At 40.1% G+C, this 144,179-nt stretch overlaps 7 protein-coding genes across 13 annotated transcripts in view; 3 read left to right on the top strand and 4 right to left on the bottom strand.

The window, feature by feature from the left end:
• Positions 1-506, top strand: part of vps13d (vacuolar protein sorting 13 homolog D) — a 75,051-nt gene extending 74,545 nt beyond the window's left edge. For both annotated transcript variants that reach the window (XM_028453118.1, XM_028453113.1), the window contains one exon: positions 1-506. This exon is cut by the window's left edge and continues 293 nt beyond it. The gene's annotated coding sequence lies outside the window, so the exon portion shown is untranslated.
• Positions 507-2,760: 2,254 nt separating this feature from the next.
• On the bottom strand, positions 2,761-20,012 carry LOC114467097 (immunoglobulin superfamily member 21-like). Its single transcript, XM_028453143.1, has 10 exons — positions 19,896-20,012; positions 15,313-15,425; positions 8,901-9,022; positions 7,948-8,066; positions 5,086-5,201; positions 4,423-4,930; positions 3,980-4,080; positions 3,442-3,634; positions 3,329-3,367; positions 2,761-2,897 (listed from the first exon to the last, which is right to left on the bottom strand). Exons 1-10 carry the CDS (start codon positions 19,948-19,950, stop codon positions 2,818-2,820), a joined length of 1,446 nt encoding a protein of 481 aa, XP_028308944.1. The 5' UTR covers positions 19,951-20,012; the 3' UTR covers positions 2,761-2,817.
• Positions 20,013-21,156: 1,144 nt separating this feature from the next.
• LOC114466685 (natriuretic peptides A-like) lies at positions 21,157-26,382 on the bottom strand. The gene is made up of 3 exons (XM_028452322.1): positions 26,272-26,382; positions 25,088-25,376; positions 21,157-21,332 (listed from the first exon to the last, which is right to left on the bottom strand). The coding sequence occupies exons 1-3, from the start codon at positions 26,380-26,382 to the stop codon at positions 21,157-21,159; spliced, it is 576 nt and encodes a 191-aa protein (XP_028308123.1).
• Positions 26,383-58,984: 32,602 nt separating this feature from the next.
• clcn6 (chloride channel 6) lies at positions 58,985-104,725 on the bottom strand. 3 transcript variants are annotated; one of them, XM_028453121.1, is made up of 24 exons: positions 104,608-104,725; positions 100,213-100,272; positions 100,058-100,123; positions 97,828-97,893; positions 97,681-97,747; positions 96,884-96,990; positions 96,559-96,685; positions 86,639-86,706; positions 85,704-85,762; positions 85,489-85,621; positions 79,409-79,522; positions 78,822-78,988; positions 78,589-78,700; positions 78,151-78,280; positions 75,568-75,721; positions 75,187-75,343; positions 74,004-74,110; positions 69,380-69,566; positions 68,310-68,470; positions 63,291-63,447; positions 62,411-62,518; positions 62,199-62,324; positions 62,004-62,113; positions 58,985-60,607 (listed from the first exon to the last, which is right to left on the bottom strand). In XM_028453121.1, exons 1-23 carry the CDS (start codon positions 104,704-104,706, stop codon positions 62,033-62,035), a joined length of 2,613 nt encoding a protein of 870 aa, XP_028308922.1. In that variant the 5' UTR covers positions 104,707-104,725; the 3' UTR covers positions 58,985-60,607; positions 62,004-62,032. The 3 variants fall into 3 exon arrangements, with proteins under 3 accessions (XP_028308922.1, XP_028308923.1, XP_028308921.1); XM_028453122.1 differs by having other exon boundaries at positions 62,008-62,113; XM_028453120.1 differs by having other exon boundaries at positions 58,985-62,113.
• A 779-nt stretch (positions 104,726-105,504) lies between these two features.
• mthfr (methylenetetrahydrofolate reductase (NAD(P)H)) lies at positions 105,505-124,226 on the top strand. Its single transcript, XM_028453125.1, has 12 exons — positions 105,505-105,620; positions 109,810-110,065; positions 110,311-110,549; positions 112,249-112,359; positions 112,447-112,640; positions 114,824-115,074; positions 115,263-115,397; positions 116,178-116,358; positions 119,442-119,624; positions 119,711-119,812; positions 120,393-120,512; positions 121,680-124,226. The coding sequence occupies exons 2-12, from the start codon at positions 109,824-109,826 to the stop codon at positions 121,899-121,901; spliced, it is 1,980 nt and encodes a 659-aa protein (XP_028308926.1). The 5' UTR covers positions 105,505-105,620; positions 109,810-109,823; the 3' UTR covers positions 121,902-124,226.
• Positions 124,227-129,431: 5,205 nt separating this feature from the next.
• On the bottom strand, positions 129,432-134,877 carry LOC114467230 (U8 snoRNA-decapping enzyme). Of its 4 annotated transcripts, XM_028453394.1 has the most exons (6): positions 134,738-134,877; positions 134,512-134,646; positions 134,394-134,434; positions 132,202-132,442; positions 131,905-132,124; positions 129,432-131,071 (listed from the first exon to the last, which is right to left on the bottom strand). In XM_028453394.1, the coding sequence occupies exons 2-5, from the start codon at positions 134,641-134,643 to the stop codon at positions 131,906-131,908; spliced, it is 633 nt and encodes a 210-aa protein (XP_028309195.1). In that variant the 5' UTR covers positions 134,644-134,646; positions 134,738-134,877; the 3' UTR covers positions 129,432-131,071; position 131,905. The 4 variants fall into 4 exon arrangements, with proteins under 4 accessions (XP_028309195.1, XP_028309194.1, XP_028309197.1 ...); XM_028453393.1 differs by lacking the exon at positions 129,432-131,071 and having other exon boundaries at positions 131,814-132,124; XM_028453396.1 differs by lacking the exons at positions 129,432-131,071; positions 134,512-134,646 and having other exon boundaries at positions 131,814-132,124; positions 134,394-134,453; positions 134,703-134,874.
• A 2,159-nt stretch (positions 134,878-137,036) lies between these two features.
• gss (glutathione synthetase) overlaps positions 137,037-144,179 on the top strand; it is a 15,365-nt gene continuing 8,222 nt past the window's right edge. The window contains exons 1-4 of the mRNA XM_028453632.1: positions 137,037-137,261; positions 140,142-140,285; positions 142,831-142,976; positions 144,156-144,179. The exon at positions 144,156-144,179 is cut by the window's right edge and continues 52 nt beyond it. Coding sequence (XP_028309433.1) covers positions 140,181-140,285; positions 142,831-142,976; positions 144,156-144,179 — 275 coding nt within the window. The 5' untranslated portion in view covers positions 137,037-137,261; positions 140,142-140,180. The remainder of the gene's footprint in view (positions 137,262-140,141; positions 140,286-142,830; positions 142,977-144,155) is intronic.

Raw genomic sequence — 144,179 nt, 5'->3', positions numbered from 1 at the left:
GTTTGAGCAAAATAAACTCTGAATATTTGTGAATAGACTAATGTAAATATTGCTCCAGACCAATAATAGACCTGAGGTGTATACTGCAATATTTTGAGGTTTGTAAATGATAAACTGTAACAAACTGCCTAAAACTCTATTTTGTTTACTAGAGAATATTAGGAATTTTAAGAATAAACTGATGAGGGGTGACCTGCATTTCTCCAGTCCTCAACACACTTGAGATGCCTGTCACTGTTTTGTCTGCCTTTTTTTACTTCAGATCACACTGTCAGATTTCTATCCAATAAATACCATCGGCCCTGTGGTTCATAAGCACACAGCTGATGACTGTTTCTCCCTCAGTCACCAATTCTAACAGAAAGCAGGAGGTGCTCTATGACTGGTTGTTTGTAACTTATCTTAGAGTCAGGATTGCTTGTCAGTGAGGTGGTGAACTTTGTGATCTTATTTTCATACTGCTCACATGGACATGGCTTCAATTAAAGCATCAATCTGCAACTCTGGTTTGTTTTTACTGTGTCTGTTTTGTACATACATTAAAGGGGCAGTATTATAGTGATATCAGAATCAGAATTCCTTTATTAATCCCAGGGGGATAATTGCTTTATACATACAAACACATTAGTTTAACCTTATTTAGAGGGCCAAAGTTGAAAAAGTTCTGTTTCCTCCCTTTTTTGTTATTCCGGGCAAGTTGGAGTTTTTTGGAAACAACTCCTCCTGACAATCCTGGCTCCTCCTCTCCTATAAGAATGTGAGCGCCTCCCTCTCAAACTACCTTATAGGTAAAACAAACACTGCGGTTTAATATAGAATATGCGTTATACTTTATTGTCATATATGTAAAGCTACATACACAAAATGTGTTCTCTGCATTTAACCCCTCCCTGAGGAGCAGTGGGCAGCCACGGGGGGTGTAGCGCCCGGGGGGCAGTTAGGGTTAATATAACGGACTGATCAACATTCCCACAGTGATGACCCGGAAGATTCCAACCAGTGAGCCTCCGATTACAAGCCTGCTCCCTTAACCACTAGTCCCTTTATCCACAGATAGATATAGATAATCTAGCAAATAGATCATCAGAAGCGCAATGTGAATGGTCACAATCAGTTCCATTTTTAGTAGCCGTTATATCTCCTCAAATTGCATTTACATGATCTACATGTAAAAACATTGAACAATCAAATCACAAGAAGGTGACGTAGCAGGTCTGGTGGGTGTTTGAAACCGCTGCTGTGATAAACACACACTGTGGAGAAGTGTTTGTCAGACTCACGATCACAATAGTCTCTTAAATAGCCATGTGTTTAACTGTAATGTGCAGTTTTTTGGCTAAAAACAACAAGAGTGTGTGGATAGCAAAAGAAAATCACTGTGATCACTGATCACCGTCTCCGTGAGTGAGGTATTAAAGTTGCGTCTACAGACACGCCCACTCATGCATATGCATGAAGGCCCCTAAACAGCCTGTTTTTAGAAACATCATTAAAGGGACTTTTCAGAGGGCTAAAACTGCAGAAAACCGGCAAGTTTGGGAAAATAAACTTTAAATGCTATGTTGTTGGGGTTCTTTGAACAAATGGAGATGTGTGAAAAATAGCGTAATACTGGACCTTTAAGAAAGTGGTTCTTAACCTGGGTTCGATCAAACCCCAGGGGTCCCCTGAGTCAAGGGTTCGACTGGGGTCAAAAAGACAAACAGATAGAAATCCATCCATCCATTTTCATACCCGCTTATTCCCGTTTAACAGGGTCGCGGGGGTCTGCCGGTGCCAATCTCCGGCGCTCATAGAGCGCTGGGCGGGGGACGGATAGAAATGTTACACAAAATAAATTTCTATGATAAAGTAGTTTATTAAAAGATAAATTACGATAACACTTAAATGTTATTCTTAAATATCGATTGCAAAAAATTAAAAGCTTATTGAACAAAGCAAAACAATCAGCCCAGGCTTATGTGTGTTTGTTTGAATGAAATATACATCTATGTTTTGAAGAAATCATATGTTATTTATCCAATGGCGAAGGGTTCCGTGAATGCATTGAACGGAAATTTCCAATGGATTCTCTGTGTTGCCCTTTTCCCGTGAACACTGACCTTGCACTGCTTTAATTGTACAGCAACATGCCTATAGTAAGTCATGATTTCTCTCTGGAACAGTGATAGGCCTATACAATCATAGGAGACTTTTTGGTGGTTTTGACCAGGAAGTAAAAAGACAACATGTCTGTACTAAAGTGTGCCACAAGAAACATGACAAACAGCTTCACTTATTGCTACATTTGCATATTTTCTATAGTTCAAATATATAATAGCAAGTAGGTCAAGAGATCTGCCCTCTGACGTCTTTCATTGGCTAGGCCTACTCAAAAGTAACGCTTCAATATAAATCCCACTTTTAGTGCTTGATTCATTGGCTGCCTCATCCCTGCCGATTTGCACAAAAACGTTCAGATTTAAAACAGAGGGCACACACACGTCCTACGCCTGTCCTGTTTACGTTATTAAATCACAATCAACTCTAAAGTTCTCGTAAGTGAGTAAACGCCTTGCTCCGCACATATGGTGCATAGTTAGCCAAGTACACGCTCATTATACAGGTGTTCATTTTTGATCGGTGCATCTTATTAATTGCTCTTGCATCATCAGTCATTTCCTTTTGACATCACTTTTCTAGGCTTATTCCTGCACCTCTGATTAATGGGGCCGATTACAGTTTGGCGTTGTGGTGCAACCGCTTTATAGTGTAGGCTGTCTTTTGCTGGGGTTGTGAAGCAACAGGTCCATATAGTAGTCCATGCAAAGCCTTGGGTCACATCATCTCACAGGAGAATCTCAGCAGCATCAAGGAGGTTATGGTTAGGAGACACTGATGCACAGCAGCATTGATTACTGCACACAAAAAAGAAAGCATTACAATGTTACATCCTCACCCCGATACATAGTTTGTTACTACGTGAGCATCTTTGAAGCTAAAATCGCCAACACTGTAATTAAAATATAGATAGGAAAATCTCCTTGTTCTACTAGGGGTCTGCAACCTGTGGCTCTGAAGCCTCATGTGGCTTTTTGACTCTTTTGCAATGGCAGGTGAGATTAGGCAAAATGGAGAGTAGAGGTTGCAGACCCCTGTACTAAATCAGAAGCATGATTTTGTGTTCCATGTTTACTTAATGCACTCACAAAACGCTTGTGGTAAATTTATGTTGTGTCAAATGAGAGGATGGTTTTAAGCGAATGATATATTAAAAGTAGTATGTGTTGTCTGGAGTTTTTAGAAGGCTGCAGGAATTAAGGACCTTTTGAAATGAAAGAAAACTTACCGATGTCATTTTCTTTTCCTTTTTGTAGCCTTGGATTTTCTATAAAGACATGACATTTTTTTTAGCAAGGTATTCCCTTTGTGCACATTCAAAGAATCACATACAAAACCAACCAAACACAATGAGGCGTGTGTGTGTGTCAGTGGAGCCCAGAGGATTTTGAGCAGTGCAGCGAAACATGGAGCCATTGAGTTCTGCAGGAACTCTTTCCAGAACAAGCTCTCTTCCATCATGCTGCTCTCTGCCATCCAGCAGATGCCCACCAACCTTCGTCCAGGTAAACATAGGCTCAGGGAACACCTCGCTCTGTGGACCAGGAGGTAAATTAACATAATGTAACACATGGAAAAGCTCATATCTGTTCAGCGCAGCAGATGATCACATAGGAGATGAGTGGGACCTTATTTACTGCTAATATGTAAGTTCATAATATATAATATTGATTAATATATTCAGTTATTTATGTTTGGAATGTGTAAGAATATAAATAAAATTTGGATATGGCATGGACGTGTTTACTGCTCCAAGAGTGTCTTGGAAGATGCTTTAATTTCTTTGTTAACACACCACTCACAGTGGCGCACACTCACAAAGCATCTCATCACAAATTGTCACCTATTTAAAATTTCCTCATGGTCTTTTAAAACTTACCGCAGACGGCCCCAGCTGGAACCCCTGCACAGTGATTCTCACCGTGTCCCCCACTTTGGCTTTATCAGGGCGCATAGAGAGTTTGGGGCCTTTCGGAGCCGCTGTGGGGAAAGAAGTGAGGAATCAACTCACCACTTGTGTTTTTTAAAAAGGCATAATAAATACATCAATAATTGTATTCATTGATCAACTCTATATAAGAAGGCTCCCTGGGTTTCATTGCTATTTGCACATCTGAGCTTGTGCTTGTAGGAGTGAACAAGTGTGTGAATGTGTTTGTCTATGTGTCAGAAACAGACTTGTTTCCTGTTCTATGGCAGCATACAGGTAGCTTTATTTATTTTATTTAAGTGAACCTTCATGGGAAACTACTCAATAAAGCCAATTTGTGGAACTTTTGGTAAGCGTTTTCCAGTAAATGTGCTCTTTGCTCCTGGACTCACCCAGCGTGACCTCTGACTGCATGGGCATGGACAGAGCAGGGTGCTTGACTTCACAGCTGAACAGAGCTTCGTTGTCCAGCTGAGGGTTGAGGCTCCAAGTCAATATGGCTCTCACATTGACCGTTCCATCACCTACCGGCTCTTGCCGGTGCTGGAAGTAGAAGAGCGGGTCACTGCTCTGAACCCAGCGTGGAAACTCCCGGCTTACCATGGTCTCAGGGACCTCTTCTGTGGTTGGCTCAGGATTCAGCTCCCGGCTAAGTTGGGAGCCATCAGGATCGTCTTGACCCAGCCGAGCCACCTTGCCTTCCTCATCCTGCAGAGTGAGGGATTTCTTCAATTTGGTGTCATCGAGGTCACGACTGGGGAGAACCAGTGAACTCCAGAGACTGGAATGTTGCTGAGCCGGGCTTTTTTCTACACCTGCTCTTCTGCTTTGGTGTCCTGCAAAGGTGGAGGAGGCTGGTGGCACCACATCAATGAGCTCACCGTCCCGTTTGAAATACACCTAGAATTGATGGACAAAGAACATGGAAGTGATAAAAGGATGGACAATACTGAATGAACATCTACATTTAAAGATGAGGTCTGAAAGTGTTTTGCACATTAGCAGAAGGGTGATAAGGGTGTCTTCTGAAACATAGTGCTGAGTCTTAAACTCACTGTTGGGGCTGGCTTTGCTCCGGTTACAGTGCAAACCAAAGTGAAGTTCTCTGCCTCGTAGCGGCTGAATGGAGCCGGGGAATTAGCTGCTACCACAGAGATGGACTTTGGAGGAACTACGTTGGTGAGGGGTGGGGGTGGGGGAGGGGGGGGCACAAAAACATGTTTTCTTTGAGCATTTATTGCAACAGAATTTGAAAGCTTTTTTGGGGGTGGTGGGGTTGTGGGTGCATAATCAACATGATCAACCTGAATTCAAGAAGATATAAAGAGAATCATCTAACAACATGGTTGGGCTTGTAAATACTGTCAAACAGACAGATCTTTGAAACGCTCCACCATAAACGCAGAACACACGCTGTGCATAGGACACTTCATCTTCCATGGGGGCCGTATTTTGCGCGAGGGGACGCCTTTGCACATTGAATGTGCTGTGTGCATACCTGTATGCACTACCGTTAGGTGCAAATAGAGCACAATCAGTTCTCATAGGAGAGAAAAAAGACTTGTTGCAATGATTGACAGCAATCCACACCTGACCAATCAGAGGAGTGCGCTCGCAGAGCTGCAGAACTTGATGTTGTCTAAAAGGTATCATGATTCAGGAGCATGTGGAAATCCGAGTGAGAAGGCTATTTATTATGTCTTCTCTAGTTCTCTAGGTAACAAATACATACAATTCTATTTACTATGTTTTTTCACAGTGAATACTAGCAAAATAGGCTTAAGCTACTGAACTACTGAGCATTTTTTGCCCTTACGTGTAAATTAAGTGGACCCAACATGTTTACTAGTAAAAGTAAGATATACTAGTTGACTAGTAAACACATTAGCAGAAGCACTAGTAAACCAGTGGGGCTAAGAGTGTATAGCCCACTAGCTTGATGTAAGTAAAAATAAGCACATTCCTTTGTTGCAACTATCTATATCTAACCAACTATCTATATCTAACCAACTATCTATATCTAACCAACTATCTATATCTAACCACGTGTTAGCACGTCCGCCTCACAGCAAGAAGGTCCTGTGTTCAAGCCCTGGGGTGGACTTGGGTCCTTTCTGTGTGGAGTTTGCATGTTCTCCCCGTGCTGCGTGGGTTTCCTCCGGGTCCGCCGGCTTCCTCCCACAATCCAAAAACATGACTGTAAGGTTGATTGGAGCCTCTAAATTGCCCATAGGAGTGAATGAGAGAGTGAATGGTTGTCTGTTTCTGTGTTGCCCTGTGATGGACTGGCGCCCTGTCCAGGGTGTACCCCCGCCCAGCGCCCTATGAGAGCCGGAGATTGGCACCGGCAGACCCCCGCGACCCTGATAAACGGGAATAAGCGGGTATGAAAATGGATGGATGGATGTTTAGACCAGACAGACAGGACCCGGAAGTTATTGGCAGGCAATGGCCGCGGCTGTGTTGAAAGCGAAAAGCGGAAAATGCTATTTTCTCCGCGGATACAGCATTATAAACGCTGATATTTTCACCACGTGCTACATAACCAAATGCGCACCTTGGATGGACATGCTGCACGGACACAGAGCCGTTTAGAGAGAGAGTTGGGTCAACCAAAGAGTTACCGGAAGTTTCACAAAGTTCCCACGGGTTCGTTTTTTTTTTTTTCTCTACACCAGCATTTCAACAACCTGTGATGGAGTATGTGCATGTGCGCGGCTGATGCGTGTGCGTGTGTATGAGAGAGAATCCACGGAGGAGAGGGAGAGAGTCCCACATGGTGACAGTCAGGTAGCGAGTCACACACACACACACACACATCTCAAAACACGCCCTCACCACACATAAGGTATTTATAATAAAAATATACTAAATGAGTAAAATAAAACAAAAAACGAAACAAAATTTATACAAAAAAAGTACACAAAACGACAACAGAAATGCACAAAAATATACAAAAAGGCTCCAAAAATATACAACATGACTACAAAAACATGTATTGCAGAAAAATACACCAGACGACAACAAAAATATTAAAATGACTCGGAATACACAAAACTAAATATTTATTATACACAAAATGACAACAGAAATGCACAAAACTACACCAAAAAAGATAAAAAAAATACACAAAATGACTCCAGAATCATACTACAATGGCAACAAAAAACAATAATTATATAAAAAAATGCACAAAAAGACAACAGAAAGATACAAAAGTACACATAATGACTCTAAAAAACATACATTACAACTCATTTTTTTTCTCTACAACCCTGCTGAAGTTGTAGAGCTGGTACACAGTTCGACGGCCAGGACAAATAAAGCCAAAATAAACATACATACTGCAGCTTTAACTATTTACAGGAGCACACATTATTGTTATTATTATTAATAATGATAATAATAATAATAATAATTTTGGTTTGAAGTTATTTCTAATAGTCATTTATATATTTATTATCGGATGATATTTTCTTATCAAACAGCCAAATTTCTGTATCTACTGTATACTTACATTTGTTAATACTAATAAAGGTTGTCGTATTAAATGCAGGTTGTTATACAATAAATTTGTACCAATGATACATTAGGGATGGGGTGAATTGGGGGGCTGAAGATCTAAAACTCACTTAGGGAGCCAAATTGGCCAAATTGGCTTTGCCATCATTTTTCATTATTTGTCACATAGCTACAGGTACATAAAATGTGTTCTCTGCTTTTAACCCTTCCCTGAGGAGCAGTGGGCAGCCACAGTGTGGTGCCAGGGAAGCAGTCAGGACTAAGGGACATCTCACAGTGATGGTTGCAAGCTCACTTCCTTAACCATTAGGCCACCACTGCCCTAATGGTGGCCTAATGGTCCACCATAGGAGGTCTATATCTTTTATATCTTTGAAACATAGTATAGTACTGACCTATTATGGTAAGGATGATGCTACTGGAGTCTAGGATCACTTTGCTGCTCAAGCTCATGTCATAGACTCCAACATGGCACTCGTATACACCGTCATCCTCCATCTTCACCTCTGGAAGCCTGCAGATGTGCAAAAATGCTTCCTGGCTGAGTCAACATGAAACTAAATTATCTCTAAAATTATTTTTTATCAAAATCAGAAATTTGTGTCCAAATAATGAGTTTGATAAAACAACAGTGTCTCCAGTACCGCTCCTCTCTAAAGGCAGAAAATGCACTAGGGCCTCATCTTCCATGGGGGGGCCACATTTTGCGCGAAGAGACGCATTTGCACATATGTGTAATGGATATGGAAGGAGAGAAAAAAGAGCCGTAATGTAACTGTGCATGCATCACTGCAATGATCGACAGCAGTCGACATCCGACCAATGAGAGGAGTGCGCTTGCAGAGCCTCAGAACATAAAGTTGTTGACATCTATCTTTGATGTCAAGGATGTCAAAAGCACACTAGTGCCTTTAGTACATGATAATGCAAATATGATGTAGCTCTGTCAACTAAAAAGAACACTTTAAGCAGTGCCAGCCCATGGCATAGGCAGTATAGGCAAATGCTTAGGATGCGTCAATCCAGGGGGTGCTACTGTACATATTTGTTAATATAAGAAACAAGACCATGTTAATTTAACTGCACTATATCACAAAGCCTGTAAAATAGTGATATAAAACAATAACACACGCCCTGTACATCACCTTAAATAAATACATACATAAATAACTTAATCATAAATACATAAATAAAATATATTAAATATTATCACTGTTGTTGTTACTGCTGATAAAGACAAAGATAGTCTGGTTCTTGTGTTGGAATATTTAAATTGGTAGTGGAATTGAATGTGATGCAAAGGGACACCACCTTAAATCTTAAAACTGTTTAGGAAAAATCCTCTCACCGCACTGTTGACTGGTAAAGCTGCTCTTCCTGTCTGCGGTTGTCTTCCAGGTTGGAGTAACTATTGTTGTACAGAGCATCATAGGTGAAAATCTTTTGCTTGCCAGTGCTTCCTTCAATCACCTACAGGACAAATTAGAAAAATGAATTACAATCTACAATATCACTATATTTAACAATTGTGGTTAATTAATTTTATATTTCACATAATGGAAACAATGACATTAATAAATGAGAGAGAAAAAAATACACACACAAACACTTAATTTTGGTGACTCTGATTCTGCAGCGTTTGGTGTATTTTATTATTATTGTTTTATGCTGTATATTTTGTGACTGTTTGTACATTGTATTTTATAATGTTTGCTGTACAGCACTTTGGGCAGTTGTAGCTGTTTTGAAATGTGCTATATAAATAAACCTGACATTGACATTGACTTCATTAATTACACAAATTTACAAACACAGCAGCTTGAGTTCGAAGTGGGCACACATTATAACATCCAAGAAGTTCGAACAAAGGTTTCCATATTTCTTCCTTTCCTCTAGTGATATATGATATAGATGAGTCTCTCAAGTAGGGATGGGTTCCAACTTCGGCACTTTTATAGGTACCGACCGAATTCCATCAGCACGACCAGGCACTGGATCAAGTAAAATCCAACGGTGCCATGTTTCACTACCTAAATTCATTCTTGTGACTGTGAACAGGTGAAGAAAGATTCTCCCATTTTTTTAAGCCGCACTGAACGCAGCATTGCACGCATGAGAGTTTAATAACGTCAGTAGCTGCAGGTTCAGCAATGGCTGACATGAAGCCCTTGAATGTATGGCTCCACTTTTCAAAATGCAGTGCAGATTACACTCGCCTCAACATTTGTGACGCGAAGTGCAACGCCACCTGCGGTAAAACTTCTAAACTGAGGAAGCAAAAGGTTAAACACACGTTAATGACTCGTGGTCTGCTACAAGTAACACGGGAGAAGAAATAGCCTTAACATTCATGCAGCAATCACAACACTGACAATGGAAGTTAGTCATCATCATCTTCGTCTGCTCTAGGAAAATAAGCCAAATGTTTAAGATGACGTTAACTTGGCATTTTAGCTTGCATTAGTTAACAGTATAAGCTTGGTTATATCGTACTTTGTGACGTTAATGTAAATGCTAGTTTTTATTTACAGGTAGGGCAGTCAACCATAATTAGTGGCCCACGGGCCAGATTTTGGCCCTCAGACTACTTCACAAACTGTCATCATTACATAGCAATAAGTGTGATCAATTGACTGTGTTTGTCGTGTCGCTGCAGTTCAGACCCGTCAACCCTGTCACCCTTAAAAACAGCTGATCCTTTCAGGGAGCATTATTACTCACTGGCTATCAGGAAGGTGGTGCGCCCCGCAGAGTGCATCATCAGAACCCCTCTCCTCAACCTACAGGTCATATACACCAAACGCTGCACAATCAGAGTCACCAAAATCCAAAGGGAGCCCTCTCACCTCAGTCATTATCTGTTTTCATTACTTCCCTCAGAGAGACGCTACTGAAGGCTAAAACCGAGAGGATGAGGAGGAGCTTCTTTCCTCAAGCCATCCGCATCTTCAACAAACACTGACCTTACTTATTTTTCTTACACACATGGCACAGCACAATTGACTTTATATTTATGTATATTCTAAATATATATATTTAGAATATACATATATTGTTTCTGTATTTGATTACTAGGTTTTTACACTGGTGTTCCTGTGTAAGTATCCGGACGAGTGACACACATGCATTTCACTGCACATTGTACTGTGTATGATTGTGTATGTGACATACAATAGCTGCTATTTTAATCTTATTAGCCTTGGATCACCTGTAGGTTCAGCTAGAAAGCTAATGTAACAGTTTGTTTTATTCAGATCCATTCCTTTAACGCTCTTATTGCTTAAGGAGGATACGAACAATATAATATAAGAACACTTACCCAGCACTTCAGGAGCATAACTGGTATGTTTTTGATTTGATAGTTATAATGTCCCCTTTGTTGTTTATTTTAATATGTTGAATATATCCCTTTATTGCATATTGTATTTGCCTGGATCAGGAGGATATTGAGCAGCTCCAAAAAGAGTCACTAACACACACACCAGTAGACTTCTCCCAGCCATTACAGACAGGACAAACTTAGGAACATGACGGACATCCCAAAAGTAAATAAGGGGGGCGGGGCTTTTGCAAAAGGTCATTTAGGGCCTCTTCCTCTGAATCCTGGCAGAGGTGTGGTAGGATCTCCCCCTTTGTGTGCAGGTAAGAAGACTTCTTGGAGAAACAATGTAATTAATTAAGCTGAACTCTAACAGCTATTCATATTTAGTTGTGCAGAAGTGACTTGGCCTGAGCTAAATGAAATACTGAGTGGAGGTAAGTTCTAGCATTGATTGCTTGTTGGTTTGAGGGGCAATGCCTATTGCCTTGGGTTTTAAAGTTGAGATCTAAGTCATTTATATATAGATCTAAAGAAGTGAAGAGTTGATGACCTTGGCTGGGCTAAATAAACCTCCATATTGAGGTAGACTAAAAAGGGTAGATGTAGGCTTCTTAATGTAGTTTTTTAGAATATTTACTATTACCCTATTATGATTGCAGATGAAGTGCCAGATTGCTGCTTGGCCTGAGTTCTTCTAGTCTGCCAGTTGCCAGACCTTGTCTAGTAGACATGCAGGAGGACTAGCTGTGTGGAGTGTACATGCAGTGTTTTGAGGGTAGTGGCCATAGACATTATATACGTAGACGCTGCATCGACTGTGGAGGGACACGTCAACAGTGCCGCCATCTTGGACCGGTGGCGATGGAGGCAGCGGTGCATGGACATTACGACAGAAAGAGGTATTTCTCAATCTCTCGTAGAATTATTTGTTGAATTGAAGTAGCACTGCAGTCTTTATTCATAAAATCACTACAAATTACAACCTGTTCATGCTGAGCTTCTCACCAATGTTTTATTAAGCTCAGCCCATGATTAACAAAGCTGGCAGAAAGGCAACCAGGGCTCCAAATGCATATACCACGAGGTAGAACTCTCATTTCAGTGATGTGCAGTACCATTCAGAGAGCACTTTGGATTGGAATGAATTCATCCATTTTCCTGTTTTTCAGGGTCACATGGGTCTGCCAGTGCCTATCTCTGGCTCACACTGGGCGCTAGAGGGGGGTACACCCTGGACAGGGTGCCAGTCCATCGCAGGGCAACACATACACAGAAAACCACTCACATTCATTCCTACTGGTAATTTAGAAACTCCAACCAAAAACATGCAAACTCTACACAGGACGGACCCACGTGTCTACTCCAGGGCTTGAACCCAGGACCTTCTTGCTGTGAGACAGACGTGCTAACCACTAATCCACTGTGCACCTCGTGAGTATTTTAAAGTCGCCTTTGCACTCATGCCTAAAGGGTCACAGACCACATGTGAAGATACACTCACCAGTCAATTTATTAGGTACACCTTGCTAGTAAACAGTTGGACCCCCTTTTGCCTTCAGAACTTCCTTAATATTTCGTGACATATTTTTAACAAGGTGTTGGAAACATTCCTCAGATCATATTGACATGATAGCGTCACACAGTTGCTGAAGATTTCTTGACTTCACATCTAGGATGCAATCCATCACACCAAAGGTGCTCTATTGGCTTGAGATTTTGTGACTGTGGAGGCCATTGGAGTACTGTGAATTCATTCTCATATTCCAGAAACCAGTTTAAGATTATATGAGCTTTGTGACATGGTTCATTATCCTACTAGAAGTAGCGATCAGAAGATGTGGTCATAAAGGGATGAACATGGTCAGCAACAATACTCAGGAAGGCTGCAGCATTTAAATACTTGGTACTAAGGTGCCCTAAGTGTTCGAAGAAAATATCCCCCACTCCATCACGCCACCACCATTAGCCTGAACCGTTGATATGAGGCAGGATGGCTGCAAGCTTTCATATTGTTATTTACGTAAAATTCTGACTCTCATCTAAATGTCGCAGCTGAAATCGAGCTTAGTCAGACTAGGCAACATTTTTCCAATCTTCTATTGTCCAATTTTGGTGAGCCTTTGCAAATTCTAGTCTCAGTTTCCCATTCTTAGCTTACAGGGGTGGTACCCAATGTGGTCTTCTGCTGCTGTAGCCCATCTTCTTCAAGGTTTGATGTGTTGTCCAATCAGAGATGGCATTCTGCGTTTCTTAGTTGTAACGAGTGGTTATTTGAGTTGCTGTTGCTTTTCTATCATCTCAAACTAGCCTGCCCATTCTTCTCTGACCTCTCACGTCAACAAGGGTTAGAGTTAGTGTACCCAACTGGTGCTCACTGGACATTGTCACTTTTTTTGGACCATTCTCGGTTGTGAATGAAAATCCCAGTAGATCAGTCGTTTCTGGCGCCAACAACCAAGTCACTTAAATCCCCTTTCTTACCCATTCTAATGCTTGGTTTGAACCAAAGCAAGTTGTCTGTCTACATGCCTAAATTCAATGATTTGCGACCACGTGATTGACTAATTAGATATTAACGATTGTACCGGTCAGTAGGGGGCTCCCTTTTCTCCTCCATGTCTGGTGATCAGTCTCGACTGCTGCTGGCTGGTGACAGGTGTGTTTTCAATCGCTCCCTCGGTTTGTTTTTAGCATTTTAACCTGCTGTTTAACACATCCTTCTGGTTTTACAGCTGTTTAGGATTCTGGTGGCAGCTATTTCCCCCCATTGTTTTGAGCAATTTTAAGGTAGGACAGGTATTTTAATATTTAGTTTATTTTTGTGTATTTGGGTTTTAACATCTGTTTCCCTTATAATTCTAGATTTTAGCCTGCTACTGTTTTGTTTAGAGTTTGTTTTTAGGGTTTCTTTTTGGTTAAATCTGAGTTTATTTGATATCTTTTTTTTGTAAATTGTGAAAACCCTATTTTAGTAAAGTTATACAGTCCCTGGGTCTTTTAGGTCTTAGAGTTGTTTCCCTTGGGTGTGCCTGGGAGGAGGGGAGTTGGCCCTTACAGTATTTCTGTTTTGCACTTAAGGCTTTTGTTATTTAATGTGTGTGTGTGGGGAGCGCTTTTTGGTTTGTTTGGGGTGGGGCTACTTCCTCTCCAATCATCCTTGCTTAGTTGTTTTAATCTTGCTTTATTTTTTCAGATTCTGTTTGGTCCTGGCTCAGGGGCTGTAATGTTTTAATTGAATGTGTACTTTAATATTGATCATTGAGTAAAACCTAAATTTTAGTTATAGAAATAAATATTCTTTTTTTTTATCTTTTATGCTTACTCCTGGTCTTAATAAACTTCAATTCCATCGTTTGAAAACACTGTCTCTGCCTATTTTTTTATAAACTTATCTGTGTGTCCTTGGATATTATTATTGCCTGAGTTATTTTAGCATTAGTTATTTTAAGTTCAGTACCTCCTTGGTCACACAAGCAATCAAACAGGTGTAGCTATTGAAATGGATGGTGAGCATATAAACTTGTGAAATACAGAATTGTAAATGTCGACATTGATAACAATTTACCATAGGGATGCACCGAAATCAAAATTCTAGGCCGAAACCAAAAACTGAAAATGAGAATGCCAAGGCCGTGTCAATATACCGACATTCTGTTTGTACGCAGCGCCCCTCATTGGCCAGTTTAGATCACGTGACTAAGACTAAACCTAATCGTAAACCTAACCCAAACCCTAACCCTAAAAAGTGTTGCGATATAGGGTTATAACCTAACCCTAACTGTAACCCTAATCCTAAAACGCTATGTACGTGTACTTTGGTAAACATACCAATAGCACCGGGGTTGTCCGTACAAATAGACACTTTGTATTAAACATGTTATCTCATTAAAACACAAAGTGCATTTAAGTTCTTGGTGAAGAGCAGCTTCAATGTTTTTTTTTTTAATCCAAGCACACAGAGCGTGTGCATCTCCAAGTATTGATCTTTACGCGCACCAAGTACAGTCGGGATGAATATCAGAGGATCTCTGTGAAATGTGTGCTGACACACTGAAACCAGATAATTGCTGCTGATGTGCAACCACAAGTCAGGCTGCCGTGTGGTCCTTGTTCACGGAGGGCTACATGTAACTACAGTGTCAAGGTGACACAGAATCATAAAATGCTTATGTCCCATGTCTCAAATGCTGCTCAGAAAACGCCTTAGAGCTCAGATGTATTGAAATACAGCCGCCCTTTGAGTCCGCAGACAATTTGATCCGTTTCCAAACAAGCGTGCGCTGACCGCTGTGTTTGCTGTTTACAACATCCTGTTTCGGTCGACTTGTTTTGGTAAAGAAAAGTGTTTGGTGGCCGGAATTTCAGTGCATCACTAATTTACCGGCAATGTGAATTTTCCGTTCATTTGCACAAACATTTATTCTTGAAGTGCACTCACCTGAAACCACACAATCTCTCTGAGGTTTCCATCTGTTTTGAAGTTGCATTTGAGTGTGACTGTGTCTCCAATGACAACAGGAGGAAGAGGCTCAATGGAAACAGTGAGATAACCTGCCAAAAGAAAGCATGAATTACTGGAATCTTTATATAGTACTGTATAGTCTTTCCTCATATATTTGTGTACAACAAAATACTTGTTGGTAATCTGTCAATTTTTTTTTCTTTTTTCTTTTCTAAGGTCAACACTACAAGAAGTGCAATCTTTTTTTAGACAGCAATGCATTTTTTTTTTTGTATTTTTTTGTTATTGCAATGTGGACAGAGGGAAGGAGTGAGTGGTAATACCTGAAACAGGTATTTGGGATCAACGTGTCTAAAGTTAAGCCCAGTACAAGTTTTATCCCACAGTCCAAGACATGCTAGTGCATCGCAGACCGATGTATGTGCAAGATACTGCCACTGTAAACCCAAGCGCTGCCCCGGACTCGAGGACGCAGCCAGAATAGCAGAAAGAGCGGGGGCCAGGGAGCCCAGGCAACCCCCCCCGGCCGAGCAGCCCCCCAGATGCCCCCAAGACACCAAGCCGAGAGGCAGCCACCGCCCCCACATACACACCCGAGAAAGCACCTAGAAGCCGAGGAGCCGGCGAACTTCGCCACCGCCCCCAACCCCAAGGCCCCCCACCGACATCCACCCCACCCTGCCCCAACCCCGCTACAAACGCCAGCACCCCTCAGCGCGCCCACCCCCCACACTGGCGAGGCGGGCCGCCACCAGGCCCGCACACACCGAGGATAGCCCCCAAGGCGACCAGGAGACGAGACAAGGACCAAGCCACACCCATAGGGAAGAGGCACCCCCCCTCCCCGCTGGGCCGACACCGCCCGGAGAGACCCCGCGAAGAGAGCCCCCAACACCCCCTCCGAGACCCACCGCCCCACCAGGCCCGACCGCACCATCCTGATGTATTTGCATTCTACACGGTGGCCCAGCCATCAACAGAGGGATCAGGCCCCCACCCGACAGGCCCAAATGTGTGATCCTACCCACCTTTCTGTTATGGTGCCTCTCCATTCCCCAATGGAGAGGCACTTCCCTATCCCCTGTGTGAATGTGTGTGTTTAGTGAATGTATGAGGTGCAATATATGTGTATGTGGTGTAAATAGATCCTCTGGGTGGAAGTGGTAGTCGCATCCTCTGGGTGGTGGTGTGTTGAGATGCGATTAAAATTGGAGGGATTGGTAGGGCAATTTGAGGTGGGAATGCCGCCCCCGCGCCACTACTCAGTAGCACAGGCGGCGCCACCCTCCACCCTCAGCCCCACCATCCAGCCCCCCATGGTTTGGGTATGGGTGTGTGGTGCACCAAGTGAGTGAGCCAGACCAGCTGGGAGTGAAGTGAGGTGTTCCTTTTAGGAGGCCTGTCTGGTGCGACCTCGGCCCGTCCAAATGGCGGGCCGAATGAAAGCTAAAGAAACTTACATACTGCAGCTTTAACTAGTTACAGAAACACACAATAATTCAAGTAGGGGCATTCTATTTGTGACTCAGTCTTTTATTTATTTCAGTTTGAAGTTATATCTAATATCTATTTATATATTTATGATTGGATTGCAGTTTCTTATCAAACGGCCAAACTTCTGTATCTATACTTACTTTTGTTAATACTAATAAAGGTTGTCATATTAAATGCCGGATGTTATACAATCAATTTGTACCAGTGATACATTCGGGATGGGGTGAGTTGAGGGGGTGAACATCAAAAAATCACTTAGGGAGCCAATTTGTGTCTGTCCTCTCCATTTTGGATATGTTTCTCCTAGGTTTACTTGTGATTTATCACTTCTGTTCTCACTCTCCCTCTGACACCAATACGTGAGGCTGACCCTATGCAGTCACGGAGGTCTGCGAGGACCCAAAGCGGACCTCTGAAACTGTTGCTTCACCACATTGGTCCTTTTTTTCCCACTTGCTTTGCTGTGTAACCGTTGTCCCTTACTTCTCCTGCTGGATTATCTGCCATTGTACTTTACGACAGAGGACAATGAATGTGCATCAACTTTAGTCGGGCAGCCAATAGTAACACCCCAAAACAGCTCATGGAGCACTCTCTTTGGAAAAAGATGTCTGATGAGTGTTCGTGGGGGTCTTGGGGTGGCGGCGAGGTGCGTTGGGTCCTCAGCTTCTGGAGCTTGCTCTGGTGTGTGTGGGATGGTGCTGTTTCCTGGCTTGGGGTCACTGGGAACAGGCTAGCCTGGGCCTCCTTGGCCCCCATTGGTGCTGCCGACCTGGTTGGTCTTGCAGGTACAGGGTGTCGCCGGGGTTCACAATAGCGGCTCTTGTACCTGTCGTGGATACACTGGCATGCCTTAGGCTTTGGGATACGTTTGTATTGGGCCAAACTTTAGATACATTGATCCAAACTATTAGTTCTAGGTGTAAGCACTCACCCTCTCTCTCTGTTTATGGCCACCATCAATATACTTAAGCTGGGTGTTGCGTCACCCTCTTTAATCTCCCCACATTTGCCACCAGACTGGTTTAGTAGATTACACCCCACAACACAATATATAGTAGCATCACATTATACTTTCAGAACAATCAAAATAGCTTGGTGTTAATTCACCCCTTCAAATGTCCCACCCTGACTCTCTTCCCTGTACCTTTCCCCTTCGCCATGGTGTAACACTGCCCTCTCTTTCTCTTTCCCTCTAATAAAGTTTAGCTTACCCTTGGAGGGCTGGTGATGGCCCTCATTGCAATAATAAACACATGCATAGCTGGCGCAAAAAGATTGCACTACATGTATTGTTGACCTTCAATAGCATATGGAGACAGTAAAAGGTCGTCTTGCAAAAAAGAGGCATTTGGTGCTTTATTGGCCTTTGACACTGTAGCCTACTCAGCTTCACCGCTACAGCACTGACCTATGTTGCATGACGTCAGCCTGCATGAGGATTGTTTTTCCTCATGTTTTTAACTTAATCTCCTCTGCTGCTTTTCAATTCACACACGCATGCACGTACACCCCACGCACACACACACAAACACACACACACACACACGGAGAGAGAGAAATACATACCCAGGAAAAACAATACAAATAAACTATCAATAATAGCTCTGCAAACAAAACAAAAAGCAGTTATTTAAAAAGGGAAAGCATATTCTGCATGGAGATTTGGATTAGTAAAATAGATCAAGAAAAGTCATATATTTCCTGAGCTTTGCTTGGTGAGTGCAGTTGTTTTCTTTCTACATAAATAAGACGCTTTAGCAGCGTAACCTAAAGGACTATGAATTGTACTAAAAGCAACGTCCAGCCTGCAAACACATAAAAAAGCGCCCACAAGCACACTTAAAAGACTACAATAACACGACATGCATTAGGTTCACCTTATGTAAATGCTTGCTCAGCTCCATATTCACATTTGTCAATTAAATAATAAAATGCTCAACAGGAACTCAAATTCTTACAGTACTGATGTTGGAATTTTTGATTTTGGACTTTGTTGAAGTGACACTTGAGTGAGAGTTAAAACTCATAACTGAAACGATTGCACATTTTTTTATGTAGACCAAGCAAAACCTTTGATGACCTGATCTGTAATGTTGATATAACTTACAAAGCACACACTGTATGTAAGCAGGGCACTCTAACTTAATGCATGGTTATAGGGAGAATGTACAGTGTATGCGAGAAAGGCTGGTAGATTCATTCACAATGCAAAGCCTGGGTTGAGTCTGTGATCATACACAGGCAATCTGTGAAATGTGGAGAGATTAACATCCTTGCACTTTGTGGATTACTGCCGCTGGTATTGACAGTAATCATTTTAGAGTAGGGATTATTTTGAGCAATATGGGTCAGAATGAAAAAATGAGCTTTTATCTGAGTGGTGAACTATCTAGAAATAGTATTAGGTTACTTACAGGGTTTCCCCAAACCACATGAGTCTGCATCGTCTGATTTATTTATTTATGAAATGAGCCTGAGGTATAATAAGGCACCCATAAATGCATATAGAAAGTATCTTATGTCACGGCTGTGAGTCCAGAGAAGCTAACATAATAGTAAATATTGAATAATGTCAGTAGAACTTTGTAATATTTCTGTATATTTCTTCAATGATACAATACTAAACAATGGTTATCTATCCATTTTGTTTAGCCTATTTTCCAATCAGCAGTTATTATAGCAATACTTGTGTTTTGTTGACAAAATTGATGCTGCAAGATAATCATTATTTAAAGATTGAAAAAACTTAGGCCACTAATCATAAACTGTACTTCATGCATACCTGACACAGATTTGCACAATTGTTGAAGAAACCTAAATGGTAAATGCCTTTATTTCTATAGCGCTTTATAACTACTGACAAAGTCTGAGCTCATTCACCCTTTCACCCTCACATTCACACACTGATGGGACAGTGCTGCCATGCAAGGTGCTAATCAACCATTGGGAGTAACTTATTGTTCAGTATCTTCGACATATGGACAGGTATAGCAGGTATAGCACTGTGATCGAACCCCTAGAGGACGACCTGAGCCACGGTCAGAGAAGGAGCTGCCACTTACCAGCTGTTAGAGTCAGAGTAGAAAGGAGGAGACAGAGGAGGAGAGGTCCAATCATTCTGCTGGCTGCTGCTGCTCACACTGAAAGATGTTCCATCTTCTGTGAGAGGAGAGGATGACTGTAGGCTTTCATCTCCCATCCTTTACTCTGAGGTGGCTTTAGCCTGCTGCTTGGGCTTATGGTCAGAGGATTACTATAGATCCACTCTCTCTCTCTCTCTCTCTCTTTTGCTGTGCATTAACCCCACCCTACTTGTCCCACTTTGAGTATTTTTCCACTTTATTAGATACACTTGCTAGGATGCTGCTTTGATTACAACAACTTTCTCTGAAGTGTTGGTCCATATTGACATGATTGCATCCCATTCATGATATTAAAGTCTCATTTAACCACAAAAGCTGTGAACGTTCCATCCGCTGCAGTACTGAAGGGTATTTACGTGTTCTCCAACATCTGACAAACTGCTCCTTTCTCTGCCATCATCAAATCTAAAGCCTGACTCTTCTGCCATGCCACGATGCTTGTTTTGTGTATTTACTTAACTATAGCTCCAATCCCTTACCAAGTGTAATTTATCATTCTTTGTTGGTTAAATTATATGTAATTAATCCCAACCTACATTTTTATTAACTGTGATCCCAGGCAAACTTGATTCAAATCCTGCTTTTATATCATGTCATGCTTTAAATACCATTGGAATTCCTTTTTGTTGGCCTACAAAGTCTAAGTAGGTTTGGTACTTGTTTGTTGGTTATTAGTGTGGTGATTTAAAATATATTTTTATTCTCTGGCTATCAAGGTTTATTCTTTTTTTTACTGTTTTGTACATCAACATTCCATTTCATTTTCACCAGTGTACATATAGTCCTGTCCATCGCTTTGGCAGAACATAGAACATTTTCATACCCTACCTGTGTTTTAAAGAGAAGAAGTATGATATTAGTGTGTCCCATTACATTTAACAGTGGTATTACCAACATGAATTCCCTTACTGCCACTAAATTTTCTATTTGTAAAACATTCATACTCTTCTTCATAGTCTATTTAATAATCTGTCAATGGGCACAAAGTTGCAGCCTTTAGGATGAACTCATCACATATTTGATCAAATTGGTATCCCTGATACTTATTTAAATAGGTATGACTTCTCTGTGACCCATATAACAGTCTACATCTGATACCACATATAAGGAGTTTAAAAAACAGTCATTTTTTCTGTAAAGAAGTGAATGTAGAGGGTAATCTTAGGTTCTTCTTCTGTTCTTAGGGTGTTTTCACACATGCCTCTTTGCTCTGCACCATGCTTCGCTTCCTCGGATAATCCGGTCTTTTTGCGATATGTGAAAGGTCACTGGAACCCTGGTGCGGAGCAAACAAGCGAACTCTGGTCCTCTGAAAAATGTAGGTCTCGGTTCGGCTCAAGCGAAGCATGGTGTGGTCTTTAATCATGAGAGAAAGCAACCAGGACCAAGCATAGGACCTTACATTGAAGCGCAATTGTAACGGAGCAACTCCATCAGTGACTGCTGCTGAAATTGGTCAGGATCTTTTTCAAGTGAGACCTCGGGGGGCTGAATTACACTTTCGCCTTGAAAGACCAAACACTGACTCAACACATGGATATGCTGCTTTTAAAATTATTCATGAATTATTCATGAAGGCCTACACAATAGCCTCACAATGAGGCCTACATGTAACATTGTCCTATCCATGCAAGTGGCCTACATTTATAAATTAGAAATGCAACAAAAGAGACAAAACACATTTCCTATAAATAACACAAGTGTAAACTTTAAATTGATCATATTTATTGAAGGCTTGCACATGAAACGTGCCAATGTATAATTAGGTCAATTAAAAGAAGCAGCAGTAATAGACCAACTGACGGATTCCACCAAAAATAAAGGGGACATAAAATGCTATTTTTCATCCATCTCCATTTGTTCTAAGAACATAGTATTTGAGGTTCATTTTCCCAAACCCGCCTGTTTTCTGGAGTTTTAGCCTCTGAAAAGTGACTTTCTGACCAATTCTAAAACTGGGCTGTTTGAATGGGTGTGTCTATAGACGCAGACTCCACCTATGACTCCACACAACAGCTGGTCACTAGTGACTTTCTTTTGCTATTCACACACTCTTGTTGTTGTTTTCAGCCAAAAAAACTGCACATTACAGTAAAACACATGGATATTCAAGCGGATATTGTGATTGTGAGTCAGAAAAACACTGTTTCATGAAGTGTATGCACCGTGCAGCAACAGCAGCTTCAACAGCAAAAGCAGCTGTTTCCGCTGCTTCAAACACTTATTGGAGCTGCTACGTTGCTTTGTTGTCAACATCTCATGTTCAGATTACAGGAAAAGTCCCTTCAAGGCAGGCACGGCACCAGGATTTTTTATTTCCCGGTACTAAGGGGGTGCGGAATTGGTATGTGGGGGTGCTGAAAATAAAAATATAAGGAGTTTCTCTTTTTTTTCTCCAATAAAATAAGTTGTGCAACACAGAATGTTAGATATAAATAATAATTTATAATACATTCATAAAAATAATAATCAGACAATAAATCTAAAATGCAAAACGTCAGGGAAGAACTAACTCACCCTAGTTGTGTTATAGGAGAACGATGTGTTTGTTGTACTTGTTTCTGCGTGTTTGGACAGGCAGGCAAGATTGCTGGGTCGAGGGTTTGCCGTTCGGTTTCTCAGGTATGTTTTAATGCGCCACATGGTGGAAAAATTGCGCTCACATGAAGCGGAGGTGACAGGTAGCGTGACAGTAATGGGTCAAAGTTTGTAGAGGCCCCTGGGAGACGGGCTCTTGGTCTTCATTTTCTACGGGAACTCTTTTTTTCTTAATTATCCATTGCATTGAACTGCTAGTGAACGCTAAAATGATGCGCGAAAAAGACTCTTCTGCCCCTCCCATCCCCTATCACACACACACACACACCCACACACACACACACACTGTAATGTATGTTAATCAATAGGCCCCAATGAATGGGGTAAAAGGGATTTGATTGGAACAGAATGGCTACTCTGGAACTTTTTAATGTTTTTGAACTCAATAAATTAATAATAAAAATATTAAACAAAATGCTCAAGGAGTTTAACTGGGGCTACACAAATTCCTGACGGGGCTATAGCGCCCTCTAGCCTCGGTGTAGCGCCGTCCCTGATTCAAGGAGATAGTCTACTGTTTTGTACAACCGCTGTGTCGGATTGTGTCACAAACACAGCGTTGCCAGATTCGTGGTTCGTGTTTGGGCTGTTCTAAGATGTGATTGGGTTGGAAATTGTCCATCAGATCTGGCAACACTCAGTCCCGATTTCACGTGTGACATCACAAATGTAGAAAATTTGAAACGAAGAAATTTACACAGACCACAAACAAACAACTGGATGGTTTTATTTCACATTTTGTGTGGAAAAAAAAAATCATTAGATTAAAAAATAAATAAATAAAATGCTCTCCCATATCAACCAAGTGATGGAGAATCGCGCCGAGTCCGGCCTGCGGGCCGTAACCATGGCATCCCACATTTAAGAGGTATGTAGATAGTTTTTGTTTCTGTTATTTTATGTTGGCATTGTTATTATTTTCTTTTGTGTTTTGGAGTTTTCTTTAAGACTCCCTGCTTTTTACTGTATTTGTATAAGCAAGGATTTACCTCATAAGAGCAGAGTTGGCTGGGATGTTGGTACTGGCTGTAAGTGCTGCTGTAAATAAGAGTTTTTCCTGCACATTTTTTTGTCTGCACTGTAAATACTTTGCACTGTAACAATGGAGTGTGGAGCTGGAAATAAAAGCAGTGAATTATATTTTTTTCTTCGAGTGAGCCATCATTTTTAATCCTCTGGAATTGAACCTTGACAGTCACCATACTTGGCTGGCCATGCTGAAAAAGGGTCTGGTGTGTTGTGTGTTGGTGTAAGTGTAATTGCATCATACTCATCTGAGTTTTTCTTGGTTGATTCTCTTCAGTGGTGGATCTTGTCTGTGGTCTACATCGGCTTTCTCCTGTTGCACTGGCTCGTTTGCTGTCACCATCCTACAATTTTACCCTCCAGAGACTTCCTAACAACATCAGTAACATCAGTTTCTCTACCATTGTCACTTTAGACAATGGCTGTAATTACTAGTAATTGCGGGGGAGATTTATTTACATTTTAATTTTATTTTAATTTTTTATTTTAATGCGTACATTAATGAGTACAGACAACATAAGCCATGTTTTTTTTTTTTTTTTTTTTTACAAAAGTATTTAAGATAATTAAATGAAAAACTATCTGAACGGAGTGAGTAGGATTCAGCCTGTTTGTCACGCAGATGCGGCACAAACTACTGAGATTTTGAATAAAACAATCAAAGCGTCTTTATTTAATGTATTTTGGATAACAGAAATGTTATCCTGGTAACTCTAATGATAATGCATAAAACCAGCAGTGGTTACATTATGAAGAACAGTATATCTGTTTTTTTTATTGGAACCCACATGCAATAACAGTGTGAAATTGTTGTTCATTGTGTAACAGACTCTGCAACATTTATTACACAGCTTAGAAACAGCACACTGATCATGCAAAACACATGAGACACACACACACAGTGCACAGTAAACAGTCCCAATGAAATATTTTCTATCTTGTGGGTTCTATCTTCTTTTCCGACTTCAGAATCCAACACACATCAGGAATCCGCTGGCTTAACCTTGTAAAAAAATGTTAGAAACACAAAATGTACAACATTTTAGTCGGTGTAACTGAAGATTTAGACTTCAATTTTTAATTTTGTCATGAAGCACAAGTTTAAATACTGTGACATTTATTGTACGTATTTCCTAGTGCTGACATTGACTCATTTCAACTTTACTTATGCTATGTTCACAAAAATATGTTTAGAGAAGAACTGAAAGATTTTATTTTAATTTAAACTGATATTCTTAAGTAAATTTGATTGAGTCTAAATGAATGAACTATTCAGGCCAAAGGCATGTAATATACTTTTTAAGAAATAATAATAAAGGGATTTTTAGGATGAGCTCAATATAAAACACATCTTAATAACTAGACATACAACCAGAAGCCCATTATTCAAAATGATGTCTGTAAAACACTTTTAGAAATTCAAATATTTTCAAGCAAGGTTTTAAGCAATTCACAGCATTTTCTTATTTTCCTTATTGCAGTCTTACCTCGTCCACTGTTACATCCCAACCCACTGGCGTTTCCTATTCTATCCATCCGGGCACCAAAGCAGCCAGAGGAACGTTTTCTGGCAGTCAACAGTAGGTCTTGGAGCAGGCTCTTCTGATTTAAGGCTCTACCTGGTGCCAGACGCTCTTCGTTTCCCGTGCGGTCAGGGCTCCATTGCTGACTAGACTGGCTGTTCTCAGGCTGTTGGTCTGTTCCTTCATAATCACTTTCCTGGTCCTCCGCTTCAGCTGCTTCAGCCAGAGTTTCCTCAAAGCGTTCCAGCAAAGACTGTAAACAAAATGATTGTAAGTGTTACGTTTCAACAACATAATGAAAAGCACAAATATATTATTAGCCAAATATGGCCAAGCATAAACTGTGCTTGATCAAGTTGAACTACATTGACTCTTCTTCATTATGTTCAATTAAGTGTCTTACGAGATTAATCATCAAACCATGGGACAAACACCTGAAACCTCATTTTCTTATGAGGTGGTTGTACAAAAGGAGGGTGTATAACTTATAACTTTAAAATACATTTTAAACTAACTCCATCTCCCATCCAAACACTGTCACAGTTATGCATAAAGGGTGGTGCTGTGTTTTTCAAGCATTTCCAAGCCATGAGAGAACATCAGATGACAAAACATTTATTTATTTTTTTTAGTTAAGATACACTTAGTTGAACAGCACAGTTTTTTGTGCAGTAGCCTTCCAATATACAAAACGTTTTCAAATTGCAATTCTAATATGTATACATATTTTCATACATTTTTTGTAGACAATTCTCTCTTGGGTTTTTTTTCTTTCTTGATACATTAACACATTAATTACTTTGGTTTGACATGTTTAGTGCAAATGTGACATTATTTAAGAAAAATAACCTTGTGAAATTAGTTTTAAGCTCTACCATCAAAGCCCAATATACTTTTGACTAATACCTTGAGCTCTAGGCTTTTTATTGCAACTACACATCAACACTAGGGTAAAACTAAACCGTCTCAGATCAGTTATTTGATAATGCAATCATGTACTGAAAAATTCCTTAAAAATACATACTTTAAAAACTGTTTGATTAATAAAATGTATTCTTACTTTAGTGTAATTCCCAATACACCAGCATTGCTGATTATCGGATTAAAGAAACAGATGTGGTGACCTGATTAAAGATGTCTTGTCTTACCTTAAGCTGAGATAGGTCACTAGAAGAGGATGGCCGTCCTAGGACGTGGGAGCAAACCAATGACTGCTGAACCAGCAGGACCAACAGGCCCCACAGCACCACAGGGCTCATGGTAGTGTCCTGCTAATACTACTGGCACTAGAGGTTTAACAAGGTTTTATATTCGTTCCAGCATTCTTTAAAACACACATGAATACACCCACTTCCACTCATCATGTAACAGTCATTGACTCATAGTTTTGTAAATCAGCTGAAGTGCATTCTAGCACCTTTTCATGATAAGGCAACTAGTCAGATGTCTTTGTAAGTGGTGCATGGTGGGAAGTGATGTCTCTCTGTGCGTGTGTGTATGTTTGTGTGTGTGTACAGTATAAGTGTTTGTGTATTATCGTGATTAGCCACCACCAGTAGCATTACCTCAGGAGCCATATTGGACTGAGCTCAGACATGGTGTGTATTGACAAGAATGTTGCATTCCCCAGACAAATACTTAAAGCTGTCAACACTACTTGGGAGGAAACATACCATAGTAGGTAAACTTCCTCTGTTGGGTTACAGGAAATCCACATGACCTGCGATTAATGCAGTACCAAATCTACAAAAAACTGATGCAGAATTTTCACAATTCTGCATTAGTTTTATTGCCTAGTGGTTAAGGAAGCGGGCTTGTAATTGGAGGATGACCAGTTCAAATCTCACCGGGGCCATCACTGTGGGATGTTGAACAAGTCCCTTAACCCTAACTGCTCCCTGGCACTACACCGTGGCTGCCTACTGCTCCTCCGGGATGGGTTAAATGAAGAGAAACACATTTTGTATATGTAGCTTTGCATATATGACAATAACGTTTATTCTATATTCTTCTTTAGTAGCTATACTGTCATATATTTTAAATAACTGTAAAACATTGTTAATTGGTATGTCTGAACCACCCTGTTTTGTAGAAAAAAACAAAAAAAAAAGTTTTGAAAAAAGTTATATTAAGCAATAGTTTGAATTTAGCTGTTTTAAAACCAACCTGCAATGGTTATACATGCTACAGTCTTATATTTGTAATGTATTTATTTATTTGTTCTGGTGGCCCTCTCCAGGGGTGGGACCAAGCTCATGTTTTGCAAGTCACATGAGAGGGAGTGCTGTTGTGCTTAATATCAGCACTCGTGTGATTTGGTCATAAGCACACAGCACGACCTTGAGTGTGATCCTGCTTCCATACAAAAGTTCTACAAGTGAATTTTATTAGTTAACATAATAAGCAACAAGAAATTATCATTTGTTTGTTTATTAAATAATTTATTTGGCTCTGCCAACACAAAGTTCTGCAACTGGAGGAGAGACAAGGCTGTTGCCAGGCAACAAATAAACATTTCCTACACACAAGTTTGCTACTCTGTGGCCCTGTCCACACGTAGCACACAGCATCTCAAAAGACGCAGATATTTTTCTACGCTTTGGCCTATAATCCACACAAAACTGCAGACTTACGTCCTATGGGGTGCCAAGTGTAAACATTTAGTATTAAAGTTGTAGCTAACACATTTTCATTATTTATCTCACTTTTCGTATATTTAGCACATTTTCCTGCATTTAACACAACATTTAACCACATATATAGAGGTAAAAAAAAAAAAAAAGCATTAAATCTAAATATTTAAATCTAAATCTAAATGGTATATGTTATTTCTAAATGTTAAATCTATATCTAAATATTTAATCTAAATTTTAAATCTCAATGTTATATGTTATATCTAAATGTTAAATCTAAGTCTAAATATTTAATCTAAATCTAAATGTTTAAATCTAAATATAAATATATGTTCACATTTAGATTTAGATTTAACATTTAGATATAGGATTAAGCATTTAGATATAATATATAACATTTAGATTTATATATTATATCTAAATGCTTAATCTTATATCTAAATGTTAAATCTAAATCTAAATGTTGAACTTAAATGTTTCACACATATGCTAATTGACCCCGCCCCTTGTAACCCCAACCAATACACAAGCAGAGACACACACAGCCACTCCCACCCACCTCTTCACCGATGCCTGCCTGGGTGATATATATGGCTGGTTCTCTCCGCAGTCATGGCAGGTGTAACAGCTGCACTTCAAATAATTCATCAAATAGCTCCAATAAATGTATTATATTTCTCATTATAAAGAATGTTATCACTAAATAGATCATATTAATCTATTATAGAAAGATTGTTATATGTCATTGTAAATGAAATTAGGAAAAAGCCCTTAACAATATGTATAATCTTTGTACAATGATTAATATGATATATTAGTATTATTATCTTTTAAATAGCTCTTAAAATATAACAATATAATCTTTAGACTTTTTTTCACATTGTCTGTACATTCTGTTGAAGGTCAAGACTACAAGAAGTGTTATCTTTATACAATGATAAATACAATATATTAGCATTATGAAATAGATACATTTCTTTTAAATAGCTCTTAACAATATCTTTGTTGTTTGATGCTTTCTATGTATGTTTTTTGATGCCTTTTTGTCACATGATCTCTGTTGCACAGCACATAAGCACCTGTTTTTACTTGCTTTAATCATGTCCTGATGAAGACTGTGAGTTGAAACGCATCAACATCTCTGTTTTAAAAAAGGATTTTGCCGCTGCTATTTTGTATTATTTATTTATTTATTTATTTTTTACATACTGGAGAGGCAGGTCACTGATTACCTTATTTAACTCTTGTGCGCTCCTTTAAGTTTACACACACTTGTACAAACGGTCGGTCTCATTAAAGGGCAATAAAAATGTACTCCATGAATATTTTTTTTTACTTCCACTGCATCATCCATAGATGTAAAATCATTTATAATTTTCAAGCAGTTTCTATGTTTGTATGGGCTTTTTGTCATGAGAACCCCTGCTTTTGTAAACATCTCTAAAAATAAGGTGCAAAGTGAAATTGTGTTGATGAGGATATTACAGCCTTGACCGTGAAAATAGTTGATAATAGAATTGATTTTAATGGAATATTATTTTTGGCACAAGGACAGTTTTAAAGAAAAAATAGCACTTGTACTCTTCGTGTACACGAACGGTCCGTCTCATAAAAGGGCAATAAAAATGTACCCCATTAATATTTACTACTGCATCAAATCTCTTCAACTACTTCAGACTTATCCATAGATATAAAAAATCATTATAATTTTCAAAAGCTTTATATGTTTATATGGACTTTTTTAGAGAACCCCTACTTGAAATCTATTTCATGTTGTTATTACAGCCTTGACCATGAAAATACTTGATAGCCGAATTAATTTTAATGTATTATTATTTTTTTGGCACAAGGAGAAAATTAACTTACAGTCTTTGTCCAGGTGGACGCAAACAGTCCATCTCATAGAAGAGGATATTTTTCCTTCTCTTTGGCACATAGGACACCAGCTCTTATTGTGTGTGAAGGCAAAAACAGAGGAAAGCACCTCCCAGTGTTTGGTGTTGAGCAGCTGCAGGGAAAGCTCAGGTTTGTTGGACCTCATTGTCCCCACCAGGGCCTCCTCTTCTGCAGCCTGAGGAAAAGATGTAAAAAGGTGACATAGTGGCCCTCAAGCTCATCTGTCAGCTCCAGTACCATGTACATGTCCTGGTTGGGCTGAATTGGTGCTGAGGTGGACCTCCCCAAATACACTTGGAGCCTCCATACAGTAGGAGGTCTGAACGTTACACAGAGCCCAAATGTTCAGGCTATAGTTCCCTGGTTTGGAGGGCATGTATTACCTGAATGAACAGCAGCTGTTGATCAATACAGATGTTTCTTCCTAGGTTGAACCTGTGAACATTGTGCTGTGACTTCAACAAACCAACCAAAATCACCAGCCCCTGGTGGGCACATAGCTCCTGTTCACTTAGGTCTCTCCAGTCATCCACTGACCTCCTCCCCTACAGATTGGTCAGATGCAGGATAAGCTGCAGAATTGGCTGTGGGATCAAAATGATAGGCTGAAAAAAATGGCAGTCGTTTCATGTGAAGGAGGCCTCAGGATTTCTCCATTTGGTGACGTCCATTGAGAGGTGTCATATCTACTCCACTGCCTCTTCTTCTTCCTCCTCCTCCTTTTTGTTCCCCCCAAGTTGTCCCTCTCTGTCTGGCAGGTAATCCTCCACCGATCCTCCATTGCTCCAAAATGAATCCTCACTGCTCAGAAACATGCTCCTCACTCCCCTCAGGTGACTGCACACATGCTCCAAGATGCTTCATGGTTGTCCTCTGGAGAAAAGTCCAGCCAAGTTGTAACTGAAGTTAAAATGTTTGTGATAAAAAGTGAGCCTCTGCTCACCTATTGGTTGTGTGGAATTGCATGTTTTTGCAGGTGTGTAAACAAAGACACTGTCAGTGTATGCAGGGCCATCCAGTTATACAGGCACTATAGGGAAATGCTGGGCGCCATACAGCCAGGGGGCGCCAAATTGGCTGAATGAAAAGAAAAAAGAAAAAAAAAGTAAAAAAACAACCAAAGGGCTGATATTATAGCATACTAAATTTGGTAGTATTATTAATGTTTAGTTTTAATGATAATTAAAAAAAAAAAGTTTTACTCCGCCGCCCACACATTGATGGACGGTTGGCCGAGGCGTGACCCAGGCAGCTCAGGTCAAGTAGTTTAGTGTTTACTGCTGCAAGTGGCGTCATGTCTAAATGACCAAACACATTATCTGGGGCCCAGAGAAGGAAAAGTCAGAGGTAAGTCATTGTCGTAAGACAATCATGGACTATTTAACTGTCGTGCATTATCAAGCAAGCTAGCTGAGTGACCATGCTAAGGTATGTTAGCAGCTAGCATAAAATAGAAACAGATGAAATACTAGCTAACAAAAAACGACATTGATAGCATGGCAACAGTGGTCTATTAATTTGTTTGACTGTAGTTTAAGTCATTTTAAGATGTATTTTTCTGCAAATGTAAAGAGTGACATCACAGTTAGTGTTCTATATAATTAGGATTACCTTAGCAGAGATAGCCAATGGCTGCTTCAGCTCCTCCTCCAGCTCTTGTTGTTTTTTTTTTTCTTTTTTTTTTGCAATGCCTTACTATAGTGATTATAGTGATATTAATAATTTATATTATGAACCTGTTACTAAGATGTATATTTGAATTGGCTTTTATTTACTTGTTTGTGTTTTTTTTTTGTGTGTGTGTGTGTGTGTGTGTGTGTGTGTCTATGTGGGTATGGTGAAGACTACTATGCAAGCGTTATAAATTGTTCTGGTAATAATAATATTATAACAATAATGTAAATATCAATTACTTGGTATAAAAAATGCCATATAAGGCATATAAGGGGGCACCAAAAGAAAACCTCACCTAGGGCGTGTGTGTGTGTGTGTGTGTGTTTCTGTTTTTCTACACGATAAACTGAAAAGTTATGAATGGATTTTGTCGAAATTTTCAGGAAATGTTGATAATGGGACGAGAAACAGGTGATTCAATTTTGGTGAACTTCCGCCAGCAGGTGGCGCTATAACCTAGGTCATAGCGTTTTGGCCTTTAACTCCCGCACCTATGTTGCACATTCAAAAACTTCATATCCACAGATTCCCTGAATAGCACTGAATCACCCATTTCCACCTACAATTGTGTAGCGCAAAATTGCGAAAACCCACTTTTCTCCTTGGGGTTTTGTCCAATCAGTGTGAAACTTGTAGAGTCTTCAGTTGAATTTGATCTAAAGTTGAGTAAAGAATTTTGTTCCGTCAAAATATGCGCAAATTATTAAGGAGTAAAGTTTTCTAGCTAGCTATTAAAATGTCAACTGTTGCATATCTCGGCGCGACAGTGTGTGTGATTACTGTGTGTTGCTGCTGAGCTGTCACTGCATGGAGTTGCTCAGTTCCTCGGACAAAGGTCTTCTCTGCCTTTTTTTTTGCTGTCTCCGCCATGATATAAAAAAGTTAATTTGTGGACAACCATGTGCAGCCACGGGGCTGGTCATAATCTAGCATTAGTTTGTATTGGGCTGCCGTAAAGCTGTATGTTTTGCCACCGGGTCAGACGCAGGAAAGTTGCAAGTGCGGTTTTCTGGCCAGAGACAGCAGGGGAGATGAAAGACCCCCCAATCACCCCATAAACACTTGTATTACCCTCACAGGGACAACGAGAAGGATTTATTAAGGTGAAAAAGTTACTTAGTTCTGCTTTAAATGGCAAGACCGTTTATGACCAAATTTAGTGCGTATGACCCTGGGTCGCTCCTGAGGCTATATCTCAAAGTTAATCATAATTGGTTAAAGTGGGCGTGGCTTATTACATCATAAACAACAAACATTTATTTCAGCTGCAGTATTATGTTGAGGGCTGTGAAATTTACAGGGTATATACAGAAGAGCACACAGACCACCCATTCCAAAAAGTGCACCACTAGGTGGTGCTATAATGTATTTTGGCCTGTAACTTTCACATTTTAAATCACATCTTCATAAAGTTTATATCCACGTGTTCACTGCAAATGGCACATTATCCCTGTCATCGTTTGTGATGTATTTCCATGGGCTCAACAAAACCTGGGGGCGGAGTTGCACATACGCAGACGTTGACAATTGAGTGATGGAAACAGCTACGCACAAAATTGGGCGTTTTCAAAAGTCTGCGCTGCACAACTGCTTTCATTTATTTTTTTTTTCTTTAATTTTTTACTTTGTCTTTTACCAACCACCTGTTCTGCTGACTCTTTTTTGTAAACATTTCTGTTGTTAAATGCTTTAAACTAAATAAATGCTTGGATATGCCACTCATTTTCTACTGGTCATAGGTTTCTTTTCAGCGTGATTTGCTCACTTTTATTCTTCAGTGACAAGACGCTGTACCTTGATGTTCAGTTGTGGAAACTATTTCAAAAATAAAGTTAATAGGACTTTTCCCTAGTAAAGTGTAAGTAGTTGTGTTTTCATTGATATAAGATTGATTTAAAGGGAAATTTTTCCCCTGTCATTGATTGTTGGTCCCAAAAAGCTAGAAAACCCCTGTTGTAAAGAATACACTGTTCAATGGTTTGCTGTTATCAAAAATTTATTCAATAGTATGTATCAGAAAATAGTTTTCCATACAATTCAAATAAATACATCTCTAAATATTAGTCATAAATATATCTTCTGTACAGCTGTAGTGTTGAAAATGTAAGACCTCAGCTTCACTTTGGATCTGAAAAAGATAAGAAGCACATTATTAGGAAACAAAAGTCACTAAAATGCATGAGAGTTTTTCTGTGGAGCTTATGTAACTTACTGTATCTGCCAGCAGTATTACAACCCAGGGAGCTCATGGAGCCTATTCTGTCCATTCGTCGTCCAAAACAGCCAGAAGATCTCCTGGATGAGTCGTTGCGAACATTTTTTAAATTCTTGGCTGACAGTAATTCTCTGATCTGTGCCTCGTCCATTCCTTCTTGTGTCTGGCCGTTTGTCAATGCATCTTCTAAGCTCAGGTTTTCCACATCATCCTGGCCTGATAGGGCTGCTGCTTCGGCAATAGTTTGCTCAGAAATTGAATTTTCCATGCTTTCAAGGAGCATCTGCAACATTAGCCAATAAAGACAATCAAAATAAGTTAAATTGTGACAATCAACCAATCATTTAAAAAATGCACAAATCTGTCCAATAACACAAAATGCAACATCTTAAATGGATTCCAATAAGTTGTTAAAGCTCTTACCTTCATGATGTTCAAGTCAGTGTCTGTCATTCCTCTGTAGATTGAAGAAGTTCTTGTCTGATGAATGTTGAAGATTAGAATGAGGCTACAAAAGACAACGGGAGAGAGATGCATGTTTCCTATTGGATGTAGCAGAGGTTGGATGAGAAACTGAAGATATATTTCTGAATGAATGAATGGATTCTAGATGTTCTTTTCCTTTTCCTGTCTGGTTGCTGACTACCATTGTATCACCTTCTGCTCTTTTATATTTAAGCTTGACACACACCGGCATGCCAGGAATTGGACTGGGATTCCTGACACTTTGGTCTGATAACAGAAGCTGTCGGAAACTGCTCCTTTTAAAGCATTGTCTGTTCAATACGTAGCATTCATATGACATAGCTGCTTCCATGTGATGATCTGCTTTAGAAACATACTCAATCCCACTCTCACATGAGACAATGTTGTCATTCAGTAATGGGAAGTAGTAAACTGGTGGGATGGTGTTACTAAATTAGAGGTTTACGTGATAGTGGTCAGGTGGTGCACTAACGGTGTCCAAGTAATAGCAGGGCGTTGTAAGGCTAATAATCTGCCAATGAGTTCAGATATGTAGTGCTGTTATACCTGCTTATGGTAAAAGGAAGAAAACAAGCTTAGATTAGAGATGAAAGACTCCAGTCATGATAGACTAACATAAACATCATGACAATTTTCTTCCATTTTTAAGTATACTGTATCAGCCTTTTTATCATTAAATAATACTAATGAGTTTATGAATCAATTTCATACAAGATATCTAAAAAGTCCCCCACTATCTACTTTACATGCATAAAGCACATTTTGCTATATTTCAAAGTTAAGGAAATAAATAGAGACAGAATCACTTTTGTCATGAGTTTAAAAGTTAAAAATAAGATTGATCAAATTAAATAAAAACATTATTTATTCAAAGTGTGTAAAAAGTAGTGGTTGGGGCAGGTTGGATTTATTGTTTTGATCATTTCAGTTTTTAAAATGGCTGAGGATACTTAATATGGAGGAACAACAACAACAACAACATAATTTAAAAAATAAATAAATAAATAGAAATACCTACGGATATATGTCATAAATAATAAATATATCACTTAATTCCTAAATATATTCCAAAAATGCAATTTATTTATTTATTAATTTATGTATGCACGCACTTCAGCAGGCACAAAGAAATGTAATGCAGATGAGGGGGATGTCCACTCCACACTGGCTGAACCTGTTCACCTGTTGGTTTATTGAATCGACTACACATACCTTGCTTCTCACAAGCCAAGACCTCTTTGACTTTACTCTCACTGTTAAGGATAAGTTTGTATTTCCGGCTTCCTTCCGAAGAGCTGGCAGACAACAGATTTGCTGATAAAAGACACACGTCCAGGCTGTAGGTTTTACATAACTTGAAGAGAAATTAGAAGCAAATGCTGAGACAGTCATTCATAATAGTGAACAACTCAAACATTTATCAGACGTTTAGTCCTGTGTGTTTGCTGAGTTGTTACTGTACTGTGTTATTTACACATTTGTCAGCGTTCAAAGAAAAGTGATAATACGCAATGCAACAAGTCACAATTAAATAGTGTTGTGATGGGAACATGATTAGCAGACAGAAAGAATAAAAAAGAGATGCTTAGGGAATGACTGTTAATTAATCTCATGTGTAGTGCATGGGGGTTAATTACAGCTGTGTTATATATTTTAGGAAGCAACTGGAGAGAAAGCATGATGGGCAATCTGTAAGGAGAAGATTGCAACGGGAGAGTGAGACTCAGACTGGATAATAAATGCCAGAAAATGCAATCCTATGTCTAAAGATCCCTTCTTACCTGTGCAACAGTCTCACAAATCAGTGACGTGCTGTGAGTACAAGGGTCGGGCAGGCAAATCGAGACCACCAATGTCAACACCAATTCAAATTCTATATGGTTTTGCTGGCAAGTGTTAATTCAATTCAATACAACTTTATTTGTATAGTGCAATTTACAACAAAGTCCTCATAATGCGCTAATCAAAATATAAAATTCATAATAAGAAAGAAAAAACCCAACAAGATCCGCATGAAAAAGCATTTAGCTATCTAACAAAATCAACATCGTAAAACACTATTAAAGAAACATAAACAATTATTCAGTAGCAGCCTCCATACTCTCCCAACAAGATACAGTATATCTCATGACACGGCAGCGCATCCTTGTTTGTGTTGGAAACACAGAAACACCGAGAAAATGACAACAACTCGGAACAGCCTCAGTGAGACGCATCCACAAAGCCAATCCTTCCTTTCACTGTGGAAAATACAAACAATTTTCTGACCTGACCTTTGCTGAAGGTCTGGTAACTCAGGTGTTGGTCTCCCATCTTTTAAAAGCTGTTGTTTTTCCTCAAAAAAAAGTTTCTCGAGAGCTGTCATTGTTCCTGTAGTGTTATCCCGCCCACTAGCTAGAGCACGTAGCAGCAGCGGTCACATTGTATCAATTCACTAATGCACTGTGAACGTACGTATAGCATTTAGCATAGTATAGTTATGTCCAAAGGCAGCGTAGAGAGCTGCCTTTTTACGTTAAATGGTTGTCATCTTGGGGAACTGACTGCGCACAAGAAAACACGCTATGGGAACAGAGGCAGAGCAGCAATATGCTTTTGGGAGGGGGTGTGGCCTCCTCCTGCCGTACAGCGAAGTGAGACTGTGCAGCGTCTCTGCCGTACCAGGAAATAGCTTAGTCATTTGGGCTATGAAAAGCACAAAATGCAGACACTTTCAAACTTATACGTACTGTAAGCAATGGAAAAATAAATAATTTATAATTATATTATAATTAAAACAAATAATCAAAATATCAATTTACCCTTGGGTGTGCACTGCCTACCCTGACTGCACGTCACTGTCACAAATATATCATTTATTTTACATGTGGACGAAGGATGCACAACACAATTTGGTGATAAGGAGTAAAATATTTGTTCTAAATTCTCTTTTAATGCACACAGTGCAGCCTGCTCACTGGGCTTCTCTTTAAAAAAATTGGAAATATTGTAAATATGACATTACTAATAAATACTATTAAAAAAAAAAAAAAAAAACTCTTCCTCACCCTCCGCGGGCGGTCTCTTTTTTCCTCCAAGCTCGGGTCCTCTACCAGAGGCCTGGGAGCTTGAGGGTTCTGCGCAGTATCTTTGCTGTTCCTAGAATTGCACTTTTCTGGACCGAGATGTATTTCCTGGGATCTGCTGGAGCCACTCCTCCAGTTTGGGGGTCACTGCCCCGAGTGCCCCAATGACCACGGGCACCACTGATGCCTTCACCCTCCAGGTTTTCTCCAACTCTTCTCTGAGCCCCTGGTATTTCTCTAGTTTCTCGTGTTTCTTTTTCCTGATGTTGAAGTCGCTTGGTTTTGCTATGGCGACCACAACGGCTTTCCTCTGCTCTTTGTCCACCACCACAATGTCTGGTTGGTTCGCCATTACCATTCTGTCCGTCTGTATCTGGAAGTCCCACAAGGTCTTGGCTCGGTCATTCTCTACCACCTTTGGAGGTGTTTCCCACTTTGACCTTGGGGTTTCCAGCCCATACTCTGCACAGATGTTCCTGTACACTATACCAGTCACTTGGTTATGGCGCTCCATGTAAGCTTTCCCTGCCAGCATCTTACACCCTGCAGTTATGTGCTGGATTGTCTCATTGGCCTCTTTGCACAGTCTATACCTGGGGTCTTGTCTGGTGTGATAGATCTGGGCCTCTATTGCTCTGGTGCTCAAGGCCTGTTCCTGTGCAGCCATGATGAGTGCCACTGTGCTGTCCTTTAGTCCGGCTCTGTCTAGCCATTGGTAGGATTTCTTGATTTCCGCCACTTCAGTTATGTTTCGGTGGTACATCTCATGTAGGGGCTTGTCCTCCCATGACAGAACCTCCAGCACCTCATCTTCTGTTCCCCATTGTCTGAGACATTCACTGAGCACGTCATCTGTTGGAGCCTTGTCCTTGATGTACTTATGGATCTTGGATGTTTCATATATATATATATAAAATATGTTAGTGTGTATATATATTGTCAGTGATAAATTAATAACACAACTAGTAACACAATTTATTAAAAAAAATATTAAGAACATGAAATGTAGAAATACTTCTCATTTTGGACCTCACTGTAAAGTGTCTTCAAGTTCAACTTTTTATTTCTGACTTAACAAAGGAGTTTTGTTTTTTGTTTGTAGGCAGGGCGACCAAGGGGCGGATGTCAAGAGCCTCTCTGAGACCTTTTTTTACTCGGTGGAACCGAGTCATTTGACTGAATTCTTGGGAACGTGGTATGTGCTATTTGATGCAGAGACGTTCCGCGGGCCTGGCCGTAGTTCATCTGAACTTGTTTAAATAACTGCAAGCAGCTCTGTGAGATCAATGGAATAGGAGACAAAAAGCTAGAATGAGCAACAGGATAAGTCGAGCTTGCCCTTTAGCCTGGGCAGTAGCAGGTTAGCAGCATTGAATAAATCTCCGTGGCAACTAATGTGCAAAGAACAATTGAAAGAATTGGGGTTGGGGGTCAGTGGGGTGACAGTTTATTGAGTTAGGTGGAGTTAGATAGTCTGATGGTAGTGGGCACAAAGGAACACCTGAAGCACTCCGTCTTGCATTGTGGGATGACTGGCACACCTGGCAGATTAGCCAGGTTTAATTTCTTATCTGGGTTTGGTGAAATGCCCCCAATTAATAAGATAAAAGATTTTTGCTGGACTTTTTATGTCAAGCTCGAGCAGTTCACACATTCATAATTATCAGAAAAAAACATTGATTTTCAGAGCCTTTTGTTTTCCCATAATGACACAAATTCAGGCAGATGCAGATGAGTGTGAAGACTAAATTTTACTATGACACGTTACATATTTACATTTCAATTCAATTAAAATATTGATTAATAAATTAATTTAGAAAAGAATACTATTGAAAGTCACATTAAGGTTAAAATGATTCCCAGTAACGAGTCAGTATCATTGCCAGATTTAGATATTAACCAAGAAGATGAGGGTTATCATCCACACCTGTAAAAAAAAAAAAAAAAAAAAAAGGTCAGAAAAACAAACAAAACATCATTTAGCATAATTTTCTTCATTAACTTGAAACATCAACTTTAAAAATTAGGCTAAGCATGATTAATAATAACAGGGGCACATGGAATGGATCTTTAATGACGTGAACTGACCAAGCAGAATGAGGCGATAAATTATAGCTTTAGCCATTTTCCCTGATATCTGTAGGTATTGTACAATAGTTTATTTTACAATAATACTTTTTAAATTATTGTCATTATGCTTCAATCTATCAGTGCATACATTAAATTACAGACCATCTAAAACACCTACTTTGCTTCTAAAATTATTTGTGAAAGACATTCTCCTCAGGTCTTTTACAATTAAAAATCACCTCCAACAATACAAAAACTCTTTGCATATATAAAATGTATATATATATATATATATATATATATATATATAACATTGCAGTTATTACAAAAAAAAATACATTTGGAGTACATAATTTCTTTTTCCAAGACAAGACCAATTTTAGCTGATTCATTTAATTTTGTTCACACACAAAACTGGAGTAATGGTGTGATTACAAAACATGTTCAGGTTAAATTTGGTTAATTGTGTTGCACAAAATGTATTAATACACATTCATTAGGATTTACTTCATTACTACAACTCATCAGACTTGACTTAATTCTAATTTGTTTTGCATTGTTTTCCTCGATGCTTAGCTGTTGTTTGTTTTAAGCATTTTTTATGTTTTGATATCTTTTTTTACTCTCTGGGTTAAGAACCATGATTAGTTGACACTAAAATCATTATTATTATTATAAATAATAATAATATTAAGCCTTTTGAAAAGTGAAAAATTTAATTGATATTAACTTTAAGTAACATGATTCTTCTCTAGAGTATACATAATTCAAGCATGGCAAGCTATCTCAAAATAATATAAATATTGTTATTATATATCAAAATAGGAGCACCACATTGTTCCTGGATTTTGTACATGCTTCCTACCTTCAACATCCCAGGCCACTAAAAGAGCCAATCCTGTCCAGCCGAACCCCAAAGCAGCTTCGTAGTCCACCTTTCTTGTACTGGGTCCAGGAACGCTTGGAAGTCCTCAAAAGGTCTTTAAAGACACGGGCAAGAGCATTTTCCCTGCTGAGCGTCTGCTCATCTGGAGCTCTGAAATAAGATTTATCAGAGCCCAAATGTTTGTACTCAATCTCCATCTGCTCAGATGAGGAAAGGGGCGCTCTATTGACCTCCTCTTCTGAAAGCTGTCTCAAAGTCTGGAGGAACAAAAAGCACCAGATCTATAACCGTAACCCACACTATTTTACATATGGGTGGAATTGTGCAATGCATCATCACATCAGAAACATTTTTATCTCTTACTGCATCATACAATAAGAGAGAAAGTCAACTTACCTGGAAATTATTGACTGGCTTGGCCCCCACAAAATGAAGGAGCACGAGTAGTGAAAAACTGGCCAAAAAAACATTTAGGTTCATCTTCCTCTTTTCTTTCTTCTGTTTGAGATCTTCACTCTTTTACTGGCTGCTCTACCGACTGCTCCTGTGGCTCAATGGCACAGAGCAGATACCATTTTTATACACGACCTGATTTCGTCACTAGGCTAAGGAAACTAACGAGGCTTGACAAATAGGAACATTCGGGAGCAGAAACTAGCCATGCATCAAAATATTTAAACTCTGTTGATACGGCAGGAGACGGGAGTGAGGAGTCTGATATGCACATCTGCAAAGTTCAGAAAACTAGTGTGAAGGAGAGGTGATGAAGAGGATTATTTTGTGTGTGTGTGTGTGTGTGTGTGTGTGTGTGTGTGTGTGTGTGTGTGTGTGCGTGCGTGCGTGCGTGCGTGCGTGCGTGCGTGCGTGCGTGTGCGTGTGTGTGCGTGTGCGTAGTCAGTGGGCACTGTCATCCATTCACTACAGTCCTGACACCTTCCAAAGTAAATGATGAGTGATTAGCTTTGAGACCCTGTGACGCTGTGCACACTGTGTAAAGGTGGTTGGAACTAATTGACCTTTTAGCAGCTTATCATTTAGAGGGCTATCATTTCAAATTGCTTTGGTCCTCAGGGCAGTGATTGATCCATATTTATATAAATGGTATGGTTTTTGTCTTGGAAATTACACTAACAAGAGAATGTGAATTTGTCTGTAAAACCAAAAACCACATCATTAAATTGGGGGGGATGATTCAAACTATACTATTCAAGATTTCTGCTTTACCATTTCCGTTTGTATGCCCCAGGGCAGCTGTGGCTACAATGTAGCTGACCACCACTGGTATGAAGTTGTGAATGAATATTAGTTTCTGTAACACGCTTTGAGTCACGGGGGTCTGCTGCCGCATATCTCCAGCGCTCATTGGGCGTTAGGCGAGGGTACACCCTGGACAGGGCGCCAGTCCATTGCAAGGCAATGCACACACAAACAACCACTCACATTCACTCCTATGGGCATTCTAAAGACTCCAATCAGTGAAACAGTCATGTTTTGGGATTGTGTGAGGAAGCCAGAGTACCCTGCAAAAACACACGCAAGCATGGGGAGAACATGCAAACCCAACACAGAAAGGACCCAAGTGTCCACCCCAGGACTTGAACACAGGACCTTCTTGCTGTGACGTAGAAGTGCTAACTACTATACTACCGTGCGCCCGGTTACCCCTTCCTGACAACTTAAATGATTTGTCTGTACATTTTTTGTTTCTTTGTCAGCTACAACAGCAGTATCCCTCGCATTGCCCAACTTGGTTGCACCCAAGCTGGGCACTTCTGTTATTTGGGTTTGTTTCTGTTAGTTGCAATAAATCTCAGTTCATATGTTTTTAGAATATAGCTAAGACTAGCTTTCATATTTTCATGCACTACCATAATTTTGTAGGGTTGTGTCCGCCCTCAAGGCTCCAGCCTCTGCTGCAACATGCTTCAGGCTAATGCCTCATTAAAGCAGTGGAACTCTGGCCCATCCCGTTGCCAACTGCTGAATGGGTCTTGCTGTTCTTTCCTCGTGTGGAAGAGCCTGCTGTAGTCTCACCACGCTGTGGCTTTCTGGACTATTTGAACCTACTACATTTATGGATTATTGCCTTCCCCTGAACTTCATGCTACCCCAAAGCTTACCTTATGTTAAGTTTTGTCTCTAATTTTGTCCATTGTTCTGTTTTAAGGTGGTTTTATATGGGTCTTTTTAGTTTTAACATTAGTTTTTTTTCATTTTCTTTTCAGGAACCAAGCCGTTGGTCTCCAACTGGAACAAACTTTATTCCCCTGGTGGTGGCTTCCCGTCACAACCCTGCTTGGGTGTTAGAGTTGGTACCCTTTTGTGTTGTCCCTAGTTTTGATCAGCCTATTGGAGGACCCCAGCACTGGTTCCTACCTGTTTATTTAATGAAAGTGTCTATTCGTACGGTTGCCGTACGGACAACCCCTGGTGCTATTGGTACGTTTACCAAAGTACAAGTACGTAGCATCTTAGGTTTAGGATTAGGTTTATTGGTTATGGGACTCGATGAAACCCCCTGAACAGTCCAAGGACCATCCAGTTTGGAATAGGTTATTAAATCAGGGCATGGACCAATGAATGTCACTCGGGTTTCACCATACCGTGCAGATTTATCAGGGAGGTTTGTGGAAATGAATCAGTGCAGAGTGTGTGCAGTGTGTGGTTTATCTAGGGACCAGTGGTGGGTAGACTCAGAACAGTTGGCCTCCACCATGTCTGATTGACAAGCCCTGGAGATGGACTATGTGAGGGTAAATTGGGATGGGTATGAGGTGTGAATGTGTGGTGTATTGTAATCAGTGACGTGGTGTGTCAGTGGTGTGGCCAGTAAGAACAGGGGCCAAGGGTGGGGGGCAGACTACCACCCCATCACACCCAGCTGAGAAGCTCCTGTTTGTAGAACCTTATGGTAATGGATATTGTGATGACCGGGATTTGGAAGCTGACGTGTGTGCCAGCACCACAACCGCGCCTGTCTGGGCTCTCACCCGCAACTATCCCCCGACCTATTCCCTCTTTGTGAGAGGGAGGGGTAGGGGGTAGATGGTGTTGGGTGTACTGAGTGCAAATCTTGTTGTGACAGATTACTAAATTTTATCAACGGTTGACAGGAGTTTGAGGTAGAGTTTATGATATCCGTTTTGGTTAGTGAAGTGAAGGTTCTGACGATTGAGGTTGGTATATTAGCTTGAGTCATGGTGCCCGAGGCGGGGGGAAGTGGTACAGGTTTGTAGAGTGTCCCGAATTTTGTCATAAGGTAGAGGCGGTAGCGGTTAGGTTTAGGGTTAAGGTTGAGTTATAACCCTATATCGCAACAATTTTTAGGGTTAGGTTTATGGTTAGGTTTCGTCTTTAGTCTAAACTGGCCAATGAGGGGCGCTGCGTATGGATAGAATGTTGGTGTATTGATACGGCAACTGTACGGATAGCCACTGCCTTATTTATATATATTGTTAAAGTTCATTTATCCTTTTTTGCCTGTCATTTTAAAAAGACCCAAATAGAGAACATTTTAAAATATTGTATACTGTGAGAAACAAATGTTAATCAACTGAATCATGTTTATGACCCCCTGGTGTGACCAAACCTTTGTGTTCTGGTTTGTGGTTTGTTTCTCCTGCCACATTTTTATTATAAGTGGCAATTGACTCATATTTAGTAAATATTGCTGAGAACATGCTTAAATTATATGATTCATACAACTTTTTAATGACAATACTAAAAATCTATTAATCAAAAAGTGCAATTCAAAGAGGAAGAACACACAAAAATTGGTCCACGACCCCATTTGGGATTTTGATCCACCAGTTGAGAATCCTTGCTGTGTTGCACGCATTACTATAACTTTGAACAATCTGAGAAGCGAAGGATCACAACTCAGTCACCATGGATGTCATTAATGGATTGTAGCCATTACCACCTCATTTTAATAAGACAATTATTTTTTAGTTCACTTGACAAGCTTATGGGCACTATTATTTGGAAAGGAGGGTCACACAGAATAAAAAAGAAATGCTATGGAGAGACAAAAAAATAGGGCTTGACTAGGACTTCCAAATTTTATTTGTTACTACTGGGCTTGCAATATCCATTAAATTCTTCATTGGATTCATTTCAACAAGGATTAATGCGAGTCATGGGTGTCCATAGAATATGCCAGAAGTCACCTGCATCTAGGTCAAAAAGTCAAACTTAATCATCAGTCAAACTATTGAGATACAGTATGCACTCAGTTTAGGAAGCATTTTGGCCTAAAAAATACCTCTATTTATGCCCCCATTTGGGGAAATCACAATTTTCCGCCTGCTTCCTTGGATGCATCTTATCAAGCAAGGCACGCAAAAGGCATTACATTTCTGTTTAATTTTTTCTCAGATTGACAGTTCTGTTAATTTTCTGAACTGAGTGAGTCTTTTGATCTCCCAAAGTCAAGTTTCTTCAGATACCTACAAATTAGGAGCTTTGACCCAAAAAAAAATCTCTCTTCCTTTCCAAAAATACCAAATAATAATATCTTAGACGATATTCTTTCAGTGTCACTCGCAAAACAAAGATAAATTTCTACCATGTACAAATCAATAAATATCGCTTATCCCACCTCACTTATGGAAATCAAGAAGCGATGGGAAACTGATCTGGATTTAACAATTAGTGATGAAACATAGGAGACCACTCTCAGATGTATTAAGAGCTCATCTCACCAATGCAAGGCTGGCAGACATGTATCCTGACACAGACCCCTCTTTCCCTTTTTGCAAGGGTCAACCAGCAGATCATATACATATGTTCTGGTCATGTAGCGCGCTCTCCATTTTCTGGTCAAACTTTTTTGATGCATTTCCAAAAATCTTTGGGAAAAAAGTATGCCCTAGTCCCATAAGTGCTATATTTGGAATTAGCCCATTGGCTTTACCAAGCAATGCACGTGATGCTTAATTGGAAACAGCAATCTTCACCTAGCCTAACAAGAGGGATAGAGAGACAATTTATTTTCTGAAATTACAAAATATAACATTCACTCTAAAAAAAAACTACTCAGCAATTCTTAGAGACCTACCTTTTTCTGAACTATTTTGAAGAATTACAAATATCTCTGGATGAGAGAAATGCTGAATATGACTAAATTTATATGTATGTATATCTGTATTTGTTTTTATCTTAGTTATTTAATTATTTTAAAGTATATATTTAATTGCTTATTACTTTTTTTAAATATTTTTTTTTTCCTTTTATTTATTGTGGTTTTTTTCACAATAATTATTTCTATTTTTTACATCTGTAAAATGATTGTATACCAGTTGTAAGTTGCACATCCTTGAAAGTGATTCCTGGGTAGGCGGGTGGGTGGGTTTGGCATTGATGCGACTTGGCAATATGTAAGACAAATGTTGATAAATGTAATTGTACATCCATTTTTTGCTGACATTCATTCAAATAAAGGGGGGTGGGGAAAAATGTCCAAAAGATTAGAACTAATGTAACTATCCCGTAGCAGCTGTATAAAAAAATATTCATATATAGATTGGTTTGAGAGTCTCCAATGATCATCTAAAGATCGGTTAACGCTGTCTTTATGCAGATATGTCGTAAACTGTTTCTGCTCAGTGCAATGAGGTGTGAGCAGGGAATGTGGCACCTGATAAAGGATGGGATAGAAGGACAGTTAGTCATTCATGAATGTCCTTCTCAACCTTTCTGTCAAGAATACTTCAGCACTTCCTCCCTCAACAGATTAGTTTATCTGGAATGTATGACTGGAAGAATTTACAGCTATCTGTCCTCAACTGGCCGATGAAGCATAGTATCCTGAATCACTAAATAGTTTTCTTATTAAATAAGGATATCTAGAAATGCCTTTGGGGATACATTTGGCAATACTTTGGTGACAAGCTGTTTAGGTCATTTATACTTAGAATACATCATGCAGATTATTAACTTTTTTAAATTCTAGGGAACGTTTGACTCGGTGGAACATATTTTCATGCACCATCTTTGTTTTTCACTCTTCTTACACTTCCTTTTTTTTTGCAAATACCTCCTCTTTTTCAACGACCAACTGAAATTTTTTTGTAGGTATATTAACTTGCAAAAAATTAATTGAAATATGTAAAATACTTCCCGAATCAAATTGTTCCACATTGTTAAATGATGTTTCAGCACCTTAAGGTTATTATTTACATAGATTGCAACATAGTGAGAGCAAGTGCTATTTTCAGAACATGCACTCTGGACATCACAAGAGTCTACCGAAGGCTCCCAGGTATTTCAAGAAACAACTTCAGTGAACTTTGGTCTTGATAATCCCCAACACCAAAATCCTTATTTGGCTGCAACTTTACACTCAGTGGCCTCTTCCTTTAGTACTTTCTTATTTGGTCTGGTTTTAACCTCCTTGTCTTTGGAGATGTCTTGGTCCATATTGAAATGGTATCATGAATCAGTAGCTGAGAATTCATCGCTACATATTTATTGTGTGTGGACACAGTTACTGCTCTCGGTAAGTTTTATTTCACTTTGTTGTTAGCCTACTATGAATACGCTTGCTACAATGCTCCATAATCGATATCATAAATGTGATGCCAGCTAAGATGGTGCAGGCCATTGTTTGCAAGCCAGTTAGCTGCAGGTAAGCTTAAGAACAAGAATACAAAATGTGTATTGTCATTTTTCAAGTGAGAATATGAAAAACAATAATGATATACACTTCTTAAATACGAAATTTTCACGGTTTCACTTTAATTAAAGGTTACAATAATAAGGAAAACTACCAGTAACTTAAAAAGGTAAGAAATGTTTCAACGTGCAGCACTTCTTTTTTTTTTCTTAATTCATGCAATTATTTCATTTTCATTACATTTCATCCGGAATATGTTCCTATTTTACTAACCATTAACTAGCAACTTTTTAAACTAATCACGAAACATGTAGCATTTGTACAATTTCATATTTTTTTATATTTTACAAAAATCCACAACTTTACTTTAACAAAATCCCATCTGCAACACTTTAACAAATTTGTTCCAATGTCCATCCTTAAAATAAATATTTTAAGGATGTTTAATTTAACCATCTTACAATGCCCGCGGGCACCATGTTGGTGACCCCTGTCATAGGCAATAACAAGCCTTATGATTCCTGAGGAAAGCAGCAGCAATATTTCATTGCACCTAGTATCTTGTTACACAATGGCCTATTTAATAACATTGCTGAACTATGGTAATCAACAATGTTTCTTGCTCATTTTAGAGTTGGTGACTATGGATTTGGAGGCCCTTTTCCCAAAGCCAGCCTTGTTAGAATATGTTGTCACCAAGGCTTTAAATTAACTTACTAACTTACTAATCACTATCTAGCATGGCTAGTAGATTCTTAAAGTTACCAGCTAACCAGATTTTCCACCAGCCACATTTTTTTCCAGTGAAAATAAACTACATTAAGTTGTGCCACAGAATAGATTTAAGCATTCATGTTTTTTTTAAAATATTTTTTTATTATAAAGTATATTTTCATAAGTTAATAGACAAACTTAACTTAGAGGAAAATTGGATCCCTGGAAAACTGTTTGAAGTTAGAAAGAATAGAAGTAATCAGTACTAAGAATTACATGTATTGTAGAGAAAAAATGTTTTACTAACATGCATGATCTTCAAATGTAGACAAATTCCACTCCCCACAAACTTTATAGTGCACATTTTAAAGGTGAACAAATAGTCGAATACCAGCCACTCACGAACCGACATTCATTTAGTATTAAAACGTCATTTTTTTTCTTCTTTTCACATAGTGTTCATGGGAAATGTAGGATTAATACAACCAGCAGTGTTGCCAGATATACATTACGTTTTAAAATCTAAAAACACACAAAAACCCTCAAATTTCTTGGCGAAAAACAGACACAGCGCTATAAGTTTCGCTCTTCACCAGCCAAAATGGCTAGTAACGCTACAATGTTACCTGTCAAAGAATTGTTACCCGCAATTGGCGGGTTGGCAGGTGTTCATTTAAAGCCCAGGGGCCTCATGTACAAAAGGTAAGTACACCCAAAAACGTGCGTACGTCAAAACACACGGCAAAATCCTGAAACTGGAGTGAGCGTAGAAATGTGTGGTCTTTCACGTCAAGTTCTGAGGTGGCGTACGTACGTTTCTACATAGTTGATGCTTTAAATTGTAAGGATTTATTAAGCACACTACCAAAATAATACAATACATTCACACATGACCCTCTGAGCTGCTGTTGACATGTATCATTTACACATTTTTTGTGAGGTGCCATAACATACATTATAAACTTTTTTTTATCTGTCTAACGTGAGTCAGACACATATTGTTCACTACCTGTCAGAGCTCTGTGAGCTGATCAATTACAGGTGGTCAGACGTCCTCTGAGTAACAAACATATCTGAACACTTTAAGGCTTTCAGTCCAGCCATCATTAGCAGCCACACACTCACACTCCAACACACTGATCACGGCGACCGATTGGTGTGGTGTGTGCGCGCGTGTGTGTTTGTGTCACGGGGAGGTCGTATCGGGCGGAGGAGGGTGGCGGTGGGGTTGGCGATTGACATGAAATTCCCTGCTCTCTTGAGAACACTGGGCTTAAAAAACTAATCCAGTTCCTCAATTGTAAGAGCCTGTCGTTGGTGATGAGAGATACAAGAAAGCACTGCAGATACTACGTGGTCCCTATGCCAGTCAGGGTAAGCTGAGAATCATCACTATTTACATGGAGCTCACCTCCCTGCAAAAAGAGACAAGAGAAACTGTGACAGAATGTATTTTACATGCTGAAAAAGCAGCAACGTCTTTGGGAAATGCTAATGAGGTGATGAGTGATGGACTGATAATTGTGATGATCCTGAAGTGCCTTCCAGGGTCATACAAGGCACTTGAAAAGAGAAAAGTTTGAAAGCAAACTGAAGTCAGATAACGTAATGAATGTATACCTGGTGTCAGGTTCTGTTTAGTTTTGTTTGTGTGTAGCCCTTGTGGTCCTCTTTTAGTTTTTCTGAGAGTTTTGTAGGGAACCAACCTTACCAGTCAAAAAGAACAGACCTTTTTAAGGATTTACCAAGTAACACTGTTTCACTCATATCGGACCCTCACTCCACTATTTCATAGCCCTTCTCTAAACAAAAGGGCAGAAGAATTTTGTTTACGCATACTTGAGCTATGACACTCCTTATCTAAGCCAAATAGACAAGATATTTGCCTCACAATGTAGTGAACTTTCACCGCAAACATTGTTTACAACCAGAGAAGTGGGCAGGATTTTCCCTTGGACCACAAACAGTCCCTTTTGATATAGCTTAAATACCTCCTGACACCCCTGAGTGAAAAAGAAGGATTACAGGATGTTTGATAAGAACATTTACCAGTAAAACTCACCAACCGGTTCTGACAAATACTGTACTTACTTATGAGCCATGTGTGATATCAAAATGACCGATAAATAATGGTATTTCAGGTTATGATATTGAAAAGATGATTTGAAATATGTTGAACGCATTATCATGTTTTATGTGTAACCTAGAATGATTCCTCCTGTCTGTCTGTCTGTCTGTCTGTCGTCACCCACACACACACGTTCCTACAGACACACCTCTAAATTTGCATAAGTTAAGTCGGTAACCTTCGCTGACCAGTGCTAGCAGTGATTTTTGAATAATTAGACCAGGAAGGCGATTCTCAAAGTTTCTCTTTTAGAAGAAGAATCCCTCCCAAAATTTTGTTTTGGTGCGAGCATCTAACTTGCCCCATGTTCCAGTCATTCATTCATGTCCTTTTTGTATTTCATTTTTAGCTGCCAAGTTAGATTTTGAAACAATAACTTGCGCAGTTCAGAACACCCAGCCTCCAATCTGAGCCCCAGATTTTTTTGACGTGCCTCAGCCCGTATACAACCTTGGCTCACGGTTTCCTGCGATACGCCAAAACGCCCAGGACAGAAACTAAACTATGACAGGCCAAAGCAGCCTAGGATCGGTTGAAAGGGGCAAATTTGTTGATCGTAACAGAACCATTATAATGACCGGCTGCACTCCACCAGTGAACACCACCTGCAAAGTTCTCTCACAGGCACAGAGGAATCTGAACAATTAACATATTCACTACGATCTAAAAATACTAAAAACACATCCTACACCTGCAAACATGTCTCACATCCAGTTTCATCTTAAAGATTGGACGGACAAAAGAACAAACATATATGTTTGTTTTCCCTTGAGTCCCTTTTCATTCTGATTTTCCTTTATTTGAATATGTACAATTTCACTCTCTTATGGTATAATCATCAGCTAATAAGCTGAGACATGCATTTTATCGTGATATAAGTTAAAAAAAATTTGTTTATTATTGAATTATGAAAATAAACGGTTAAATTGCAATCTTCTCTCTAATTATTAAGCTGTGTCTATTGGGTGTAGATTTGAGTAGTTTGAATCCTCTTCCCTGGTCCACTTGTTAATGGGTTTGTTTTGTGGTACTTAATATCCTCATTTATATAACCCATTGTTCCCCTATAGTTTATTCTGTTTTCGAATCTGGCCTCTTGTGTTAACGCTTATCTTTGTGTTTCCAGGTATTCCTGCTCGAGTCTCCACCTCTCAGTGATGTCAGTGTGTTTGGGTTCTGAGTGATTAGTTGCCTCATGTTTTGCACCCCGTTCCCAATCAGGCCTCCTGCACTATTTAGCTGAGTGCTTGGACACAGCATGATTGCTGGTTCGTCGTCATTGTTACCCTCCTCGTGTGCTGCTGCCTTTTCGTTCCTGCTCCCTGGTTTCCTCGTGCCATCTTGGGTTTTTGTTTATGAGTGTTTATGGGGTGATTGGGGGGTCTTTCATCCCCCCCTGCTGTCTCTGGCCAGAAAACAGCACTTTATGGCAGCCCATTACAAACTAATGGTGCTTTCACACTGCAGTCACTTCAATTGCCCGTGATGAGTCGCTTGAACACAGTGGTGCTTTTAGGTCACCTCATCGCTCCAGTGACGTCATTACCAGGGAACGTGTGTGTGTGTGTGTCTGAGCAGCAGGATGAGGGGAGACACCTGGCTGATCACTTCCCTTATCATAAACAGCGCCGTTTTTACGGCTTATTCAAGATTAACCGCTTTAATTTTGCCCCGATACGTTTAGGAAGCCTCCCGCTGCCTGTCTCACTGAAGCAGGAGGGAGTAGCTGCTGCCTCTGTGGTGCGGAGTGTTTATAACAGTGACATAACCAAAAGGGACCTTTAGGCGGAGCGCTAAGCACAAGCTTAGTTCTGCTTTAATGATGTTAGAAAGTTACAAAATGAGATGGCATGAAAGTCACATAATTTTGCGCTTTCGCTCAGCTCTCCTATTTTATCTATCTTGAACTTGCAAAATACCAATTTGAATAGGGCGGTTGTAACCATGTCTACACATGCACCTATTTTCACTTCAATGTTAGTGAATTCCTCACAACAGCTAAGGAAACAGCGCCACCAAAGTATTTTGGCACGCAAGAGCTTTAGCACCCTTTAATTGAGATCTTTGTAAATCCGCCTCATGTGTCATGAATCTATATAATATATTGGTTTCACTTTCTGAAATGAGTGACAAGAATTGAACCTTTTCATGATATTCAGATTTTTTTAGATATATTGGGTCTCGCTTATTTACAAAACTTGAAGGCCTTTGTTCTCCATCACAGACAGGGCCGGTGCGGCCATATAGGCAAACTAGGCAATTGCCTAGAGCGGCACTCTCTCAAGGGACGCAAATACTTTCCTGGAGAAACACAGACCGGGAGGCTCGATCATTCTGAGCACATTGGTTGGATGAGGAATGTGTCACACACACATGTGCTACACCTGCACACGCCCCCTAACTGCCTTCCCACCCCCAGCTTTCGAGATCAGCCTGGGAGTTGGTAGCGGTGGCCTAGTGGTTAAAGACGCTGGGCTTGTAATCACCTCACCTGGGCACTGTGAGCAAGTCTCCTAACCCTGAACTGCTCCCCAGGCGCCGCAAGATGGCTGCCGACTGCTCCTCAGTGATGGGTTAAAATGCATAACAAATTTCAATGTATGTGTAACAACATATATATGACCAATAAAGGCAAAAAAAAAGTCCAATTTAGCTTGCCGTCCTACGGTTGTTTACTGAACATCTGAATAAACCTTTTTTTTTTTTTTTTGCATTTTCACTTTGAAAGTAAAACTAGTTTTTTGTGGTTTCAAGGTTTTGTCTTTTACACCTTTTTTGACAAGTAAAAAATTAAATGGGTGAGGTTACTAAAGAGGTAAATTCACCTAGCTCTGGGCTAAAGCTGTAGAAGGACATCATTTTTAGCTTTGTGCTCTCTATTCCTGGGCCACAGTAATCCCAGATTCCCACAACATATCATGTTGTCCCCTTTCCATCAGCTTTGGAAAGATGAACATACAAATGTTGGAAAAGTAACTTCTCTTGGACCACCTTTCAAAGGCTGTTTCCATCAACACGAGTGGTGTTGCATATAAACAGTCATTGCCAAGGCTATTTTTAACCCTCACCTAAAAAGAGTTTCCTTTATACCACCTACCTGAACTGAATAATAACCAGGGCATAGTGAATAGTAATGTAAAATACCATCTCGTAAAAAGACATTTGGAAACTGCTTTCTCCATCAAAAGTTTTCAACTTTGGAATACATTACCAGCTGAAATTAAAATATTCCAAATATAAAACCGTTTACAATAAAGGTTAAGTGCTTGGTTAAAGAAAAAAAAAAGATGCACCCATTAATACACCCATTAACTTTGTCACAATGGAGGTCATATTTGTACTAACAGGTACAAGCAGGAGAGGGCATATTTCTCCAGTATTGTTTTTTTCATCATAACTTTATATTTTGTGATGAGCACCATGAGATGACTTATTGTTGTATTGGTGCTATATAAAATAAAGTTGAATTAAATTTGATTGTCGGGGTTTATGGTTGATGATATGTAGCGCAGGTTCTGTAGTGGTTATTTTGGTGTACTGTGTAATGCAGTGTAATCCGGGAGTGGGGTAGGGTAAGGGGTTCGAGTGAGCCATGTTCCTTGCTTCTGTTGATGAGGTGGCCAATTGATGCTGTGGCTGTAAGATAGTCAGTGCTTGTCATGGCAACACCCAAACCCGCTGGTGGACCCTGGCATGCTGAAGAAGGAATCCTATCAGACCTTCCTTCTTGGCCTGTGGGACCGCAGAGGCATAAGATGGGTACTGACGGACCAAGCTGAGCGCAGTTACGGCAGTCCCCAATGCAGTCATGGTTGACATGACTCTGCAGCCTAGCGTGAACGTCAGGCTCAGTGCCTCTAGAGTTGCAGACGGGGGTGGTGGTCCCTCTTTTTAAGAAGGGGGATCGGAGGGTATGCTCCAACTATAGAGGAAACACTCCTCAGCCTCCTTGGTAAGGTCTATTCAGGGGTCCTAGAAAGTAGAGTTCGCTGGATAGTCGAATTTCGGATTCAGGAGGATCATTGCAGTTTTCGCCCTGGGCACAAATCTATGGACCTGCTCTTCACCTTCAGCAAGGTCCTTGAGGATGCATGGAAGTTGGCCCATCCAGTTCACATGTATTTTGTGGACTTGGAGGAGGAATTTAACTGTCCCTCAGAGATTCCAGTGGCGGGGGGGGGGGGGGGGGGGGGGTTCTCTGGGAGGATAGGCACCTCCTGATTTGGGTTTTCCGTTCCTTGTAAGACCGGTGTCAGGGTTGGGTCCGCATTGTCAGCAGTAAGTCAGACTGGTTTCCAATGAGGGTTGAACTCCGCCAGGGCTGTCCTTTGTCACCAATTCTGTTCATAACTTTTATCAACAGAATTTATACGCGCAGCCAGTGTGTCAAGGGGTCTTGTTTGATGGTCACTGCTTTTTGCAGATGATGTGATCCTGTTGGGTTGATCAGGCCATGACCATCAGCTCTCACTAGAATGTTTCGAAGCCAAGTGTAAAGTGGCTGGGATGAGAATCAGCACATCCAAATCAGAGTCCTTGGTCCACAACTGAAAAAAGGTGGAGTGCCTTGTCGGGATTGGGGATTAATTCCTGCTCCAATTGGTGGATTTCAAGTACCGTGAAGTCTTGTTCACAAGTGAGAGAAAGATGGAACGGGAGATCAACAGGTGAATTGGTGAGGTGTCCAAAGTAATGCGGACCGCATCCTGCACTGATCAGTTGTGAAGAGGGAGCGGAGGCAAAAGGCAAAGCTCTCAATTTACCAAGGTAAATTGATCTGTGTTCTTACTCTCACCTTTGGTCATGAGTTTTGGGTCATGACTGAAAGAACAAGATCACTGGTGCAAGCGGACGGTGAGCTTTCTTTGTAGGGTGGCTCCTCCGCTGCTCCTCCGGTTTTAGAAGAACCAGATGAGATGGCTCGGGTGCTATTAGGATGCCTCCTGAACACCTCCCCGGTGATGCGTTCAGACCATGTCACACTGATCTGAACACCGGGCTTTTGCTGCTAAGGATGCTGCGTCTGTGTCCTGACCACGGATAAGTGGCATGGATGATGGATGAATGTAACGCAGTTTTACTATGACATTTATTGGACTGTTGCGATGTGTGTTAGATATGACCAAAATCCTTTCCTAATTACCTTTAGGTTATTTAATCATCCAGCAGTCTAGCTTTATTATAAATGCAGCTGGAAAAAATGGTGATAAAACTGAATGCTTCACAGTTATGTTTTTGCTAATTTTAAATACGTAAACATCACAGATGACCATAATTTTAAATTGTGCACCAAATGCTGTCAGAGGAAGGGCAACAGTCAGTTTTAATTTCATGTGCACAGTATGTGAGAGCACATGCTTCTCTGCAGCACCGGGGCACTACAGGGAAGTGTTCTGGCTACTTTTGGCTACAGCAGAAGTCATCTGATGATTCTGCAATCGTCGGCCTCATCACTGATGGAGACGACCAGGAGTACAGAGAACTGACGCAGAACTTTGTGTTATGGTGACAGCAAAACCACCTCCAGATAACTATTGGGAAAACCAAGGACTTTAGCAGATGTGTCACTCTCCACCTGTACAGCTGAGCATCCAGGAAAAGGAAGTTGAGAAGGTTTCAACTTACAAATACCTGGGTGTCTACATAAACAATAAACTGGAGTGGAGTGACAACACAGGAAAAGCCAGAGCAGACTCTTCCTTCTCAGGAGGCTAAAGACCTTCGGCGTAAAGGGGACAATCCTGAAGAACTTCTATGACTTCTATGAGTTAAATTTTGAATGATGTTAAATTGGTACGTTCTCCCTTTTATTCAGATGCAAAATTTCTTTTAAAGTTTGCAATATTGTACTAATTATTCCACATTTTTATCAGAATCAGAATCAGAATCAACTTTATTGACCAAGAGTGTATGAATACACACGAGGAATTTGTTTTGGTGACCTGTGCTCTCTCAGATAGTGTAACATTAAATAATAACAATCAACTAGAATAAAGAAAAATTAAAAAAAAAGAAGTATGAACATAATTATAAGAGTAGTTAGACTAATATGTGCAAACTAAATAAAAATAACAAGATAATAATAATAATAATAATAATAATAATAATAATAATAATAATAATAATAATAATAATAATAATAATAATAATAATAATAATAATAATAACGAAATAAGATAAAATAAAATAAAATCAAAATACAATAATAATAAAAAGATAATAGTGCAGTAGTGCATTGATGAGTAGTGCAGGTGAACATTTAAATGAAAATATTATGTCCATGAACATTCACAGTGACAGGTTGATCCAGGGTTGTTATGTTTAGTTCCAGGTTATTTCACAGTAACAGAAACAGGTCTGACACTCTATGACTGTTTAGTGTTGATCAGAGTGACAGCCTGCGGGAAGAAACTGTTTTTATGGCGGGTAGTTTTGGCGTACAGTGATCTGTAGCGTCTACCGGAGGGGAGGAGTTTGAACAGATTGTGTGCAGGGTGTGAGGGGTCTGCAGTGATGCTACCTGCCTGTTTCCTGACCCTGGACAGGTATAAGTCTTGGATGGAGGGCAGATCAACACCAATGATCTTTTCTGCAGTCCTGATTATCCGTTGTAGTCTGTGTCTGTCTAGTTTGGTTGTAGATCCAAACCAGACAGTGATGGAGGTGCACAGAACAGACTGAATGATGGAGGTGTAGAACATTATCAGCAGCTCCTGGGGCAGGTTGAACTTCCTCAGCTGACGCAGGAAGTACATCCTCTGCTGTGCCTTTTTCCAGGGCAAATGGGCTAAATAAAGGAAATAAAAACTAAATGCTTTTAACATTATCAGTTCAGAATTGGCCATTCCATTTTCTTTTACCATCTTAGGCAGGACACATGGCTGTGGACATGATGAGAGCTTTCTTGTGTCCAGCACCCAGACAATGTGGCTGAGGAATGTGAATGGAGGCATGGCTAACGCTTTAGACGTGACTTGAGGGAGGTATAATTGTAGAAGTCATAGACACTAAAGGCAAATCAAAGCAATAGACAGGACGACAGGCATGTCACTGTATAATAAGGCAGGCAGAACTGAAATCTGGCCTGACAGGTGAATCATGTGGGTGTGGTTGGGGCCTATATTTTAATGTGAAGACATTTTCCCCAATGAACGGCTAAGAACTAGCTATAGGAGGAGATCCACATGGAAAGTCCACATAAAGTAACTGATGTTCCTCACTAACTCATAATTATAATAACATACTAAGAGTGGTCACATTGAAAGTCTAATGCTACTATCTTCTGATGTTTAACTATCTATTTAATACCATCAGAACCATATGATGGTCATAAATAATCAGGCACTGCCAGTTTACCATTTGTTTTAATATAATTGATTAAAATAGGACTTTATTGTCATTGTACGGTGGCACAACAAAAATGTGACTCAGTACTGCATATTTCTGCTCATTTATTAATCTATAGAAAATACCAGTACTATACAATAATGCATGCCAAGCCCATTACTGTAGTGGAATCAAGTTCATCATTCATTGGCTGTTGGAAGTCATGGGACTAGGTTAAAGGAAGAGGTGAGTATCAGTGATCATAAGTCCAGCTTCATTCAATTCAACTTTATTTACGTATGTGCAAAAAACCGCTACCGCAAACCCAGGAACTGCCCCGGGCCTGCAGATGCAGCAGGCCAGCAGAAAGAGTGGGGCCAGGGAGCCCCAGGCCACCCCCCCCACGGCCGAACAACCCCCCAGACGCCCCCAAGATCCCAGGCTGAGAGGCAGCCACCGCCCCCACACACACATCCGAGGAAGCCCCAAGCAGCCGAGCACCCAGCGCATCCCGCCACCGACCCCAACCCCTGCGGGGTAATTGAACCATCACTTATTTAAGAGATTATAACAGGTTTCATTATGAAAAGCTATGTACAAAGAGTTTGAAGATTTTCTGAATTTGTTAGACATAAATAGAAAACCCTTGTGAGATGTATTTGGGAGTCTTCTTATTGATACACAATAACCTTCAAAAACCTGCTAGTGTGGAGAATCCAATCTGAAAAAAGAACAGATGTTATGAGCATTTCATTAATTGTAATGGTAATTTAATTTGTTTCACTGATGGGTGATGGTAGAATATACAAATATCAGTGTTGCTCATATACAGTATTTGGTAAAAAATTTTAAATGTTTTTTGAAAATATGAACGTTACCCAGGAGGGGTGAGGACTTTGCTATGTTTGACTATCAGTTAAATCTTTACATTATTAATAAATTATTACTCATGGAGAGTAACAGAGAACACACTCGAGCAAAAAACACCATTGTTGACATGCAATTAAAATGTATTTTACACCGTATTCTTTGTTTTTCTTGTAGTTTTTATTTTGTACAAAAATCATGCCATGGGCTGAATTGAGTGCATGGGGTGCCAAATTAAAAAAATCAGGTGACGATTTTTCACTTATTAGATTTTATATATTTATTTCACTTTTTCCCACATTTTACACAGAAATGTATGTAAAACAACATGTTATGTATTGGTCAACGATATGTTTGCATATTGAAAATTATTATAAATAGTGAATATATCTAAACCTTAAATAAAAATCTAAATCTTAAATAGAAATTTAAATCTGAATGTTAAATCTAAATCTGACAATTACATTTAAATATCGATTTCAAATGTAAATCGGGCGGTTTTATTAGCATATGTGCAAAACATTTAAGTTCAACATTTAGATTTAACATTTAGATATAAGGTTAAGCATTTAGATATGATATATAACATTTACATTTAAAAATTTAGATTTAAACATTTAGATTTAACATATATTTACATTTAGATTTAACATATATTTACATTTAGATTTAACATTTAGATATAAGATTTAGCATTTAGGTGATATATAACATTTATATTTAGATTAAATATTTAAACTTATATTTTAACATTTAGATATAACATAACATTTAGATTTAAAATTTGGATTTAGATTAAATATTTAAATATAGATTTAACATTTAGAAATAACATATACCATTTAGATTTAATGCTTTTTTTTTTTTTACCTCTATATATGTGGTTAAATGTTGTGTTAATTGTAGGAAAATGTGCTAAATATGAATAAATAATGAAAATGTGTTAGCTACAACTTTCATACTAAATTTTTCGACTTGGCACCCCATCGCAAACACTACAGTTTTCACCTGAATAGGAGAGAGTTCACTCTTTTCATCCGGTTGACTTTTTCCCTTAGCCTGCAATATGTTCAATCTCAGCACCTGACATAGACTTTGGTATTTATTCAAAACAAGGCCATTATCAGTTCCAGAATCTGATCATTATGCAGCTCTACAGGGAGCCAGGGAATTAATCTTTCCTTTCATCATGTGTTTAAGCAGGTGTTCCCACCATCCATGACCTAGTTTGGACAGTCTGGACACTCATTCTAAATGTGAGGCATGAGAAAGAACTAGGACACAGTTAAAAAGGTTCAGCAAAACTTTTTTTATTTAAACAATTTCGAAGGCACAAAACAAAAGTTGCTCTGCCTGTTTTCGTTTCATTGCTGCCATCTGTTGCACATTCACAGTAGTGTGTTTACTTAGGATTGTGGTACTGGTTCAAGTGAACGTGTAACCCTCTAATTTAACACTTTTCCAACAATGTAAAATCTGTAAATAAAAATGCATAAAACAAAAGCTTTCAATGAGTGTTTATAGACTAACAATAAAATAAAATCAAAAATTACAGACAGTTTTGGTCCAATACAAATTGCACAGAATCTTTTACAACACATAAGAAAATCAAAAAAATTGCTATTATTAGAATCATAACAGTAATTCTATATGTACATAGTATATGTGACCTGATATACAGGAATTCATTCATGTTTGAATTCATACTTCAACTATTCATCATTTCCTTTAATGAAAGATAACATAATCCCTGAAACATTTGAAGAAAAAAAAAGTTTTAAATACGACCATGACATGAATCACCAGACACCCAATCTCTGTGTAACAAACGGCAACACTGTCCGGAGGAAACATTTCACGTAACGAGTGAGTGCAAAGACTATTCTATAGTAGTCAGAGATAGTAATAAATGGGAATAAAGGAGACTTCAATTGATAAACTGTTTAGTTTTGAGTAAAAAAAAAAAGTTGAATTAATGCAATGGGTAAAAAACAAAAACAAAGTAAAGGTGCAAAATTGGCAAATTTGTAAAACAACAAAGGAAAAACTTTGATAATGCTATCAACTTTACATCTAACTTTATCCAGTCCTACTTCAAACGTTTATTGTATTAAAATGAGAAGCAGAAATAGAGAAAGCAACTTCGAAAGCCTGGTTTGGATTTAGAAGGAATGCATGTAGTGGTCTTAGCATGTTTTTAACAGTCTGTAGCTTAACAGTTGACTTTCTAACTAAAAAAATAGAAAGTTTGTGACAGATTTGGAACGTATATGCATAATAGTTCTTTTGTTACAGGACTGTGCAGAAATGAGTTAAACAGAGGAAACAGTAGTAACAAAAGGTTATAGTTATACTGGTGAAGGTAAGCCATATCTCTAGCCACAGCTGCCATGTGGCAGTCTGGCTGGCAATCTATCCTAATGCCCTCTTTGGTCAACATAATACTATATACACACACACACACACACAATATATTGGAGGCAAATGGATAAAATATCAAGCTCAAGAACAAAACATTGGGCCCTGTGACACTGAGTAGCAGCTACATTACGTAGGTAAAGAGGATTCTTTTCTCAGGCTTTGAAGCAGTTAGGTAGTAAATTATGGACATGTTCACTGTTGTCTGTCTTTAAAGCTGTAAGATCAGACCTAAGCTAAATTAAAAGGTCACATGGCACCAAAATCCATGTTGATGCTAAAAGCAAGAACACATCCTTCTTAGTGCATCCACAAAATATTTTTACAATATTATGTCCATCTTGAGGTTATTTTGTATTTCACTGTTGCTTTTCGTACATTTCCAGTCTGCTTTTATGAGCATGATCATATATGGGTTGTGACGTAGAGGAAGGACCGTGTGAGGCTCCCTTCACCTGAACTGCAGGCTCAAAGCTCAGACTGACGACACCTACAGAGTTAGAGAACATCAACATTATTATCATTACATGAACTACTGTCAAAGATGCCTCCATACTGTGTAGCAGCTCATGTAACAAATGTAGTTCGCTTATTAACAGGGAGCCTGATTCTCCATCATATTGGGTTCATAGTAGAGTACTACACAACACAGTTAAAGTGTTTTTTTCTCATACTAATTTACAGTACATTTGTGTGGAAAGCCCACTTTTACTTGGGCAGTGGTGGCCTAACACAAGCAGGCTTGTAGCTGGAGGGTTGCCAGTTCAAATCCACTGTCTGCCATCACTGTGGGACTTTGAGCAAGTCCCTTAAACCTAACTTCTTCCAGGACTCTCTTGAAAAAGAGATTTTTCATCTCAATGGGACTATATAAGGTAAATACAAATAAAATTAAAAAATACTATGCAACTGTGACAGATGAGCGTGCACGAGGAACAAGTGTGCGAAACGCACGCACTCCCCACTGTCTGTATAATGCATCTGTCTGAGAATGAACAGGGAACCATTTTTAAAGTGAACTTCTCCAAAAATCTAATTTTTGTGCTTCAGACTGCTGAATTCCAGCAGCAGCGCTGGGTAAAAGTGAAAAATATGATGATAAATTACGATCAAACCAAGCATCTTTTGGCACTTTTATTACCGGATATTAGCATGATTCTTTTTTTTAATTAATGGTGTTAAAAACATTAGATGTCGAAACTGGTGTCATGTGCCATTTAAGGTAAATACGCAAGAGCAATATTTCCTGTAAAAATCCAGGCTTTCAAAATCGCTTTGGGCCCTTTATAGGATAAACTAACACAATGAAAACCAATTGGTGCTACAAATCTGGAGAAAACAGTTAAAAAAGAAAAATGCCTGCATGCTATGTTCACGTCACTTAACTGTATTTAACTAATGTTTTTAAAACTGTACCTTTATGTCATCCAAAAGCTCATAAATTATTTGATAGAGATTTACTCACAAACAAATATTCAATGTAGAAATTGTCGCTTAAAAGTTGTTTTTTGACATAGACAACCCTATACCATAGACAAATAGGTTGTTGTCAAATGGTCATGTGACTTAAACTTTTTTTAAGAAGTGTTTTTACTTCATTCTTACCGTGATTTGTTTAGTTTCTTCACCAGACAAGACAGTGATTCACTCCAATTTTGGCTGTAATTGGGTGTTTCCATGGAAGCTACAATATCAACACCAACCATTGTTTTGTAAACAATTTTCAATCCGTGGAAACACCAGAAATGTTACATTGGCTGTGTTTTTTGAGTCACATCAATAGTGGATGAGAACAACATTTGGATGACATGAAGGTACATACATTTGATTTATGTAGCTAAGCAGCTTTAAAAAGACTAAAACAAAGGCTCAGGACTAGGTTGTACCAGCCTGTGGTGTGAGGTTCAGTATGATGTCAAATAGTGATGGAGTGCTGTCTCAGTTTAGCCACAAGGTACTCGTGAGTTAAATTATGTCTTGTGATGATTCCCACAATCTGAAAGAGATAGACAAAAATCAAAAGAATAAATATAAAATTATTGGATTTTTTTTTAACAACAATGACAGTTACGGTTACTTACTTCTCCCATGACATTGACCACTGGTAAATGTCGTAAACCCATGGTTCTGAACAGGTTGAACACCTGGGAGATCCGCATATTGGGTGAGACAGTGTAGGAACATGGGTTCATGTAGGGGGTGACATCCTGAAAACACACATCTTAATACTGTAATCAACTTCAAATCTTGTATTTCCGTTTAAGTACTTGGAAAAACTTTATCTTTAGCTCACCACTATCATGCGGGGGTTAAGAAGAGAAAGATCCACATCATGTATGTCAGGGTAACGAGGATAATCTTCAGTCAACTCTGCATATGACAGTCTGGGCTGAGTGGCACTCTGGGACAGAAAATTTTGTCAGAAAATCAGATTTTTTTTTTATGAATGTATGTGTGTGTGTGTGTGTGTATGTGTGTATGGGGGGTGAATCCATTCTAAATTCCTGCGCACCAGCCCATCGCACGTGTACCTTCCTGCCTAACTTTCACTAAACTTACCTAATTAAAGTAGTTCGGTGTAGTGGCAGGTGTGGCGTGAGTGAAGCTATAGCAATCATGTGCATTTCACTATCGATCACCGTCTATGTGACATGTAAACACTTGTTTACAAATGTTAGGCGCTTACGCATGCAGTCGTGTACACGTGTGCATGTCGGTATGTGTGTGTTGAGTGTTGTATCCTGTCCAATCACAGCAACAATATGACTTAAGAGCGTAACACTAACTCACACACACACATACCTGCACACGTGTACATGCAAAAGCGCCTAATATTTTACATGTCACGTTGACGTTGATCAATAGTGAAGGGCACCTGATCGCTGGAGCTTCACTCACGCTACACCTGCGTCTACGTGTGACTGATATATTTATGTTTGTTAGGTGCACATCCAGGTGTTGCGTTATGTGTGCATACGCTTTAATGTCTGCAAAAGTGTTAACACGCCTGCAAGCACACATGCGGACGTGACTTGTGCCCGTGTACCTATTCTAAGTCAATGGAAAATGTAGATCAGACGTGCCGGCGCAGGGTATGCGTTCGTTGAACTGGTGCGCATGAATTTAGAATGGATTCACCCCCCATAGTGTGTGTGTGTGTGTGTTCTTCTCACAGACTGGTTTTCAGCATAGCAGACTCCTCTGATAAGCAGGCTAACCAGCTGGGAGCGTAGAATCAGGCCATGGAAGGTGAGCGGCCTGTAACGCTCCTCCATGGTCCACTCCTCACTAGGTGACTGATCTGGGCACAGATTGGGGTATGGTGCATGCCTGCATTTGGATGCCACAATCATTGCAGAAGGATTTAGCATATGTCACTTACAGAAGCTAAATAAAATTATCTACAACTAAATCTTAAAATAATTCAGTGTCTGCAGTTGTTTCATCAGCAGTGACTTACTAAGGCCTATTAATAGTTACTATTTCTGTTGTTGTTACTGTTTTCTTTACCAGTCCTGGGAAAATACTGACAGGGGATCCAACAGTTGGATCTAGTTCATATAGAAAATAAACTTTCTCAAACACTGGCTACTGATGGTCTAGTGTCTGAAGGGTTGCGTGTGCGTGAGTGAGTGTTAAGTTGGGATTGTGTGTGCATTTGATCATAGAAATGTTGTGCACAGCTCAGCTGTGTGCACCTGTGTTTTGTTGGTTAAATAGTTTGGATGGTGTTGAATATAGGCAGAAAGTGACTTGGCGTGTCTTAACAATGCCTATAATAAAAACATTCTCTCTCATTTCCGGCCTAGTGCACTAAACCCCAAAAACATTGGGATTTAGTGACAATTCAACAATGCAAAAAGTCCTTGTAGAATGTGGACAAAAGTTGCATCTCTTATCACAAATAACTTGATTTACTCAAAATGAACGTAAAACTCAATTAAATAATCGTTCCGACCACTGCTGCTTTTGTTTTTGCTTCACTTCAAGTTTTTTCCAAGAAAGTCCAACAGATGACTGGAAATGACTGCTTTCCCTGCAATCAGCTCCTGCCACCTAATGTAATACATATAGTAGTTCCCACAGGCCACATTACCTCCCGGAGACGCCATCTTGGAGGGCAAGCTTAGAGGCACGCTTGTATTGTTTACCTGCTTCGCTGAATTCTACTCCACAAAATATGGTTAAAATGTCTTACAAAACCAACACAAATGGCCTGTAAACCACCCAAAAAGTGGTACAGAGATGGTTTAGATACATAGACAAACGACACAAAGATACGACAGCAAGACGGAATGCATCAGTCTCGATCCGTACGCAGTTTGTCAAACCAAAATACCGCTGACCACAAATACCTTCCTGCTATAACGTACATAGACATTCTAAACTATTTGTTTTGTTCCAAAAATGCTTATACTACGGGAGAGAGCAGGCTTTCAAATCACTCGAGGCGTACAACCAGTTTGTGAATGGTTTGGTGAAAGATGTGTACAGCATGACCGTGAATGGTAAAGTGCTTGTGACAGGCAGGGTATGCAAAACTATTTGAGCAAACAAAGCAATTTATATCATGGATTTCAATAGGAGGGGGGGAGAGGGGAACTGGTACTGGCACCGAGTCAGTGGGTCGATTTGTCCCCTTTCTGCAGGCCAAAAACTGTGCTAGTGTGTAATTAAGGGTGATGGGTGAGCCTATACGTGGGGTTTTAAATGCCGATCTGCAGATCTGTACAATGACAGATTAAATTCAGGTGTGTTCCTGGATGGCTGCTTTCCAGGACAGGGCTTAGAGATTACTGCTGTGAACTAATTGTTAGAAATAAATGTCCTCACCAAGCATATTTGCATTAGAATTGTGTGTCATCCAGGCAGGGCCTAAGCTGTGTGACCCTAATATCAGCTCAGACAGGACACATCCAGACTTTTCTCAGGCATTAATACATTACATGTGTATGAAATATATTAAACAGTGACCTTTAGAAATACAAGTAAACACAGAATTGAAGTGATAGTTTTTTTACTGTTTAAAACTAGTAACAATAGTTAAGATGAAGTTAAGCATCCCTAGGTTTTCAGAAAAAACAAAAATTCCAAAAATTCTTAAATCCAAAATAAGAGTCAAAATGAAAATCACTCAAAAACTGACTCCTAAAAGTCAGGGCCTACACAAAAGAAAACAAACTTGAAGACTGGTTACCAAAACATTAATTTCATAAGCCTAAAAAAGTATGGAACAATAAAGATGTTTTTTTTTTCTTATTTACTTTACTTATTATTATTATTATTATTACTATTTTTTTTTTTTTTTTAATTCAAGTGATGATACAAGTCTGGTCCTGCAGTAGAAAAGTTTGAGTGACAAAGTTTAAAGGTATAGTCTACAGTCTTGTTTGGAAATACTTTTTGTTACACTGGGTGAAATGTTCCTTATCCATGTATTTAGAAAAAGGAAAGAAAGGAATCAGACCTCTGTAGCAGCTGCAATTCCAACCAACCAACTGAATTCTGACAAATCCCTTACCTTCCATTAGCTCCAAACGGAATGAACCATTCAGATGCCTTCACATCTTGTTCGTCCAAAGAGCCCTTCTGTCCCTCCTCTTTCCCCAGTGCACATTCATCCTCTGACAATGTTCCCAGAAACATCAAGCTTACTGCTCTGCAGATCTTTGAGCTATCGAGACAAATGAGGCATCTGAAGAAGAGCTGTAGATCTTAGTCTGAACTAGATGGGACCTGACCTGACAAGCCAGTTAATTTCAGACTTAATTTCTATTATTTTACATAGACTCAGGTCTGGATACATGTGAGAAAGATGCACAAATGATGCTGAGGAAGTGAATCGAAGGCTTGCCTCTGGAAAATAAATAAATGTTTTGGAAAACGTATAAATGACTCATTCATGAGCTATATGCACGCACGATTGTATATTAGAGGTAGGGTGACCATATTTTAATTTGCCAAAAAAGAAGACACTTGGGCCGACCTCGGCAAACTCAAAGTACTGAACGTTTTCTTGAATCTACTTTGTAATGACAAAATATAATATTGTAGACAAATATGTTTTTTTATTATTTATTTATTATGCATTATAACAAACTGTCCTTCAAAAATCACATATATACCTTCTTAACATCTCTCAATCGTTGAAATATTGAGAAACAATGCCTCCTAGAAATTAAAATTGACAAAAAACTAAAAGTTTACACAACAGTAAATAATCAATAAATATAAACTTCAATAAATAACTGTGAAGGTTTGCAGCGACTTTGTCCCATGCTGACTATGATCTCTATTCTTTCTCTTGTCTGTAGACACGGGGAGGTGATGAGGTCTAGATCAGATGATGGAAAACTGTGGAGAGAAAGAAAAAGCAATAAAAGAAAAGTTGTTATTGTCATTTCATTGGACCACTTCATCAAAAGGAAAACTAAAAGTGATGGAGAGAAATATTCAGATGGTCCCACACACACAATGAGTACATGGAAACTATGACATACATAAAATGTAAAGGCTTGGTAATATTAAAGTTATCTAATAAAACATTTAGCCGAAATGCCCAAAACACACACAGACACACAGTCTATACTCTGTTTTTAAAACCTCCCCTACAATCACATCCAGGCATCCATTTACACTCACTAGCTACAGAAAAGCAGAACAACATTTAGTAATCGAGAAATTAAACTTATCTTACCTTAACTTCCTATAGACTACGTTTCTCCCAGTGGCTTCTTCATTTTCAATTCCCTCTCTGAAGCTCCATGGAGGTTTATGTCATCCAGCAGTGTCTTCCTGCTTACATTTTTTATTAAATCCACTGGACTTTAGTCTCTCTCTGCTGCCTGTTTGACGATTTTGTCAAAATAAAGCTACAACTTTAACGACTTTGTAAAGTGTGCATAAAATTACCGTAATGATATAGGGATGTAACGATTCACTCAACTCCCGATACGATTCGATTCACGATACTGGGTTCACGATACGATTCTCTCACGATTTATTTTACAAAATGGGACTGTAGACAAATTAGGAAAAAAAACTAGAAAATACTGTACTATTTTCCTTTTATTTTTCATTGTCAAAAGAATTCCTTGATAAACTATTCAAAACAATGCAATTTAACTAAAAATAAATCTTGAATGAAATAAATAAAGGAATAATACAAATGAAAATGAAGCCTATTAATTTAAATTCTGGTTCTATAATAAACAATGCAAAACTGCATAATAGTTCTTTTTCTTTTAAAAGTGCAACTGAAAATGTATTTTGTGCCTTAACAATTGGACTTTAAAAAAAAAAAACGTGATCGCAATGATTTACGTCATATTTGTTTGGACCAGCAGAGGGCGCTGGTAACACAGTGGTCGGTTGGCATGCAGATATCTTGCAGTGAAGAAGAGAAACTATGCTAGCAGACAGAGCTAATAGAAAAACGTGACTTTTACAGATATTCAAGTAATATTACAGATATTCTTTCGGTGCTAAAGGGGTAATGAATTATTTATTAACATATTTAAGAGTAGAAGGCGGCCAGAAAGAAAGTATTAGCAGACTCCGCCCGCCGCCTACACTTGTGGATAGCGCCCTCTGCTGGTTAAAAAAAGTACTGCGATTCAATTTTCAGAAAATCGATATCAACCGTGATACCTATGAATCAATTTTTAACTGCCTTGCGATTAATCGTTACATCCCTATAATGATATGATACTAGCTTTCAGAAACTGGTGTTTTTCAGATTGAGCAAATATTAGCAGAGTTACTGTCTTATAAATTAACGTGTTCCCCATGATGCGTTCAGGAAAAATCAAGACATTTTCATGAATTTTTTATATCTACCCGGACTCCCCGGGCAGGACATGAGAAGAGAACATGTCCAGGTAAATCTGAACTTATGGTCACCCTATTAGAGGAGGTATTGCAAGTTCAAATGTTGCTGGCTTTCCAAAATTGTTGTGCATCAACCCAATTGTTCATGTATGTCAATCTCATCTTATGTCAATCCATGTCAGATCCTCGAACATATTTTTTCCCTTCGAAAACAATCTGATAAATTATTATGCATTTCCAGCACTTGATGCAAGTGTATTGTGGCTTAAAATAAAACAGTGGTATACTGTACAGTATATGCATACACATTCACCACGGATGTTTGTCAAGAGAATATTTCTGCATCCGTAGTTAAATACTACCTCCTCTCTAACATCTGCTGCAAAAGGTCCTCTCCCTCCTCAACAGGCCTGACCTCGATGCTCGGATCATCACAAACGTTCCTCAGCTCACTGGATGGGTATGACTTCATGGATTGACAGCGGCGCTGTTGTTCCCCAGCACGAGACAAGACACTAGATTTCTACAAATCCAAATAAACAAATACATATTTTCTTTTTACTTTAAGTAAAATACCTTAAGAATGAAACTTAGGTAGTGTGCATTTTTTGACAGCACCTTCTTTTATGCATACCCAAATCTCGTTTAGTAGTATAAACTCATTGAGTGCCATTGACGTCTATAGACGTGAATTGTGTTTTTCGGCTGGGGTGTCTAGGAGACAGTGTCCGGTGAATAACTAACTTATATCATGATGTAGTGACCAACTAGTGCCATGTAGGTGGCAGCAGCGCACCTTTGGATGAGAGATCACCCTTTACACGTTTACAAGACAGAAAATGGCGCTACGAGAGTTGATGCTGAAGTTCCCAGCAGCGCACACTTGACCAGAGCATGTGTAGAACCTAAGTCAATTATTGAGAGGCAGTGAGTGTGGCAATAGTGAGATAAAATGATCAAAAAACGTGGCAAGCGCTGACACTCGGCATGTTTGGGATAAGGAGGAAGTTGCGTGTGTGGGAGAGACTTGGAGGAATGCCAAAATACAGTAAGACATTAATTCAACTCTGACATAGATAGCAAAATAATAATAATTTTGCCATCAAAAGCCCTTGTCTCAGTGTTGTTTTTGTAGTTTTATAGAAGGAAACCAATGTTGAGGTGTCCCTAAAGCAAAAAAAAATTGCTTCAAAGTCACCAATATCTATTCAACTGCGGATTACAGAAGAATGAAACAAGCTAGAAACAAAATTATTTTCTCTGACTTTAATCAATTCCTATTGTCATAGTAAAAAATATGCTGTGGGTCTTTAAATATTAGTCAAAATGCTCTAAAACGGCTGGCACTGAGGGGGTAGAAATTTTGAAAATGGCTAGCACTGAATGAGTTAATGATTGTAAATCAACAAAAACAGTGATTTGGAAAACATACCTTGAAGCGGATGTTGTTGCTGATTAAAATGTTTCCCTTCATGAAGTCTTTGTCATGCTGACGGTTTTCAGTGACCACAGGGAAGGCGTGGTAAATAGTGGTACGCAGGATGCTGACTAGAGACTGGACACGGGTGTGAGGATAGACATAGGTCAAGTTGGGCTCCATGATATCGCTGGCTGTCAGCCTGGGAGATATAAAAAATATGTTAGTCTATGTATTTACATTGTATTTTTAAGCTTGCATCTAACACGTGAAAAACAGAATCTGCTTTTATTTTACCTCCACACATGGTGAACCATCAACCTAATGATCAGGGGCCTCATTTATAAAACAATGTATAGGATCCATATTAAAATTATATTTGTGCCTAAAAACTCATGTGGTCATGATTATTCACACTTAACAGACGTATGAAATTTCTATAACCATTAATAACAATAGAGTAGGTGCCCACAAAGACTGCAATGAAATGCGCAATTCAGTTTTCTATTTTTTATGCAAAGTTTAGGTCCATCTGTGTGGTGTGGGTGGGTGTGGTGGGGTAGTAGACACCAAGGGGCAAATTCACAAAAGGATTAGGGGTATTAAAAAGTGTGCAAACATCACTCCACACGCTAATAAGGGGTACACACCCCAGGGAATCAAGACTGCGCGTCTTCAGTATGTCATAATGTGCCCACAAACCAGTTAGTGCGTTTCCCTCTGATGAATATGTAAAGTAGGCAGATCTCATAAGGGGAGCAAAAATGGGAGGAGAAATGCAAATAAATCAATGCAGTAAGCGCAATGCAATCCATTAAACATGGAACTGGTTGCGGTGACTATTTTCAGTGCCGAAATTAGTACGACCCACATTCAGGTGCAAACTCTCACACATCAATCATCGCTGCACTGAATGTTGACACAAAACACAGCGGAGATGGAAAAAAAAATGCTCCAGTTAACCTTTCCAGTATAAGAACACAATAATTTAAAAAAAACAATAGTGAATATTAACAGCCACTGAAAGAAAATGCAGAGTAAAGTGTGTGTGAGAAAGAGAAACAGTCGTGGCTGCCCGTGTGGAGTCTGGTGACTCTGTGGTGCAGAGAGGATGCTTTGCACGGAGTTCCATGGATGTCGCTCCGGAAAATACAGCTCCAGTGAGCTCCTGTGTCTTCCTCTCTATGTTTTGACCGTCAAACTCTCGTGTTGTTGAGCATCAGGCCAAAATCAGCTCATCAGCTGCACAATTTACGCAGCGATGGCACAATGTTCACAAATGAGTGTGCGTGACAGAGCGCTGCTCAGGAGCTCAGACCTGCTGGATGATGCTCAGTAGATCATCTTCAAATGGTGCTGACTGATTGAAAGACTCTGTTGCTGCATCAACAGATCAATAGGACAGTTTCTGTACAAATCTGCCAGTATTCCATGGACTGATAAAGGAAAAGTTACAGGAACTGATGGTGCAGCCACATTAAATTAGGGGGAAAAATAACATTAGGTTTTAAAGTTTAATAAACAAACTTTTTATTTGTTTGTTTTGTTTTCTACATTATCAAATGTTTGTGCAGCAGACAGAGAAGTCCATCTGCCTCCAATTTAATTTCTTCAATTGTCATTTTGTGCTTCTGTGCACTCACCTCTCCACGTTGAACACAAAAAATGTTCATTTAAATAGGGCTGTCTCAACCACGTCTAGATGCACAGCTATTTTTGTTATAGGAGCCTCTCTCTGCATCACGATCCTTGATCTAAATCATGGAATTGATCAGTTGGTCTCACAACGCTATTGGTCAATTTTCTCAACAAGGAGGTCGGGCAAGGGAGAACCGCTATTTCCTGAGGATGTGGAAGATGTATACCAGACCAGATTGGAATTCTGCCGATTGGAACTGGCATTTTCCTGATTTATCACAAAGTTTTGATTATGTTGACAGCATTATTGGAAAGCCGCTAGTCATTGATGGAAGGGGCCAAACTCTCAGAACTCTGAGATGGAATCCAACGTGGTGAGGAGTGGAGCGTTTGTGTCAAGGGAAATGGCCACATTATTGGATATGAATAACCAGGAACAATGGGGCTGGTAGTCAATGTTGTGACTAGCCCATCTGAAAACAACTTATCTTCAATTATTCGGCCCCCTGAGACGAACAGCCTATTGTCGAGGTCTGTTTTTTCCCCACACAATTCCATGGACGGTATGTTGATTCGAAGCTCTGACCTTTACCTCACTTTCCCCATGAACACCTGGGAACTTTGTTTCAGTTAACAAACTCTCGAGGTCGTCTCTACCGCAACGCCGTCCCATGTCATCAGCATTGGAGACGAACTGTGTGAGACTGCAGCTGAGTCTCAGAAAACAGGCATACGCTCACATGACCACTCCCACATTTTCACATACAAACTGTTTTTTTCACCGTCCCCTCCGGCCCCAACCTCTCCTCCTCCCTTGCAGAAGGCAGCAGGAGACGACGCGCCGTAATGCTGCGTTCACACCGGATGCGTCACGAAATCCCCGTACGTCCAGATCACATACAAAGTCAATGGATAGATGCGTCCCACATGCGAAATCTTTCCGGTGTGGTGTGATCCGCACGTCAAGTGCGAGCGCGCTCCCAATTTTACGCATATCTGCAAGAGTTGAAAATATTGAACTCCTGCAACTGTTTCGCATCAGAATATTTGTTGACGATGACGTCAGGCCGTCAACACGGACACTGGTCTGTTCACCCATTCAATCATGGAGTAGAAGCTGTGTGTGATCACCTAAAACTGTATGACACAACCTTTATTACCGGGACCAGACTAGGAGGGATTTGGTGTGGAGGAGAATCAGTGAGGAGGTGGTAGTAGCAGATAAAAGTTCTCTCTGTAGTTTTCATCTTTGAAAGTTGGCACTGTGCTAGGATAACATTACCAGCTAATCACACCGGCTTTTTTCACTGGTGGTTTATGTTTGTGTTTAGCAGGCAGTGAAACTCACAGAGTTGGATGTGTCGCTGGTGGGCGGGGCTTCACTTAAGACGTGCGAATGGGGACATTTTTTGATCCTGTTGACCCTGCGGTACGTTTCGTGCGGCAGATGAGTCCGGTCCCACAGAAGACGCATTCGGTGTGAACGCAGCATAAGGGCTGCTATGCGCCACCCTGTGGCTGACTTGCAAACTACCAATCTTAAAGATCCATCCCCCTGGTGCAAATGTGCTGTTGTATTGAATTGAAAGTTGTTTGTTGGATTTTGTTGCTGAAGAGTTTTTTCATGATGCCAAACTCCACTCCTCTCTACAAGGGCTCTACTGCTTACCCATTGTTTCATATTTCTTATCTAAGAAACGGAGCGCCACCCTACTGCTGGCTTCTCCACAGTTCTCCCATCCCTGTAACCCCATGTTACATGTGATTGTCTTTTCTTGCTTCTTGGTCGGGATGTAACTGTAACTGAATTTCCCCTCGGGGATTAATAAAGTAAAAATCAAGCAATCAATACATTTGTGCTGCAATGTTAGTGGATTCCCCACAGCAGGTGAGCAAACAGCAGCAGCAAAGGATTAAGTCACGCACTTGGTTTACCACCCTTTATTTCAGATCTAAGTTAATCCACCCTAAAGAGTCTCCAGACCCACCCACCGGCCCGGAGACAGCCCGACCGGGGGCCCACGGCACCCCCACCGAAAGGGATGAGAAGCCATGTCCTTAGTGGGAAGCCATTGTAACCTGCATGGTATAACAATAGTACCGGTAATAATATTTTGATGTTAAGGGTTGTAATGTCTGTTATTGTTGTTTATATAAACTTAGAAGGAGCCAGCATCACGTGCAGCATGATTACATCAGGACGGCAGTGTTACAATGCTTGCAATTCATTTTTATGTAGAGAAATTCAATTTCACTCAAAGTTCTAATATGAACACAGTTCATACAGTACAAGAGATGGAGATGTACAATCATGTACTTATAACCGGAACACTTTCCAAAGGAAAAAACAATCCTCTTGCGGTCTGTAAATCAACTAAATCTTACTTTGAAGTTGCCTTCATTCATGACAATTTCTTTTAAAGTGTAAGTACACCACCATATTTTTGCTGACCTGGTACTTGGGGGAAAATAAAGAAATGCTTTGATTATAGGCGTTGCTCCTAGTGTAGTTAAAACACATCCAGTGTTTTACAGCAGCCCCGGCCCCACAGTTCTGCATTGAGCTGTCAATCAATGCTAACTGAGGAAACCAGTTCCTTCTCCCATATTTATAAAAGGGGCGGGGCCTAAAGTGACAGTTATTGACATCACTGATCTAGTTTTATCCAATAGCAAAATGAAATTGCAATATCTGCAGTTCAACTCATAGGTGGCAGTCACTCTTACATTATATAACTAAAAAAGCTAAATGTAATTACTTAAATACTAAAATGTGAAGAATGGGAGTAGGATGAATCAACTACATAACTTCATACCTAATCATATGTCTTCAGCAGAAAAAAGTGGTTTCAGGGTGTATTTACACTTTAAGCTTAAAACTGATTAATACTCTGGAGGCTATGAGCAAACAAATGAGGGAGGACAAGGGGTAGATTCCATCTCTTAGTGCTTAGCTTTGATTAAAAGGCCAAAACAAGCAGCACTTTACAACTTATCTTACTTGTCCATCTCTATCTCGGTCTCCCACTCCAGCAGGGGCACTCCTTTAAGTTGAATGTGAAGGTCATAAATACCGTGGTTGAAGAAATCTCCAGTCCACTTGGCAACCTGATTCAACAAAACAAAACAACCATTTAGACCATCAAAACTTGACATTATGGCTTGATTATGATTACTAATGGTAGTGGGCTCTAAAAGTCCAGGGGCTTTGTTCATCAACCGTTTGTACAAAAAGATTTGTGCACACGACGTATCTAAAATTATTAAATTACAGCTGGCTAAGCAAAATAGTCTTCTTTTTTTGTATAGGGACTGAAAGTCCCATACTGCATTTTCGAGAGTGCCCCCCACACGATAACTCTGGGAACAGAGTCGTAGGTTTCTCAAAATCCTTTTTTTCCCCCAATTTTTTGTAAAAATGGTTTAAATGTACTATATAAATCAAATCCATTATCATTATTATTCATTGATGGGATTGAGGAACTTCGTAAAGTATTCCATCAGCCGCCTGACTATATCTCCAGTTGATGTCAACAACTCCTTATTACCACTGTACACAGTCCAAACAAATTGCTGTCTCCATCTCCTAAACTAAAGTATTGGAATGTTTGCTCGAACGTCTTTGGAGTGGATAGTCTCACTCCATTGTCTACCTATGCCTGAGCTTTTACCGATTGACACATGGCAGCTGCTTCTATATGCCCACAGAGCAACTATGCTTGTTAGGCCTCCTTTTACAGCCTTCACCAGATGGTTCTACTGCCACAATTAGCATGACAACCTTGCAATCACAGCCTGCCACAGTTGTCTCAACACATTGGGTGACCAGATTCAAGCCCATTTTGCTTCAATGTCCCTTCGACTCTCAGGAGATGGTTTAAGTTTTGTAAGAGAGACATGGTGACATGGTGGTCAATGTCACAAACCTGCGTGTGTTAAATGTCTGTGTGTAAAAAAAAAAAGGCATTTCATGATCATTTTCAAAACACAAAATAACTTTCAAAGACTGTTCCATTAGTAAAGTCACAGTCATACACTCAAAGGTAAACTGCTGCTGATTTGTTTTGAACCTTTAAGCATAGCCTCAATTAAAACATTTTAAGCTATAGAAATAACACCAATCACATTACAAAAGGGATAATAGGGTAACAAAAAAGTTTTTAAAATCATAATTGGCAGTGTACCATTAAAGTGATCATTATAGGCAGCCCGTAGGTGATTTCATTGGTGGATTCAATGAGGATGACTGTGAGACTAATGGTCATTCTGACCACTCCGCCAAGGAAGGCAGCGGCTCCAATGAGGGCAAATGTCCCTGCGTAGATATCCATTCCTAGATTCCTAATAAAAACAAATTTATGGGAAAAGAGAAGTAAAAATTACATCATTAGGAAAGAGAGTTGTGTGGTCTAAGATAAGTTGCATGTATAACTGTATGAAAATAAGAGAGGAGGAGGAGAGTGGAATAAATTTCTATCCTCTTTTAGAAAGTAAACAGTTAATATGTGATGCGTTTAAATAAATCGTAGGTATTTGAAACACAGATTGATGGATTTTGCTCTTACACTTTGAGGATGTTAGCTATCAAACGTCCAAATGCGGCTCCACAAAGCAGACAGGGGACAAAAAGTCCACTAGGTACAGATACACCGTAAGTCCAACAGGCCAACAGAAAGTACAACAAGAAGAATACCAACAGAGTTGTTGGGCTGAAGGTTCCTGAAGAAAAGAAAGGAAGCAAAAGTTTGTTATTTTTTCCCCCATACCGGTGCAATGGAGAAAGGCTCCAGCTAATATGTTCTGGCTTCCTTAGTGTATTCTCATGCCCTGTATATCAACATATGGTTTGTTGGAAAGATTTTATTTACATGAAATTAATTTTCAATCTTTGATTGCTTTTACAATGTAATGCACTCAGAATTGCAACAGTGTATAAAAAGCACTATATAAACAAAGTTTTGCTTGCTTGCAATCCCAGAAACATACCACTCACTCAGAGTACAGTACTATTGAGATTATAGAACAGAATCTTGCAACAGGACTGCTCTGACTAAGGTGATGATAACTTAATTGAATCCAGGTAGCTTGGCAATATTGCAGTTTACACATTTGATAATATTTCTACTATGTCTTCCAAGCTCCTGGGCAGAGGCACATTATGGTCAGCAGAGGCAAGGAAGGCTAGTTACTTCCTAGTTACTTTTAAATGGACTATGGTAAATGGACTTGATTTATATAGCGCTTTATCACCACACTGAAGCAGTCTCAAAGCGCTTTACATACCAGCTCATTCACCCAATCACTCTCACATTCACACACCAATGGGACAGGACTGCCATGCAAGGCGCTAGTCGACCACTGGGAGCAACTTAGGGTTCAGTGTCTTGCCCAAGGACACTTATATTAAATTGGCCACGTTTAAATGGGAGCTTTAATTCCTCTTTAAAGCAGAATAAAAGTTAATTCCTCTTTAAACTGACCTTGTAATCACTTAATTCCTAATGCTAATTTATTTTTGAATTAAACTTAAATCTGAATTAAGTGGCCAGTTTATTCTGATTTTAATTCCGAATTAAATCATTCTTCTTATCTTGTAAACACTTAATTCCTCTTTAATTTAATTCCGGTCGTTCTGCGCATGCGCGACTTGCCTCAGTGACGCACTGGTGATGACATATTCCAAGATGGCGGCTCGGACTCAAGCTGAGACTATTTTTTTAATAAGAGCCTTAAAAGACATGGATATAATGAAAAGAGTTGATGAACGGAGGCATAAACATGCAGACATTCACATGGACTTATTACACATGACATCGGCAAACGGAACAGGCGCTATCGGATGGGTGATACTAAGAGCCGGAGACGTAAATGCGTCCCCGTACTGCATGCACAGTCTGTAATATCACCAAGTCTATCATTGTACCGGTTGTTAGAGAAACTATTTAGTCCTGGTTATTAAGGATGTAACGATTCACTCAACTCCCGATACGATTCGATTCACGATATGATTCTCTCACGATTTATTTTACAAAATGGGATTGTAGACAAATGATTTTTTGGGAAAAAAAACTAGAAAATACTGTATTATTTTCCTTTTATTTTTCATTGTCAAAAGAATCCCTTGATAAACTATTCAAAACAATGCAATTTAACTAAAAATAAATCTTGAATGAAATAAATAAAGGAATAATACAAATGAAGAAGAAGCCTATTAATTTAAATTCTGGTTCTATAGCAAACAATGCAAAACTACAAAACAGTTCTTTTTCTTTTTAAAAGTGCAACTGAAAATGTATTATGTGTCTAAACAATTGGACTTTAAAAAAAAAAAAAACAGTCATTGCACTGATTTACGTCAGATATTTGTTTGAACCAGCAGAGGGCGCTGGTAACCCAGTGGTCAGTTGGCATGCAGAAATTCTTGCAGTGAAGAAGAGAAGCTATGCTAGCAGACAGAGCTAAGAGAGAAACGTGACTTTTACAGATATTCAGGTAATATTACAGATATTCTTTCGGTGCTAAAGGGGTAAGGAATCATTTATGAATATGTTTAAGAGTAGATTGCGGCCAGAAAGAAAGTAGTAACAGATTCCGCCCGCCGCCTACACTTTTAAACGAGAAGGATATAGCCCTCTGCTGTTTAAAAAAAGTACTGCGATTCAATTTTCAAAGTTTCAATGTCAACCGTGATACCTATGAATCGATTTTTAACTGCCTTACGATTAATCGTTACATCCCTACTGATTATTGTTTTCCGGAATTTTACTGGGCTATATTTACCGGTCCGTGGACCTAAGTGTGTTATTGTGAAAGCGTGTGGTCTTCTGTGTTACAGCCGACAATAAAAGGTTTGTTGTGTGTTTTTCCCCCTGTTCAATCCAAGCCTTCCCAACACCCAGACCTAAAGCAGAATTTAAAAAAAGCCGAATAAACCTGTTTTCCATGTAAACCTCAATTCGGAAATACTATTTCCATGTAAACACGAAGCAGAACACTTTAAATCCAAATGATTTAATTTGGAATAACTAATTCCGAATTAAAAAAACATCATGAAACCGTGGCCACTGTAGCAAAGCATTATTGTGGGGGGACTGACTTATAAGGCAATTAACATGCAAACTGCATTAGAAGAATTGTGTTTATCTTACCCTGCTGATGGAAGAGCTGATGGATGGCAGATTCCTGAGGGTTGAAAAATAATGTAGCCATGTCATTGTAGGTCTTGTTGGGGCAAAAGAAGTAGCGAGTGGTTGAGTTTATGTCCTCACGGTTGGGTGCCTGGAAAAAAATAGGTACATAATTATACTATAGCAACACATTAAGCTAGTAATTATTTTATCAACCACTTAAGTTTTTATTTGCTGAGTGACACCGCACCCGGCACTGTAATGTAAGGTAAATTAGATAACTGAATCCTTGCCATTGTAAATATTTGGAAAGCAGCCCCAAGCATGTATACTTAAGTAGTTATATTACTGCATACTAATAGAAAAGCAATTTCCATTCATGAAAATCAAAACTTTTTAGATCTAATTACAACACCTGACACACTAAAAAAATTTAAAATCTGAATAAGGAAATATCACCGTGCTGTTAGAAACTGAGGATGGCGAAAGGTCACGACATTCACCCAACAGCAATGAAGCTGCAAATATCACCACTGAGGTCACTAGAGTTATCAGCAAACTCTCCACAACTCTGCAAGAGAATACAGATTACACTATCAATGAAAAGAATGATTTTTTTTCTAAATTGTTTTAAACTGGTTGTAAAGAAAATATCTGTTTAACATGGGTGAGTCTCCCTATGAACATCTCACCTGATAAACTTGGCTTTTGGATGAATGTGCTTAATGCGGTACTTGGTCAAGCTCTTGTTTATGCAGTTGAAGAGAGCTCCAAGCAGACCACAAACAACCCCCATCAAGACAAAGAAGACTAGATCCACTGCTGTCCACAAATGGCAGTTCTTATCTCCATCTACACACTGAGGAGCAAAATGTATCACAGTGAAGTGAATCTATACATTACTGTGCATGAAGAGTAAAAACTTAAAGCCATCATACATCAACAACCAAAACCTCAAAACAAAATTCAATAGCAACAGTGAAATAAGCTGTTTGCAATTGGAAGAGAAGACTTGTTAAAAATGTCTTGGGTGAAACACACATACAAATGCCAGTACATGCTCTGCTGCTCATCCCACAAATGCATGTTGCTTACAACTGTGGCAACTTTTAAAAGGAAAATAAACAAGCTTTCCAATAGTATAAGATTACTTATTACTACAAAAACATAATCTGCAAAAAAACATTTTTCTTAAGTTTGTGTGCTAGGCTTGGATACACAGTTATGAAAGACACAATGTAATTTGTTCTAAATCACTTCTAAAATAAATGAACTTTACTTTGAACTCGCCAAAGTTGAGCAGACCAGGCAGCTGAAGAAAGCCCCACTTGTTAAAGTTGATCCCTGAACGGAAGAAGTTAAGGGTGAAGGTGGCCGACATAGAGCAGAACAGCTGGAAGAGAACAGTAAACAGTGGATTTATTCTCAGAAGGTAGTCACATTACAAAGACAAAATTGGAATAATATGACATGGCAGTATCTAAAGCTGGTTATAGATAATACAATTGTAGGACACTCAACACCCATTCCTTTCATTTATTATGAAGGGTGGGACGATACAATGCACATTATATGTTTCAGGTGATCAATATAAGATATTTTTGAAAAAGAGAAAAAAAACGTTTTGTTTTTTTCCTTCATTATTTTTATTAATCATATTTATTACAGTTTTCACTTCACACTGAATAAGATTTTCAAGTTTCAAACTGTATTAAAAACACCCCAGAGAGAAAAAGCACCACCAACCACCCAGGCAAGGTCTCCTTCCAAACCACAGACCAACCTGTACTTTCATCCAAACGTCGCCAGCACACCCCCCCATGACTGTTGACACAGATATCCCAGAGGGCCAGGCACAGAGGCCCGCACCCCATCCCGGCAGGATACCCAAGGGGGCCGGCAGGCCTAGCCAGTGGACCAGTCCCACCCAATGGCAAAACAGCAAGGGCATAGAGCACAGGCCGCACCCTCACATGCCAGCCCATTCCAGCCGCTAGACACCAGTCCAAAGCAGCCACCAGATCTGTCCAGCCTCCCAAGCAATGAAAACATATATCTTCTGACCTTCCCGTGAATGTATCTGGCTTAACAAGCAGAGCAAAGGGGGCAATGGAGAAAGAGGAACCATAAATCCCCTTGCTCGGGAGAGATCCTCCTTGCAGAACCATCTCAGTGACAGAGCTCACCTGTGCAACCAGGTCAGCTGAAAATGTCACCTGGCATGCAGCTAGACAGCTGCTGGATAAAATGCACCATCTCCTGGAACTGGTTCTCTTGACGAGTCAAGCAGTGCTGCTGCTTAGCTAATGTGTGTCGGAGCACATCTGTGTCCGCTGAGTCCATTCTTGGCAAGATTGTACTGTCACACAGGGAGGCAGAGAACCCAAAAGCAGACAAGGAGTAAGAGAGTTAATTTCCTTTAATGGATAGCCAGATGTTCGCTACACAGGAGTCAAACAAGCACAGGCAGGCACAGGAAAGCAGATAGGTTTGTTATCCAAAAAAGGTTCAGATGTCAGACACATTCGTGCAATCTTTCAATGCTGTCCAGAACAGGAGGCAGGTTCGTAAATCCAGGAAGCAGCAGGGTCAGACACAAGGAGGCAATCCATAATAAATACTTGAAAGTATGCACACTGAGAAACGTGACAATCTCAAACAGATGAGAAGGAGAGGCTGGGTTAAATACTAAGGAGAAGAGCAGAGGCACAGGTGTGAAGCACAACTGTTAGAAACCTTGGGGTTCTATTTGATCAGGATTTATCCTTCAACTTTCACATAAAACAAACTTCAAGAACTGCCTTCTTTCATCTCTGTAACATTGCTAAAATCAGATCTATCCTGTCTCAGAGCGACGCCGAAAAGCTAGTCCATGCTTTTGTTACCTCTCGACTGGATTATTGTAATTCTCTTTTAGTAGGCTGCCCGAGCACGTCGCTTAAGACACTTCAGCTGGTTCAAAATGCTGCAGCACGTGTACTGACTAAAACTAGGAGAAGAGATCACATTACTCCTGTATTAGCCTCTCTGCATTGGCTTCCCATAAAATATAGAATAGAATTCAAGATTCTTCTTCTCACTTATAAAGCCCTAAATGGACAGGCACCAGTCTATCTCAAGGAGCTTGTAGTGCCATACAATCCCCCCAGAACACTACGCTCTCAAAATGCTGGCCTACTTGTTGTTCCATTTGTCTCTAAAAGTAGTATAGGAGGAAGAGCTTTCAGTTATCAGGCCCCACTTCTCTGGAGCCATCTACCAACCACGGTTCGGGGGGCAGACACCCTCTCGACCTTTAAGGTTAGGCTCAAAACATTCCTCTTTGGTAAAGCTTTTAGTTAGGAACCAGCTCATAGCTCATAGTTAAGATGCAATAGGCATAGACTGCCGGGGGGGTCTGGCATGCTCGGTTGAAGAGAGGTTGGAGAGGGTGTTAAGAGAGAGGTCATTTAGGTTAGAGAGGGACCGGAGAGGGTCCCATTCCTCTCTCAAACACTCCCTCTATGTCTGCTTCTTCCCTTGTGTGTTTGCTCCTGTACTCCTTCTGGCTTTTGTCTTGCAGGTCCATGGGATCCTTAGTGTGGAGTTACAGAGTCTCAACAACTCTGTCTCCACCCTTTCCTCTGCACACACCCAACACAGCATAACGTGGATGGCTGTTCATCATAGGAATGGGATCCACACAAGGTTCCTGCTGCTTAACAGAAGGTTTTCCTTGCCGCCATGATGAATTCATGTTGGGTGTGGGATACATATGTATGTGTATATATGTATATATGCATATGTGTGTATCCTTAAGACTGCTCTACTGTAAAGTGTCTTGAGATACCATTGGTTATGATTTGGCGCTATACAAATAAAAGATTGATTGATTGATTGATTGATTGATTGATTGTGAGTAATTACACACAGAAGAAACTAGTGAGGCTGATGAGCTTTGGTGCAACAGGAGGTGAGGGGCTTAATGTGCTCAGTCAGGAGGTATGACAATTCTGCCTTCTTGGAAGAAGTCCTGGAGATGAGTGACTCCACTCTCTTGCAGTGTCCTGAAATGGAGAGGTATTTTTCTATTTCCAAATGCGAGGTTGTGCAAAGTTGTTGACAAGATGTTTGGTTTCAATGTGACGTTTGTAATGTCCACCACGCAGTTGAGGTGGAGGCAATAAGTGGATTTTAAAAGCAGTTGCGACGTTTGAGTAAATAAAGCTGCATTAATGAAGAGTAACTCTCGTGGAAATGTATATAACAAATGTGCACTTTTTTATATATAAAAAAAACACATTAAAAGGACTTAAAAACAATTTTACACCTTAAGGCATAAAATATGGAGAGCCATCATTTTGGTCAGGATATGTTGTATTATTGTTGAATCGGCACGGACTGTCGCTTAAAAATAATGGTGCACTGTTAGAGGTAGAGGCGTAACAGGTCTGTTAACATTGTGGGAAGTGTAGTTTTTTTGTTGTTATGGTTCCGTGTGTGTTCTCGTAAGCTTTCCCTCAGTAATAAAAGTGCAGCATCCAAGTTGTATGTTACGAGATGATTAAACATCACTTTTCTCAGCAACTACCTGCTTCTTGTATGCCTGCAGAGATACAACAGAGCTGTTGCAGCTGAGAAGAAGAAACTTGAACTCAGTAATTTACCAGGCCTCCCAACCACGGTTCGAAGATAACCTGATAGATGGTAACATGAGGCAACAGAGTTCAGTTGGCCTACAGCGTGTCGGAAGGGCAAAAATATGGCTAGCAACTGCAATGAAAGCTGTGTGAAAAAATATATGTTCATTGACGGGACGATTTGCCACTACCTCCAAGGATCAGCACCCTAAAAAACAGGTAAATTCTCCTGACAGAGTTCATCATCTCGCCACAAGGAAATAAGAGGGAACAATCTGGTGGGGATTAGTGGCATAAGAGCCGCCCATAAAATCCCATGTAAGCAGAAGCGTAGTAGTGATCTGAACAAGTACGTTTACAAGATGCATTGAAGGACTTTCTGTAAAATAATTTAAGCCCATTAGCTCAGCCAACAGATCCCTCTAATAGCAACTTGGTTTGAAACAAATTTTGCCGGAACGGAAACATTTTAAGTGTGTATCCCGTACCGATATTATGAAGCCAACGTCTGGCTAACTCTGACTTAGTGTCGTTATTTGGCTTTGAGACACAAAATAAATGTATCTGCTGGGTTTTCTGTTGTTGTTATAGCAACCATTGGCTTTACACTCCGCCATTGTTCAGAAACGTGGCTGGACGATGATAGAGTAGTGTCAGCTCTGCGTCACACTGCAGCTCAGCGAATTGTCATTCAGCCTGTACGATGGTACGTCACAGCCAGGCGAGATGGCTATTTACTATACACCATTATTTGATCACGCCCAGAATCTGCCACATCAGACCCACTGTTAGATTCCCACTCTATGGATCCTTCCGCCCAGACTCTGCAAACGCAATCGGCCTCCAAGAGAGACGAGCGAATGTCCTCTCTTCACTGGGACATTGAGGTATTCCATCCATCAATTTATTTTCTGGCCCGCTTGTTCCTTTTTTCACGGTCCTGGGGACATTGAGGTATTCTGGATCATAAATTCCAAATAGGCCATAATCTTATCCTACAAGGCTCACATATGAGGCACATACACTTCTTCTTTCGTATATCAGCAGATGACCACCTCAGTGTCATGTAGCCACGCCCTCGTCTCTGGTCTTAAGTGGAAAAGGCCGGCTTCTGAGGGCGGGCTGTATAGGGGGCAGCAAGTGAGTTTGGCAGTCTGCTTAGGCTCACCACACTTGCATGCCGCACTGTCTGAAAGGCCCCACTTCTTCAAAGATGACTTTAAGCGTCCGACGCCAGTGCCCAGGCGGTTCAGCGAGGTCCCTAGGTGGCATGGCAGGTCTTCTTTTACACTGCCTCCTGGGTCCTGGATGTGTTGTTGGATGCAAGAGGGCCCAGCTGTCTCCCACGACTGTTTCCAGGATCCTGTCAGCCAGGTGTCTCTGGACAGGTCCTCAGGGATCAACTGTAGCATCTCTTGTACAGCCTTGTTGAAGGGATGGCGAGACTTCAGCCTGCATGGTGGTGCCGGTGTTAGTGTGGCTTTGTGCAGGATGTGCCAGTCGTACTTTTGGGCTTTTCTTGCCAGGGAGAGGGTAGCTGCATCCTGTCGGAGACTGGCTGGGGCAATTCCTGCCAGTACTGGCAGGTAGGACACAGGGGTGGGTTTCACACAACCAGTTACTATCCGGAGGGCACTGTTGATGACAGTATCTACCTTGTTTACATGTGGACTTCTGCTCCAGGCGGGGGCACAGTATTCTGCTATGGATAGGACCAGGGCTTTCATGGATATGCGTAGGGTCTGGGTTGAAGCTCCCCAAGTCGAACCTGCCAGGCGGCGGATGAGTGAGACCTTTGCTGTTGTTTTGGTCTTCACTTCATCCAGGTGCACATACACACTAACCACACAATAGAGACTTACACACACACATCCAGACCTCTCTTAATTTTCCATATTTAATTTTTTCTCTCCGTCATTAAGCTGTTTTCACTTATTCTATTTTACTCAAGTTAATCAGCATTAGTTAGTGAGCATAATCAGCATAGTGCTCTGATAGTTGTTATTTGTGTATAATTTAAGTTTTTTATAATAAATGGTTAAACTGATTTTTTTGTCTGATTAATGTTCTCAATATTGTCTGTAAGCTATCAAAGAGTAGACAGTTGGAAAATAATTCACACCCTGAGCTATTTGGTGTTCATAACAGCAATTTCTTTAGAATTATTATTCTTTTTAAATTATGGCACCCAAGGTTTTATTATCATAATGAATTGAATTCATTTACTCCTAAATCCACAACCAAACAATGGAGTTTTTAATACCATGACAAACATAATTTTGCTGAATCTACTGCAGTATAACAAAACTGTCAATTTACAAAAAAGACTAAAATGAGACTCAGAGACAAAAACTAAAACTGATTTCCACTAACTAGATTTTATCTGAAAAGAAAGACTTTTTAACTAAATCCACAAAGAGTAAAACAAACTTAAACATTCTTGTCAAAATGAACACTGGCCTAAGGTCCAGTGAGTTAATACAGAAGACTTTCAGATTAAATACACATTTAGTACTGATATTATGTTGCAGATTTAAACGCCTATAATTGACATGGACCTATTCTACCACCATATACTGTCACTGATGTAGTATTGCAATGTCTTCTACAAAATGAAAACAATCAAACAACATGTGTAGGAAAGGTAAGAAACTATTTCCGTTTTCTTATCTAAAAATGAAAAAAATCATATAAAGTGTGTTATTGAATTTGAGAAAAATTGGAGCATAATGTAATTTACCACTTTCCAAGTCAGGGCCTGGTTCCAGAAAGAGGAACCCTCCTCCAGACTGAAGAGGGTTCCACCTATTGGAGCACCAAAGGCAGCAGCCACTCCTGCAGCTGCCCCAGCAGACACAAAGTCTCGTTTATCTCTGAAACATGAATGAAAACAACAACCTATATATTACATGGCCAATACTATTATTAAAAGTTTTGCTACTATTAGCACAGTACCTGTCACTGCGGAAATATGGGAAATCAAATTTGATCTTCTTGAAAGTGATGCTCTGAAACTGAGAGTTGGGAAAAATTCTTATAAGCTTAGTAGACATAACACAAATTGTGATATCTGCATTGTGTATTAATGAGCAAACTTGTTTTTTTGGTTTTTTTTACATTTAGGTTTCAACCTTTTGATATCAAGAGGAAATGCTTTATATTAATCTAGCAATAAATATATTTGTAAGTGCACACTGCAAATTGCATTCTCATTAAAGCTGCAGTACATGAAATTGGTTAAACTGGAATGGAAACAACCATGGCCCTCCTTCCCCGTTTTGAATCCAACAACATCATAGGTACTGTCCGAGTATGTTAGGGCTTTGAGACCGTCACTTCTCTTTGTCGTTCTTTTTTTTTTGGCTTGCTTTCCCGTGTAAGCTGCTGTGCCTAACTAGACACCGCAATGTGGACTTTTCCTGCAGAAACACCTGCCATTGGACCTTCACTACCGATAGGACATGAACACGCATCAACTTTTGTCAAGCAGCCAATAGTAATGGCCAAGTTACTTTGTCTGTTAAAAGATCTCTGATTGGCTAAAAAAAAAAAAAAAAAAAAGAGCATTACGCTCCTTGATTTCTTAAGTCTACATACAGAGCAAAGAGAAGGTGCAGAGGTCCAGTGTCCTCTCAAAACACTTTGAATTAATATTTGCTGAAAGCTTATTATAGAATTTTGACCAATTGACGCAAAAAAACATACACACTGCAGCTTTAGGATAGCAGGTTTTACCAAAACAATATTACATTAAATCAAGATGACTCAAACATGCATGTCAACACTCTCAATGAACTCTGACTTTAGCCTTACATGGTGTTAAGCCATTATGTTTAATTTTGAAAATACAGTTCAACACGTGCTAAGCAGTCAGTCCTAGAGTAATGTACCTGTGGAAGTCCAGCTCCTACGATAGCGCCGCTGTGAATCATTGGCCCTTCTTTTCCCACAAACAGACCTGAGCAAAAAGGCAGAAGCACTGATTACTATACTTGCTTGTTGATCCTGGTTTATCACTAGCACATAAGAACATACCTTTTTTTCTTAGAATTTTAAGGAAAGCAAACAAACTCACCTCAGTCCAATACAACAGACAGAGGTTTTAACATTGGGGGAATTTAAATAAACAAGGAATACACAAAGCTCTGCCACCAAAGTTAGTATACTACAATGTCATGAAAGTTTTGACTAACTAAATATGCAAGGTCCTCCACTTATCAGACTCTCAGTCTATACACCCAAACGTACTCGGCCGTAACTCACTACTTAATGCAGAGGTTGTCAAGATGACCTACTGGAATTCAAACAGAATAAAAAGTGATGATTGTCTTTAGATGTGTTACAGTGCCAGACTGGCTGGTCCCATTAATTAAAAAAATAAACAAAAAACAGAACACATCTGGTGGGCTTTTAAACAATCACATACCACGGTATGCATACAAAAATCTCCTGAGAACCAACGATAGGCAACACAATTCTCAGAGTTCTCTCACTGAAACACCACAAGGATTGAAAATAGAGACTCCTGGTCTGATGAGTCTCAATTGCTGCTGCCGTTTTCAGATTGGAAGGTCAGATGATTTTTTCCTTATATTTGAAGATATGATGTTGAATTAAACTGTAATAGACCCAGAGGGTAGATATATTATTATCAAAGTAGTAATCTATAACAAATGTTTCACAATTCTAAATATATATGCCCCCAATAATGATGACCCTGATTTTTTCCATAGAATTTTCTCAGAGCTTTCAGACCTTTCTGCAGACTCATCTTTAATCATCGGAGGTGACTTCAATCTGGTGCTCAACACATCATTGGACAGATCTAGTAAGTGCTCAAATACAAAACCATCTCGATCCGCTAAAGTATTAATGGATTACATGGAAGATCTTGGAATAGGAGATGTATGGAGACTGAATAACCCAACTAAAAAAGAATATACCTTCTTCTCCCCCGTGCATAAATCCTTCTCCCGAATTGACTTTTTTCTTTCAAATAATTCCATCGTACATAAGATGTCCTCTAAAATACATCCTATAATTATTAGCGATCATGCCCCAATATCCCTCTCCCTGCAGTGTGACTCTAATCAGAAAGTATCCTCTCTATGGCGCTTTAACACCTCATTACTTAATGACAGTGAATTTGAAAAAATTATAAGAAAAGAATGGGAGGACTTTCTATTGACAAACGACTCCCCGGAAATATCACCGTCCTTACTCTGGGAAACTGGCAAGGCTGTCATTAGAGGGAAGATTATATCATACTCTTCTTTTAAGAAAAAACAGGAACAGATAACAGAAAAAACAACTGAAGAAAAGATCAAAAAACTTACGGAAGAATACGCAGCTAACCCATCTGAACTATTATGGGAAAAACTCCAAAATACAAAACTTAATCTGGATATCATCTTATCTAAAAAAACCGACTTCATTTTGCAACAATTAAGATACAAAAACTTTGACTACAATAATAAATCAGGCAAATATTTAGCAAATCAGCTCAAACACAATAAAGAAAATTCCTTTATAGCAGCAATTTCTGATAATGCAGGTCAAACTTTAAACCTACCTCAGGACATTAATAACATTTTTCATGATTATTATCAAAACTTATACTCATCAAATTTAAACCCTGACCCGGAAGATATTAAAACCTTTCTTAATAAACTAAACCTACCACAGCTCACTATAGATCAGAAAACCACCTTAGACTCACCATTAACCTTACAAGAATTACAAAATGCTTTAGACAGCATGTCAACAGGCAAAGCACCAGGTCCAGATGGGTTCCCTGCTGAATTCCTAAAACATTTCTGGTCAATGCTGGCTCCACTATTTTTCAGAGTAGTAACAGAGATCAAAAATAAAGGGCATGTAAGAGGTCACATGAATACAGCGAACATTAAATTGTTACTTAAACCAGACAAAAACCCCATATTACCCTCAAGCTATCGTCCCATCTCACTTATTAACACAGACTTAAAAATTATTTCCAAAGCACTCACATCCAGGTTAGAGAAAGTAGTACAGTCAATTATACACCAAGACCAGACAGGATTTATTAAAAATAGACACTCCACAGACAATGTGAGAAGACTGTTTAATGTGATCAACATGGCACAGAACTCTAAAAAGAAAAAAATAATCTTGTCACTCGATGCAGAAAAAGCATTTGATAGAGTCAACTGGTCGTTCCTCCTAGCTGTCCTTGGCAAATTTGGCTTCGGAGAATCATTCATCCAATGGATCTCCACCCTGTACAATAAACCTAAGGCTTCAGTAACCACAAACAAAATAACATCCCAAAGCTTCACACTGCAGAGGGGAACCAGACAAGGCTGCCCACTCTCACCTTTGCTTTTTGCAATATTCGTTGAACCTCTCGCAGCATCTGTACGTCAGAACTCTGTTATTAAAGGAATCCACTCATCCATCTCAGAACACAAAATTAATCTTTACGCGGATGACATCTTACTCTATTTGGAAGAACCACAATCCTCTTTGGAGGAAGTATTTAATCTAATAAACAGCTTCTCTAAATTATCAGACTATTCCATTAACTGGACAAAATCATCAATCCTCCCTTTGACAAAAAATTCATGGAATCCTGCAAACCAAAATCCACAACACCCCTCCACCACAAATACAATTAGATATCTAGGCTTAAATATATCACCAAACTTAAATGAATTAATTAAACTAAATCATGATCCGATGTTGGACAAAGTCACAGAAGATCTGCGGAGATGGAACAATCTCCCCATCTCACTACTTGGCAGGATAGCCTCAGTTAAAATGAAAATCTTACCTAAAATAAACTACCTGTTCTCAATGATATCACTAAAACCACCAAAACAATGGTTTCAAAGATTAGACTCTGCAACTACAAAATTCTATGCTAGAAATAAAAAACCTAAAATAAGCCTTTCAACCCTTCAAAAAAACAAAGACGAGGGTGGTTTAGAAGCCCCTAATTTCATGCATTATTACTTAGCAAACCAAATATTATATTTAACAGAATGGCTAAAACCAAAAGATTACTACAACACCTGGTTAGAAATAGAACAGTTAGACTGCAAACACATTAAACTCTCTGATCTCCCTTTTATCACTGCGACCCTCAAACATCACAACTGCTTTAAAAACCCACTAATTGCCTCCACACTGACTGCATGGTGGAAAGCCCTGGACATCACAAATGTTCAATTAAAAAGTAGTATACTGTCTCCAATCTGGCACAACCCCGACTTTAAAAATAAAAAAACACCACTTTATTTGAAGATATGGGAAGAGAGTGGAATCACTCATCTCCAAGACCTCTTTGAAAATGACAAGCTTAGGACATATAATAATCTAACCCAAGCTTTCGGTATAAATAAATGTAACTTTCTACAGTACTTACAAGTAACAGAAACAATAAAGAAAACTACTCCACTAGACTTAACTACTTTACAACCTCCAGAACTGGCTATATATATGAAAAAAATCTCAACAAAATCAAAAAAACTCTCAAAAATATACAGAGCTCTCTCGATCACCAACTGTAATTACTTACCAATCGCTAAGTGGGAGGCCGAACTCTCAATCACCCCGAGCATTGATTTCTGGACAGAAATTTGTCGTAATACTTTTAAGATGACGAAAAACACAAATCTTCAGCTAATTCAATACAAGGTCCTCCACAGATCCCACATTACCCAACAGAAAATGCATAAAATGGGCTTCTCCCCAACAGACATCTGCTCTCAGTGCACCCAGAATACAGCGGATTCCTATTTACATGCCTTATGGCTTTGCTCCCCAGTGCAACACTTTTGGATTCTAATTACTGAAAAACTGTCCTCCATTTTGGACTGCAGAATTCCTTTATCTCTAAATCTTTGTCTGATAGGAGACCTGACAATGCTTCAACTTCCCGCAAACCGATCACAATCAATCCTTGCGGCACTAGCCATAGCAAAAAAAACAATATTACTAAATTGGAAAGACAAAAAATCCTTAAACATAAACCAATGGCAAAATCTCCTCACAGAATTTATCTCCATGGAAAAGATGTCTGCTCTCAGAAAACAAAAAAAAATAATGTGCTTTGAGGAGCGTTGGACTCCTTTTTTAATTGCATTAAATCTAAATTTTTAAAGCCTCATGATCTAGCCTGCAAGCGACTGCCAGCACCACTTTTTACTAACGCACTAGTCCAACTGTAGGCCTGGGCCGCCCTTGGGCCTCTGGGGTAGTCCTGGCCGGGTTGGCTGGGGAGGGTTGCCGGGGTGCCTGGCTGCCTCGGCGCGGGTGTGCATTCCTTCTGGGTGTTCACAGGGTCCCAGGGCTGTTCGATTTGGCGCTGTTGCCCCTTGCATGCGCATCTGGTTGGCCTCTGGGGCTGGGGCCCTGCGTGCTCCTCTGCCGCTCCTTCCCCTTGCTCCCTGTCCCCCTGTCTCGTCCTCCCCCCCCTCCTCCTTTGCTCTTGCGCCCGCCATCCGGTTGGGCTGGGTTTGGGGGGCTCCCGTTTGCCTGGGGGCTGTTGCTCCCGCCTGGGGGGCGGGCGGTGCCGTGCCGGATGGGTTGGCTGGGGGGTGGTCCCGTTGGGGGGCCTGGGGTGGTGGGGTCCGTGGCTCCGGTCCGGGGGGATCCGGGGTGTGGGCGGCTTTGGGGGTGGCTGCTGCCCGGGGTCGGCGATTGCCTCCTGGGTTGCTGGGTGGCGGGGTGTGGCCGTGGGTTGCTCCGTCGGCCCTTGCGGGTCCTCGGCTTGGCTCCCTGGGGCGCGCCTTCGCCAGGGATGTCGCTTGCGTGACGGGCCGGGCGGGGCCCCCCTCCGGTGTGGCCAGTACGGCTGAGGGTGTGGGGTGGGGGGTGCTATGGGGCCTCCCCGGGGGTCGTGTTGGGTGGGTGTGCGGGGGCGCGGCGCGTGGCTCTTGGCCTGGTGGATCCGCGTCGTGATTGGCTGGTCTGCTGGCTGGGCGCACCGGGCGCCGTGGGCGCCATTCCGGGGCGGGGGTGTCCCGGGGGTGGATCCGTGGTCTGGGTGTCCGGGGGCGTGCTCTCCTGTCATCTGCCCGGGGACCGGCCGCGGCTCGTGGCGGCGCTGCGCAGCCTTGGGTGGGGCGGGGCTGGTGGCCTGGGGCCCGCTGTCGTCCGGGGTGCGCTGGCGTCGGGGGGGTGTCTCGTGCCGGTGCGTGGGTCGTCGGGGGTCCCCTCCGTGGGGGGGGGGGGCTCTTCTGGCGCCGTTGGTGTGGGATGGCGGCACCGGGCTGGGGGTGCTTCGGTACTCGGGCTTGCCGGTCCGTGGCTGGCGGGGTGGCCCTGCTTGGCGGTGGATGGTGTCCTCTTTCGTCGGGGGGGCCGGGGCCGCCTTCCGGTGGAGGGTGTTGTTTCGTGGCGCCGGGTGGGCCTGTGCTGGCCCTGGTGCGGGCGCGGGCCTCCCCCCTGCTCGGCCGCTCTCCTTGGCGGCGGGGGGGCGTCGCTCTGGGCCGGCGTGCGGCGGGGGTCGCTCCCTGGGGCACCGGGGGACGGGGTTGGTGCCTGGCTGCGCCCGGGGGTGGGGGGTGCCGCTGTGCTCCGCGGGGCCGTCGCAGTCTGGGGGGTGCCGTGGGGGGGGTCTCCGGCTTTGCTGCTCCGGGGCCCACAGTGCCGCTTGCCCGTCTGCACCATCTACCATCTCGCGTGGCCCGCCACGCGGACGGGCCCGGCTCGCACCGGACAGTCCTCCTACATGTACACTTCACCTCACTCCCAGCTGGTCTGGCCTATTCACAATATGCACCACACACCCATACCCAACCCTTGGGGGGCTGGATGGTGGGACTGGGGGTGGAGGGGGCCGCCACCTGTGTCACTATGTAGTGGCGTGGGGGCGGCACTCCCACCTCTAGTTACCCTACTAATCCCTCCAATTTTAATCACACCTCAACATGCCACCCCCCGGAGGGTGTACCCTCACTTACACCCTCCGGCCTATTACACCACATACACGTATATCCACAGAGGTAGGATGGGGAGCACCGCTCCCCTCCATCCCCCTTCTTTTAATTACACCCCATACATTCACTGAACACACACACTCACACAGGGGATAGGGAAGTGCCTCTCCATTGGGGAATGGAGAGGCACCATAACAGGGTGGTGGGTTGGCTCACATATTTGGGCCTCTCCGGTGGGGGCCTGGCCCCTCTGTTGGTGGCTGGGCCACTACATAGAGTGAAAATACATCAGGATGGTGTGGTCGGGCGTGGCGGTGGGTCTCGGGGGGGCTTTGCTGGGGTCTCTCCTTGCGGGGTCTTTCCGGGCGGTGTCGGCCTGGTGGAGCGCGGGGACGCTTCCTCCCCTTGGGTGGGGCTTGGTGCTTGTTTCGTCGGCTGGTGGCCTTGGGGGCGGGCCCCGCGGTGTGCGGGCCTGGGGCGGCCTGCCTCGCCGGTTTGGGGGGTGGGTGTGCTGGGGGTGTGCTGGTGTCCTCACCGGGGTTGGGGCGGGGTTGCTAGGTGCCTCGGAGCGATGCTGTTTACTGGGGGGCGGCGCTAGCTGTTCCGGTGGTGGAGGTTGCTGTCGGCCGCCTGGTGGGTCTGTCCTGCCATCTGCGGACTGGTGGGTGGGTCCGGGGCATCTTTGGCTCGGGGCTGCGGTTCCGCACTTGATGTGTGCCTTTGGGGTGCCTCCGTCCCCGCGGTGGGGATCGCCGGTTGCTCGCGGGCCGGTGGGTGGCGCTGCTCCGTGGCTAGCGCTGCCCGGGGGGCGGCGGGCCCTGGGCTGCTGGCCTTGGGCTGTCCGGGGCTGTGCGGTCCTGCTGGGCTGTGGCCGGGTCCTGGGCGGGGGTGGGGGGTGCGTCCCGGGGGGCTTGGCCCGGGGACTTGCCCTTGCGGGGTCCTGGTCCCGGGGGGTGCTCCTGGGGCCCGGGGTGATTGGCTGGCTGGCCGGGCCGGTCCTGGCGGGGGTCTTTCGGGGCGGGTGCCGCGTGCCGCGCCCTTGCATACCTAGTGGTACGGCCCCTGCTTGGGCAGTGCCCCGTGAGGCAGGGTGCTGGGGATGCACAAGGCGGTCTGGCTTGGCCCTTGGAGGGGGCCCTGGCTTTTAAAAAAAAAATAAATAAAAAAATAAAAAAACTAAAGCCCGTTGCGCGGGCGACATCAACAATAGGTGATTTGGGGCGCCATGGGGGGCTAGGTTGGGGTGCCTGGGGGCCGGCGGGGAGACTCCCGGCGGCCCCCTGGTGCCTTATGCGGCTTGGGGTGTGGTCGTCCTCCCTGGGCGGGCTGCTCCTGGTGCTGCGTTCATTCCGGGTCCCTCTGGCCTGGGGTCGGGTCCCTGCTGGCTCTGGGCCCGGCGGCGGTTGCCCGCCGGCTGCCCGTTCGGCGTGGCTCTGGTCGTCTGCTGGGCGTGGGCTTCGGCTCCTCCGCTGGGGTCTCGGGCGGGGAGCTCTCTGGGCCCTCCCCTCGGGGGGTTGGGCGCGGGGGTGTGGGGGGGGTGGGGGGTCTGGGGGTTGGGGGTTGGATTGGTGGCGTGGTGCGCTGGGTCCTTGGCTCCTTGGGGCTTTCTCGGGTGTGTATGGGGGGGGCGATGGTTGCCTCTCGGTTTGGGATCTTGGGGGCGTTCGGGGGGCTGCCTGGCCGTGTGGTGGTCGCCGGGGGCCCCCGGGTTGCCCGCTCTTGCTGCTGGCCTGGCTGCTTCCGGGGCCCGGGGGCGACTCGTGGGTTTTGCAGTGGCGGTTCTTGGAAATACATTTGTCATGGATGCACTGGCCTTGGGCTGTGGGATAACACTCATACTGGGCTCAACCACAGACACGTTGTTCCCAAATACCTGTTTTATGGAACTTCCACTCACTTCTTCCTCTGCTCACAGCCACCACCATTATTCCTAAGCCGCACACTGGTCACCAAACTGGCTTGATAACTCAACAATAAGCACAATATACACAACCACAATTTCACATCGCATCACTTGAAATCTATCGACTACTCCCCACCCATTCCATTTCCTATCTTGTATTCCTCTTCCCTGTTAACTTCCCCACCCCTCTCCAACCCCTCACCTTGGTGTAACACTGCCCTCTCTTTTTTTACATCCTCCCTTTAATAAAGTATTTCTTACCCTTCCCTAGGGAGGGCTGGTGATGGTCACAATTATGCAATGAAATAAATAAATTTATTTAATTGCAATAACAAAATATGCATTGCTGTTAAAAGATTGCACTTCTTGTAGTGTTAACCTTCGACAGAATGTGCAGACAAGAGAAAAAAAAAAAAAAAAAAAAGAATTAAACTGTAATTGTTTCCTGGTCAATTCTACATTTTAGAGTGGAGAAAGATGTGTTTTGCTCAGTTGTACAGTGCATGGGTTAAATGGACCAGCTACATTGAGTACTGCGTCCAATGTCTGTATACATTTTAGATGTTGAAATTCCTCAAGAGTCCTTAAAAAATAACTTTCTGATGAATACATACACTACTGGTCAAAAGTTTTAGAACACCATAATTTTTCCAGTTATTTATTGCAAATGAAGTCGCGCAAGCCCAATGAATAGCTTGAAATGGTACAAAGGTAAGTACTGAACAGCCAGAGGTTAAAAAAAAGGTTTGGTTACCCAAAACTGAGACATAATGTACATTTCAGAATTATACAAATATGCCTTTTTAGGGAACACGAAGTGTGTTAACAATTTAAATCTGTTCTGCAATGACGGTTGAATCAGCCTTGAAAGCTGGTGCTACTCATTCCTACAGGTGTTCCAACTTTTCTGGGTTACTTAAAACCCCCGTCTGCATAAAAGCAGTGTTGGAACACTGTACTTTGATGAGTGAAAATTTTAGAATACATTTTGGTCTATAAATTGATTCCATGGTTTCTTTTTCAACTCAAATTGCATATTTGTTCTATGCTTTCATTTCAGAGTGCAATGACCCAAAAAACTGAATAATTTTCAGTAAAAAACTGGAAAAAGTGTAGTGTTTTAAAACTGTGTATGTATTTGGGTATTAGGTAGTGCTGTTGATTAATCCAAGTCCAACTTTGAACATTTTAGTAAAAGTATTTTAATTTTGCGTATTTTGTTATAAAATGTCAGAGTGACTGCTTTCTAAAGGTTAAAGCAGGCTATTACAATTGAATTTCGCTAGAGACAGCTTTTGTGACGAAATTTTGACCATTGTGTGTCACTGTCACTGTTGGACCCGCCCCTCCTATAAAAGCTGGGAGGAGGGAGGAGGGCGGAGGGATTCCTCCTATCACAGCCCTCAGTGAGCATTGATTGACAGCTCCATACTCGGCCACAGTAATGTTTGTGAGTCTGTTTCTATAAAGAGCAGATTCTGCTCTAATCAGAGGGTTCAGCAAACTATGCGTGTATGTACAGACATTGTGTGTGTATCCCCGTCTGTCTCTGCGTGTGCAAGGGCGTGCATGTACTTCTTGTCGCTCTGTGTGTCTTCCTGGTTTATGTGTGTGTGTAAGGTGGTGTTCCTGGATTCATGTCTGTTTGCCCGTGAGTGCTTACTGCTATATCGTCTGTAGGGCTGTGTGTGCGTGGGTGAGCTTCTCGTCGGGATTGTGTGTGCGCTTGTGATTGGCAGGTAGATGTCACTGCGAAGCACTGTGCGCTGCCTGATTGGGTGCGTCTTAGCTGCTCCAGGAGTAACTCCCTTAATCAAGGCATTTCTTAAATTTCCTCCATAGTAGCATGTCAGCAGAAACCTGGGGTTTAGTTACACTTAAAGAATGTTTGAGTTGTGCCTCTTTCTCTGGGGTCACATTGTCATTAGCCCTGCTTAAAACTGACATTAGATAAAATGATGGGGATGAAATTTGAACCTTTTACCTCCGGCCACACTGAAGAGGACTCCAGCCACTTTACAAAAAAAGGTCCGCAGCCGGACAATTCCAGGAATCTTTACACCATTTAGGTAACTTTTTATCTCTGGAATTCCTGATCCTGCAGCCACCGGCTGGAGGACAGACAGCAGACAGGAGACACAGCATGTTTAACGGTTGATAGATAACTGAAGGGCAGACAGTGCAGAAAGAAAGTACAGACCTAAAATATGTATCTCAGGAATGATACAATGATAATCAGACAAGACAAAGACTTGGACAATTGGAGACACTTATTTGACTAAAACAAAGAAGTTTGTGTGCATCCTTACCTCTATTAAGACAAAAATGCTTGCAATAAAGACAAACAATACATTGAATGCCAGGAGTTCCAGTAGAGATAAGAAGAGACAGCCTTTATCGCCGCACTTCTCTACAGCTTAAAACATTCAGTTAAGGTGGAAATACTCAAAGCTAGGTAACAGAGAAATCCTAAGATAATTTAAACATTTCAATCCTAATGCAATAAATAACAAACGTTTCCCCACTGTATACACATGTATTGCGAAATGTTATGAAGGGCCTGAATGAAGTGAATCAAATCATTTTCAGGTACAGGACAAGAGTTATGGAAAACTGTATGCTGTTTACATTGATCGCCGCTTTCCATTAAATAATGTGTGCCACAAACTGATTCCAGCATGCAATTACAATTTTCAACATCATCAACTCAAGGCCAAGAGCATACAGCTTAAGAAAAAACAAGAATAAGGTAATGATTTAGCTAGGACTTTTCTAGTCTGGCACATAGGAGTTCAAAGTGGTGGTTCCTGAGCTAAAATGAGTTTGTCATCCCTACTATACATTGTATATTGATAAACAGTATCTCAAACCAAGACATTTGCCACCTGTCACCTGTATACATGTTTAAAAGAATCCATATTTTCTATTAAACAAATGCAGACTAACATAAAAATGGTTCTTCTTAGAAAATTTAAAACATTTAAAATATTTAATTGAAATTTCAGGGTCAGAATAAAAGTTTGTTGAAGGAGCTTTTTGATACCATAATACTGCAATTATGATCTATTGCTGTCACAGAATATAGAAGAGCTTTTTCAAAGGATACAGTCACTGACGATTGAAAATTTGACTTTGGTGAGGAGGCGAACAAAGAAATCTACAAAAACGCCCAACTAAAAAAAAAAAACATTTAGTTAACAAGTAAACTAAGAAAGAATCATAATAATACAATTATTATTCAAAATTCACTTACCAGACCTACTGTGACCCCTATAGCAAATACGATCACCCACCGCACTGCTTCAAACTGTTTGGCTTTCTAGAAAACAAAAATCATTCTTAGTTGGTAGAGTTGACAAATAATAATCAACTTGAATCACAATCATCTTTTTCAAAGCCATGATAAAAAAGTTATTGATGAACAGTTGTATCATGTGTAGCGCCTTAGAAGAAAACTGGGAAGTTCAAATGAGGTAGTTGTGTTGCGTTTGCTGCGTTTGTTAACATAAAATACATCATGCTTCATCGTTTACATCAGAGCTCAACAATAAGTAGCCCTTGTGAATGTTTCAGCAAGGGTGGAAGTCTCTGAGAGCTTTTAGACCTAGGAGTCAGTGGCTACTGTTAACCGTTAGCTCTGAGGTTAGCTACAGGTTGGTGTAGCGTTTTGGGGCCCAGTTGCTACCCATAGTGTCATGACATGTTGGGATATCAAAAATAGGCTCGTAAGTTGATTAAAGATGTGCTGAGATCCTGAAACATGGTGGTCATCCTGTCAAGTCTTTTAAAACAAAAGACTACATTTAGAAGCACACAGCAAGAATGGCACACTGTAAACCACTGCTGAATGTGAGCCTGCAAGGAAATCTCAGAGAATTGGAGACCATGAGCTTTTCTCTTTTTCCAGTGGAGACGCAAAGAAGTCAGAAACAGTGCAATGTGCTACATTTGTCTATTTAAAACCATCAAAGTGTGTAACAATTATTTTTGAAGATGAGCAAAAGAACAAAATAAACATAGTGAAGCAAAAAAAAATAAATCTGAATATTGTGAGCCCAGGAAGAATGTGCTCTTGAGAAGACTATGTTTAAAGCACTGAACAATAGATGCCTACTTAACTGGCCAAAAGAATAGGGCAAAAAATATGTGAGTTTGGGGATCTATGTGACTCACTAATCAGGAATTTACAATAACTTTCAAAGGTCACTTGTCATGTAAGGCGTTCAATTTTGTTTTTTTTTTAAAAAAAAAAAAAAAAACTATATCACTGGTTAAAATGATTAACAATTCAGGAATCAGAAAGTATGTCACTGTTTGGTTATTTTTCCTAAGAAGCATACGAATGAAAATGGGTTTGTTTTATTATCAAATATTACCAAATGTATTGTTTTATTCAGTTTATATGTGTTGGTACAATGACCTCAACTCGGCCTCAACTTCTGATTCCCTAGGGTTTGAGCGCCTTATTAGCCCTAAACCTTTAGTGAATCTGCCCCTATGGCTACACACTTCCACTGCTCTGGAACAAAATATTTCAGGTATTGATCAGGGCGCACTTCAACAAATCAGTATCAAATCATTGACTCAGTAAACCCAGTGAAAGAGACAGGCTGCATTCAGTATATACTGCTCAGTAAGCCTACATCATAAGGTGGACATTATTTGTATTTTAGATATCCTATAAGTATTATTTCATAGGGCCCTACCCACTTTGTGTATAGCATCGCAACTGCTTCATGTTCCTGCTAAGGCTGTCAGTGTCGCCAAAAGTGTGAATGAATGAATGAATGAATGACTTTATCGGTCTGCAGCCTCTATCAGCTATAGGTAAGTCCTTCAGATGACAATCTATACCTTTCCTATTGGATGTCATTGACCCGCCCATTCTTGGGCGGGTCATTTTCCAAGAGAAATGATTGGTCAGGAGGTGGTGATTTTATACTCGCCCAGATGTTAGCCATGACAAAATATACTCCCTACCAGGTTAGCTGTTCAGCGCAAGTTACCATGGTGATTTACCCCAGTAAGAAGTTAACCAGCATCGTAGTACAGCACGCAAGGAATAAAACCCGGAAGTTAGCGCAATAACAGGAAATCCAGCTTCATAGTACAGGCCCTAAAGCCAAAATGTCAGGAAAACACTAATACTAATAATAATAATGAAATTCAAAGTTTCTGCAGACACAGTGGAGCCAATTGACACATATGAACTCCATAAAACAAACATTTCATACACTTATTTCTTTTTATTAACCATGCAAAAACTAGCAAAAGCAACAATACACAACATACATTACACACTCGCTGATAACTGATGGGTTCTCCATTTTATGAGTATTTACCGTGATTTATTGTTGACTTTTATAAACAAAATAACTTGCCATGTGACAAGTAAATCAGATGCCCTAATTGCCCTACATGACAAGTGACCTTTGAAGGTTTATGCAGAGTCCTGTTTACACTTATCAATTCATTGTTCTTACCTTGTTGTTTATACCTTCAAGTACCTCTACAAAGGGTTCACTGATGCAACGATCATAATCCAAACTCTAGGGAAGCCAAAGACACAAAGTCTCATTAAAAAATCCCAAACTTCCATCTGTAAGATCACCAACACTGAGTTTTGCAAGTCTCTCACCTCATAGTCTTTCCTTGGAAGTATTTCAACTTCCTCATCATGAATTTCCCCAAGGATGTTCTGAAAAATGATTTCAAAATAAAAAAAAAATGAAAATGCAAATATGAATGCAATCTTTATTAATAGGGGTGTGTATTGCCTGGCATCTGGCAATATGATTCATATCCCGATACATAGGTCATGATACGATACGATATATTCTGATATTAAAGAATAGGGCGATTATTGCGATTTTTTTTTTTTAATATATGACTTAAGAAACAACTAATCTGTATGTGTACACCTTCATGAGAACATTATGTATGAAATATATTTTATTGGCATATTTTACACTCAAAACATAGGCTTTAACATGCCATGTGCCAACAACTTAAAATAAAAAAATTACAATATGCCTGTGGCTTTTAAACCAACTTTGACTTTTGACTTAACTGAGGTTTATGCCTAGAACAACAAATAAATGCAGAACATTAGTACTTTCTTTTTAGATTTTATTGAAAAAACACAATCTGGTCAACATGCCCAGGTTTCAGCACACTTCTTTGTGCAGTTACAATTTCTCCTGCAGTAGAAAATACTTTCCTGGTTAAATAACTGTAAAAAAAAAAAAATGTTTTAATTAAAAAGAATCAATATGGATTTAGAATTGATCCAAGAATCGCGCGACGTAACATTGTGATATATCACAAAATAATGTTTTTTTTTTCAACACCCCTATTTATTATTATTATTAATAATAATAATAATAATAATAATAATAATAATAATAATAAAACCAACTTAAAAAAATAATGACAAAGTGAGAATTTTTTTTCAAACCACTTGAATTTTAGTGTGTGTTTTGGAATTTTGTTGAATCGCACTCAGGTAGCATTGTGGTATAGCGGTTACACTGGTAGCATTTCTGGCTCACAACATGAAAGACCTAGGTTTGAATTCCAGGACACCTTAGACCTGGGGGGTATTTCATCAGTATTCTTAAGGGAACCAGGTCTACACTTTAAACCTGGGGGTATTTCATCAAACCCAGCTCAAGGTTAAGTCCAGGTTTAACCTGAGTGTCCGACTCTGTTAAGCCGGGTTCTAACTGGACCAGCGGTTTCAGCAATGAGAAGACACCTTAATTACAATTGTAACACAGTGTGTGGCGCAAACCTGCTCCCGACCAGGTTTAAGCAGCAGACTTGGCTTAAGCTGCACTCTTAGTGATGCTTTAAAACACTCAACAAATATCCACAAAAGGAAAAAAACAGGCAAAAAGACTTCTGTTATACTTTTTTTTTAAAATATCACTTTAATACAATGTTTTAAACGGAAATTAAACAGAATATCATGGTAAATTATTAAATCTAATTTTAAATCGTATCCATATCCATTGCTTCCGTTTACCACTTGGTATAAATGTGTATTCACTAATCAGAGATTAATAATGAGAAAGCTCTGAATATACAGAGAGGGAGGGGTTGTTCAGGGACAGTCACAGGGCAGAGTGAAGGCTCCCCAATGACTAAAATACACTATCGCTTTTCGGGATGTGCGCGCTGCTCACCTGCACCAACAGCGGCTGCAGTGTTGGCTCCCTCTGTTCATTTGAATTTAATATTTAGTGCTGAGTTCAACAAACTCAAACGATCAGTGTGTGACTACATGCTTCAGTTGTTTTCTATGATACATTGACTAAATCAGCGATTCTCAACTGGTGGGTCGGGACCCAAAAGTGGGTCGCAGACCTGTACTGGGTGGGTCGTGGACAGCTGGTCAAAAATTAACAAATACTTAATGTCTCTCAAGTTGGACTTGTCTTTTATTTTGAAAGAACCTTTTCTTTTGACAAACATGCTCTAAAATGAATGTTTCAAGGAAAAATATATAGATTTGTTTAAAAAATATATATTATATATGTGTATATTTTCAACAGCTATTTTTGAAATACTGAATTTAATTGGTTGAATTCTAAAAAAAAAAAAAAAAAGGGTCATGATTTAATGACCATGGAAAAATGTGGGTCCTGTGGTGAGACCAGGACTAAATAACACCATCTTTAACCCTTTATTACTTTTAAAATGTTCAAACCGCAGAAACCTTTATTCTCACTGCTCAGTAACAGATGACGTCACGTCCTGTTGGTACCAAAAAAAGCTGCAGCGCATGCGCCGTCACTCTCTAATCATTAAATCTGTGATCGATCTTGTGGGTCTTATGAAGATGTGCACTTAAGCTAAACACTGTCAGCTGGCTTGGCTCAGCTGGGGAGCTCCAAGCTGAGAAGCGTTTGATAAAATGGGAAAAGCCAGCATGGTCACAAACGGCTTGGCTAAACCAGGTTTAAACTGTAGGCCTGGCTCTATTAATAGCACTTTGATGAAATAAACCCTGGTTTACCCATCAAACTCTTCTCAGCTTGAAGCTCCCCAGCTGAGCCAAGCCAGCTGACAGTGACAGGTCAAGATCGATCACAGATTTAATGATTAGAAACGTGATGACGCATGCGCTGCAGCTTTTACGCTGAATGAGCAGCCAATAGAAACCAATACTGAGACCAACAGTATGTGACATCATCGGTTACTGAACAGTGAGAATAAAGAACGAACACGTTTGAGAAGTTTCTGTGGTTTGAACATTTTAAAAGTAGTAAAGGGTTAAAGTTATTGTTATTTATACAATTAATTATAGAAAACAACTGAAGCATGTGATTGCAGACTGATTGTGTGAGTTTGATCAGTTTTTTTTAACACCTGTCAGTGTTTTAAAACACTGTGCACTGTGACAGACTTGAGACTTCAGTGCTTGATGAATAGCTTCTTGGAACTCAGCACTAAACATTAAATTCAAATGAACAGAGGGAGGAGCGGTGCTGTTTGATGCTGCTAATGTCACGTCCAACTCTGCAGCTGCTCCCAGTGAAGGTGAGCAGTGCAAGGGAAGTGTGCACACTGCCCACCTCCCGAAAAGTGATAGTGTTCATGGATTTTGTCATCGAGGAGCCTTAGTGCTCTGCCCTGTGACTGTCCCTGAACAGCCTTGACTTCTTTTTCCTTTTGTAGATTTATGTTGAGTATTTTAAAGGAAGTGTCTATTGATACAAAAAAGGATCAATAGCCCATGGGACTATGGGTACGTTCTCCGGACCTTTTCTACATAAGCATAATGTGCCTGTGTTTTCACCATGTCAGGATGGCCAAGTGGTCTAAGGCGCCTGACTGAAAAATTCTTCCTTCCGCTGCTGTGGGTTTGAATCTCTCTTTTGTCATATATATATTTTCATTTTAACATATTTAACACGGCAAATTCCACCTTCAAAAATACATATACAAAAAAAAGACACATTTTAGGGTATTTCCTGGGTTATGGTTATGGATAGGGTTAAAATAAAAGGGTTAGCGGGGTAGCTAAAAAATAAATCCGACTGACGTGGTGCACCTATCACGTGACCAAACCTGGCCAATGAGGGGCGCTGTCTATGAATAGACGGCATTTAAAATAGGTCGTGGCTATTGATACGGAAACGTATGAATAGTCTGCAAGTCTAGTCATACGTTTCCGTATCAATAGCCACGACCTTTTTTAAAACACCACATAATAACATCTTTCAAATTGATGACGTGGTTTCATACGAGTGCTGCTAAAACCTGGTGGGAGTAGGTTTGATGATCACAGACTGTGTTACTGTGGCAACTAAGGTGTTTTCTCTTTGATAAAACTGGGTTTAGTTAGAACTCGGTTTAATTGAGCCAGACTCTCAGGTTATACCTGGACTTAACCCTGAGCTGGGTTTCCTCCTAATCAGGATGTACCTTTATGCCAAATATGAGATGGGATAGGCACTCACATAATGTATAATCCCATCTATAGGATATGCAATAAATTGTGTTGGTCTGCAATATTAAAATTCCAATAAAATACATTTATGGTTGTAATGTGACCAAATGTGGCAAAGTTTAAAGAATATGAATAATTTTGTAAGCCACTGCAACTCCTATATAGTTGGGCTGGATGTAATTCTATTTTAAGTTAAAAGTGAGCACATAGAGCACATGTTTATGTTTGATGTGTTAGTATTTTGTGGAGATGTAATTTACTTCCGCACAACTCAGAGTTATGCGGAACTAAATTACTCTAGATATTATTATTATTATCATTATTACTCCGTATGTCTGAAATAAACATTGTGAAAAGGGGAAATAACTTGAAGAAACGTAATGGTTTACTTTTAAGTTCTAAGTGTATTTTAAATAATTACTTTGCTCGCAGTAGAGTGAATTTAAGAATAGAGAAGGAGCAGCGAAGGCTGTTTAATTTTCCACCACACCCCCAACCTTCTGATATATTTTCGGGAAACATCGACAAAAAAATATGTAAACAGTCAGAAAACCCCATATTTTTGCTCTATCTCACCAACTCCTCTGGTGTTCGCGTCTCTTCATCAGTGCAGCAGCATTGGCAACATAAACAGTTGCCACCACACGCCATTTTCCTTGTGGTGATCTGATGCATTCAGGGTCTAGGAAAAAAACCCCGAGGATTTTTAAAAAGTTTACTCCCAATGGTAAGACCTAAATTTTATTGTATCAAATAGTGTGCACAACAGAGTAGTTTCAAAAGTGATACTAGAAATGAAATTGTTTTTGTGAGTTGGGTTTAAAAAATATCACAACGCTATTATACAACGAAGAAGTCTGAGAATTCCGATGACGAAAAACGCTTTAAATGTATCACGTGTTGACGAAAGCTTGGAAGTCAAAGTGATGATTGTCTTATCAATAAATTAATCATAGGTTGTTTAACAGTAATATATTTGGGGGGGGGGGGGGGGGGGGGGGGGGGAATTAAAATGTCGCTGGATATAAATACACATATTGTAAACCAGCTTTGCGCTATTTCTGTGCACCACTGAGTCTCGCAAAGCCAAAAACAGAAATGTGGCTTTCAAATCTTGTAGAAAATTACATCACTAGCTGTAGGGAATAAACATTATAATTAGAATTTGTCATGTTTGTGATGTTTGTTTTGGGTTGTTTGTTTTTTTTTGTTTGTTTTTTAACGCATCTCATCTACACATTTTTCAAATCTTCCGCTTTTTCAGTTCTTAGAGTACTACCCGCAGTTGCATTGATTATTTATATTGTTGCTACAATTGTATTTTGTTTTTGTTTTTTAGATTTTTGCATTACATGCAACTGTCCAATTATAAAGGATTTCTCTTTTCTCATTTTCACAAATTCAGGGTAATTTTGAACCACTATTTTCTTAGAGCCACCTGTTTAATGTTTGTATTGGTAAATTACCAACAAACCTGAAGGCATCATTATGTCGTCCAGCAGTGGGAGTGCGAAGCTTGGTTTATGTTTCCCACGTTGTTTCATGTCGGTGGTCAGTGAAGTGTGAGAGAGAGCCCGTGGCTTGGAGAGGTAAAGAACCCGAGTTGGCTTTGTTTTGTTTTAGCCGTTTTATTCTTATAACATTGCATGGTTTCTCCGTCAGTACTTTGTCGTGTGTCACTATGTCGTTCCTTCCCTGCATCATCCACCACTACAGGGAGGTGATTTAAGAAAACGTAAAGATGATATTTGCAATTTTACCAACACTCCGAAGCAAGAAAGTTATTATTACCTTCCAGGGCCGCCCCTGACCAATATGGGCCACACAACTCACCCCATCTCTAAAGTATCGTCGAAATCAAATGATCGTCAACATTGATAACTTGCTAGTTGTTAACATGTACATACCCAGATGCACTTTCTAGTAAACATGCTGTATTTCCTGAGGAAACATATTCACTAGTGAATTAGTGCAAATGTATCAGACGGGATAACAACAAAATCCTGAGTTTTCATTGGTTGTCAGATTTCATTTTGGACTGGGGAGCCAATAGGAAGCCTCGGTGCACGCTTCTCCCAGCTTGTGATTGTTGTTTGATCATCACATATTTGAAAAGCATATACTAGTTTGGACCACTACATATCCAAAATGCATACATTATGTTAATGAGGCAGAAAAAAGACGACGTCTCTGCCTGTGACGGAGTGTTTAATGTGGCGATTAGAGTCAGACTAGAGTTTACGCAGAACAGTAACACCGACATCATTGTTCCTTCAACATTTCCCTGATCCACAGAAGGTCTCCGTAAGTATGTCAGCAAACCGCGTTAGGTTGACAGTCGAAGCGATTATGGTTTATAGTCCCCTTTGACCATATACAACTGTGTATAATATATGTCGTGGCTACGTTAAACGTATCCATAGACTGCCACTCTATGGATATGCAGCGCCCCTCGTTGGCCAATTTAGGTCACGTGATAGGTGCACCACGTGACGTAAAGTTCCGTCATTTGTATTTTAGCTTTTATTTTTCACTACCCCGCTAACACTTTTGTTTTAGCCCTAACTGTAACTCTAACTCTATCCCTATTCCTAACCCTATCTCTATTCCTATCCCTAAATGTTTATTTTTGTCGGAAATGTATTTCTAAAGGTGGAATTTGCTGTGTTAAATGTGTTAAAATGAAGACAAAAAAGATTTTTGAACCCACGCAAGCGTAACGCTCATTAGCAGTGAGTGCTGCGCCTTAGACCACTCGACCATTCTGACACAGTGGTAGCACAGGCACATTGCGCTTATGTAGAAAAGCTCCGGAAATGTATCCATAGTCCTGGGGGCTATGGCTACGTTTAACGTACCTCCAGACACTTTCATTGTTAAAATCTAAAATGGGAAAATAGATTTTCACAAGTTGATTGTTTTTTTAACATGTGGAAATAGGAAATGGTAAATTGACTTGATTTATATAGGGTTTTATAACCACAGTAGTCTCAAAGTGCTGGTGGATTGTGGTTGAATTAAATGTTGGTGTTCTACTATATTATTCGAGCTATTTTTAGGTTTGAGGCTTTGTTTCTAGTAGTTAGGTTTATGCTTTTATGTGATACATACTTTTTGAATAAGTAGGTTTCGAGTTTAGCCTTAAAGGTGGAGAGCGTAGCAGCCTCCCAGACTGAGACTGGGAGCTGGTTCCAAAGGAGAGGAGCCTGGTAGCTGACTGAGAAAATAAGGCACTAACAGGTGTTTAAGATACACAGGAGCTTGATCACGTAGAGCTTTGAATGCTAACAGGAGGATTTTAAACTATGTTTTAGATTTTACAGGAAGCCAACGAAGGGAAGCCAATACTGGAGAAATAAGCTTTCTCCTGCTTGTACCTGCTAGTATTCTCGCTGCAGTATTCTGGATTAACTGGAGACTTTTAGTGAGTCACTGCGATATCCTGACAGTAAAGAGTTACAATAATCCAGTCTAGATGTAACAAATGTTTATTCGGCATCATTCTGGGCCAAGATATTACTGATTTTAGAGATATTATGGAGGTCTAAGAAGGCTGTCCTTGAGATTTGCTCATTATGAGAGTTAAAGCAGAACTACGGTAAGTAACTTGTTCACCTTAATAAATCCTTCTCGTAGTTCCTGTGAGGGTAATACAAGTGTTTATGGGGTGATGGGGGGTCTTTCATCACCCCCTGCTGTCTCTGGCCAGAAAACCGCATTCGCAACTTTCAGTGATTGGTTGCTACCGTCTTGGGAGAGCATGTAGCTGTGGGTGGGGCAGGCGGTGGGGGGTGCAGAGTTTTTACGACAGTGACATAACCAAAAGGGACCTTTAGTTACTTAGTTCTGCTTTAAAGGATAAGTCGGTATCAAAGATAACTCCTAAGTTCCGCAGACACGTTGGCCCGTATCGAGACAAGCGTTCGCTGACAGTGGTGTTTGCTCGCGTCATCACAACATCATGTTTTGGCCGGGTTGTTTCAGTGAGAAAGTGTTTCAGTTGAAAACCGAAAATGCACTTTTGAGCCATTTTCGGCCAAAAACAAAAAAGTTCAGTGACACTGCACAGCCAGGACATGCGCGTCGACTCGTTCTGGTGGAGAAAGAGTTACATAATCTCTGTTATCAGACAATGACAGTCAAAACGTTTACAATTCAAATGCTTATTTTCATAAATATTTTAATTTTATTTTATATTTCTGGACTCTTAATATTTGCGTGAATTTACAACTCAGGTGCTGTATGAAGAGATTCAAGTTATAAACACATCAATCACAAGCTTCAAAAAATGTTTTATGAAACGGAAAATTCATGAGCACTTTTGTTAACATTTCTTAGTTAAAAGGAACCACACAGTTGTCAAACAACAACAGACAGTAACTCTCACTTTGAACATTAGCTTCATGTTTAGCATCCGTTGAATTGTTGACAAGTTCACGAGGGCCTCAACAACTTCATTTAATTTACCCTACAAATATGTTATATAAAGATAACCTTTATTAATCCCACAAAGGGGGAATTTGCATATATACATGACTGCAGTGTAGGGGGAAAAAATCAGTCAAGAGACCTCAATATTACAGCATTTTTTGCATGCATTGATATTGTTGCATGTTTTTATCATAGAAGGGAGAGAAAGGCTGTGTTGATCTTTTTAAAAGTTTTTTGGTTGGGTTAGTGGTCACGACCTGGCTCAAATTACAGTTACTCTCACAATTTGTTGCTGCTTTAGTTTTCACCAGCCCTGCCGTGACAGGTGTGGTAGTTCTTTGGCAGCTGCTGCTTGTAGCACTTGGTACTGACATGGTACCTATTTTTAGAAAATAATAATGAAATAATCATATTTAAGACGAGGGGTGAGTATTGGCAAGGATGTTGCGATACGATACATATCGCGATACTTGGGTCACTATACGATATCACGATTAATCACGATATTCTACCCAGTTAATATCAAAATTAAACGTAGAGATGCAAAATCAAGTTGCTGTATATGTTCAACAGAAGATATTGATCATTCAGAGGACTAATTGAGTCAAAACTATTCGCCTCAAAACATCCTATTTATTATTAGTGTTTATGCACATTTTCACTGAAAAAAATAAAATGCAGTGTTACACACTGCCATCATAAAATACAGTGCAACAAGTTTTTTTTTCACTGAAACTACTGTGGAGAAGTCTCAAAGGTACCATGACAACATAATGACGGCATTGTAATAACTGTAAGTGAGAACATTAAGGATAAACCACCCTGAGTTACTGACAGTGTACAAAAATAAGAAAAAATAATTTATCCTATTATTGTCAGTTTAAACACTCATCTGAACAGATTATATGAAAATAATATGCATACATAAATGTTGCAGGCATTACACACTGCCAACATAAAATCAAGTGCATCGAATATACCATTGCAACACATTGAAAGCATTGTAACCACTGAAATATTGCACAAATACACAAAAATATTGATAAAATACAGTGAAATTGTTTTTCTTTTTTTTACACCCCTGGTTGAGACAAACCAGTAAAAAATCAGGGGTGACTTTCTGTTGTTAGTTTTATATAAAGTGTAATAACATCAAAGACAATTCTGGGCCTGACCTCTTTCTGCAATTGTTTGAGCTCAAGATAAAAATGGTCTTTCCTGTCCTATGGCCGTCTTGTAGTTATGTGTGGTTACGGAAAGAAGTTAAAGCTCATTTTACACATTCCCTTATATCACCGTAAATGTTTCTCAAAACTGTCACATGATTTTGTGATTGTTTCTTGTCAGTGTTTTAGCTCATCATGGGGAAACAGACTCCACATGGGGATGGTAACTGGCAGTCGTCAAAGAGTGACTCCAGTGGAGCAAGTGGAGGAGATAGCTCAAAGGAGAGCTCCCGGTGTTCCACCCCAGTCTTGGATGCAGACCGGTCAGACAGGCTGCGGGATAAGATGAGAAAGAGGATTGAGTCTGGAGACCACTGGTTCTCACTGGAGTTTTTTCCTCCTCGCACAGCCAGTGGAGCTGTCAACCTAATATCAAGGCACGTCAAATTAAAGCATTAGCAGAGAGTTTTTTTCTATAAGCATACCGTACTCTGTGATTATGCATCATTTTATTCATAGCTTTGCAAGAAAAGTAACTGATGTACCCAAAAGTCATTTTGTGGGGGGTTTATTGAGCAGTTTGTCAAACCCAAAAATGGACAAAAATTGCAGTATTCATTAGTTTATTCAGTCATACCCAACAATAGTTCACCTAATAGTGTTTTACATGTCTTGCCTACAGATTTGATCGCATGGGCTCTGGGGGTCCCCTGTTCATAGATATTACCTGGCACCCAGCAGGAGACCCAGGCTCAGATAAGGAAACCTCCTCTATGATGATAGCAAGCACAGCAGTCAACTATTGTGGCTTAGAAAGCATCCTCCACCTGACCTGCTGCAACCAAAGCAAAGAGAAGATCACTGCCTACCTGAACAAAGCAAAGCACCTGGGACTGAAAAACATCATGGCATTAAGAGGAGGTAGGAGCAGTTCATATGTTTGACATTCAAAAGCAGAACTTTGGGCTTTACCCATTTTACCCACAACACACATACCGAAAATCCCTGCTGGTTACCCCAAATTTCCATTGGATGCGTAACTGCTGCGTATTAGCAACAGAGCTGATGCTTTTCCATTAAAGTGAATTTGAATTTCCACCACATGCGTGAGCGGTCCGTCACAGCTGCGTAACTACTCTGTTCGTCCGCTGTCTTCCGCAACAGTAATGCAGACCTTTTTTTTCCGGATGTTGGAGCAATGACCCATAAATTCAGCAAAGATAAACTTGTGTGGAGTGGGACAGAAAGTAGTGCACAGACAAAGAATAAAACATCCAGGTTGTTTTAAAAATAAAAAGGCGGATCCGATTTCCGACCCACTTGCCCCTTTTCAGGGTGGCGGGGGTCTGCTGGTGTCTATATCCAGCTTTTTTCATGCTCTGACCAAACCCAGTGTACACATGATGCACACAGATATGACCTTTATATCAGTATCAGTCCGCATGCTTTAGGCAATAAATATCACATTAAAATAAATTAACGATTGAAATGCTTTTTACAAACGCCTTAAAAATGACTAAATGTTGTCCCTTGTCTGTGTTTATTATGCCTTCAGCCAATTTGACCTATAATTCATCACATTACTGATTACATACTGTTGCACATTTGCAAAAGTTTAAAGAACTATTTACATTTAAAAGCATGAATGAGGTCCTATTTCCTCCGTGCAGCACCTCATTCTCCAAGACTGTGCATAGCAGCGTGACCTGTGTGCGTACTGGGTGAACCAATGCTCTCCTGCTCGGTAGAGTTTATTAGCATGGTGATAGGGTATTCCAGGAAAGGTAAACCAAAAAAGTGGTATCAGTTATAACATAGGTTTTTTAGAAAATTCATTTTATTTTCTTTAGTTTGTTTTAATAATCCGTTTTGATCTGTTCTGAATATGTGTAAGCTTATGCTGGACTGACAGTTGAGGTTTGTTTAATACTTTATTTTCAGTCTCAGTCAGATTTTGCTGTGCTGCTCCACAAATCCACACACTCGGATTTCCGTACACGAGCTCACACCTGATGTGAGATCTGATCATAGCGTACGCTCACGTCAGAATCGATAGATACAGAAGCTTGCGTGAACATGGTCGAACGCACGTCATACGCTCAGATCTGATAAATGACGGCCATTGTCTCTTAGACCCACTATCCTTTTTCTCACATATACCATATGTACAAGTGTTGCATCAATGGTATTATTTCAAACATAGAGAAAGGTTACTGTAGGGTAAGAAAAGCAGATTGTAACTTATTATAAAATCAAATCACCAATAGTAAATTACTCATATTTAAGGGAAACTGAAACAGTTAGTGTTGGAGTAAACTGAAACCTAAATGTCATTAATTATCAAAGTCATTAGTTGCAGGCTTAGTGGTACAACAGGAGGTAGTAAAAAAAAAAAAAAAAAAAAAAATGGTTATTGCAAGTGACAAAAAACACTGATGTCTTTTGCAGGAAATTTAAGCCCTGCTTTTTCAAAATTGTTATTTGGTTTGTAAAGAAAACTATCTATTCAACATCTTAAAGTATCAGTAATGTAGGTGGACTTCATTGAAGTAAATTTGGTGCAAACCCTTTAAAAATTATGTTGACTGCAATTTAAATCTGTATTGTAATTGTTTTGCAGACCCAGTGGGATCGGAGTGGGAAGATGAGGAGGGAGGCTTCAACTATGCCATTGACCTTGTTAAACATATTCGATCAGAGTTTGACGACTACTTTGACATCTGTGTGGCTGGTGTGTTCCCTCATAGATGAGTGGAAAACAAGTTTCATTCTTAAACATCCATCTGACCTCTTTTTGTGTGTGACTGTGTTCTACCAGGATATCCGACAGGTCATCCTGAAGCTGAGACCTATGAAGCAGATATCTTGCACCTGAAGGAGAAAGTAGATGCTGGAGCAGACTTTGTCATCAGCCAGCTCTTCTTCAGGGCTGATACTTTCCTTAAGTTTGTGAATGACTGTAGGGCAATCGGAATAAAGTGCCCAATTGTACCTGGGGTCTTCCCTGTTCAGGTAAGCCATGCTTCAATCAGAAGACATATACAACATACTGTATAGAGCTGATTGTGTTACACATAGAAAATATATAATTATTGCTATAATTATGATAAAATCATATCCAAGCCAAGCTGCGCGTGTGAACTCTAGCAGAGCAGCTGATTGTCATGGTTTCAGCCTCCATCCATGTTTTTCCAGTCAGCTGTCTTCGGTACGGCCGCCACGGTTTAATACTGACTTGTAAACCACGTTTTTTGCGGTTTGGCGTACAGGCTCCACGCTTGTCTGTCTCTCTAAATTTGTGTTGTCTGTGTGCCTGTTTGTGCCTGTGAGTCAGCGCGCAGGCATTAGGAAACCCCGCCACATTAGTTAGTAAGCCAATCACAATGTGCTAAAGTTTGGCGACGCTGACAACAACGGTATTTACTTTTAGCATGGTTAGTGTGATGAGAGTTGTCCCCTTGTCTCGTTGCCTGCAGGGAGTTACATAAAAAGGTTAACAGAGGACAAAGACAAAAGGAATTGGCCTCACAAAGTGTTTTATTCTCCAAGTTAGATCATAAAACACTGAGTCCCCCAGACCAAGGGAGGACTGGATACAAAGGAAAATTGTGTGATTCTAAAAGTACAGCATTGGCACTCCATCGGTCAGTTGTCTTCTGCTCATTGGCTGAGTAGACCCCAAGAATTCTGCTGATTCAATTCTTCTTCAACTTCAAGTCGGAACTTTCTGAGAACGTGCTTGCCCTACTCCCTTTGGTACGCGTGAACTCCTGAAGCATATATATATATATCATACAATACACCATACACAGGCATATGTATTAATTTTGTTTTGCTTCAAAGTAAAATAAAACAGTTTAAAGTAATCTATTGCTGTTCTTTAAAATGTATTTGAAACATCCAACAGTGGAGACACTTTAACGGCCCGGGCCATCAGAACAGAACCTAACCGTAAAACGTGACCAAAAAAACTGAGGTACATATTGAACCATGAGCTGACTGTATTGATGCATCCCTAGGCTCTACTGTGCACGTCTGTGACAGATCAATGATAAGGAGCCTTTATCATTTCGCGACTGACCGGCGGAGGTGTTGGTTGGTTTTCAGTGTTATGGCCAGTTCTTGGTAGTTAGCCTTTTCATTTAACCTGTGCTGTGTGGAGGAGTGTGTGTCTCTATCCACGGTTTAAGAAAGTCACAGGAGTGACGTCAGAGAGACTGCTGCCGGCTTTGCCTGGTCGTGACACTGATACTGTGACACGGTTGTTTATTTTCTTGCCGTTCACATGACTTCTTGCTTTATTACGCGCATGCCTTTGTGGAACCAAACCGTAGTTTGGTTCACCGTGCTTATCTTCTTCCAGCCTCCAAACCGACTTCTTCTTCTACTGCTTTATTTCCGGCAGAGTGGACGCCTCTCCAAGCTGTTGTGAACACGCACTAATGTCATTTAACGTCACTTCCGCATGACTGCACAGAAAATTCAAGTCTGTAATGGCAGTACAAAATGCATCACAAAGTTTGTTCAAGGAAATAGGTAGAAATGTGTGTGGGCTCATTCTCTTTGGTTTAGAAAGCTTAATCCCTCCATTAGCATTAGTTTATTTTTTCACAAATCCTGCCCTTTGCTAATTTAAATGGTTTCATGTGATTAACTAGCAATTCATTGTATCTGCAATAGCAAAAAATAATAATTTGAAAGTAGTGATGATTTGGACCTTGTTTCCACTGAGTGCTCTACTGGGACTCTGTACTTACAAACTTTTGAACATTGTGTCAACAGCGATGACCTATTTAATAATGGTAGATAGACTGGATCTTCCAATAACCTAAGGGTTTGGTACTTCGAATTATGCTCTATCCAAGTAGTTTTTTGTCCTTGGGCAAGGCACTTAACCCACAAATCGTCGTATGAATGGGTATGAATTGTGCATGAATGTTGGTAGTGGTCGGAGTGGTATACAAATTTTTATGTGTCTTACCTTGACCGCGGTGCTGGATTAGCCGCAGTTAGCAGCAGTGCCTTTGCTCGAGCTAACGAGGCGATTGCAGCCCCGGTCAGTGTTTTCACACAGAAAAACAAGCCGATTGTACGATACCCTGTTATTAAAGTTTTCTCCTATGTACAGTATCATAGAATTTGTCAGATTGGTTTGACAGAATACAGCCTTTGTAATTGAACAATTCTATGTCCAGGGTTACCAGTCACTCCGTCAGCTTGCCAAGCTGTCAAAGCTGGAGGTACCAGAAGAGATCACCAGAGTCATCGAACCAATCAAAGACAACGATGCAGCTATTCGTAACTTTGGGATCCATCAGGCAGTGGAGATGTGTCGTTTACTGCTAGACAGTGGCATAGTGCCAGGCCTGCACTTCTACACCCTAAACCGCGAAGTTGCAACAATGGAGGTGCTTCGACAGCTTGGTCTGTGGAATGAAGACCCCAGGTTAGTCAGAAATATGAGAAGTAGTTTTAAATGTAAGACTAACTATGATTTGTCTCTATACAGCTTGAATATAGTTTAACTCTGTTTTGAGAGGAATTTGTATGCAAATGTCATGCAACTCAATATGTGCGGTTAGCTTTCGTAGCATTTGCAAAAGATTAAGAGTCACAGCACTTGTCTTTTTTCAGACGACCTCTTCCCTGGGCAATGAGTGCACATCCCAAAAGAAAGGTCGAAGATGTCCGACCGATCTTCTGGGCTTCCAGGCCTAAGAGCTACATCTACAGAACCCAGGACTGGGATGACTTTCCTAATGGAAGATGGTATGCTTTATTGCACATCACTGCAACATTTGCAACACGTCACATGCGAAGCTGTCCTTTAATCACATTACTGCTGGGCCATATGTTGAAATTTGCGATATGAGATTTATAAATATAAGAAAATGATAACATCGCCAAAAACAATATATTTTCAATTTAAATCTTATTTTAGAAATCATAGTTTTAGAATTGGCCGCTTTCACCGCTGCTTCACTTTCGGTCTCTCACACAAACCCCAGTCTGCACCGTCTCTATGAACACAAAAACCCCACCTTCGACCACTTACTCTCATAAGTTGAGAGGCAACATGACGACATATTCCGTGTGAGCAGCTGACCATTTTCATGAGACATGAGTTATGAGAAAAAGTTTTGAGAAATGAATTTTTGTTTTTAATGGCCAGTCCGAGATCACATCAGTCACTAACAAATGTGTTTTAAATTATTTTATTTGAAGTAGTTTAGTAGTTATTAAAGTGAAAAGCATCATTGGATTGAATTAGTATGATACAAATAAAACACAAACACAAAGAATTTTAAAGCATATAAATATTCATATTTTTCATGTAACAGTTTTTATTCACGAATTTTAATGTATGAGTTAAAGGACTCCTGTGTAACTTAAATATTAGTAGGATTTGTTTTTAGTAAAACAAAAAGAAAATCAAATGAGGAGTAGTATTTGCTAAACTACAGTTGCTAGATCTCAAACATCCATGTGCACTTTCACTGATGCAGGTGCTTCCTTGATTGACAACAGTTCTTTTTCTTTTGTCCGCAGGGGAAATTCCTCATCCCCTGCTTTTGGAGAACTAAATGACTACTACTTGTTTTACCTGAAGAGCAAGTCGTCCAAAGAGGCTCTGCTGCAAATGTGGGGGGAGGAGCTGATGAATGAACAGAGTGTGTATGAGATCTTCACCTGTTACATAACAGCCCAGTCAAATCCTTGTGGACATAAGGTAGGCAGGACAGAGCCCTAAACTGGGGAAAGAAATGTTTTAAAAATGTTTACATGGTATACACGTTTTTATGTGTCTTACCTTGACCGAGGCGCTGCGTTAGCCGCAGTTAGCAGCAGTGCCTTTGCTCGAGCTAACGAGGCGATTGCAGTCCCGGTCAGTGTTTTCACACAGAAAAACAAGCCGATTGTACGATACCCTATTATGGCATCCTATCCAGCCACTTGGAGGGCTAACACAGGCTCACAGCTCCAACCTGTAAGGTCGCGGGGCTGCTGACACCACGGCTCGTTCCAGAGTTTTCCTCTCCATGATCTTCACGGGCCTAACGTCCAAGTGACCATATATGCGCGAGAAGATTCAAGGAAAAGATCCACCGGTGACACTGGAACTTGTAGACTCTGGGGGGGGTCACTTGGGGGTCACAGGTGACTTTGTTGGTATACATGTACCTGTAGGTGCTCGACCAGTGCGTTTGTAAGATGTAGACATCCAGTGCTAAAGCATTGCCTCTAGTGGTCATCCAGGATTCATAGAACCGTAGTTGCGTACATAATTTTCGTTATGATTAGTGATTTTAACAATTTTATCCACAGTTGATATCTTTTCGTTCAGTAGATAGGTGAGACAGCGCAGAGCAAGCTTTCACAATCAATTTCACTTTTAGCAGTTAAATTCTGAATTGTATCTCCTTTGACGTGATTTATGATGCAGTGGTAGGACAAAACATGGACTATGATCCAAAAAGGATTATCATGTGGGCAGAAGATGTAAGGAGGACAAGAAAGCAACTGAGCTGCTCAGTGGAGAGTGCATGGGAGAGCAGGGGTGGTGATGATTGGCTAAAAAGTTGGATGGGCGAAGTCTTTGCTCACGCAGAGTTGGTCAAGCCAATAGAGAGCCGAATAGAAAAAGCGTCATATCCCGTGCGCCAAGCATTATCAAAACAGACATGGCGGCCAACACGGAGACGACTTTTGCAGCTGCGCTCTGCTCTGTTTTAAAGGGGACATATGCTATTTTTCACCCATCTCCATTTGTTCTAAGAACCCCAAAAACATAGTATTTGAGGTTTATTTTCCCAAACTCGCCTGTTTTACAGAGTTTTAGCCTCTGAAAAGTGACTTTCTTAGTAGTTCTAAAAATCTGGCTGTTTAGGGGCCTACTTATGCATATTCATGAGTGCGGGTGTCTATAGACGCTGACATTCATGTCTTGCTCTTTTATGAGGGAAATTAGTGATCACCAAAGTGATTTTATTGTGCTATCCACACACTGTTGTTATTGTTTTCAGCCAAAAAACGGCACATTAAAACACATGGCTATTTAAGCGGCTGTTGTTATTGTGACTCCGTCTCAGTGCTTCAGGGTCCGTATTTATCCAGCAGCAGCAGCAGTCATTCAAACTCTCACCGGAGTGTTAAGCTGCTAAGTCACGTTCTTCTCCTCCTCTGCTTTTCTAACTACAGGAATAGTGCATTCAAGGTGATAATCATTTGTTTTGTCAAACCACTGTGTCGCATTGTGTCACAAACACGTCAGAACAGCGATACGAGGCGATATAATAAGTACTAAAAATGTGTCTTCTTCCTGGTCCTTCACACCGCCGCATGAACAAATAGTGCATACACTGCAGTGTATGTTCACTCTGGAGGCTCGGCACTGGCAGAAGGCAAGTTCTGTATTTAGTTTTACAGGTAGCCATCGAGCCTTTGCAATGGCGGACTTTGGCAAAAGTTTTCATCAGGTTGGGGGTAAAGTCCATGGTTGGAGATACCAGCGGAGGAGAGGGTATTTTCTTTCCTGATTTGTTGTAATACTTGTAATACACAGACCACAAATAAATAACTGGATGGCTTTATTTCACATTTTGTGTGCCTTGTGGGCAATCAAGTTACCTCATTTGTGTTAAAAAAAGACTGCAAAAGTGGATTTTTCATAATACGCCCCCTTTAAAAGACCTACATATATTGTTGAAACCACAACGAGAAGAAGCTTTAAAACCTTAAGTCTGTACCTTACTACACGCTGTTTTTGTAGAAGAACCACGCTTGTTGCTCAAATGCCATGAGCGCTTCCAGACTAATTGCCTGTATGAATAATACCAGGAGATTAGGACGGAATCTCTTTCGTCTTCTGTTTTGATTTTTGTCAGTCTGTTTTCGTCTTGTCCTTTATTCAGTAACGATAATGTCAATCAATTTAGTCATATTTTTAGTCTCAATCAATGACTTCTTTTTTAGTTTTTGTTTAGTTTTCATTCGCAAAAATATACAGTATATATATTTGTGACTAAAATATTTAGTCAACGAAATTAACACTGTTTGACACGATAGTACAAAATATAAAAATAACTTCATAATTACTTTACACTGGTAATCAGCTGTTGGAATTCCACACCCCTGAAGGAAACCCCTCTGCTGTAAAACAAGCTGTTTTCAAACACAGTTTACAGTTTTAAAACCTTTGAAACTGCATGGAGTGCTTTCTTTATAACTTCAACTAGCTTATTTTGCACAAAAAGCACTATTTTCTCAGAAAATGAAGGTTTTTGTCCTTTGTCTTTGTTTCTCTCATGCCGACATGTTTCTGGATTTCTCATGGCGCGTTGCTTTAGTCTAAAGCAGGGGTGTCCAAACGCAGTCATCGAGGGTATGAAATCCTGAAGCAGCTTTGCTGATAGTTTGCTAACAAGCCTCTAAGCTGTGTTTGAGCTGGGACACATTAAAAATCTGGTGGACCACCGGCCCTCGAGGACTGCGGTTGGAAACCCCTGGTCTAAAGCAACAGCAACTAGGAATTTAAGACATTTGTTCATATTTTCAAGACCTTTTGTCTGGTTGGGTGTAACATTTCTTTGGTTGTCTTGCACCTCATTGGTAAAAAGCTGTTTGAATGACTGACAGTCATCTTATTCATATAAATGATATAGATGTTTTCATATAGCCCTAGCTATCTGCTCATGTGTCCTTAGAGATATATACAGTATTTATCCTTGATTGGTAAACACCAACATAATGGACTGTCATCAACAATCTCACTGATGTTCTGTTAACAAAGGTTGGTTGCCCTTTTTTTGCTAGGTATTGTGTCTTCCCTGGAATGATGAGCCTTTGGCCCCAGAGACCAACCTACTTAAGGATGAGCTGGAGAAGGTGAACAGGCGAGGAGTTCTTACCATCAACTCACAGCCAAACATCAACGGCAAACCCTCCACAGATCCAATAGTTGGCTGGGGACCTCCTGGGGGTTATGTCTTTCAAAAGGCAGGTATCTGGTTTTAGTGCATTACTGAATATGGTACCTTTGAGTTGTTTTGATCTGTAATGTTTATATTCTGTATCTCCAACAGGCCTATCTGGAGTTTTTCACCTCCAGTGAAAATGTTACAGCTCTTCTTAAAATACTAAAGAAGTATGAGCCCCGGGTCAACTACCACATTGTGAATGTTAATGTAAGTTTGAATAGAAAGCATTTTTCATTTTTGTTTTTTTTATGGACATTGGAGACATTTTTGCTCATATTTTTATACATTTTATTTTATGTTCATACAAGATATTAAACACATAAATGAGATTCCTCTGTGTCTTGAGAACAATGTGCTTTATTAGCATTTGAAAGTGATGGGAAAAAAAAGCAGAGGAATTACAGAAACATTTACCCTCAACAAAAATTGTTGCAGAGAAGAAAATTAGATTAGGGTTAGGGTTAGATTAAAAGATTAAAGATTAAAAAATTAAAACTTCTACTGTGCTGAGGAATTGTTTTGCTAGTTTTAGTTACATATACACCCAAGACAGGGGCCCAGTCTATTCCAGTTTTGTGAGAATGATGACTTATTGTATTCATGATGCATGTGATGGCACAATGGATTGCAGTTTAACAAAACAAATGTTTGCTATTCACTTTGTGAATCTTTACTTGCACGTAATGATAGTTACCCTGCTGTTGAGTTTGACTTGCTTACTCACTTATTTTACACCTAACGGATTAAGTTATTAAGTTACCATGTTAAAGTGGATGTTTCACTGCAGGGCCGTAACTGGACCAACGCCAATGACATGCAGCCCAATGCTGTCACTTGGGGCATCTTTCCTGGTCGGGAGATTGTTCAGCCAACTGTTGTGGACCCAGTCAGCTTTATGTACTGGAAGGTGAGTTGCAACTAAACCTGATGTGTTTGCTCTATTTTTAAAACAAACTGATAAAGCTGTGCCATCACCCTCAACCTTATTAGTTTGCCTTCAGCCTGTTAAACAAGCAGCTGAATGCAAACGAGCCTGCACTGCACTTTAATGTTGTTGCTGACAAGGTCCACAGCAGTAATTGTTGGAATACAATGCATGTTAATTATATCTGTTAACTTAGAGTTTGACAAGGGTGTAAAATGGTGTAAAACAGCCAGCGTGACACTGGGGCAGATACATTAAAGGTTTAGAGGTATTAATATGTGTGCAAATGTCACTCCGCGAAAAAAATGGGAGGAGGACATGCAAATAAATTAATGCAGTGGGCGCAATGCAGTTCATCAAATCTGGAACTGTTTGCAGTGATTGTTTTAGCACAGGAACATAGTACGACTGACAAGCAGGTGCAAACACACACGTAGAGATTCGCTGCACTAAATGAAACAATAGTCAATCTTAACAGTCACTGAATGAGAAAATAAACCGTGAGTAAAGTGTGTGGGACGGAGAGAAAAAGCTTCACACTCGTGTGCGTGTGGAGTCTGGTGGAGAGAAGATGCTGTGCGCGCTATGGGCGCACCGCTTCAGTGATGTTTTGATCGTCAAACTCTGGTGTCGCTTTAATGGAAGGAGCATCACGCCACAATCAGCTGATCAGATTCGTAATTTACACAATGATGGCACAATGTTCACATGAGTGTGGTGACCCAGCGCTACTCAGGAGCTCAGACCTGCTGGATGATGGTCAGTAAAACATCTTCAAATAGAGCAGACTGACTGACAGACTGTGTTACTGTATTAACTCAGATCAATGGCGTCAACAGATCAATAGGACGGTTTCTGTCCAAATCTGCCTATTTTTCATGGACTGATCAGAGCAGAAGTTACAGGACCTGGCAGAGCTGCCACAATAAATTAGGGGGAAAAATATAATTGAACAAGCAAAATGCTCATTTAAATAGGGTGGTCCCCACCACTTCTTCACGCGCACTAATCATTGCTGCGATCTTAGTGAATTCCTCGCAGCAGGTGAGGAAACTGTGTCACCATAGGATTTATGGACGCAGCTGGTTCTCAGTGAATCCGTCCCTGTGTGTTTACCCAAGCTAAATTAGCCTGTGTCTCTTTCCTCAGGATGAAGCGTTTGCCTTGTGGATTGAACAGTGGGCCAAACTCTATGAAGACGAGTCTCCATCTCGGATGATCGTCAAATACATTCATGACAACTATTTCTTGGTCAACCTCGTAGATAATGATTTCCCTCTGGAGAACTGTCTTTGGCAGGTGATTGATGATATGTTTGAGCTCCTCAGTGAAGCTCAAGAGCTGCTCAGTGATGGTGCAATCTCTGAATGAAAGCTGCAATGTGTTTAAGACCCTGGGTGAGATACTGAAGAGTTAGTGCATTTCTTGGGAATGCTGTATGTAACAAAGTGCTGAAATATGAAATCTACTAACCATTATTTAAGAGTTTTTTCACGATTAATTTTGGGCTGAATGAAATATGTGAATTTCTCATCTGACTGAGACCCGACAATGGTTTTAGAGCATGAAATTAGTTACTTCTACCGCCGTTGCAGCTTGCAAACGTTTTGAGTTTTTCAAAACTAATCGGGACTCCACATTAACGCTTGGCTTAGTTAAAGTTGTACTGTGGCAAGATACCATTATCTCTAACTTGTCTGACCTGGCAAGTCCATGTCCCAACTGCTCTTGTAAATGTTTCATTGGGGTAGGAAGTCTCTGAGAGCAGGTTTTTTTTTAAAAAAACTTTTCATACATTTTTATACCTTACATTATTATATTATTAGGTTTTTCTGCTTTATTTTCAATCGTATCGGATAAGTCAGCTGTCCTTGCCATTTGAAAAAAAAAATCAAATTAGGTCAATGGGGACGGGAGAACTTTAAAACAAATATTCAATTGTTTAACATTTAAAGCCAAAGTGTTGTGAAAACACTAATAAATGGATTAAATCGCTGTGGACACAGGAAAGAGTGGAGGTTAGCTTACATATACAGTATGAACTGAGTAAAACACATTTTATGTACTTTCATTATGCAAAAACTACCAAAAGTGTCTTCTCACACATTATATACTTACTGATGACAAAATATTTAGCAATTTCATGAGTATATACAATAATGTATAGTTTGTTTTTAAACAAAATCTTAGCCTGCCATGTGGCAAGTAGATTAGATGCTCTATTTGACAAGTGACCTTTGAAAGTTAATGAAGAGTCCTGCAAATGAGCCTCGATAATAATTTAGTATTGCACCATGCAGTGCTTTTGTGAATTAATTTTTTTTTATTTGATGTGTATTTTTTTACTATGGGAACAGTATTTGCTATGTTCTTAAAGGACTGTATTTTCCAATATTTGTAAAAGAGATAAGATACAACTTAGAAATATTTAGCATTATTTCCTGTCATGTTTGTGACGCTGTTGGCACTGCATCTATTTTATTTGAAATCCTGGTTGTTCCTTGTAAGCAGTGCCGCGGACCGGCTTACCTCACACTCTCACACTGCCCATGCACGAATACCGTAGGACCGCTGTAGAATTGATGGACTGTACTGCACACATCTGTTCAGCCAGTTCCTGGTCCGCCTTTTCTTTTTTTAAAGCTTTTTTGCTGAGATTTGCGAGCGTCTCTCCACTTCCGGGTTATTCTTCTTCTGTTTTAATGGTGATGCTTCAGAGTTCTTCTTCTTGTTCAAATTTTTACCTTGCATTTCTGGAAACAAGACACCGACATGTTGTGTATGGACGTACAGTGTGAGCAGTCAGATCGTGTCAGAGTGTCGGTCCGTATAGTGCACATTCAGACTCACAGTTTGAGCTGGAGCTAAAAAATCTCAGTGTCTGCCGGCCTTAAGGTATCTCAGTGCCTCTGCAGTCAAAACCCAATCTTCTTGTTTTTTTAGCCCATTTCCTGTCACACTCCTATATGTGCTTCTCACAAACACATTTTCAAAGTTGGCTTGAGTTCTTAACATTAAAATATTTTTTTCATAGTGATCTGCTTCTGTTTTTATGTAATTAAAAATGACATCCGTCTATGTGTCTTCTCTGCAAGTTTTATTTGCGTCCTACGAAATGCCTTCTCTTTCCACTGTATTCTCTGCGTAAGGTACACAAATGCATACACATAGATTAGCACCACCTAAAGGGTTCAAGTGTTTAGATCATATTCTATTAAATTATGAGAGTTTTAACAAATCAAAAGGCAGTGGTGTCATGCTCTGTGGGGCCGGTATGGTTTGGGGTATGCCGTCTGGTGGGTTTCTGCCCGTGCTGCTCGGCGTGTGCTTGAGCGTCCTCGTCTGCGCCATCTATCCTTTCCGGTGGCCGCTGTATGGACGGGCCGGGCTCACACCAGGCAGTCCTCATACGTGAACACTTTACCCAACTCCCAGCTGGTCTGGCTCACACATCACGTGCACCACACTCCATTCCAACCCTTGGGGGGCTGGATGGCAGGACTGAGGGTGGGGGGCTGTCGCTTGTGCTGCCATGTAGTGGCATGAGGGCAGCACTCCTTTCTCAAAATGCACTCCCAATCCCTCCAATTTTAAACACCTCAACACCAATACAAAAGTACCGACACCTTTAGAACATGTCCCAGAAGTACAAGGACTACACAATTGCTAGGCATTGTGGGAAATGTACTACTATGTGGCAGTGTGCCCAACTATGTGAGTTCTGAGGCGTGCGGGCAGTCCACACGGAGTCCGCCCAAGTGCGTTTGAGCCTTGACACTTCGCTCACTTCCTGGTATTCTCCCACTAGATCACTGTATCTCACTGCTGCACCAGTGCAGGTAACAGAATTATTTCTGGAATAATTCACTTTTTTCTTTACACATTGAACACCTGGTTTGTTTACAGCACGGGGTTTCCCACTCTGATGTTGGTGCTTGCTCTTCTCTGTGATAGCTCTAGATAAATTGTGTTCTTAACAGTAAATGTTTTTTTAATAGCATTTTGTAAAAGAATAAAATAAATGAATTTTGTACCAGGAACCATATCTCATGCTACATTTGTAACACAAACCTGAGTGCCTTTTTTATTTCCATCTTAATTTAAATATTTCCCTTGGCAAAATTTCCACTGGCTTCCCATTGGTTGAAGTGGGATTTATAAATATTGAATTCAACCTCACCCGTTTTTAGATGGGTCTTGCACGCCACACCAGTGAAAAGGGCTAAGTCGCTGCCAGCTATCTTTGATCCGTCACCAGAGAGTTTACATTGCATTGGTGAAGAGGAAATCCAGAATGATACAGTATTACCGTGGCTAATTAAAAATTATGACGTAAGGCTCAGGGTGTGTTCACACCGAACGCGACTAGCGACTGCAGTCACTTCAATCGCCCATGATTATAGTGGTGCTTTTCACTCCATCGCTCCAGTGACTCCATGACCAGACGTGTGTGTGTGTGTCTGTCTGACCTGGCTGTAGGTGACGGGAGAGAGGTCTGATCACTTCTTCTCTGGCCGTATGTTTACAGCAGTTATAATTTACAGCGCTGCTTTTACGGTTTAAATGCTCAACTTACGGGGTTACTAAATGATGAGTTCATGCAGAATGTAGGCTTATTCAAGAAGTTAACCACTTTAATTTTGCCCCTGTAAATTCAAGAGGTCCTGGCTGCAGACTTCCACTGCAGCCTTCTCACTGAAACATCCCTGGGATCAAGAAAGGTTAAGGTTTGAGTGATGTCTGGAGAGGGAGGTGGCTGGTCTATCTGATGAGCCTTGCTTTGACTAGTCTTATCCCGCTGGAGTTTTAGAAAACGTTCGGCTGGAGAATCCACCTTTGTTAACGTGTGGTGTACAACAGCTTTGTGTATCTGGGTCTTCTGCATCAAGTTCTCCCACCTTAATCTCTTCACTGGGAAGCTCTTCTTGCCAGAGAAAAGTTGGTCGACCAAATCATTTGGAAGCAATGAGGTTTTTGGCTGTTAGTCCTCAAGACACAGTCAACAGGATTGTCTTCTGATGTTACACACTTCCACTGTGTTAATTTAGTACTTTCTTTGATACATTGGATGCGGTGTGCCGCAAAACCGTACAAACTTGCTTCGTTGTCTTTATGATGTTGTTTGTCTCTTTCAAATCTTTTCTTCAGGCATTTGAGTCGGTGTTCTGCACAGCTCTTGTTCAGTAGACTTGGTCTGTTCTCTTTAAATGGCAAAGGTAGCTCACAATTTCTTGCATTTTTACCTACCCCATTATTGAAATGAAGTCTTCTACTTTCTTTTCATTGAAATCACACTCTAGCATTTTGATCACATCTCAAGGTGTGACTACTTCGTTGACTTAGGTGCGACAGATGTAGTGCACTTCCTTTGACAACTGATCCGATGGTGGAGTGGGTGTCACTTCCTTGACAATGATCCTGTGGCTGCATCCAATAGCATCTCCATAGTCGACACAAGGATCGACACCTCTGACTATTGTCCAGCCAAGATCTGTTCTTTGGTTGAAGGGCTCATTATCTTTTCTTGACACGACTTCTCTGGGGACCAGTGCTTGTGAGCAGTTTTAACCTATGAGCAGAGCAACATCTCACTCAGAAGTGATCTCTTCAGCTAGGTGCTCTAAGTGAGGCCATGTTCTTGCTGTCTTGGCTGTGGGAATATGACTTGGACTGGCACAGATGAACTCTTTTGTATATGTCATGGGTAGAGGGATTCTCTTTGTTGAATAGAAGCTTCTGACTTGACGCCCTGAAAGCTTTTTACTTGGAATAACTTCATCTTTGGATGACAAAGTGGAGAACTTTAACTGCACAATTGTCTTTTGTGTCCCAAACATCTGCCTTTTCTTGCAGCACAAATGTTGTCACTTTGACTATCCAGCAGGGCGTTGACCAGTATTCCCTGTTCTGGATTACTTGTTGTGGATAACCAAACTTGAACGATTGTGGACGTGAGGTCACAGTTATTACTTTGAATCACATGGTTGGAGATTGCCTCACTTGATGTTTCTTTTCTTTGTTCTTTAGTTTGTTTGGTTTCCATTTACTTTCTTTGTCACTGTTCCTATTCTTTCTGGACTCTTTGTCTCGTTCTTCATGTAAACATGTCGGGTGTTTTCCCTTGCATGTATTACAAATACGTCTTTTTTCACATTTCTTGGAGATGTGTCCAAAGCTGAGACATCTGAAACATAGTCTGTTTGCTTGTACAAACTTCACTCTTTCAGTTATTGTCCTTTCTATGAACTTAAGTCTGAATGTTGGGGTTTTATCTCTCGCAGAATGCATATTTCTTTGTATATGTTTTCTCTTCTGCACTGCTTGCAAAAGTCTTTGCTGTGACACTGCGAGCTTTCTGAGGTTTCTCTTTCTCTGAGTCATTTGCTTTGAGTGCATGCAGTGACGTTACTGGGTTGCACGCTATTTTAGCTTCTCTTGTGACAAAGTCAACAAAGTTGCTGAATGTTGGAAATGAACCACATTCCTCTTCAATCAATCTGTATGACTTTTCTATGCCATCTTGCTGTAAGCCTATCAGGTAGTTTGCTGAGCATTCTCTGGTTCTCGCTACAGTCATTTAGGATTTGAAGACTCTTTATTTGGCACAGTGCTGCTTCACAACCTCTGAGAAAGTCTGAAAACTCTCTTAGTTCAGCACTGTCTTTCATTCCAGTCTTCGGCCACGATGAAGGCTTATCTCTGAAAGCCTTGGCAATTACAAATGAACTTCCATATTTTTTCTTCAGAGTGCACCAAGCTGCGTTGTATGCGTATCTGTTTCCAACAGAAAATAACTCTGAACAGCCTTTCTTGCTTTCATAGGTGGTAGATCTTTTCACCCACTGGGATGTTCTTTCTTTCTATTAGCAGTTGAAACAACATTTTCCAATCTCTATACTTCATAGGATCGCCATTGAAAACTGCGGGTTCTGGAACTGGTAGAAGGCTATTGTTGATGGACTCTGCTAAAGCTTTAGCTAGTGCTAGTGTTCCATCTTCATGTGTGTCATTGCTTTTAGGCTGCCCTCTTGTGATGTCTTGTGGTATAGCAAATTGCTATGCACTTGGATTGAGGTTTGGAAGTACAATCTTAGGTTCAGGATGGCTTACTGGCTTTGATGTGGTCTTTCTTGATTTGCACTTTTCACGCAGGAAGTCGGATATTTCTTTATCTGAGTGGCTTTCTTGTTCATACACTTTAAGTCGTGCCTTGGCAGCATTCATTTGCTTTACAGTTTCTAAACTTTCAAGTTTTCTTCTCTTTTGCTCTATTGCTTTTTGATTTTCAGCATTCTCCAATTCAAGATTTTCAAGTTCTTTTCTTTCATGTTCCATTCCTTCCATCGCCTTTAGAGTGGCTTCAGTTGCTGCAAGTTCTGCTGCTGCTTCTCGCCTTATGACAGACATCTTGCTTGAGCGGCTTGAACGTTCACTACTTGAGGGCTTTGTTTTTTGAGAGACTGCGGAAGTGAATGTGGAACCAACCTCACTCCAGCATACTGATTTATTTTCTATATTTTTCCCATCTACTTCTGCTGCAAGATTGTCTTGTGCTTGTTGTATGATCTTCTGAGAAACTGCAACACGTCCACTCTCTGGCGAGTGTCTCCATCAGGAGTTTCATATCTAGCACACGTAGCTCTTCGTAGGCATGTTTAACCTCTCCAGAGGTATACCAGATTTGAACAATGTGGTCGTGTAACCTTGAGCTAACAGGTGCATTGAGTGCTCTTTTAACTTGTTTACCTGCAATTTTTCCTAACTGACTTTGAAGCGAGCTTGAAGCCAATTCACCTTTTCTTCATGCAGCACTTGGTCTTTCTCAGTTGGTTTTCTTGGTCTTGTGCTTTTCCTCAAGCTCTCTTCTTTAGCAGCTTGACTTGTGTTTGCCTCTTGTGGACTTGTCTACATGTTCTTGTTCCAGACCTTTTTTCCACAGCTTCAATGTCATGGTTTCCCTGGCTTAACAAGTCAGTATTTGTCTTGTGTACTCCCTTTAGACTTAATTACTTAACTTTAACTTAAATTACTTTTAGGTAAGTAATGTGTGGCTTTAATACAACTTAAACATCACTCTTTAAAGGCCCTTTTGAATTTAAATGATTTCTCCCTCTTTTAAAATGAATTTAAATGCGTGTTAAAAACACCATTAATAAAAACAAATTAATAAATCTTTTTTCACTTGTTACAAACAAAATGAACAGAAAATAACTTGAATGTCAAACAAAATTATAAGACTTGCTCTTTAAATACCTTGATGTACTGTTTAAATTGTCAAAACACGTATATTAGGCTTAATAACAGTCGCTTTGCATCAAACAAGCAATTTCTTCAGCTTAAACTTGTACTTTAGACCACAACAGGTTATCCCGTTAAGCACTTATAGTGTCCCTTTAAAGTCAGTAGGTTAATCCACTTCTTCACATTCAACTTGTTTTAAATGTGTCACTTAGCTATAGTTCAACCACACTGTACTCTTGGACCCTGGTTGCCTCTGGTTTGAATAGTCCGTGTATGCAGTCGTCTTTCCGCTGATGCTAGACAGTGGCGTCAACCCTTAACAAGCTGCTTGTTGCCTACACCGGCTCCGCAGCTGCAGCAGGCTCTGCTCTCCTCTTCCCCAGCACAAAGCAGGCTGAGTTCTGACTGATACTCACTCTGAGTTGAATCAAGGCTCAACTTTGTTCTTGGGTATTAAACAGCCATTTATTAACATGTATTTTACATGTCAAATTCCATGCTGTCTGAACAATGCAAATGAAGTACAAATCTTCAATTAACTCATGAAAAGACACATATTACACATTTCACAAATAAAATACCTCACTGGCCGCATCAACTCCAAGGGAATAAAGCTGAAGTCTTCTTAAATGACAACTTTAAATGTCCTTTTATCAGGTTCTTCCAGACACTTCATGTAGGCTCTCCATCACCTTGTGCTGCTCTGGTGTGCTACAGCTACTTATTACCCCCAGCAACGCAATAAAGCGGAACAATAAATAGGTTTTCCCCTTGTGTCTCTCTGTAACTTTAACCAAATGAATGAATTGCATCTACATGAATTAGTTTCATTATTACTTATTTATTGAATATCTATCTGAAATACTAACACATACTGTAAATATGAAATGTATTATCTTTTAACTGAATATGAAAACTATGAATTGCATTTTATGAGAGAATCTCTGACGGCAGCTACAAAAAATGTGCAATAAGTATTAATTTGCAACTCAATTTTTTTTTTTTTTAAATACCAGGGTTTCCACCTTTTAAATAGTACACAAACTTTTGTAAAATAGGCCGACCGGAGGTAGACGCCTTTTACGCATGCGTTGAAATGATCTGAAAAGATCCACTCTGTGTAAAGATTAGGTAGTGACAGGTCGAGCCAATGAGAGCCAAACAGCAAAAAACGTTAGCAAAATGTCAATCAATTTAGTCATAGTTTTAGTCTCAATGACTTCTTTTCTAGTTTTTGTTTTGTTTTCGTCCGTAAAAATATATTTGTGACGAAAATAACGACAAATATATTTAGTCAACGAAATTAACACTGGTTTGGAGGCCTTCTCTCTAAAGTGAGGTGTGTCATATCTGTGACACAGGATACCAACTGTATCCACTACATAGGTTTCGGACTTGATCTTTAGCTTTTAAAGAGCCAGACTCAACGTACTCTACAGCTCTGTAACATTTGTCCTCAAGGATGTGTATAAAGGCTGAACAGTAGTGGTCCAAGAACAGAACCCTGAGGAACCCCACAGGACATTGTTAATATGTCAGATTCAATGTTTCCAGTACTTACAAAATAACTTCACTCTTCCAAGTAGGACTTAAACCATTGCAGTACTTTTTCATTAAACAGAAACGTCCTGAATCAGTGTTCAACCTTATGTCATTTAGCATAAGAGTTGTTTCTATGCTGTGATGAGAATAAAAACCTGACTTAAATTTATCAAATATTCTTTTGAAGGTTAAGAATTGACTCAGTTGGTTGAAGACCACCTTCTCAATGATCTTGGCCATTAAAGGAAGGCTGATTTGTCTATAGTTAGCCATTACGGAAGCATCCAGCGTTCTCTTTTTTAACAGAGGTTTCACAGCAACTAATTTCAGAGATTTTGGTAAGGTGCCTGAAAGGTGGGTGGGCTTTTAAATTACAGAAAACAACTTGTGAGTTGTTGACATTTTTAGCAATAATTTCAGACAAGATGCCTTGCTTTGAACCATCCATCATTGAATTTACGCAGACTAATTTATACAGGTCTAGGTCGGCTCTTCTACAATCAAATTCCAAATTCTGCATTATCTCAGTCTTCCTCCAAGGTGTTTTCTGTGTGTTTGGTTTTCTTGTAGTTTTGATTGGAGTTACCGCATCTATGACATTTACAGACTTCTGTATCAAACTCATCCAAGAGTTTATCAACTGTCCCAGCACTCAAAGTTGATGTCCTTACTATGGCTTCCATAAACTGTGCACATGGGTTGTCATTTAGGTACCTTTTCTTAAGACACAGAAGTAGGGGGAACAAATGTTGCAGTCTCTAAATAAAAAAAGAAACAAAGAACCTGGATCAGCCCTATTAGGGTGCAGTCAAGTGAAGAACAGCTCAATTCACTGTGTTAAGGAGGGAACCGTGAAAAGATTGACTGTCTGATGAGTATTGGGAAAGAATCTTTAGCCCTCAGCACTCACATAGGGAAAGATGTGAAATAATTTGTTCAAAGTTAAATCAAACCAAGTGACAATATTAATATTTAAGAGGGGCAATTGGCAGGTAAGCTTACCTAATTTAAGCACCGTATTTGGTGTGTGAGACTTGTTTTGAGTTTGTTTGGCGCTTGCTTTTTATTTATTTTTATTTTTATTTTTTTTAATGTAGCGAGACCTACTTTCGGCCTTACACTTTTTGTATTATACACTCCCATTCCCAGAGCTATGTTAATTAGAATAAACACTTTATTTATTCTGAAAAATATATTTAATCTTTATTCACATTTGTACATTTTTGCAACTAATTTTGCCAGAATAGAAAAATCTGTACAAGTTCTTACAAAACTTGGGGTCAGAGCATGAGGCAGATGAATAATTATGCAGTGAACATGTCATGATGAAAATTACTGTTTGAACCAGCTCTGTTGCTTAGGCATATTTTGGTGTAGTAAAATGATCCTAAAATGAAGTATACTAATTATTTGTTAATGTGGGTCATCATTATTGATATTTAATGACAACTTAGTTCACTACTAATGAGAGTAGGAGTAGTGTTTAAGGATTATTTCAGGTTAACAATAATACATTTTATTTAAACTTCAACATTAGCAGCGTGAGAGAGAGGGAAAGAGAGAAAGAGCTTTGCATTAGTAAGGGTCAAACCTTAAGTCATCACTACTTGTAGGTTCATGGCTGTTTGTGAATTAATCTCCATAGCACGTGAGAGAGCTTTGTGCAACTCCTGGGGAGGGACCAGGTTAAAGCGTTGCAGAGAGTTTATCAGCTGGGAACGAGCATTACCAACAAAAGAGTGCGAGAGGAATGTTGCCAGGCCACTGCCATCCTTCAGGGTGTAAAGTGGGACTCTGACCATCCCTAACACCTGAGAGAACAGTGGAAATAAACAAAGCATGAAACTGGTGAAACATGGGCAGTAGTCACTCTAAAGGGATTTAGCACCTCTTGTCCGTGATCGGCAGCTGTAGATGAAGCCATTTGCTCCACCTTCCTGATCTCTTCCTCCTCCATTTTCTTCACATAGAAATGAAGGATTAGACGGGAAGATGAGGACAAAGACGAAGTAGGGGAGAAGCAGGCATCAACGTGATGTTCTTCAGATATCGTTATATCCACACCCAGCTCCTCTGACAATTCCCTGCGAAGCCCCTCCTCCAGGCTCTCCTTTGAAAGGTTTACAAAGCTTAAATGTGGATAAAGGAGGAGGAAAAATGTTAGTATCAGATAAATAGTTAAGCAACAATATGTACATTACAATAGTCTCTAGACCTTCTTTAGCTGTAAATAAGAAGCTTCTTTAAAAACTGATATAGTTTGATGCAAATTACACCTCAGGATAAAGGAAAATCCCATGGTTATAGATAATATTCACTGATGTCACATGTGAGGGTGCCAGCTCCATGTTTAAGAGGAAGCAAACACAAACATATCTGTATATAATGTCTATGCTAGCAAACGCGCGGTGCCCGGCTACTCCAGTACGCATACAGACAAATCGGACAATATTTAACACCTGTGCCATTCACAGCTGTCACAGCAGACAGAGCAAAGATGTCAAATGGAGCTTTTATTTAGTACCCAAGGTACTAGTTAACCAGGGACCATCGGCAGAGGAGGGAAACATGGATAGCCAGGATCCACAGGAATAACTTCGAGACCATCAGGCACACAAGAATCTCTTATGATCATTTTGTTCAAGGTACAGTATTTACTTAATCCCTCAGAAAAATGTTTGAAATAATAATAAGGTGGGAAAGAGAGGGCAATGGTGAGACGGGGGAAACCATACCGGCGTTTTCTGACTATCCACACACTCTTGTCACTGTCTGCGGCCAATAAACTGCACAGTGTAAGTGACTCACCTGAGCTCCTAAGTCACTTTCTTGTCCTTCTAACCTTTTCTGACCACAGAAAATAGTCCATTACAGACTATAGTCCATTGTTTTGTCCTACCGCTCATTGAGTCAAACACGTCAGCTCATAAAATTCACCTATATACTGAATGTAAAGATTCTTACTGCCTGACTCTTTGTGCGCTCAGATCTGAGCGTACAAAGAGTCAGTCAGGGCCAATGATGTATTGGACCTAGGGAACACAGCTGTGAATCATTCATGCTTTTAAAATCTAAAGTATACCCTAAATTGAATCAGTAATATGATGAAGTATGGGTCAAATTGGCTAAAGACATAATAAACACAGACAAGTGACAACAATTAGTCATTTAAGGCTTTCTTTAAAGGGTTTTGTAAATTTATTTTAATGTGTTATTTATTGCCTAAAGCGTGCAGACAACTGATATAAACTTTATACTATATTCCGTGTGACTCTCCAGGATCTCTGCTGTGAAGTTGTAAGCAGCGCAGTCGTCACCTATGAGTGCCTTTATATGGTGCGCGGCAGTGGAAAACGCTGCAAACAGAGGAATGCTGCAAAACTATACCTTTAAGTCCACTTTTCACACTGTCAAAAAGCACATCTTTGTTTTGCTCCAGCAGCTGGACTGTGCACAACACTCTTACAAACACAAGCACACAATCCCAGTGCGACACTCACACACAACTTTCCAGACACTATAGCATATCCTAGGTAACGCATGGGCAAATGGCCCAGCTCTAATTGGAGCTGAATTAGCTCTTTATAGAAGAAAGGAGGAAGTACAAGTCCCTCCTACAGGTTTTTATAGGAGGGGCGGGGCCAACAGTGCGAGTTTGTGATGCAAGAAGCGACCGAAGCGTCACCAACTAAAAATCCAAAGCAAGATAGGTGGACTTTTAACCCATAGAGGGCAGTCACTCTTACATTTTTACATTGAAATACATCAATTTGAAATACTTTGACTAAAATGTCAATAGTTGGATTAGAATCAACAACACTACTTCATACCCAAATACATATGTATTCAGCAGAAAAAAAGTGGTTTGGGGTTTAATTATTCTTCAAATCAAAAAAGATTCTCTGCGTTAGCTTTTGATAAAAATGCTTTTAATGTATTGTAAAAATTCATGACGGAGAATTAGGGTGAAGGAAAGTCTTGAGATTCACTGGTTTACGACAAGCCAATATTTGCAACTTTTTAGGTTTAACCTTTTTTTGGGGGGGGTTTTAACCAATTTCAGACAAATCAGAGACTTACCCGCCAGAGAAACCCAAGAGACCATCAAAGCGCATCTGCATCTGTAATAGGTGACAGAGGCTGTCAGAAACACACACACACACACACACACACACACACACACACACACACACCTTACCAATGGAATATGTCTGATAGGAATTTTCCCAAACAGCTTGGAGTTTGTGTTGCAGAAGAGCATGACATGGCACGCATGCCTGCAGCCCTCACATGCCAAAGCCTCCTCCCTCGACAGCTGTCCACTTGCCATCTACTGTTATGTTACACACAATTATGCAAACATTGAGAAATAAACTCAAAGATACACACCTTGAAAGTTAGTGTGGAAGTGCCCTTGCACTTACTCTTCTGTTTCCAGTCTTTCCCAATTCCTTGTCTGATTTTGGGGTCAACAGACCCAAATGCACTGTATAGATTACTGTACTATTAGCATATAGGCATTTATGTGACTATGGCTGCATCAGGATTGGAAGGATCTACGCAGACAGGAAGCCTTAAAGGAACTTTTGGAAAATTAGCTCCCCCTGGTGGTGTGGCGTGGGTAGAACATTCTAGAATGCCTGGACATGTGTAAACGTAAGTAATTCAATCTCACCTTGATTTCATATCAGGTCCAGCCATCAAAAGTATGAATCGGGTAAATTTGATTGAATCCTTTTATTTATTCGATGAAACATTGTAAAGATTTTACCCACGACTCGAACAGATCAATGGAGCACTCTATATTCATTATGATATACACAGGTCAGAAAAGTAGACAGAAGAAAGAGAAGAAGAGTCTGAAAGGATGTGCCATTTGAAACAAAAGAAACAAGACAATGACAATAAATAAAAAAAAAACGCTGAGACAGTAATTACTATTACTATTGATACTGTAAACTTGAGTCTTCAGAATTGGTGTCACAGCTGTCACACAAATGATAATGGTTATTAACGTGTTCACTTCTTCTCGCTTAGATTATTGCAGGGGTGTGCGACATGTGGCTCTTTCACTCTTTTGCAATGGCTCTCAATAGCTTTACAAAATATAAAGATAAACAATAGTTATTTTTTTACAGATAGTATTAATGAGTAATGATATTGACACCAAATAAAATCATCATACAACAATTTGTCAACCTAAAAATTAAACACATCAATGCAATAACTCTGCCACCTTCCTACTGCACCTCCTGCATCATCTACAGACCATCAACCTTAGTTGCACCAGTGGTTAACCTAAAGTTTTGATTCCCTGGTAAGATGACTAAATCAACTAAAATACCATTCTTGGAGAAAATGAAGATTTTATTTGTGTGGAGGGCAGTTTAATTTAACAGCCACATGCCGGCTAAATATGCATGCTTGATACAAGATGGTTTCTTTGAGAGTAAAGGTTACAGACTGCTGCATTAGTGGAACAACCTTTCAGCTAGAGAGAATTTCAAAGCTTCCTTTTCTACTAAAACCAGCATATGAGTATGTCACACTGGATCTAGGCATTATTAAACTACTAAATAGATGTTTTTGTTGTACTTGTACTTTCTCTGAAATGTCCATCCATCCATTTTCTGACATGCTTCTCCCTTTTTTAGGGTCGCTTGGGTCTGCTGGTGCCTCTCTCCAGCTCTCATTGGGCATTAGGCAGGGGTACACCCTGGACATGGTGCCAGTCCATGGCAGAGCAACACACACAATCACTCACATTCACTCCATGAGCAATTTAAAAACTCCAATCAACCTGACAGTCATGTTTTGGGATTGTAGGAGGACGCCAGAGTACTCAGAGAAAACCCACACAGCACGGGGAGAACATGCAAACTCCACATGGAAAGGACCAAAGTGTTCACCCCAGGGCTTGAACCCCTACTTCACAGTACACCATCTTCTAAAATGTGATTATGAATTAACAAGATGCCAATCAAACTCCTAGATATTCAACAGCAAGCCATTCTCTATTCTTTTATTTTTGTGTGACATAGTGCAGAGTGTTCGGAGTTATGTTCAGAATTGATTTCATTCAAAAGGGATTCAACTTACTACGTTCACTGTATTAAATGTCAAATTTGTCTTGTTCGTTAATGATAGACTGATTTTGGTGTGAATAATATTGTTTTGTTAGGAAAATACTGTATTCATAAATGTTGTTTCTTGAAATCCAAGCCAAACTTTACCCACTGGAGGAATGAGCTTAAACTCTTTGCAAAATATGTGTCTCTTCTATGATATTGCAAAAATTTTTTAGGGTTAGGGTTAGTCTTAGTCACGTGACCTAAACTGGCCAATGACTGACCTATCACGTGACCTAAACTGTGCTGCTGAGCTGCTTCCATCAGTTTTTAAAAGTGCTGTGATCGACCAAAAGTGTAATATTAATCATATAAACACTATTAAAACGCTAAAGATCTCTGGAATAAAATTACAAACGCTAAGTTGGAAATATCAACAGAGTGAACAAGCATGTCACTCATGTTCCAGAGTGAAAAGGCTTATAACTTCATTTGTGAAAAAAACATTTCAATAGCCCAATTTGTTGTTTGATCGTTAGTACAATGTTTTGTCTTTTGGTTCATTAACTATTTTTTTGAAGAAAAAAAATAAAAAAATAATTATACATGGCACTATGACTTACAGCCTCCATACAGTAGGTGGCGATATGCATCTATTCAAGTTGGTTGCAACACGCAAATAATGAAGGAAGAAGAAGAGGTTACAGGCTGTCAGTGAGAAAGTAGTTTTACTATCGTAGCTGTGTGAAAGTTTGGAACATAATAAAACCCACGGAGAACAAGGAAGGCTTCGTGTTTGTAAACACAGCTAACTGCTAGCTAACTGCTAACGCCATTGTCGGAAGCGGCCCTCTCCAAATACCTACGAACACCAACAGCGGTACGTTTACACTTGTCGGAGGTTCTGCACACCCACACCTCACTAGAGGGAGTTTTTAAAAGTTCAGTCTGACAGCTTTCATATTTTGGTGTAATTGTCTAAAAGCTACTCGACACTCAGGCAAAGGACTAGTCCTAGTCCTAGTCCTAACCCTTACACCAGGGGGGTTTCATCAAACCCAGCTCAGGTTTATTTCCAGGTTAAACCCATAACTGTTAATTAAAACAAGTGCACATCGAACTTTGTTTACAATAACAAGAAAGACGAGTACAGTTCATTTGTACGTGTCCATTAGACAGTTTTAATAGTTAATAGAAGTTTACCATGCGGGTACTCTCTATACTGCAAAGTTTTCCAAACATGGGTACGTGTACCCCTAGGGGTACTTGGAAATATTTATAAATCCCAGACAGTTTTCACCAAATATTTATGCAAATATATTTAAGCAGTTTACATTTTGAAATTCACACTTGAAATCAATAAGTTCCTTTGTTTTAGTAGTAAATACTAGTTGTATGTATCATCCTAAATATGATTATTATTCAGCTGTAAAATGTTAGAAGACTGCTCAGCTCAGCTTTGCCATATTTTGTTGACGGTTTCAACAAAAATTCTCAACCATTGAAAAAGTCCCATTTTCACTTCAGCATTCTACAGACCAATGAAAGACCAACATTATTGTTACAGTAGTGAATTCTTTAGAATGTTTTTTTTCTAAATCATTTGGTAAATATTAATAACAAAATAAATTACTTTAAGCGTCACAATACTCGTACTCACTGGAAATGACAAAAACCCGTGTTTTGAAACGCTCAACAAAGATCCACAAATGGAAAAATTAGTCAAAACGACTTCTGTTATACATTTTTTTTCACTATCTACGGCTTTAATGCGGTATTTTAAAGGGAAATTAAACAAAATATTATAGTAAATGTTTGATTATGATTTTAAATACAAATGATGATAGAATCATCGTATTATTACGTTTTAAATGTCTCCTATGTGTATTTAAGCGTTAAATTAATGCCTATATGAAGATACGTGCTAATTAATCACCTCCCGTTTCCTGCATGGTATGTTCATTTATTGAGGATCCAGTGATTCATAATAAGAAATATAGAGAGGAAGAAGGTGTTCAGGGAGAGGACGGACGCTCACCGATGCCGAAATCCATGAACAGTATCAGTAGGAGTGGGTGATATGGAAAAAAAATTATATCACAGTGTTTTATCTGTAAAATCAAGATTGTATCACTATTTTTGCACTATTTGGGCGCTGATTAATTCTTCGGTGTATCTATAGTGATGACAAAAGTGTCTACCCACAGGTTTTTGCTGACCTGCCACTATGGGCGATTGTGCCTCAGGTGGTAGAGGGGTCGTCTTCTGATGGACAGTCTATACCTACCTGTCTGTGTGTCAAAGTGTCCTTGGGCAAGGCGCTGAACCCTAAGTTGCTCGGAGTGGTTGACTTGCATGGCAGCTCTGTCCCATTGGTGTGTGAGTGTGAATGAGCTGATATGTAAAGTGCTTTGGGACTACTTCAGTGTAGGGATAAAGCGCTATATAAATCAAGTCCATTTACCCTTTACTAGGGGGAAATTAGAAAAATGCCTTGAATATGGGCGTTGCTTCTTGAGTAGTTAAAGGTGCAGTCCGTAACTCTTATAAAAGTGGCTTTTTGTCATATTTGCTAAAGCTGTCACTATGTAAGGACAGCCTTACATGAAACTAGTAGTTTAGAAAAAAACGGGATCATTGAGTCCCGCCTGCTGCTCCTGCAGCCTTTGGCAGACTGCCGGAATGCACCGCGACGAGCAAAAAGAACCAATCAGAGCCTTGATTGTGTTTGATGGACTGTCTGACAGCTGTTGCTCAGTCCCCGCCCCCTTCCCGGGACTGAAGCGCTGTCTTTTTTACAGTGTATGGTCTGGAAGAGTAGAAGATTGAATTGATTGATTTGTAATTGTTACACTAGAACTCTGTGGTACATGTGTTGTTCGTGTGCCTCCCACACGGAGGCTGCTGTAAGTGACACTGTGTTGTTGTTGCTGTTGCTGCTGCTGAGGTGTGTGCACATTGAGAGAGAGAGAGAGAGAGAGAGAGAGAGAAGCGCTGCAGTAATATGCTTTTAAGCTTGCTGCCGGACTAACGTTAGCTTGTTAGCTCCTCTGAGGGAGGGACTTTGGAAAGTTTGGAGGCAGGGCTAGAGAGCAGCGGGGAGGGATCTGAAAGTTGCCGACTGCATCTTTAAGACTCGCCCAGTAACAGCAGGTGTGGCCCATTTGCCGTGGTATCATTAGGGCCTCAGATTTTAATTTACATTCTAAAATGGAAAAAACAATATGACCCTCTTTTTTCTCTCTCTCTCTTTATTTAAAATTGAGCCAGAAATGCCGCTGATGCATGTTTTGGAACAATATCATTATTTTCGGAAGCCAAAAGAGAGCAAGGTCCCTTCCCTTGGCTTTATCTTCTTAGCCCCTTCTTGTTCGTTGGGCCCCCGTCCCTTAACCTGTCTCAGTAACCCATGTGACATGTATTGGTGTATGAGAAGCGATGTTTCAAAACCATATGCGATGCTAAGTGTAAGCATGCATTTGTGAGTGCGCAAATAATATCCCTCATTACAGAAAAATAGGTAAAAACACTCTTTGACAACCCCAAGTGGGTGTGTTTATCTCTGTGTTATCTTTTTCCTTTTGTTTTCACAGAGCTAGCATCATCATTGGACTCTTATTGGACTGTATTCACCTCTTGCTGTTTTATTCTTGTCACGGTCCTAAGCCAATCCGTCACAACCCACAAAAGGACTAGTTAAGGACACATTGAAGTAACGGTTAGTTTGACTCTAACTTTGCTTCTGTCTTTTGAATTGCAGGTGACTCAAAATCACCCAGGAAACACCACCTGTGCAGTCATGATGAATGCTGATCAGGTCAAAGAATTAGCAGAAGTGGCAAAGGATGCTGCACTTCTGCATGGTGTACTGATGAGGACCCAAGAGACCCCCATGTCATCCGAGGTACTCCAGTGTGTTGTTGTTTTGACCTTCATAGGTGAAACTGCTGTGTGATTTATAGGGGATGGGAGAAATAATCAAGTCACAGTCTCTATAATTGTAATTGATTTGACTTAAAGGTGCATCAGGATTCTGATCCCTCGTGATGTGTTTGCTAAATGACTCTGATAAACCAATTAAGCAAAATATGGCTTTTAATCAGGGTTGGTTTTTATTTTATTTCAAGCTGCATTTACTAAGCCTGGGATGATAACTAATAAATTAACTAATCTTTTTATCCCTAGATATATTGTCATGTGCGTGCATGTTTGTTTTCCTCGTCTCCCGCCTCCAAACAGACTGGATGACATTGGTCACCACAAAAATACTCCATTTCAGCTGTAATTCATAATTTGCACCTACCATTGAGGGCCGTATTCTTTCTTATGTACTTTGGAGAGTGCCAACATTCAAATGGCTTTAACTTCTTCAAATATTTTTATGATTCTTTGATTTCTGTGTGTTTGACATCATTAGAAGGCATAGAAATCACATTCTTAGAATCTGTAAATAACGTAAAGCGCTCTCTGGCCCACTTGTTCCTGGTTTCCTCAAGGTGCGTCACAAATACTTAAGAAAAATACTTGCATTATTATGATAAATTGTTACATTAGTCTACAATTTGTTTTAAAAAAATGTTGACAACAATAATGTTCAGGGCTCTACACAAACTTTTCCAGTGGTGACACTGGTACGACTAACTTTCTCAGTTGGTCGCACCAGCACAGAATTTGGTCGCACCCTTTTTTTTTTTCAAGCCATGCATGCTGATGAATAGTTGACTTACTGTAGTTGAAGTAAAGATTGACAGTGACTCGAGATATATTTGCAAAATGTTTTATTCTTTCAGTGTCAATATTAAGTTTTCAAGCAGTGGTTAAAATAACAGATCATTTAAAGATGTAACAAAAATGCGTTAGATAGCAGCAAAGCACAACAACAGGTTACATGTATTCTGTTTTTTATTTTGCAGAAAGGCTGTACTTGAATTAACTTAACAGTAGCATAACTGGAATTCAATTCACAGGGTCCAGTTCTTACCGTCTTCCCCTGGTCAGGGGTCTGCAACTTTTAGTCTACAAGGAGCCATTTTTGCCTCATTTCACCTGTAGCCAAAAAAATACCTTCTCAATGAAGACAATACAGTTAATTAAATTTTATACAGTTAAAATTATGTAGAATAATGTTTGATTTACTTTGACGTGATTTTTATTGATCATGTAAATGGCAAATTAAAAACAGTTTAAAATAAAATAAAATAAATTGACATCAAGAAATAAAACAGTATCTTGCATCTTCAAATTCATACGCATCTCAGTTTACATTAACACAATGTTATATAAACAATATTTTTTTAGTTAATGTATTTGAAAGGCTACAAAAAGTAACTTGAATTTGATAGCACATGATCATGTGATCAACACATGCTAATTACTAATTTCTTGCCACTCATAAAACATGCATATTTAACCGGCACAATGGCGTTTAATTAATCAGTTCCCACCCAGTTAAAATCTTTTCTTCCAGAATAGTGTTTTTGTTAGTTTAGTTTATCTTACCAGGGATTTAAAACTTAAAATTAGTCACAGGTGCAGGAAAGTTGATGGTCTGTAGATGTTGCAGGAGGTGAAGTAGGAAGGTGCTGAGTCATTGCACTACGTGATTTATTTTTAGGTTAACAAATTGTTATATCTTGATTTTATTTGTCATTAATTATTAATAGCCTCTGTAAAAAAAAAAAACAAAAAAAAATCACAACTATTTATTTCAATAGTTTTTTTTTTAAAGTTGTAGGGAGCCATTGCAAAAGAGTCAAAGAGCCACTTTAGGCCCCAGAGCCTCAGGTTGGCGCCCCACTTGCACTCCGTCACTATGCCAGGTGAGCTCAGCGCGCTCTAACTTCACTCAGTAGCTGCTAAAATGATCTTTATTGTCTAATATTTTTGGGCAATGTGGTCAGAGACATTAAAGTATTAGTCTATTTGATCTATTCTGTTGAGTTGGACAATGTTATAGTCATCAGGTTCATGTAAAATAGGACTTTTAAATCTGTCTTTTCACTATTTATTTTGTTGTTTTCCTGTCATTCCTATCCCTGCTGTGACAACTACATTTCCTCATTTTGGGAACAATAAAGTATCATCTTATTTTATCCAAAAATGTTCTGAACTGCTTCCAGTCAGTATTTTAAACCGCAGGTTTGGACAAAACATAAAAAACAGATGAATCAGAGAAGAGATTAATCTAAGCTAATCTTCGTGCCATTTTTTGAAAACCTGAGTGTGTTACATTTTCGTTGACTAATTAAGATATCAATTTATAATCATTTGCAAGCCACAGAAAATGTGAGATCATTAAGTGAGGTTGGTTTCTCACTTGGCTACATGACTTGGGACACATCTCATTTCACCTGCAGGGATCAGAAAGTTTTGTTTAAACATTTCATAAAATCATGTTTCAGATGTCAGAATTCCTCTTCTCACCTCTTAACAATTTTTTTTTTCTACAGTTGGTGTCGTATGCTCCTTTTACACTTTTTCCTACGCCTGTGCCCAAAGCTGTGTTCCACCAGGCATTGGCTGTGCAGACTTTCTATAACACACTTGTAGACAAGATCAGCCAGGACTCTGAATTTCTGCAAGAGGCCTTAGCCAGGTATGAGCCACCATTATTCCTGTGTGATGCTTAATATATCATATATAATATAGTTGTTAGGGATACAGTGGGTTTGGACACGTTTTATTCAGTATCAGTCACTATCAGGCACCAGCCCTAATTATGGAATTGAACTACATGGTTATCTAAAAAGGCCAAGCTGTGAGTATTGTGTGGCTGATTTCTTATACATGCCACAAATATGTACAGTCCTGGGAAAAGTTTTAAGACCAGTTATGTAATTGCCAGAATTTGTATTTTGTACTGTTAGATGTTGCAGAGATTTTAAGAAGAATAAAGAAGAAATGAGAGCAAGAGAACAAACATTTCCATTTGATTCGTATCATGATTCGTGGCCGATGTAATTCAAAGATGATACTGGTTCACTGCGAACTATAAAATCCAAAACATTTCAGTGACTTAAATTGATTCAGTAACGTTTTGGCCAAAAAATTGATGTGATTGCCCTTCTTACCTGACATGGCAACTGAGCTTTGGGTGTTAAATTAGAGCCCTGATCTTGTTGCACTACAGTCTCTGACAGTTGTTGTGTACCCTGGTATAGAAAGACCTGTCTTAGCAGTGAGCTCAGTGTTAAAAAAAAGTTTATTGTGGTTTTAATAGTTAATAGTCCCCCACCACACCTCACTTCATCCTCATAAAAAGAAATGTCACTGTCTACAGGCAGGTTCATGACATCACTTAGGTGAGACGTTGGTGACAGTTTATAAATCAGTGTAGCCAACAGAAAAGTAAACTCTCTACTTGCTGTAATGACAGGATAGTGTAATCGGTTAGGAGCCATCATAGAAATTGATGCAGATTGTCCTGTAGCAGAATAATGATTAATTTTAATGATGCTTTCCCTTATCCATTATTTCTGGCTAGATGTTGTGCTCTTTGTTTTGCAGATTACATCAATTCTCATCAACGCTAAGCCCCAAGCTTACATCTTTTTCCCATGCAAAATATGCCATTCTTTAAATAAAAGTGAAGCTGGAGCAGCCCAAAGACATACTCACTTAGTTATTTGCAGTACTTGTCACCAAGCAGTGACCATCATTGTTTCATTTTCCGTTGAGCCCTTTCTATTTATCAACCCTTAAAATTGTGACCTTAACTCTATGTTTGTGGATACTTTATGACTGTGACGATATTACCATTTTGACTTTGTTTTAGCACTATTGCAGTGGATGACTTTAC

Source organism: Gouania willdenowi, chromosome 7 (genome assembly GCF_900634775.1).
Source record: "Gouania willdenowi chromosome 7, fGouWil2.1, whole genome shotgun sequence".
NCBI lineage: Eukaryota > Metazoa > Chordata > Actinopteri > Blenniiformes > Gobiesocidae > Gouania > Gouania willdenowi.
Note: the sequence above shows the minus strand (reverse complement) of the source record. Positions and strands in the feature narration are given on the sequence as shown.

What these genes read in the sequence shown, in the direction of transcription:
- LOC114467097 (XM_028453143.1), bottom strand. Translation starts at nt 19,950, where the DNA reads ATGATTGGACCTCTCCTCCTCTGTCTCCTCCTTTCTACTCTGACTCTA. An exon ending in GAGAGATTGTGTGGTTTCAG is followed by an intron (nt 9,023 to 15,312) that starts GTGAGTGCACTT and finishes TTTGTCCTGTAG; the next exon opens with GTGATTGAAGGAAGCACTGG. An exon ending in GCAGTCAGAGGTCACGCTGG is followed by an intron (nt 4,081 to 4,422) that starts GTGAGTCCAGGA and finishes CTTTCCCCACAG; the next exon opens with CGGCTCCGAAAGGCCCCAAA.
- LOC114466685 (XM_028452322.1), bottom strand. Translation starts at nt 26,382, where the DNA reads ATGAGCCCTGTGGTGCTGTGGGGCCTGTTGGTCCTGCTGGTTCAGCAG. An exon ending in GTGACCTATCTCAGCTTAAG is followed by an intron (nt 25,377 to 26,271) that starts GTAAGACAAGAC and finishes TTTTGTTTACAG; the next exon opens with TCTTTGCTGGAACGCTTTGA. An exon ending in GGGATGTAACAGTGGACGAG is followed by an intron (nt 21,333 to 25,087) that starts GTAAGACTGCAA and finishes TCATGATTAAAG; the next exon opens with ACCACACCATGCTTCGCTTG.
- clcn6 (XM_028453120.1), bottom strand. Translation starts at nt 104,706, where the DNA reads ATGCATCAGATCACCACAAGGAAAATGGCGTGTGGTGGCAACTGTTTA. An exon ending in TAGGAGCTGGACTTCCACAG is followed by an intron (nt 85,763 to 86,638) that starts GTACATTACTCT and finishes CCCAACTCTCAG; the next exon opens with TTTCAGAGCATCACTTTCAA. An exon ending in ATAGCTAACATCCTCAAAGT is followed by an intron (nt 75,344 to 75,567) that starts GTAAGAGCAAAA and finishes TGTTTTTATTAG; the next exon opens with GAATCTAGGAATGGATATCT.
- mthfr (XM_028453125.1), top strand. Translation starts at nt 109,824, where the DNA reads ATGGGGAAACAGACTCCACATGGGGATGGTAACTGGCAGTCGTCAAAG. An exon ending in CAAATCCTTGTGGACATAAG is followed by an intron (nt 116,359 to 119,441) that starts GTAGGCAGGACA and finishes TTTTTTTGCTAG; the next exon opens with GTATTGTGTCTTCCCTGGAA. An exon ending in TCAGCTTTATGTACTGGAAG is followed by an intron (nt 120,513 to 121,679) that starts GTGAGTTGCAAC and finishes CTCTTTCCTCAG; the next exon opens with GATGAAGCGTTTGCCTTGTG.
- LOC114467230 (XM_028453394.1), bottom strand. Translation starts at nt 134,643, where the DNA reads ATGGCAAGTGGACAGCTGTCGAGGGAGGAGGCTTTGGCATGTGAGGGC. An exon ending in CTATCAGACATATTCCATTG is followed by an intron (nt 134,435 to 134,511) that starts GTAAGGTGTGTG and finishes CACCTATTACAG; the next exon opens with ATGCAGATGCGCTTTGATGG. An exon ending in CTCTTGGGTTTCTCTGGCGG is followed by an intron (nt 132,443 to 134,393) that starts GTAAGTCTCTGA and finishes TCCACATTTAAG; the next exon opens with CTTTGTAAACCTTTCAAAGG.